Source organism: Musca autumnalis, unplaced genomic scaffold (assembly GCF_047663935.1).
Source record: "Musca autumnalis isolate F117 unplaced genomic scaffold, ASM4766393v1 scaffold_4, whole genome shotgun sequence".
In the NCBI taxonomy this organism is placed as follows: Eukaryota; Metazoa; Arthropoda; class Insecta; order Diptera; family Muscidae; genus Musca; species Musca autumnalis.
Window position 1 is genome coordinate 218,931,345 of NW_027411977.1, and position 144,179 is coordinate 219,075,523.

The 144,179-nt window shown below is 35.4% G+C and overlaps 4 protein-coding genes across 39 annotated transcripts; 3 read left to right on the plus strand and 1 right to left on the minus strand.

The window, feature by feature from the left end:
• Positions 1-5,615: 5,615 nt before the first annotated feature.
• On the minus strand, positions 5,616-73,239 carry LOC141402858 (uncharacterized). Of its 33 annotated transcripts, none has more exons than XM_073984901.1 (13): positions 73,070-73,206; positions 71,455-71,504; positions 71,007-71,396; positions 70,113-70,867; positions 46,785-47,966; positions 36,817-38,644; positions 16,044-16,222; positions 15,675-15,965; positions 15,471-15,608; positions 15,051-15,300; positions 14,683-14,966; positions 14,429-14,611; positions 5,616-5,832 (listed from the first exon to the last, which is right to left on the minus strand). In XM_073984901.1, the coding sequence occupies exons 4-13, from the start codon at positions 70,836-70,838 to the stop codon at positions 5,752-5,754; spliced, it is 5,142 nt and encodes a 1,713-aa protein (XP_073841002.1). In that variant the 5' UTR covers positions 70,839-70,867; positions 71,007-71,396; positions 71,455-71,504; positions 73,070-73,206; the 3' UTR covers positions 5,616-5,751. The 33 variants fall into 33 exon arrangements, with proteins under 33 accessions (XP_073841002.1, XP_073841004.1, XP_073840996.1 ...); XM_073984903.1 differs by having other exon boundaries at positions 71,007-71,334; positions 71,397-71,504; XM_073984895.1 differs by having other exon boundaries at positions 70,113-70,862; positions 73,070-73,194.
• Positions 71,581-89,315, plus strand: LOC141402863 (probable deoxycytidylate deaminase). 3 transcript variants are annotated; one of them, XM_073984932.1, is made up of 2 exons: positions 71,581-71,703; positions 88,399-89,222. In XM_073984932.1, exon 2 carries the CDS (start codon positions 88,419-88,421, stop codon positions 89,082-89,084), a length of 666 nt encoding a protein of 221 aa, XP_073841033.1. In that variant the 5' UTR covers positions 71,581-71,703; positions 88,399-88,418; the 3' UTR covers positions 89,085-89,222. The 3 variants fall into 3 exon arrangements, with proteins under 3 accessions (XP_073841033.1, XP_073841031.1, XP_073841032.1); XM_073984930.1 differs by lacking the exon at positions 71,581-71,703 and adding an exon at positions 80,090-80,234 and having other exon boundaries at positions 88,399-89,315; XM_073984931.1 differs by lacking the exon at positions 71,581-71,703 and adding an exon at positions 80,116-80,222 and having other exon boundaries at positions 88,399-89,221.
• Positions 80,698-82,025, plus strand: Clc (clathrin light chain). The gene is made up of 2 exons (XM_073984929.1): positions 80,698-80,858; positions 81,073-82,025. Exon 2 carries the CDS (start codon positions 81,085-81,087, stop codon positions 81,766-81,768), a length of 684 nt encoding a protein of 227 aa, XP_073841030.1. The 5' UTR covers positions 80,698-80,858; positions 81,073-81,084; the 3' UTR covers positions 81,769-82,025.
• Positions 89,316-115,952: 26,637 nt separating the features above from the next.
• LOC141400890 (probable deoxycytidylate deaminase) lies at positions 115,953-121,646 on the plus strand. 2 transcript variants are annotated; one of them, XM_073980518.1, is made up of 2 exons: positions 115,953-116,078; positions 121,059-121,646. In XM_073980518.1, exon 2 carries the CDS (start codon positions 121,060-121,062, stop codon positions 121,585-121,587), a length of 528 nt encoding a protein of 175 aa, XP_073836619.1. In that variant the 5' UTR covers positions 115,953-116,078; position 121,059; the 3' UTR covers positions 121,588-121,646. The 2 variants fall into 2 exon arrangements, with proteins under 2 accessions (XP_073836619.1, XP_073836618.1); XM_073980517.1 differs by lacking the exon at positions 115,953-116,078 and adding an exon at positions 116,154-116,344.
• Positions 121,647-144,179: the final 22,533 nt, after the last annotated feature.

Here is a 144,179-nt window from a genome sequence, read left to right on the forward strand (position 1 = left end):
ATTCTGTCAATTTTATAAGAGCAGGAGTAGCTGCCATTATTATAGTGTTTAGGATGTCAGATATACATTCACTGGACAATAGCCGTAGACTATACCCGCATTTTCACATACAATATCAGGAACCTATGGCTTATCCTGATGACGTTATTTTAGTTTATGGTACTAAAATACGTAATTTTTCAAAGTCTGATCTGGGTTATCAATATTTTCCCTATTTATATTCATCATAGATATTTCAAAAACAGTTTGAATCGAGCACACACAATCTTCTGAAAGAATTTATTATGAAAAAACATCAATAAAATATATTTTGTGACCGCAGATAACGAAAATGAGAATAAAAACGGTAGAATATGGTCTTAAATCATATATGAAAAGCGAAAGCTTCTGGAGATGTTAAATATTATAATTACAAATTTCTTTTGTTCAGAGACTCATAATGAAATTTGATTTGGAACATTTCTTCTTTTGACACAACCCCCAAAAAGTGAGGTATTTTCGGAGATTTTGACTTAGTATGGAATAAATTTTAATTGAGAGTCTAAAAGTTTAACAAATAATTTCTACCTATAATATCTAATTTTGTAACGTCATTTTCTTAACAATGTGTTTTACTTCGATATATAGTTTGTTCTGGGACTTACAGTGAAATTTTGTGTAGAATATTTCTTCTTTTAACAACTTTCGTCTAGAATTAAATTTCCTGTTACTTTCGTGCATCAACTCGAAAAAAGAACAAAACAAATTTATTCAAAAAATATTTGGATGTTTTGTTGGCAAACTTGATGTATATATTATCTTGATATATATTGCAAATACATTTTACATTTATTCAGCGACTTATATTGAAATTTGATGGAGAATATTTTTGTCTTTTACGACTTCTACTAGAATGAAGTTTTGTGGGACAAAACTTAATAAACTCAGATAAAGTACAACACTAACCCTAAAACGTGATTTTACTTTTGGCAGATTCCTGCCGTTTAGGCACGATTTAGAGTTTTGGTATATTCGGGGACCTATAGTAAAATTTTATGGCAAATAATTTTGTGGAATACTTTACTTTTGTAGAATACTTTGGGTGCCACCGTGGTGCAATGGTATGCGCCATGCACACATAAGGTCGTGGGTTTGATTCCCCGTCCAGGCAACATCAAAACACTTTTCAACGGTGGCAAAATACCCCTCAGTAATGTTGGCGACATTTCCTGAGTATTTCAGCCATGTAAAACTTCTCTACAAAAGTGGTGTCTTAGACACGCCGTTCGGACTCGGCAATAAACTGTAGGTCCCATATCATTGAGCTAAAATGAATCGGGGTGCACTCATTGATATGAGAGAAGTCTCCCTTGTCCCTTATGGGATGTTTGTGGAACAATTATTACTATTATTATACTTTGGTCTGATACGATTACGTTTTAAAGGAGTTTTTAAACAGTTTTTAAAAAAAGGGACTAAAATGACCCCTTTAGTGACTCGAATGAGGGTTAATTTTTTCATAAAAAGATACCCCGCATTGTTGTCAGTAATATTGCCAAAGACACTTTATACCTAAAATGCAAGGATTCCAAGGAATTTGATGTCGAATATTTCAAAACCTGTAGAAATGGTTGGAATTTGCCACGCCCACTTTCAAAACGCCGATACACGTGTGTTCTTTTTATACCCTCAGCCTTTAGGCTAAGGAGGGTATATACATACACTTTGATACGATGAAAATGTGCCTCATCGAAATAATGGTTTTAGACCCCAAGTATGTTTGGACGAAATGTGTTTCAGACAATTTGGAGTCGATCTAGCCATGTCCGTCCGTCTGTCTGTCCTGCTGGCTGGAGCGCACGATAACTCTCGAACGGATGAAACAATTCGGTTCAAATTTTGGCTTTCGTAATATTTTGCCCAAACTTAGTTCAAGTTCGAAGATGAGCTACATCGGTCCACTCCTTCCGGTACCTCCCCCACAAAATTTCGAAAATGTTCGGAAAGTTTGTGCGCACGATAACTTTTGAAGGGAGTGACCGATTTGGTCCATACTTTGTATAGCGTAAATTTTCTACCAGAGTAATATGAAGTTTCAATATGGTCTCAATAGGTCCACTCTTTCGGGTACCTCCCACACAAAATTTCGGAAAAGTTCAGTTTAGGGCCATCTCTCGAATCGCTTTGATTTTTGTTTTAGCATCTTGTATTTACTGCCCTCCATACGACAGTACATGTTTCATCAGGGGCAAGTCCATACTTCCTGAGAAAATAGCATGAAAGTTGCAAAAAAAAACCCTATGACACCGTGTGAGGTGGTTGGAGCGCAAAATAACTCTCGTATGGATCTGCCGATTCGGTCCAAAATATGGCCTTAGTAATATTTTGTCTAAACATAGTTTATGTTTGAAGATAAGCCATATCGGTCCACTCCTTCGGGTACCTCCCCCACAAAAGTTCAAAAATGTTCGGAAAAATTGTTGGTACGGTAACTCTTGAAGCGAGTGGCCGAATTGGTCTATACTTTACACATCCTAATATATCTACCAGATATAGATCAGGTTAAAATATGGACTATATTTGTCCATTCCATCCGGTACTTCCCACACAAAATTTCGGATAAGTTCACTTTAAGACCTGATATCGAATCACTTTGATTTTTGTTGAAGCAACTTGCATTCGCTGCCTCAATTACGATGGTAAAAGTTTTTTTAGGGGTAAGCCCATACTTCTTGAGTAAACAGCCCGAAGAGTGTAAAAACCCCCTATGGCACCATATGTTGTGGCTGGAGATCCACTTCCATAACGGTCAATGTCGATCCATTCCTTTTAGTATCTCATCCGCAAAACTTTTGATATTTAATCCTAATCAACATTTTTGTCGGTTCAAACGCCCAAAATTGTTAAAACCCCCTAAATACATACGTATTTTGGGAAAAATTTGTTTCAATATACACAGGCTGAGGGTATATCTCTGTCGGCAAAGCCGACTGATACTTTTTTACTTGTTGAGATACGAGTCAATCAAATCATGATATGCACACATTTCCACACCACCTGTGAGGTAGTGCACTCGGCGCGTTTTTTAACGTGGTTTCCCCTATAGGCCTACTCCACTATCTTTTGTGATCATTTTAAAGCTTAGTATATATATTTTAGACCTAATCATATCCTTCTACGAAAAACTCTTTTTCTGTTTCTTCTTCCTCTTGGAGGTTTATAACACTGTGCAACAAAATGGAGGTGAAAGTCTGGGGAAGAAATAATTCCTTTTGGAGATGAAAGCTCTTGGTGAGAATATTAAGAACCCCGAAGGACCGATCCGCCGTGAGTCGAATTTCCACGTTATGACGTGATGAAGTTTTTGCTCGAGACCCTGTAAGGCATCAGGAATTAGCGTTATATCTTTGTTCACTGTTGCTTTAACTTATTTTTGAGGTGACATGTCTTCAGTCAAATTCAATGAGGATTATTTTCGTAGGGCAATTCGACCTTCTAACTCGCTTCCTTCAATGTCCTTTTCGTCCTTTATTTTAAGAGCCGCTATAAAAGTACCACAAGATGACGTTTTTCAGCTTCGAAATGTTCTGTAAAAATATCGCTCAGAACATTTTAGGTACGGCTCTCATTGACAACTAATCGATTTTGTCGCGTTTTCATAGTCATCGAAATGAAAGAACCTATAGTTTCTGAGTAATGACCAAAAAAGTCACAAAATTTGACCTTTGACCCCAAATAACTTTTTTTGCACACATGGGATCGATGACTATGATAATGTCCAGAAAAAAATTAGTATCGAAAGGTGTTTACTGACAAAAGTTGTATTTTATGGTAAATTTCATCGCTTTTCCGAAAAGAGCCAAACTATTCAATAATTCACTACTTTAAAATATGGTGTCAAAGGAGAAAATATTCTACACCGAATTTGACCTTATGTCACTGAAGAAAAGAAATCTGTAACTATAACAGATATCCAGAAAAATGAGTACCGAAAAGTGTATATTGAAGAAGGTTTTTTGATTTTCCGAAACAAGTCAAACTACGTAATAATTCGCAGTTTTAGGATGTTGATGTCGAAGAAGAAAAAGTTCTTCGTCGAATTTGATCTTGAGTCACTGAACAAAAGAAGTCTGTAACTATAATAGGTATACAGGAAAAATCACTATTAAAATTTCTATTTATTAATTTTATCGCTTTTCCGAAAAGATCCAAACTGTTCAATAATCCATCGTTTTAGAAGACTGATGTTAAAGGAAAAAGTGTTATACAGGGAATTTGACCTTGAGTCAACGAACAAAAGAACTCTGTAGATATAACAGATATCTAAAGAAAGTAATTTCCAAAACTTGTATTTTAAATAAATTTTTGATAATATGTGTTCATTAATTTTTAATATCTCCTAGACTTAACACAAAGGAGAATATCATTCGAAATTGTTATAGGGAATATCAATTGAAATAATGGCATGAATATTTATAATGGAACTATTGCCAGTTTTCATAAAAGGAATAAAAAGCAAACCAAAGGGTTTTAAAAAAACTCATAGCCAAAGTTTCCATTACGAGTATTAAGTGAGAGGGAGGGAGAGAGAATAATTTGTTTTATAAAGGGATATAAGAAAAATATTTATGGTAGTAAAGGCGACCGACCAAAGAGAGAATCTGTGATTTTTATCTATAAAAAAAAATTAAAAATATGTTTTTTTATTTATATAATTAATGTGTATTTATAAAAAAATGTTATGAATTATGTATTTTATGTATGTATTTTATTATGATGTTCTTGTTCTTATTGTTGTTGTGTTTTTTAGATATTTTCTTTTATACAAAATATATAGTATTTCCATTTGTTTGTGGGTGTATTTTTATATGTATGCAAGTATGGATGGGGGTGTGTTTTAAATTCTTAGACCTTATATTTATAGACAAAAAAGAAAAGAAAAAACTTAACTTTATACAACTAAATAAAATAATAATTATTATTATTATCATATATCTCTTTATATGCTGGATGAAATAGTTTAATTTTAATAAAAAAAACATTATTTATATAATAATAAAATTAGAAAAGAAAAACAAAATCATAGAATTGATATCAAAGTATAAAAAAAAAACAAATAAAAATTGTTTTTCTCTTTTATATAATTTTTACCTCATATGTATTTTTTTTTTATAATAATGATTATGCTCTCTCTCAGGGGTTATAATGCAATTGTTGTTTTTTCTTCTTTTGTTGGTTTATAAACTAATTAAAAATTGTAGTATTATTAAATGTTTAAGACATCACTAAATCATATTAAAAGGGGAGATGTGTGTTTTTCTTTTGATTTAAATTATAAAATGGGTTCTTCTTTTTTTTTCAATAATTATTAACGTGTAATAAAACAAAAATTTTTAATTTTTGTATACTAAATTGTTTTCTTGTTTTTAGTAAATTATGTGTTGCATTCTAGTTGTTGCTGTTATTATGTAATAATAATAATATTATTATAATATATGTATACTTTCTTAACATATAATTTTTTTAATATTTATATTATATATTTATAAGCAAAACTAATTTGCTTTTTAATCATTATTTCATAGTTTTTTGCTGCTGTTTTTTTTTATCATAAAACTTATCATTGAATAGTTTAATTTTGTTTTTTTTTTTCATGTATTGCAGTAGAAGGAATATGTAGCATAATCCACACACGACCATTGTGAGTATGTTTGTATGTGTTTGTAATTAGCAAAAAAAAGTCTCTCATCTATATTTACTGTGGATTCATATTCACTGTGAGACTTCTCTAAAGCGTTTTTGCCTTTCGAGGCTTTCGACTTCGGCCCAGGAATTTCGCATGTTACGGAAGAGCTAAAACAAAGAAGCACAAAATGAATTAATAAAGTAATAAAAATCTGTATGTTCCTCAAGTAATTAGCTATAACATTTTTGGTATGATAGTAAGTATACAATTTTTTAGTGTTTTTTTTTAATTTTATATTAAGGTAAAATTTCGAAATACCCACAACAACTTTTGGTTTTAGGGACAGGGTGTCAAAGAAGAAAATACACTACACCGAAATTGACAAGGAGTAACTTAAAGAAAGCATTTTGTAGCTGCGATATATATTTAGAAGAAACGGTATTGAATTTGGTCTTAGGGGTTTCGGAACATTAGCAAACATTATCGACAGTCCAGCGGCTACCAATCTAGCATTAAACCTATGCAGCTACAAAAAATACCACAGAGACTACCAAAAGCTTTGGTGCGGAATGTGTATGAAAGAGTGACTTACGTTTTGGGGGCCAATATCTTTTGTAGCCATGAACGTAATATCTACTGGTTATTAATATTTGGCCTTAAATTGGATAAATTAATGCCCAAAAGTGTTGAACTTTTACAAAGGAATGGACCTATATAGTATATCTTGGAACCAAATCTAATTTTCGGAGTCATTCGTTTCGATAGTTATGCGTCCACTAGTTATTTTAATTCATTCAACCCGATCATGAATATAATCCCACGGCAGCGGGTTCTTTCGTACCGGATTGACCCGGAACAACACAAAATCATCGTTCCGGCCAGCGGCTGCCACCTCAGTGTACATATGTTTGTATTTGTTTCGTTTTTCTGTGTTGGGAGCAGCATATCCCGGAATGCCTGCTCAGAATTCTTTTGTTCCGTGCCGGGACGGAGGAAACCCCAGGACCAATATATCTGTGCTCAGTTTGTCACATCCGCATCTTCACCCACATCCAACCTTCGGTGAGATGCAATAGAAGTCAGGAGTGGCTGCATCGAAGGGGTTGCTCTGGACTTGTCCACGTGAGGGACTACGACAGAGACTATGTTGCTGCATGCTGCATGAACACAGTCCCCAGTGAGTCGTCGTCGGATTACGAAACTCCCTCGTCGTCTGACTACGAAACTCCCCCGCAGTCCCCTCGACAACAACCGCACACGCAGCCTTTAACACCAGCCGTTGTTGTCCAAATCCCAGAGAATGCAACCTTTTTGCAATTTAATTGCAATGGACTCCGAGGTAAGATCGAGGAAATGAGTCGGAAGAACATCAAGGTCGCTGCGGTGCAAGAAACCAAGCTCAACAACAACTGTAGCTTACAACATTGTGATGGTTACAATGTGCTAAGGAAAGATCGCACCAGAAGTGGAGGTGGGGGATTAGCTTTCATATTGCACCAGTCTGTCCAATACTGAGCTATCTCGGTTGAGCCTGTGTCTAATGACCCGTACATGAAATGTATGGGGGTAGCAGTCAGGTGTGGAACTGCCGAGATAGAGTTGCTGAACGTATACATCCCGTGCGCCGTTCAGCAGAGGCGACGGGATTAGCAAATGAGCGTGATGAGCTCCGCCGAACCAACCCCAATGACCCTAGAGTCAGGGAGCTGACACTGGAAGTTAACAGGCTGGTCGGCGAGCATAAGCGGAACAAGTGGTTAAATCATCTGAAGAGTTGCAACATTGGAGCCGGTATAGGTGAATTGTGAGCAACGGTTAAGTCACTCCCGAACCCTGGAAGAAGGGAAGATAGGACCTCAGTCACGTTTGGCGACGCTACGTTGACTGACCCGAAGAGGTGCGCAAGTTATTTCAATCGACATTTTGTCGAGCACCCCGAGAGTGACGGGGCGAAGAGAAGAGTATTACGTCGCACCAGATCTCTTCCTGCCGAGGAGGAACCACCACAGTTTACAATGGATGATGTTGCCAATGCCATTAGGAACGCTAAATCATCCAAAGCGTTGGGCCCTGATGGAATCTCCATGGTAATGCTGAAGCAGCTGGATGAGGCAGGGTGGTCCCACTACGGAAGCCCGGCAAGGATGCCAGCAAAAGTGAATCGTACAGGCTTTTGTCGCCCGTAGCAAAGACCCTTAAGGCCTTAGTCCTCCCCAGTATCAGAAATAGCTATCATGTTGCCGATCATCAGCATGGATTTCGTAAGCAGCACAGCACGACAACTGCTCTGCACGCCATTACCACACATATTTGTCAAGAACTCAACCAGAGACGGCCGTGCGATAGAACAGTGATGGTGGAGCTTGACTTATCAAAAGCCTTTGATACAGTCAGGCACTCCACGCTGTTTGAGGACATTGAGCAGACAACCCTCCGGCCAAGCTTGAAACGTTGGATAGTCAATTATATGTGTGGACGCCAGTCGTACGTGGAATTCAGGAACAAGAAGTCCAAATCCCGTAGAGTGAAACAGGGAGTTCCCCAAGGTGGGGTGATATCTCCGGAACTGTTTAACCTCTACCTCTCCTGTATTCCGCCCCAGCCAGACGGCGTCGAGATCGTAACGTATGCCTATGATTGCACGATCCTGGCGTCGGGTACCTATCCTGATGACATCTGTGAGAGACTGAACAACTATTTAACCGATCTTACCACCTTTTTCCATTCGAGGAATATGCAGATTTCCGCCACAAAATCAACACCCACTCTGTTCACCACATGGACAGCGCAGTTTGGAAGAGAATTGAATGTCGTGGTCGACGGTAGCAGAATTCCGACCACAAACTGCCCCAAAATTTTAGGGGTCACATTCGACATTACTTTCACGTCGTCGCGCACGCCACAGCTATCTGCGACAAACTGAAAAGTAGGAACAAGGTCCTCAAGTCCCTCGCCGGCAGCACTTGGGGTGCAGATAAAAAAAACCTTGTTGACCACATATAACGCGATAGGTCGGTCTGTGGTAAGCTATGCGGCGTCAGTCTGGTCCCCGAGATTATGTGATACGAATTGGAAAAAGATTCAAACTTGCCAGAATGCCGCCCTGAGAACAGCAACAGGGTACCTCCTCAAATCTTCAGTCCATCTTCAGGACCATCTACATGAAGGGGCAAAGATTCTTCCAGTAAAGCAACACAATGAGATGCTTTCGCTGCAGTACCTGTTTGGATGTTACCGTGTGAGCCATCCCAATCACCATCTTGTATTCACACGGATGCAGTTGCCAAGGCCTTAAGCAATTATAGTGTGAATAAAGTCCTCGAAATACATCCCCCATCTATTGCAGCTGAGGAGTGTCAGCTGCCACGACAAACTAGAGTAGTTTTGGCTCAAATACGCTCAGTCGCCTAAGTATGTGGCATGGGCCCGCACGACACAAAACACCTTTTCAACTGCCCAGCCAAACCTACTCATCTAACTCCAAAGGATCTGTGGTTACATCCCATCAAAGTAGCCACTTTCCTGGAACTGGAGATAGACCCAGAGCCAGATTGAACAGAAGAACGAATATACAAACATAATAACAAACACTGTTACAACAACATGAATAAAATATCCCCGTGAGTTTTCTCACTCTCTACTTTAAATTGCAGGAGCGAGACAAAACTCCCGGGGATTTTGTATTCATTATAAGGCTGAATTTATCGCTGTAAACAAGACCATAAGGACTGTCTTCGTCTTTAAGCCTTTAAGCGAAGATTTTGAAATTGTCAGAGGGAGGTACCCAAAGGTGTATTCCGATATAAGCCATATACGATCTTGTTTTTGAGAGAGGTGCAAAGGTTGAATCAATGCCAGTCACTCATTAATTTTTTTAGTTCACCAATGAAGGATTTTTAAGAGTTTTTGGTATATTACGTGTGGGATCATGGACTTGCCAACGGAAAACACGGTATTACTGTTTCCTTAAACAGGAGCACATACAGTCCTTAAACTACACTTAGGCCAAAACTACACTGTAAGGGAGGTGGTATCCGAAGGTATTGTCCGATATAGACCTTATTGGAACTTAGTGTACCTTTGGAGGACATGCCCTTAAACTGCACTTTACAAAAAATTGTGTGGAATGTACCCAAAGGAGTACCTATTTTAGCCTGACGTTTTAAACTTAAAAAAAAAACTTTAAAGTAGCGGTCTCCTAGTTATTAGAGACCCCCTAACGCCGGGGTGTCAGGCGAACTCGTGCCCATAGGTGTATCAAGGTTTGCAGTTAGGATACCAACTGTATTAGAACGGAGCCTCGTTGATACCTGGGCATCTCAACGCAGTAATGACTTAGTTGTCAAGTCCTTGGCATGGTACAGGAGGGCTATGCCATGGTGGACCTCATTTCCCCCATTAAATCTATGACGCATGGAGAACAAAAATACAAACAAAACAAGTAAAAAAGTATCAGTCGGCTTTGCCGACAGAGATATACCCTCAGCCTGTGTATATTGAAACAATTTTTTCCCAAAAAAATGTATTTACGGGGTTTTAAAAATTTTGGGCATTTGAACCGGCAAAAATGTTGATTAGGATTAAAGATCAAAAGTTTTGCGGAGGAGATACAAAAAGAATGGATCGACATTGACCATTATTTAAGTGGATCTCTAGCCACTACGTATGGTGCCTATGGGGTTTTTACACTCTTCGGGCTGTTTGCTCATGAAGTATGTGCTTGCCCCTGAACAAAAACTTTTACCATCGTAATTGAGGCAGCGAATGTGAGTTGCTTCAACCAAAATCAAAATGATTCGATATCAGGTCTTAAAGTGAACTTATCCGAAATTTTGTGTGGGAGGTACCGGATGCCGTGGACAAATATAGTCCATATTTGAACCTGATCTATATCTGGTAGATATATTAAGATGTGTAAAGTATGGACCAATTCGGCCACTCCCTTCAAGAGTTAAAATTTTTCCGAACATTTTTGAACTTTTGTGGGGGAGGTACCTGAAGGAGTGGACCGGTATGGCTTATCTTCGAACTTAAACTATGTTTGGACAAAATATTACTAAGCCCAAATTTTGGACCGAATCTGCAGATCCGTTCTAGAGTTATCTTGCTCTCCAACCACTTCACGCGTTCCATAGGGGTTTTTGTGCAACTTTTATGCTATTTTCTCAGGAAGAATGGACTTGCCCCTAATGAAACTTGTACCGTCGTATGGGGGACAGTGGATACAAGTGGCTAAAACAAAAATCAAAGCGATTCGAGAGATGGCCCTAAACTGAACTTTTCCGAAATTTTGTGTGGGAGGTACTCGAAGGTGTAGACCGATTGAGTCCATATTGAAACCTTATCTAAGTCTGGTACACACTTCAGGATGTGCAAAGTATACACCAAATCGGTTACTCCCTTCAAGAGTTATCGTGCGTACAAATTTTCCGAACATTTTCGAACTCTTGTGTGGGAAGTATCGGAAGGAGTGGACCGATGTAGCCCATCTTCGAACTTAAACTAAGTTTGGGCAAAATATTACGAAAGCCAAAATTTGAACCGAATCGGTTGATCCGTTCGAGAGTTATCGTGCGCTCCTGCCAGCCAGACAGACAGACAGCAGACGGACGGACATTGCTCAATCGACTCCAAATTGTCTGAAACACATTTCGTCCAAACATACTTGGGGTCTAAAACCGTTATTTCGATGAGGCCACCGTGGTGCAATGGTATGCACACCCGCCCTGCACGCTGAAGGTCGTGGGTTCGATTCCCCGACCAGTCAACATCAAAATTTTCAACGGTGGCAAAATACCCCTCAGTAATGTTGGCGCCATTTCCTGAGTATTTCAGCCATGTAAAACTTCTCTACAAAGTGGTGTCTTAATACACGCCGTTCGGACTCGGCGATAAACAGTAGGTCCCATATCACTGAGCTAATATGAATCGGGGTGCACTCATTGATATGAGAGAAGTCTCCCTTGTCCCGTATGGGATGTTTGAGGAACAATTATTATTATTATTTTGCCCGTATAAAAGTGTATATACACTCGTTAGCATAAATGCTGAGGGTATAAAAACACTTAAACCAAATCCAATTGATGACAACACTGCAATGCCTAAGTTTAATTCTTCTAACTCTTCTTTTTGTACCAAGTCTGGGGCAACCCAGCCAACGGTTGAAGGGACGGTAGTATCGGGAGGGGACGGACATAAGGTACCCTGTTATAAGTCCTGCCCAACACGCCTACATCAAAGGCAGATCGGTGGAGACTGCACTAAATGAAGTCGTTGGTTCTATCGCGAGGAAAATGATGGGCTCAAACTATACGTTAGCAGCGTTTCTTGACATAGAAGGCGCCTTTAATAACGTCAAACTTGAATCCATCCACAATTCACTCTCGAACTTAGGTGTTTCCACTACACTGATCAATTGGATCGATGGAATGCTTAGCGACAGGATAACCAATCCAAATATCGGTGAGACCTCCATTCGGAAGGGGCACACCACAAGGTGGCGTACTATCTCCACTGCTGTGGCTTCTGGTGATTAACGAAATACTTAAGAAATTTGACCAACTACGCATAAAAACAATAGCTTATGCTGACGACGTGGTCATAATTATCAGCGGGAAGTTCCCTCAAACGCTATCGGAACTAATGAAGGAATGTACCCAAAGGAGTACCTATTTTAGCCTGACGTTTTAAACTTTTAAAAAAACTTTAAAGTAGCGGTCTCCTACTTATTAGAGACTAACTAACGCCGGGGTGTCAGGCGAACTCGTGCCCATAGGTGTACGCTATCGGAACTCATGCAAGGAGCTCTGGCCAAATTATCAAGATGGACACACAACAATGGACTTGGGGCGAACCCATCTAAGACAGAGCTGGTTCTGTTTACGAACAAGAGAAAAGTCAAACCATTCACCCTACCAACGCTGGATGGAGTGGCCCTCTCTAGAGGCCAACTACTTTGGCATTATCCTGGACCATCAACTAACGTGGAAAAGAAATGTCGAAGAACGTGCCAAGAAAGGTCTTATAACCCTTTATTCATGCAAGAACTCTATTGGCAAGAGTTGGGGATTGAAACCACAGGTCATCCACTGGATTTTTACGACCATAGTTCGCCCTATTCTTACTTATGGTTCATTGGTATGGTGGAATGAATGTATTGAGCAAGACATCCCTTCTCCACAAAATAAATACCGTTCAAAGAGCGGCATCTCTTTTAATATCCGGTGCCATGAAAAGCACTCCACAGGCTGCCCTCAATATATTACTTGATCTTCATCCGATGAATCTCGTGGTGCAAGAGTTGGTAGCAAAGAGTGCTCTCCGACTCAAGTAGATAAGCTCATGGTGCTACTTCGACTATGGCCACGCTAATATTTTATGATGATCTGGACTATCAGTGGGATCGGAGGTAATCAGTGATTATATATCACAATTACACATCGACGAAATTGAAGTTCGGATACCTGACAGAGAGGCCTGGACCCACAACTCCCCACCTCTACCCGGTATAGAGGTTTATACCGATGGCTCCAAGATGGAAAGGAGGAACTGGCGCGTCGCGGATCTGAGTCAAACGACATCGAAATCGATAACTCAATCAAGACGCCCTTGTGTATTTCATGCGGCTCTTAGAACAAGTATACAGGGAGAAGGCTGGTCAGATTTGGAACAACGAACCTGGCTGTAAGGTATCAAAAGCAATCTCTCCAAGCGGAAGACCACTTCTCTACTCTCTATGAAAAAACCCGACCTGAAAAATGGTTGGAATAATCACGGGACACTGCAGAATAAGTTCAATGACCTGAAAACGGGATAGAGATGACTCCACGGACTACTGCAGATTATGCGAAGATGAAAAAGAAACAGAGACGATTGAGCACTTATTATGCCGTTGTCCAATGCTCATGACCAGGAGAATTCAAACAATGGGTGAACATACAATAACATCTCTGACAACGTTCCGCCAAGCCGAGCCGACAACACTGTTTCTTCTCGCCAAGGGTCTGAAGTGGCTTCAACATGAACAAAATACAGCACCTTAATATGGCAAACTCTCCTCACTCGATCTCCTATCTAAAATAATTTCTCAATGTCTTTCAATCCATAGTACGTACTTAATTATTCTTACTTCTTTCCTTGATACCTTCTATGCAATATATGTCTTCTCTTTTCTCCAACCCACACTATAGGATGAACACAATGGACCATAAGGTCTCCGAGTGGAGTGGCTGTCCAACACGACAGCTGTGCGTCCTTTAATCTAACCTAACCTAAACTTTTGTGGCATACGTATCTCAAGATGTGAACTGATATACATACATACATGAGGTCCAAAACCATTATTTCGATCATTTTTGATCGCATCAAAGTATATACGATTAGCCTAAAGCAATGCCGTTCTTTGGTATTGTTGAAGTTACGAAGTTTTTCGGCAATTCACACACACACGACCCGAACGCAACGAAATAGCACGCAAGAGAGAGCAAATGTGTTGATTTGTTTTTGTTTTGCAGCATGAGTGCTTACAACCTTACTAACACACTGTCAAAAATTGCCAATATTGATAATTTTGTGTGCCCTCTTCTTGGTCGGCAGTGGCCTAAAGGCGGCTGATGGTATAATAAATAATGGAAATGTTAATTTTCCTAACAGTACTAACCTCTCTTTTCCTAACGCTAATGACCTGGTTCCATTTTCAAATAACTCTTATGAGACAATTTAAAAAAAAACAACAAAAACAATTCTAATAAATAAATACCATACCTCATCTATCCAATTGTGTTCGGCCAGAAGATCATTTAAGATTTCTGTTGATGATTTATTGGGATTTTCCGCCTGCAGCTCGGATACACGACGTGAACAATTTACATATAAATTATATTTTTCATGGGCAATTTTGTGGAATATATCTGCACGGGCGGCACAAATTCGACACAAGAGGATATCCTGGGAAAATGCAAAAAAAAAAACATATATTAATTTAAAAGTTAAATATCATAAATTTAATCCCTTTATACCTTTTCATAAGTCATTCGGGCATCTGTGGGTATTGTTTGCATTGTATTCGAATTATAGGGTTGACCAAATAAAAGGAAACGCACTGAAATCCCGGGTTGATGACAGCCGGCACAATTCTTTTGTGTTAGATTATTTTGACCCCATTCGGAGAAGACATGACACTTTGGCCAGGTTTCTATGGAGGTAATAACACTGCGCGTCCAGGGAGTTATTGATAATAATTTACGTTTACAATTTTCCAATATTGTATCCAAGGCACGAACACTGCCCAAAAAGTATTCATCTGCAACGGGAAAGGTAAAAAAAATGTTGCATTAATTTTTTTCTTTGTTTTAAGAGAAGCAGAATGTTTTGAATGTAAGCTTACCCTTTTCCCTTGTAATTTCGGAAAAGAAACTTGGATCTAATACTTGAGATATCATGGTTTGTATATAGATTTCAAAATGATCTCTATACGAAAGATAATCTTCCATTATTTTCTCGATAAATTGTTCCGTATCATCGGCTATTAATTCGGATCTTAGGAATTCAACAATTGTTTCAGTGTGAGATTGGACTTGTATGCGTACGGGAGCTTTTAAATATAATTTCTTGGTATCCAAATTCCAGGAGGCATACTGAAGAAAAACACGAAGAAGATAAAAGGAATTAGTGATGTTTTGAAATGTTAATTTATTGGGGTTTCCCGTGAGTTTTCTGCCATACTCCTCTTAAGTTGAAACGGTGGATAGACAAAACTCACGTGGCAATTTTCGTTTAGAATAATCCCAGATATTTGAGTACTTACCTTGGACATATTGCGATAAAATGTTTTACCATTTTGATAAAAGGCTTCGTATTTTTGTAAAATACACTTGGAATCCACTTGCCATATGGTGGGCCAATCATTAACCAAATCTGTACGTAAAACAATAAAGTCACCAGTCTGTAATGTAAAAAGAAAAAAACTTAAAAATATTTCCAACTTTCCAAAATATTTATGAAATTTTACTTTAAAATTATCCGATCCGGCGCCAGCGCCTGATGAATTTGTATAATTGGCCGAGGTATTGGCCATATCATGATTTAGTGTATAACCATCATTGGAGACCACGGCATTTTGAGTTGTTTGCTGTTGCTGCTGCTGTTGTTGTTGGACTGGTGATTGCAATTGCTGCTGCTGTTGTTGTTGCTGCTGCTGGCCAGCAGTCTGCTGCATTTGCTGTTGTTGATTGTAATGTTTACGCGGTGAACTTTTTGTGCGTCTGGCCATTTTTCTTTTAAATCCTTTGCCATCTTCGCTCTTCAGAAAACAAAACAAAGGGAAATAAAAAAAAAATTAAAATAAAAAATTAAGTTATAATAAAATTTCGGTCTTTACATCTTCTTCCTGAGGCGTCCACACTGGATCCGTATCCGAGTCGGCAAATTCATCCGGCTCCGCCATAACATCATCTGTGGGTGCTGCTACAGCTGCTGCGGTGGTACCTAATATGGCTATACTGTTGGTTTTAGCCTTGCGCAAACATTGTTCACGTCTTGGTGGGAGTGTTAAAGGATCTAAATTAAGGAGCATAATCGAATTTATTAAACGCACAAAAAACGCTTAAACAATAATTGGAGAGTGCAATGGATCATTGGGGGATACTTAAAACTTTGAACTCTACTACAAAATACAAACATATTTCTCACCACAATATATTGTTGTTTTTGTAATATTTTTGACGGGACTTCAAAGAAATTTTATACAAAGTCCTCTATTGAAGTCCTACGAGCTTAAAATAATTTATAATATTTATATAGAACAAAAATGTTATATTGAAAATGGAACCACTTCTTAGCTATAAGGGAGGAATGTGAACTATATGCGTGTTTTGAATTTGGAGGTTTTTTTTTCCAAAACCAATGCAATTTTTTTGTTTTTCAGATTAGGAATGCTTTGACAATTTACCATTTTGAAGCATGTTCGAAATATGTTGAGGGGTGCCTCTACTTAATTTGCGCCTTGGTAGCAGGTAAACGCTCCCGAATGTTACTATTTATACTGCCCGGCGAACTCTTTAAGATAAATAAGTAAAAAAAGAGTTAAGTTCGGTCATTTGATTTAATTTTTGTTGACCCTTGGACTTTCTATCTCTGTTGGTTTAGTTTGGCTTTTAGGTCAGAAAATAAAACAAATGTTTTTATTTTATTTTTATTCTTCCAATATTTCGAACATCATCGGTGTTCATCATCAGGGATTTTATTTTTGTTTTTTCTTTATCGACTATCGGTACATCTCTTCTTGCTCATTGGAAATTAGTTGTGAGCAAGAAGAGATGTACCGATAGTCGATAAAGAAAAAACAAAAATAAAATCCCTGATGATGAACACCGATGATGTTCGAAATATTGGAAGAATAAAAATAAAATAAAAACAAAACAAAAAAAATTGTTTTATTTTCTCACCTAAAAGCCAAACTAAACCAACAGAGATAGTTAAGTTCGGTTTTTATACCCTTCACCATGAAATATTCGGAGCTAATGTGGAATCATTAGCATTCTTTCTGTTGCTTGACCACAAGGAACCCTGAATTCGGTGAATTTAGTGAAGTTTTTTTGATCTTCAGGAACCCTAAATACCAAAATTATAGCTAATTCGGCCAGAAAATTTAGTTAAAAAAGTCAAAATACCTGAAATCGGTCGGTACCTATGTCCACAATTTTTAGTGGAGAAGTTTTCTGACCTCTATGAACCTTAAATGCCAAATTATAGCTAATTTAGTCTGAATATGTGCCTCAAAAATCAAAATACCTGAAATCGCTCAGTAACAGAAGGCATCTGAGGTCTTCAGTTACAAAGAACTCTAAGGTTTTCTGTACAGAAAGACTCTGAGATCTTCCATGTATAACGGACTTTGATGTCTACTGTAACAACAAGTGTTTAAGGTCCACTGTACAGTAATAAAAGGCTTCGGAAGTAATTTGTACAGTATCCGAAGACCTCTAAAAATTTCTGTACTCTAATATAATGCCTCTAAAGTAGTCTATACAGTAAAATAGAGAATCTGGGTTCTTCTTACAGTAGCAGAAGGCGCCTGAGGTCCTCTGTAGAGTAAACGAAGGACTCTGATGTTTTATGTAAGTAACAAAAGGTTTCCGAGATGGTCTGTTTAGTAGTAAAAAGCCTGAAGGCTCTAAGGACGAAGTAGCAGAAGGTTTCTTAAATTCTCTGTTTAGTAACAGGTATCTAAGGACTCCTCTACCGTAATAGGAGGCCTCTGAGGTCTTCTTTACAGTAGCAGAAGGTTTCCGAGGTCTTCCGTAAATTACAGAAAACCCCTGAGGCCTTCTTTACATCAGTAGAAGACGTCCGAGGCCTGTGTACGGTAAAGTGAGGCATCTGGGGTCTTCTGTACAGTAACAGGGGCATCTTAATTCTTCTGCGCTGTAAAATAAGTTATCGACCTTCTCTGTTGATTTTTGGACTACTTGGACCATATCTCTGGAATTATGGAACATTCCGAAGAAAAGCTATAAATTCGTTATCCATAATTTTTGTTGCAAAAGTTTCTTGATCTCTAGGAACCTTATATGTCAAACTATAACAATTTCAATCTGATAATGTAGCTAGAAAACGTCAAAACACTTGAAATAGGGCGGTACCTTTATATGGGGGCTATAAAAAACGTGGGCCGATGTAGCCCATCTTCGAACTTTATCTAAGTTCAGACCAAAGACAGATGTGTACAAAATTGCAGCCCACTATCGTCGTCTGTACAGTAAAATGAGGCATCTGGGGTCTTCTGTACAGTAAAATAAGCCCTCTGTACAGTAACATAAGACTTCTAAGGTTCTCAGTTTTGTAACAGAAGGCCTCTAAGGACTTCAGTATAGTAACAGAAGGTATCTAAGGACTTCCGTACAGTAACAGAAAGTCTCTGAGATCTTCTCTACAATAGCAGTTGGTTTCTGAGGTGATCTTTACAGTAACAGAAGGCTTATGTGGTATCCTGTTTAGAAGAAAAGGATTCTGAGGTCTTTTCTACAGTAACAGAATGCCTCTGACATCTTTATAGAAAGAGAATGCATTTAAGGTCACCTTTACAGTAACAGAAGGCCTCTGCGATTTTCTGTAGATAACATCTGACGTATTCTGCGGTAACAGAAGGCCACTTAGGTCTTCTGTAAAGTAAAAAGTCTTTGAAATCGTCCGTAAAATAAAATTAGTCCTCCGAGGTCGTTTGTACATAAAAAAAGTCTCTCAGCCCTCCTTTAAAGCAACAGAAGGCGACTGAGGTCTCCTGTACAGTACAGCTCTTAAGTCATCTGTACATATGACATCATACATATTCTGCAGTAACAGAAGACCACTGAGGTCTGCTGTCATGTAAAAGAACTTTGAAATTTTCCGTAACATAAAATTACGAGATCCGAGATCGTCTGAACATAACAGAAGGTCTCTCAGCCCTTCTTTAAAGCCACAGAAGGCGACTTAGGTCTCCTGTACAGTACCTTTATACGGGGGCTATAACAAAACATGGACCGATATAGCCCATCTTCTAACTTGATCTAAGTTCAGGCCAAAGACACGTGCTTACGAAATGTGCAGCCCTCTATCGTCGTCTGTACAGTAAAATGAGGCATCTGGGATCTTTTGTACAGTAACAAAAGGCCTCTAAGGACTTCAGTATAGTAACAGATGGTCTCCAAGGACTTCCGTACAGTAACAGAAAGTCTCTGAGGCCGTCTTTAAAGTAACAGAAGGCGACTGAGGTACTCTGTACAGTCACTTAACGGCTCTTAAGTTATCTGTACATCTGAGGTCTTTTGTATAGGAACAGAAGTTGGCTGAAGTCTTCTTTCTGTAAGTAACAGAAGACTTCTTATTAATAACAGAAAGTCTCTAACGACTTCCGCTCAGTAACAGAAGGCCTCTGAGGTCTACAGTTACAAATACTTAGGTTTTCTGTACAGTAGCAGAAAGGCTCTGAAATTTTCCATGTATAAGGGCCTATGATGTCTACAGTAACAGAAAGTGTATAACGTCCAGAGTACAGTAATAAAAAGCCTCTGTAGTCATCTATATTGTAGCCGAAGCCCTCTGAAGACTTCTGTACAGTAACAGATGACCTCAAAGGTATTCTGTACAGTCAAATAATAAGGCATATGGGGTCTTTTGTACAGTAACGTAAGTCCTTAGAGGCCTTTTGTACAGAAACAGAGGTCCTCTGGAGTCTTCTGGGATGTAACAGATTGCTTTTGAGCTATTCTATACAGCAAAATAAGCTGTCTGTAAAGTAAACGAAGGTTCCGGAGGTCTTGTGTAAGTAACAGAAGACTACTGAAGCGCTCTTTTTAATTACAGAAGGCCTCTAAGGACTTCCGTACAGTAACATGATGTCTCTGAGGTTTTCTGTGCAGTAGCACAAGTTCTCTGAGGTGTTCTCTAGAGTAACAGAAGGCGTCTGATGTCTTCTGTAAGTAGCAGAAGGACTTTGAAGTTTTTTGTTGAGTTGCAGAAGGCGCCTCTGAGGTCTTCTGTGCAGTAACAGGGGTCTGAGATCTTTCGTAACATAAAAGTAGTCCTCCGAAGTTCTCTGTAAAGTACCATAAGGACTCTAAAGGTATCTATACAACAAACGAATGCCTCTGAAATTATCGGGGCAGTAGCAAAAGGCCTCTGAAGTCATCTGTACTGTGTCCGAAGACCTCCGAAAACTTCTGTACAGTAGTAGAATGCCTTTAAGGTTGTCTGTACGGTAAAATAGGGAATCTGGATTCTTCTTACAGTAACAGAAGGCATCTGAGGTCCTTTGTAGAGTAAGCGAAGGACTCTGAGGTCTTGTGTAAGTAACAGAAGGCTGCCGTGATTCTCTGTTTAGTAACATAAAATCTCTAAGGACTTCGTACAGTAACATGAGGTCTCTGAGGTCTACTGTACACTAGCAGAATGTCTCTGAGGTGTTCTCTAGAGTAACAGAAGACTTCTGAGGTATCATGTTTAGTAAAAAATCCTCGGAGTTCTTCTATACAGTGACAAAAGCCGTCTGAGGTATTCTGTACAATAAAATAAGCCCTCTGTGCAGTAACTGAAGAACTCAGAGGTCTTGTGTAAGTAGCAGAAGGCTTCTTAAATGCTCAGTTTAGTAACAGAAAAGGCCTCTGAGGTCTTCTTTACAGTAGCAGAATATTTCCGATGTTTTCCGTAAATTGCAGAAGACCTCCGAGGCCTTCTTTACATCAGCAGAAGACGTCCGAGGTCTCTGCACAGCAAGGAAAGGCATCAGGTATAGTAACAAAACGTCCCTAATCCCTTCTGTACAGTAACAGGGAGCCTCTATATTCTTCTGCGGTGTAAAAAAAGGTCTCGGATCTTTTCTCTACCGTAATAGAAGATGTCTGAGGTATTTTGTACAGTAAAATAAGCCCTTTGTACATAAACGAAGGACTCTGAGGTCTTGTGTAAGTATCATAAGGCGTCTGAGGTTATCTGTATAGTAACAGAAGGTCTTCCATAAATTACAGAAGTCGTCTAAGGCTTTCTTTACAGTATCTGAAGAGGTCTTCTGTACAGTAACATAAGGCCTCCGACGTCATCTGTACATTAGCAGAAGGCTCTGAGGTCCTGTGTTTTAATAACAAAAGCCCTCAAACTACTTCCGTACAGAAACAGAAGGATTCTGAGGTCTTCTGTATAGTAACAGAAGGCCATTTAGGACATTTTTGGTATATTTTTCTCTCAAAAGATCAAATTTTATATTTTGGGCCCCTGAAATGGCGTTGAGATGTATTTCTGACTACTTCGCTGGGCTGTTGGTTTTTGGACTACTTGGGGCCCATATTTCTGGAATTATGAAACAAGTACTACATGCTGTAAAAATTAAACAAGTAAAAAAGTATCAGTCGGCTAGGCCGACAGAAATATACCCTCAGCCTGTGTATATTGAAACAATTTTTCCCAAAAAAGTATGTATACGGCGGGTTTTAAAAATTTTCGGCGTATAAACCGACAAAAATTTTGATTACGACTAAAGAGCAAAAGTTTTGCGGAGGAGATACATAAAGGAATGGATCGACATTGACCGTTATGGAAGTGAATCTCCAGCCACAACATATGGTGCCATTGGGGGTTTTTACACTGTACGGGCTGTTTGCTCAAGAAGTATGGACTTGCCCCTAAAAAACTTTTACCATCGTAATAGAGGCAGCGAATGCAAGTTGCTTCAACAAAAATCAAAGTGATTCGATATTAGGTCATAAAGTGAACTTATCCGAAATTTTTTGTGGGAGGTACCGGATGGAGTGGACAAATATAGTCCATATTTGAACCTGATCTATATCTGGTAGATATATTAGGATGTGTAAAGTATAGACCAATTCGGCCACTCCCTTCAAGAGTTACCGTACGAACAATTTTTCCGAACATTTTTGATCTTTTGTGGGGGAGGTACCTGAAGGAGTGGACCAATATGGCTTATCTTCAAACATAGACTATGTTTGGACATAATATTACTAAGGCCATATTTTGGACCGAATCGGCGGATCCGTTCGAGAGTTATCTTGGGCTCCAACCACCTCACACTGTGTCATAGGGGTTTTTTGCAACTTTCAGGCTATTTTCTCAGGAAGTGTGGACTTGCCCCTGATGAAACTTGTACCGTCGTATGGAGGGCAGTGAATACAAGTTGCTAAAACAAAAATCAAAGCGATTCGAGAGATGGCCCTAAACTGAACTTTTCCGAAATTTTGTGTGGGAGTTACTCGAAGGAGTGGACCTATTGAGACCATATTGGAACCTCATATTACTCTGGTAGAAAGTTTAGGCTGTACAAAGTATGGACCAAATCGGTTACACCCTTCAAGAGTTATCGTGCGTACAAATTTTCCGAACATTTTCGAACTTTTGTGGGGGAGGTACCGGACGGAGTGGACCGATATAGCTCATCTTCGAACTTAAACTAAGTTTGGACAAAATATTACGAAAGCCAAAATTTGAACCGAATCGGTTCATCCCTTCGAGAGTTATCGTGCGCTCCAGCCAGCCAGACAGACAGACGGACGGACATTGCTCAATCGACTCCAAATTGTCTGAAACACATTTCGTCCAAACATACTTGGGGTCTAAAACCATTATTTCGATGAGGCACATTTTGCCCGTATGAAAGTTTATATACCCTTCATAGCCTAAAGGCTGAGGGTATAAAGAGTTAAGTTCGGTTATTTGATTTAATTTTTGTTGACCCTTCGACTTTCTATCTCTGTTGGTTTAGTTTGGCTTTTAGGTCAGAAAATAAAACAAATTTTTTTGTTTTGTTTTTATTTTATTTTTATTCTTCCAATATTTCGAACATCATCGGTGTTCATCATCAGGGATTTTATTTTTGTTTTTTCTTTATCGACTATCGGTACATCTCTTCTTGCTCATTGGAAATTAGTTGTGAGCAAGAAGAGATGTACCGATAGTCGATAAAGAAAAAACAAAAATAAAATCCCTGATGATGAACACCGATGATGTTCGAAATATTGGAAGAATAAAAATAAAATAAAAACAAAACAAAAAAATTTGTTTTATTTTCTGACCTAAAAGCCAAACTAAACCAACAGAGATAGTTAAGTTCGGTTTTTTATACCCTTCACCATGAAATATTCGGAGCTAATGTGGAATAATTAGCATTCTTTCTGTTGCTTGACCACAAGGAACCCTGAATTGGGTGAATTTAGTGAAGTTTTTTTTGCCTCCAGGAACCCTAAATGCCAAATTATAGCTAATTCGGCAAGAAAATGTACCTAAAAAAGTCAAAATACCTGAAATCGGTCGTTACCTATGTCCACAATTTTTAGTGGAGAATTTTTTTGACCTCCATGAATCTTAAATGCCAAATTTTAGCTAATTTAGTCTGAACATGTAGCTAAAAACGTCAAAATACCTGAAATCGCTCAGTAACAGAAGGCATCTGAGGTCTTCAGTTACAAAGAACTCTTAGGTTTTCTGTACAGTAGCAGAAAGACTCTGAGATCTTCCGTGTATAACGCGGCCTTTGATGTCTACTGTAACAGCAAGTGGTTAAGGTCTACTGTACAGTAATAAAAGGCCTCGGATGTAATTTGTACAGTATCCGAACACCTCTAAAAACTTCTGTACTCTAATATAATGCCTCTAAAGTAGTCTATACAGTAAAATAGGGTATCTGGGTTCGTCTTACAGTAGCAGAAGGCGTCTGAGTTCCTCTGTAGAGTAAACGAAGGACTCTGATGTAAGCAACAGAAGGCTTCCGATATTCTCTGTTTAGTAGTAAAAAGCCCAAAGGCTCTAAGGACGAAGTAGCAGAAGGTTTCTTAAATTCTTTGTTTAGTAACAGGTCTCTAAGGACTCCTCTACCGTAATAGGAGGCCTCTGAGGTCTTCTTTACAGTAGCAGAAGGTTTCCGAGGTCTTCCGTAAATTACAGAAAACCCCAGAGGCCATCTTTACATCAGCAGAAGACGTCCGAGGCCTGTGTACGGTAAAGTAAGGCATCTGGCATATGGAGGCTATAACAAAACATGGACCGATATAGCCCATCTTCGAACATGATCTAAGTTCAGGCCAAAGACACGTGTGTACAAAATTGCAGCCCTCTATTGTCGTCTGTACAGTAAAACGGGGCATCTGGAATCTTTTGTACAGTAACAAAAGGCCTGTGAGGTCTTCTGTACAGTAATAGAAGGCCTCTGAGGTCTTCTGTACAGTATAAGCCCTCTGTACAGTAACAGAAGGCTTCTGAGGTTCTCTGTTTAGTAACAGAAGGGCTCTAAGGACTTCAGCACAGTAACAAAAGGCCTTTAAGGACTTCAGTATATTAACAGAAGGTCTCTAAGGACTTCCGTACAGTAACAGAAAGTCTCTGAGATCTTCTGTACAATAGCAGTTGGTTTCTGAGGTGATCTCTACAGTAACAGAAGGCTTATGTGGTATCCAGTTTGGAACAAAAGGATTCTGAGGTATTTTCTACAGTAACAGAATGCTTTATACGGGGGCTATAACAAAACATGGACCGATATAGCCCATCTTCGAACTTGATCTAAGTTCAGGCCAAAGACACGTGCTTACAAAATGTGCAACCCTCTATCGTCGTCTGTACAGTAAAATGAGGCATCTGGGATCTTTTGTACAGTATAGTAACAGAAGGTCTCTAAGGACTTTCGTACAGTAACAGATCGTCTCTGAGATCTTCTGTACAATAGCAGTTGGTTTCTGAGGTGTTCTCTACAGTAGCAGAAGGCTTATAAGGTATCCTATTTAGAACAAAAGGATTCTGAGGCCTTTTCTACAGTAACAGAATGCCTTTGAGATCTTCTTTATAGAAAGAGAATGCATTTAAGGTCACTTTTACAGTAACATAAGTCCTCTGAGATTTTCTGTAGATAACATCTGACGAATTCTGCAGTAACAGAAGACCACTGAGGTCTTCTGAAGAGTAAAAGGTCTTTGAAATCTTCCGTAACATAAAATTAGTCTTCCGAGGTCGTCTATACATAACAGAAGGTCTCTGAAGCCGTCTTTAAAGTAACAGAAGGCGACTGAGGTCTCCTGTACAATACAGCTCTTAAGTCATCTGTACATCTGAGGTATTTTGTATAGTAACAGAAGTTCGTTGAAGTCTTCTGTAAGTAACAGAAGACTTCTTAATAACGGAAAGTCTCTAATGATTTCCGCTCAGTAACAGAAGGCCTCTGAGGTCTACAGTTACAAAGAACTCTTAGGTTTTCTGTACAGTAGCAGAAAGTCTGAGATTTTCCGTGTATAACGACCTCTGATGTCTACTGTAACTGCAAGTGTTTAAGGTCCACTGTGCAGTAATAAAAGGCCTCTGAAGTCATCTATACTGTAACCGAAGCCCTCTGAAGACATATGTACAGTAACAGATGGCCTCAAAGGTATTCTGTACAGTCAAATAAGGCATCTGGGGTCTTTTGTACAGTAACGTAAGTCCTTAGATGAGTGGATCTGGATTCTTCTGCAATGTAACAGAATGCCTTTGAGCTCTTCTATACAGTTAAATGAGACCTCTGTAAAGTAAACTAAGGTCCAGGAGGTCTTGTGTAAATAACAGAAGGCTTCTGAGGTACTCATTTTAATAACAGTAGGCATCTAAGGACTTCCGCACAGTAAACAGAGGTCTATGTGGTGTCTGAGGTTTGCTGTAAGTAACAGTAGGCCTCTGAGATCTACTGTTTAGTAAAAACAAGGCTTTTGAATTCTTCTACAGTAACATGAGTCCTCTAAGATTTTTTGTACATAACAGTAGGCTTCTCGTACAGTAACATGATGTCACTGAGGTTTTCTGTGCAGTAGCAGAAGGTCTCTAAGGTGTTCTCTACAGTAACAGTATGCGTATGATGTCTTCTGTAAGTAGCAGAAGGGCTTTGAAGTTTTCTGTTCAGTTACAGAAGGCGTCTAAAGACTTCTCTGCAGTAATAGAAGGCCTCTGAGGTCTTCTGTACATAAACAGGTGTCTGAGATCTTCCGTAACATTAAAGTTGTCCTCCGAGGTCATCTGTACAGTAACAGCTGGACTCTAAAGTCATCTATACAGTAAACGAAGGCCTCTGAAGTCATCTGTACAGTATCCGAAGACCTCCGAAAACTTTTGTACAGAATGCCTCTAAGGTTATCTGTACATTAAAATAGGGCATCTGGGTTCTTCTTACAGCAACAGAAGGCGTCTGAGGTCCTTTGTAGAGCAAACGAAGGACTCTGAGGTCTTGTGTAAGTAACGGAAGCCTTCCGAGATTCTCTGTTTAGTAACAGAAAACCTCTAAGGACTTCTGTACAGTGATATGAGGTCTCTGAGGTCTACTGTACAGTAGCAGAAGGTCTCTGAGGTATTCTCTAGAGTAACAGAAGACTTCTAAGGTATCCTGTTTAGTAAAAATCCTCTGAGTCTTCTCTACAGTAAAAATAAAATAATTCTGTACAATAAAATAAGCACTCTGTGTAGTAACTGAAGGTCCTGTGTAGGTAGCAGAAGGCTTCTTAAATTTTCTGTTTATAAACAGAAGGTCTCTAAGGACTTCTATACCTTAATAGGAGGCCTCTAAGGTCTTCTTTACAGTAGCAGAATGTTTTCGAGGTCTTCCGTAAATTATAGAAGACCTCTGAGGCATTCTTTACATCAGCAGAAGACGTCCGAGGTCTCTATACAGTAAAGGAAGGCATCTGTGGCCTTCTGTACAGCAAAGGAAGGCATCTGGGGCCTTCTGTACAGTAACAGAAGGCCCCTTAGACCGTTTGTATAGTAACAAAACGTCCCTAATCCATTCTGTACAGTAACAGGGAGCCTCTAGATTCTTCTGCGCTGTAAATGAAGGTCTCGGATCTTTTCTCCAAAGTAATAGATGCCGCCTGAGGTCTTCTGTACAGTAAAATAAGCCATTTGCACAATAAACGAAGGACTCTTAGGTTTTGTGTAAGTATCATAAAGCGTCTGAGGTTCTCTGTATAGCAACTGAAGGCGTCTAAGGACTTCCGTACAGCAACATGAGGTCTCTGAGGTCTTCCATAAATTACAGATGTCGTCTAAGGCTTTCTTTACAGTATTTGAAGAGGTCTTCTGTGCAGTAACATAAGGCCTCTAAAGTCATCTGTACATTAGCAGAAGGCTATGAGGTCCTGTGTTTAGTAACAAAAGCCCTCAAACTACTTCCGTACAGAAACAGAAGGATTTTGAGGTCTTCTGTATAGTAACAGAAGGCCATTTAGGACATTTTTGGTATATTTTTCTCCCAAAAGATCAAATTTTATCCATTGGGCCCCTGAAATGGCTTTGAGATGTATTTCTGACTACTTCGCTGGGCTGTTGGTTTTTGAACTACTTGGGGGGCCATATTTCTCGAATTATGGAACATCCCGAAGAAAAAAGTTATAAATTCTTTATCAGGACCGCAAGTACTACATGCTGTAAAAAGACCCGCAAAGAGCCCTAAAACTAGATATAAATCCAAACATTTTGAAATTTTGTGTGGGTGGTATCCGAAAGTGTGAACCGATGTAGTTCGTAATCGAACCTAATTTATGTCTGAAAGAATAATTAAGATTGGCAAAGTTGGAACTAAATCAGTTAAATCTCTTTGAGGGATACACCATTCTAAATACAAAATTCGAACTATTTTTTTTTTTTTTGAAGGTACCCGAAGTATTGGTCGAAAAATATTTCGAGTTCAGATATCAAGATGAAACTTTGGCTGTGTTACTATAAAGATGTATCATTGAAAATTTGACAAAATAGATGTGATCGGTATTTTGATATGGAACCCATACAACGTACCTCCAAATTCCGAAATATTTGGTTAATTTGCGTCGCATTTCCCGAACGTTTGTGCAGTAATTTGACATTTTGAAGAAAAGTCAATTTTTAGATATAGTCATGTTGCAAATGTACCTCCCAACAATTTCTGAACATTTCTCAATAGGTTTGGCTGTAATTTGAGATTTTATCATTTGGGGTTAAAATATACTTTGTGATTTTGAAAACATCAGAAGAAGACTTTTTTGGTCACAAGCTCTGCTATATCACTTAAAATTGCTTTGACAGATCTAATCGTAATCTCTCGTTCTGTGGAATATTTAATTTAATTATATCAAAAAGAATAACCGCACCTACGCTTATATTTTTTACAGTTGCAATCAGTAAAAGCTTCAAAAGGTAAAAAAATAAATATTTAATAAAAAATAATGGAACACAACAGAAGTTGGGTATATTATAGCAATTATAATAATAAATAATAGCAATAATAATTAATTATAATAAAAAATCATAACAGTATTTATCAGCTTTTGAAAGTTTTTTTTTCATAAGATGTATGTATGTATATATTCCAAGAACAACAACAAAATTCCACATTCCGCCACGCCAACATAACATACCACCAATCAAGCCTTTCTCGGAGGATTTTCTCTCGGTTTTCCTGCTGTCAATTAAAAAACTTTTTGTTTACATAGAAGAGTTTTGTTTTTATTATTTGTTTTTGATTGCTTTTTTTATTTTTGTCTTAGTTAAATATATATCTTGACTATATATAAATTATTGTTTTATTTTTTTTAGTAAAAAATAAAAAAGAAATACTTTTATTTCCAACATTTTTTTAATTTAACAATAAAACAAAATGTAATGCGTTTTGTACAGAGAACAAGAGACGAGCCAGCGAACAAAAAAAGAAAAGTGAAATTATTTTCGCATAAAAATTTAGTTTTTACATCAAGAAAAATTAAAAGAAAAAATGTGTATTTATGGTGGGAGTTTGGAGAATGAGATTGGGAAGAAAACCGATGAGATTTTGAGAGATTTTGTTTTTTTACGTATTGCTGCCAATTAAATATTAGTTGCCACCCAGCGCAAATTTTTCAAAGCTAAGAGAAAATTAAGGAACACCAAACTTCAATGGAAGATTATACAATGAGTCCAGTTCTAAAAGTTTACTTGTGGGGAATTTCTTCCTTTCTCTATTGGAAATTAAATGGACTTGGATCGGGCCATTTGTGCAAAGTGGCGGGACTAAATGTCTTGTCTGTGCCAGCAGGAGTATTGGAAGTTTCCACAATGGACTTCATTTGACGTTTAAGCAGTGGAATTGACAGTTGAAATCGAGTGGATTTCGTAAATGTAAGCCTAGCATAAGGATAAGAGAATTAATATTCTTCATTCTTATCAGGGAAGATCGATGTATAAAATTGAATTTACTTCCATGTGTTATGAAAAATTATTAATCAAAAAAGCAGCTAAGCTTCTGTTGCAGGAAACCCCCCGTACGGAATGCAAAGTCATGCAATAGAAAAATTCAAAATAAAGTCTGTAAGTAGTATTGCATATGCATGGATGTTTCAAGTTATCATTGATCGATTTCAAGGACGTTTCTGCGTTTTTTTTTGTGAAATTTGACAGAGAAACTGGAATCCAAAATGTCTCCTTTGCAGAGGACCCCTTTAGGTGGTGTTCTATGTAATTAAGATCCTTATACCATGTCTTCTATCTATTGAAAACCTATTTAAGAGGTATTCTATGTATTGAAGACCCCTTTAGGAGGTCTTCTGCCTATAGAAGACCCCTTAAAGACGTCTTCTATGTACTGAAGACCCCTTAGGGGGTCTTTTATCTATAATATACCCTTTTAGGAGGACTTTTAACTACAGACGTCCCCTATATGAGGTCTTCTATCTGTAGAAGACCCCTTTAGGAAGGTTTTCATATATAGAAGACCATTCTAGGAAGTCTTCTATCTATAGGAGATCCTTTTAGAATTCGTCTATGTATTGAAGATTCTTTTTTGAGGTCTTCTATCTACAGAAGACCCCTTTAGAAGGTATTCTATCTACAGAAAACTTCTTTATGAGGAATTGTATGTATTGAAGACACCTTTAGGAAATCTTCCATCTATTATATACCTCTTTAGGTTGTTTTCTATCCATAGAATTCCCTTTAGCAGGTCTTCTATCTACAGAAAACTTCTTTATGAGGTCTTTCATGTATTTAAGCCCCCTATAAGAGTACTTCAATCTGTAGAAATGCCCTTTAGGAGGACTTCCATCTATATTTGACGCCTTTAGGAGGTTTCCATCAGTAGAAGACCACTTTAGGAGGACTTATATTTACTGAGGAGGTATTCTCTCTGCAGAGAACCCCTTGAGGAGGACTTCTGTCTCTTGGAGGCCTTCTATCTCGAGAATACCCCTTTAGGACGTCTTGTATACATTGAAAACTCCTTTAGGAGGTATTTTACCTACAGAAGACCACTTTAAAAACACTTCTATATACAGACGACCCCTATAAGAGGTCTTCAATCTGTAGAGGTCCCCTTTAGGAGGTCTTCTATATACTGAAGACACTTTTAAGAGGTCTTCAATCTGTAGAATTCGCCTTTAGGAGGTCTTTTATCTATTGAAGACTCATTAGAAGGTATTATATGCATTAAAGACCCCTTTAGGAAGTATTGAAGTATTGAATATTTAGGAAGTATTGAATTTAGGAGTATTGAATACTCCTTTAGGAGGCTTTCTATGTATTGAAGACTCCCTTTAGAACCTCTTCTATCTGCAGAAGTCTCCTTTAGGAGTACTTCTACCTACAGAAGACCCCCACAGGAGGACTTCAATCTGCAAAAAATCCCCTTTAAGAGGAATCGTATCTATTGAAGACATCTTTAATAAAACTTCTATGTATTGAAGACCCCTTTAGTCTTTATTGAAGACCCCTTTAGTCTTTATTGAAGACCCTTTTAGTCTGTATTTAAGACCTCTCTCAGGTATGTGATGAATTCCGAATCGATTTGGTATGAAAACGATTTGCCCAAAACGAGTGAATCGTATTTAGATGTGATGGAAACCGAATCGAATTTCAATTCACGTTGTTTCAATTTCATTAAATTCCTCCAAACAAAAACCATATTATAGACAATAGAATAACTCTTGAGGTCTTCTAAAGGCAACAGAAGACGTTTTAAGGCCTTCAAAAGAATACAGAAGACCTTTTGAGGAATTCTAAAGACAACAGAAGACCTTTGAAAGTCTCCTTAAGACAACAGAATATCTCTTGAGGTCTTCCATGGCAACTGAAGACCTTTGAAAATCTTCTAAAGACAAGAGAAGATCTTTGTAGGTCTTCTAAAGACAACAGAAGACCTTTGAAAGTGTCCTAAAGGCAACAGAATATCTATTGAGGTCTTCCATGGCAACTGAAGACCTTTGAAAATCTTCTAAAGACAAGAGAAGATCTTTGTAGGTCTTCTAAATACAACAGAAGACCTTTTAAGGCCTTCTAAAGACAACAGAAGACCTTTGAATGTGTCCTAAAGACAACAGAATATCTATTGAGGTCTTCCATGGCAACTGAAGACCTTTGAAAATCTTCTAAAGACAAGAGATGATCTTTGTAGGTCTTCTAAATACAACCGAAGACCTTTTAAGGCCTTCTAAAGAAAACAGAAGACCTTTTGAGGTATTCTAAAGACAACAGTAGACCTTTTGAGGTCTTCCAAAGACAACAGTTGACCTTTGAAAGTCTTCTAAAGACAAGAGAAGATCTTTGTAGGTCTTCTAAAGACAACAGAAGACCTTTGAAAGTGTCCTAAAGACAACAGAATATCTCTTGATGTCTTCCATGGCAACTGAAGACCTTTGAAAGTTTTCTGAAGACAAGAGAAGATCTTTGTAGGTCTTCTAAATACAACAGAAGACCTTTTAAGGCCTTCCAAAGAAAACAGAAGACCTTTTGAGGTATTCTAAAGACAACAGTAGATCTTTGGAGGTCTTCTAAAGGCAACTGAAGATCTTTGAAAATCTTCTAAAGACAAGATAAGATCTTTGTAGGTCTTCTAAAGACAACAGAAGACCTTTGAAATTGTCCTAAAGACAACAGTAGATCTTTGGAGGTCTTCTAAAGGCAACTGAAGACCTTTGAAAGTTTTCTAAAGACAAGAGAAGATATTTGTAGGTCTTCTAAATACAACAGAAGACCTTTTAAGGCCTTCTAAAGAAAACAGAAGACCTTTTGGGGTCTTCTAAAGACAACAGTTGACCTTTGGAGGTCTTCTAAAGGCAACTGAAGACCTTTGAAAATCTTCTAAAGACAACAGAAGACCTTTTAAAGCCTTCTAAAGAAAACAGAAGACCTTTTGAGGTATTCTAAAGACAACAGTAGACCTTTTGAGGTCTTCTAAAGACAACAGTTGACCATTGAAAGTCTTCTAAAGACAAGAGAAGATCTTTGTAGGTCTTCTAAATACAACAAAATAGACCTTTTAAGGCCTTCTAAAGAAAACAGAAGACCTTTTTGAGGTATTCTAAAGACAACAGTAGACCTTTGGAGGTCTTCTAAAGGCAACTGAAGACCTTTGAAAATCTTCTAAAGACAACAGAAGATCTTTGTAGGTCTTCTAATGACAACAGAAGATCTTTGAAAGTGTCCTTAAGACAACAGAATATCTCTTGAGGTCTTCCATGGCAACTGAAGACCTTTGAAAATCTTCTAAAGACAAGAGAAAATCTTTGTAGGTCTTCTAAGTACAACAGAAGACCTTTTAATGCCTTCTAAAGAAAACAGAAGACCTTTTGAGGTATTCTAAAGACAACAGTAGACCTTTGGAGGTCTTCTAAAGGCAACTGAAGACCTTTGAAAATCTTCTAAAGACAAGAGAAGATCTTTGTAGGTCTTCTAAAGACAACAGAAGACCTTTGAAATTGTCCTAAAGACAACAGTAGATCTTTGGAGGTCTTCTAAAGGCAACTGAAGACCTTTGAAAGTTTTCTAAAGACAAGAGAAGATATTTGTAGGTCTTCTAAATACAACAGAAGACCTTTTAAGGCCTTCTAAAGAAAACAGAAGACCTTTTGGGGTCTTCTAAAGACAACAGTTGACCTTTGGAGGTCTTCTAAAGGCAACTGAAGACCTTTGAAAATCTTCTAAAGACAACAGAAGACCTTTTAAAGCCTTCTAAAGAAAACAGAAGACCTTTTGAGGTATTCTAAAGACAACAGTAGACCTTTTGAGGTCTTCTAAAGACAACAGTTGACCATTGAAAGTCTTCTAAAGACAAGAGAAGATCTTTGTAGGTCTTCTAAATACAACAAAATAGACCTTTTAAGGCCTTCTAAAGAAAACAGAAGACCTTTTTGAGGTATTCTAAAGACAACAGTAGACCTTTGGAGGTCTTCTAAAGGCAACTGAAGACCTTTGAAAATCTTCTAAAGACAACAGAAGATCTTTGTAGGTCTTCTAATGACAACAGAAGATCTTTGAAAGTGTCCTTAAGACAACAGAATATCTCTTGAGGTCTTCCATGGCAACTGAAGACCTTTGAAAATCTTCTAAAGACAAGAGAAAATCTTTGTAGGTCTTCTAAGTACAACAGAAGACCTTTTAATGCCTTCTAAAGAAAACAGAAGACCTTTTGAGGTATTCTAAAGACAACAGTAGACCTTTGGAGGTCTTCTAAAGGCAACTGAAGACCTTTGAAAATCTTCTAAAGACAAGAGAAGATCTTTGTAGGTCTTCTAAATACAACAGAAGACCTTTTAAGGCGTTCTAAAGAAAACAGAAGACCTTTTGAGGTCTTCTAAAGACAACAGTTGACCTTTGGAGGTCTTCTCAAGGCAACTGAAGACCTTTGAAAGTCTTCTAAAGACAACAGTAGACCTTTGGAGGTCTTCTAAAGGCAACTGAAGACCTTTGAAAATCTTCTAAAGACAACAGAATATCTCTTGAGGTCTTGTAAAGACAACAGAAGACCTTTGGAGGTGTTCTAACAAGAACACCTGTTTCTGCCTGGGGTTTCTTCATTTTATTGGATTACCTATGTACACATGTTTTTGTAAAACAATAAAAATAGAGGACATAGAGTACGGCCAATTAAAATGGAGGACAAAAAAATAATTATAAAAGGAGGACACGGATACCTGGAAAAGAGTACTGTACTCTATAATACTGTCCAGAATAGTCCACTTTTGAACTTGATCTAAATTTGAGAGAAATATTCCGATGTGCAAAAGTCACTGGTGCAATGTCAGTCACTCCTTTCGATAGTTATTGGCCGCACCAGCTAGTTTGGTTGGTCATCTTAGGATTTCTTAGAGCTTATGGGTCATTAGGTCTGGAAATTAAATCATTGGAACCACAAACACAAAAACTAGCTTTGGCAAAAACTTCAAAACGATTCTCGAAAGTTTTCAATTTTTGCGGGTGAGGTATCCTAAGGAATAGATCGTCCTTTGTAGAGTAAACGAAGGACTCTGAGGTCTTGTGTAAGTAACAGAAGGCTTCCGTGATTCTCTGTTTAGTAACAAAAAATCTCTAAGGACTTCTGTACAGTAACATGAGGTCTCTGAGGTCTACTGTACACTAGCAGAAGGTCTATGAGGTGTTCTCTAGAGTAACAGAAGACTTCTGAGGTATCCTGTTTAGTAAAAAAATCCTCGGAGTCTTCTTTACAGTAACAATAAAATAATTATGTACAATAAAAAAAGCACTCTGTGTAGTAACTTCTGTACAGTAATAGGAAGCCTCTGCGGTGTTCTTTACAGTAGCAGAATGTTTCCGAGTTCTTCCGTAAATTACAGAAAACTTCTGAGGCCTTCTTTAAATCAGCAGAAGACGTCCGAGGTCTCTGTACAGTAAAGGAAGTCATCTGGGGCCTTACGTACAGTAACAGAAGGCCCTTTAGACCGTTTGTATAGTAAAAAAACGTCCCTAATCCATTCTGTACAGTAACAGGGAGCCTCTAGATTCTTCTGCGCTGTAAATGAAGGTCTCGGATCAATTCTCCAAAGTAATAGAAGGCGTCTGAGATCTTCTGTAGAGTACAATTAGCCCTTTGTACAATAAACGAAGGACTCTGAGGTCTTGTGTAAGTATCATAAGGCGTCTGAGGTTCTCTGTATAGTAACAGAAGGCGTCTATGGACTTCCGTACAGGACATGAGGTCTCTGAGGTCTTCCATAAATTACAGAAGTCGTCTAAGGCTTTCTTTCCTGAGGTCCTGTGTTTAGTAACAAAAGCCCTCAAACTACTTCCGTACAGAAACTGAAGGATTCTGAGGTCTTTTGTATAGTAACAGAAGACCATTTAGGACATTTTTGGTATATTTTTCTCTCAAAAGATCAAATTTTAATCATTGGGCCCCTGAAATGGCTTTGATATGTTGTTTGGTCATCTTAGGATTTCTTAGAGCTTTTGGGTCATTATGTCTGGAAATTAATTCATTGGAACCACAAACACAAGAAGTACCTTTGGCAAAAATTTCAAAACGATTCTCGAAAGTTTTCAATTTTTGCGGGTGAGGTACCCTAAGGTACCCCACTTGATAAAAGTTTGAGAGAAATATTCCAATGTAGAAAATGTGGACCAATTTCATTTACTCCTTTCGATAGTTGAACGACCATTTTGTTTGAACGATTTTGAACTTTTGCTAGGGAGGAACCCTAAGGATTTGTAGGATATAGTCCATCTTCAAATTTGACCAAATTTTGCGAGAAATATCCCGAAGTGCAAAATTTGGAGGGATTTCAGTCACTACTTTCGACAGTTATCGACCGCATTATGCCATTATGTCGGGAAATGTGGACATGCCCAGGAAATATTAAACATTAAATCATTGGAACAGGATACAAAGACAAGGACTATTTTCGCTAAAAATTTCTAAACTCTCCTCAAACTGCCTTTAAACTACACATGGAAGGAAAATTTTAAAATTTGTCGAGGAGGTACAAGAAGGAGAGGGCCGATAAAGAAGATCTCTGAAATTGACATAATACTGAGAAAAATATACCGATGTGAAAAAATGTGGACCAATCACAGTCAGAATATTTATCGGGCTCACTAGCGATTTAGTTGGCAATGCAAACTTTGTATTGTTTTGAGATTTTGGAGCATTATGTCAGGAAGAAACCGGAACCCATGTTCGATATTGTATCAATACTGGTCATACTATTGTTTGCAAGACTTTTTCTATTCAAAAGTGCAAATTTTATATAAAGACTCGAGAGGCATATAATCCGTCCTGTCTACGGACCTTTTCACAATAATAATAAACAAACCCATTGTATCATCGCTGATTGGTGGAAGCCATAAAGCCACGAGAACGAATCACACATTTGTGTTTAGACATTTTGTTAGTCCCAACCTCCACTTATGGGCCTATATTCGTGGGAAAATCTTGTAAAAACTTCTTACGCTGGCTAGCAACATTTATGAGGAAAAAAAAAAAACAAAAACCTTTCCCACAAATATGGGAGGGAGTAGATGAGGAAAATAAACCCAAAATAGGAAATCTCTATGCGCCATGAAAATTTAGTTTCCAAGTTACTGTATATATGAATACTGTTTTCTTTATATATATATAGATTTGTTCCGAGTATGTATATATATAAAAGTGATTGGTGTTTCTTTTTTTGCGGTTTCTGAGGAGAAGAAAAAAAGGCTTACTATTTTTTTTTTTTCTTTAGTAAACTTTCTTTAGCCCGTTTCTTTTCAACGCCATGACCAGAGAAAATTTAAAAAATGATGATGATTGTTGTGTGGTACGCTAGTGGCGGCGGAAGAGGAATTATGGTGAGGAGCTGTAGTAGTAGTAGAGTTGTTGAAAGCATTTAATGGACTACGGCTACTAGGAGTAGTAGAATTGGATTGTTGGTCAAGTAGCAACATACCTTGACTGGTGCCGCCGCCTCCAGTTGTGGATGATGAGGCCGCCGCTGATGCATTTGGTGTTGTCGTGCCATAACCCATTTGTGCACAGTATTGTTGTTGTTGCTGCTGATGATGTTGGGGCTGTTGCTGTTGATGTTGTCCATAGGGACGGAATGATTGCTCATGTTGTTGTTGCTGCTGCTGTTGTTGATGTTCTGAATGCTGAGGATGTTGTTGTATTACCGATGTACCTGTATGGGAATTCGAATTGTTTGCTGTCTGTTGTTGTTGTTGTGCAGCCGCCGCTGCTGCAGCAGCCTGCATTTGTGCATGTGGTCGCTTTTTGGGCAATATTTGTGTTTGTGATAAAATTTTGATTTGATGGCCATCATCACCGGTCACCATTTGACCATGTTGTTGTTGTGAAGCACCATGTGGATCTAGGTGAGCCGCCGCAGTCATAGCTTCGTCGTTTTGTTGTTGCTGCTGTTGTTGTTGCGCTTGCGCTTGGGCTTGTTGTTGAGCTTGGACCTGTTGTTGTGCTTGGGCTGCTTTGCCACGTTTGCCACCACCTCCGCCACCACCACCACCACCGCCGCCGCCAACAATTCCCCCACCACCACCAGCATTTGTTGCCTTTGAATAGTTGTTTTTCCTTCCACCCTTGGCCGTTGTTGCTGTATCCTCCTCACGATCACCTTGCAAGAACTTCAAATAACTATCCATAAATTGGGTTTTCTTTTCACCAATGGATGTACCAACCACGGGCTTCTTTTCGGGAGGCACATACGATGAATTGGCTGTTGCACTGTTGGCCAAATGGCTGCCGCCAGTGGCATTGGCGCTGGCATTGGATTTCGTTGACAGCTTGCCGGTGGAATCATTGCTATTTGTATTGGGATTGTAGATACCGATGTTGGTTGGTTTCGTCGACGCATTGCGCGATGAATCACTGGCACTGGCATAACCCTGTTTGGGTGTTGAATCGGCAAGGAAATCCAATTCCTCTTCGATGTTGGGTACAATCACTTTATTGCTGGCTGCCTCTTGGGCGGCTTGTTGCTGTTGTTGTTCCTCCTGTTGTTGCTGTTGTTGTTGCTGGCTTGCTGCCGTAACTGAGGGGGCAGCTGCAGCGGCCACTGCCGCCACCACTGCTGCGGGTGTGGCAGCTGCAGCAGTATTTTGCTGCTGTTGTTGATTTGCCGCCGCTTGTTGTTGAATTTGTTGCTGATGCTGATTGAGATTATACAGTGTGTGCTGGATGGCACCGGCAGCCGCTGCTGTCTGTTGCATACATGCTGAATATTGTGAGGCAATTTGTTGTGTAAAGTTGGGATAGTACGGCGATAGGTTGGTTAAGTGTGATTGGGCTTGTGATGATTGCAAATGAGCAGGTTGTGGTACTTGTTGTTGTTGCTGCTGCTGATGGGCAGCAACTGCAGCCTGTTGCTGCTGCTGTTGTTGTTGCTGCTGTTGTTGCTGCTGCTGCTGTTGTTGCTGCTGCTGTTGCTGGGCATGCTGCTGGGTATGAGGATTAACATATGTGGGAATATTTATTGCTGGCACTTGTACTGCCGGTGTTGTTGTATTATTCTCCTGTTTTAATGCTGTCGTATTCCATTTGTTGTTAAAATCATAATATGTGGCTTGTTGTTGTTGCTGCTGCTGTTGAACATGTTGCTGTTGTTGTTGCTGCTGCTGCTGATGATGACTTGCTGCCGTTGTGTCTTGCTGTGGACTTTGTTCAGCCTCATAATCATTTGTGATAAGCGTCTTTTTCGGCTGTCTCTTGCGTGGTGTTTTAGTGGTCTTTGCCACCATTTGTTGTTGTTGATGTTTTTCCTCAGCCTGCAAGAAAACAAAAACAAAAAAATTGTTGTTAAAAACTGGTGGTAAAAAGAAACGGAAGCAAAAAACTGTTTGTCGTTTCATCTTTTGTAACAAAGAGAGTGAGTGGAGTGGAATTGAGTGTAAATAGGGGGGGAAAGAGTGAAACACAAGCATTTTGTTCCAATGTTTTTGCATCGTTTTGTTTTTCTCTTCTTTTTATATATGAAAATATTTGTTAAAGAAAATGTATTACAACAAAAAATAGGGATTTTCTTACGCTCATCTTCCTCAACATGGCATACGTTTTACGTTTTTTTTATTGGTTTACAACATTTGTATAAAACGTCACAGGTTCAAATAGGTGTATTTAATATGATTTTTTTTTGGGTTTTAAACAAAACACACAAAAATACAAATTATTCTTATTATATAAAACACAAATATACACATTTATATATAAGAATATATGTATATAGTAAAACAGTGATTAAGTGTTAGTGGTGGTGAAATATTATTTACAAGAAAACAAATAATAAACCAACAACAAATTATGATCTAATAATTTTATATTAATTTGTAAGAAAAAGAAGGAGGAAATAGAGAACTAGAAGAAGAAGAAGAGGAATTGTAAATGAAAAAGTCCAGTTGAACCACAATTATCCATAACCTATATCACCACTCATGGCCCTCTTATAATAAATAGATTTTTACATTGCTGTAACTACGGATTTTAGATATCAGAATAATTGTGATTCGCCTATTTGAAAGTAGACCTTAAACCATATTTTAAAAGTTGTTAGTATTTATTTTTTAATATTACAATTACATAGGATTAAGCAACCTCAGAATGAGAAAGAGAACATTTTAGAAGAGAAACATAGAGAGAGATAGAGTTATTTACTTAATTTATATTAAAAGATACACACAGAGGAGGAAGATGATTGTTTTTTTTTCTATTTTGTTTTTAAAAACACATTTTCTTTTGTTATTTTCTATATAAAAAATATATATTTTTTTTAAATTTGAGCAAAATTATATACATATAATTAAGTTTCACTAATTTTTTGTTAGGTTAGGTTCTATAGGAATCTACAACTAACTACTGATAATGTGAAATTAGGGTGTCCAAAACCGAAACCGGTTAACCGGTTACCCGGTTTTGAGTTACAAAACCGAAACCGGTCTCCGTCAAAAACGTCATTTTCGGTTAACCGAAAAAACCGGTTATTTGTGTCGAATAACCGGTTTAAAAAAATAGTAATATTTTTAATATTTCATTACAATTGTATTCTTGAAGGTAAGCTAAACTTAACTAACACAAGGTACGGCAAAGTTTTAAATGTCAGATACCTTTAAATTTTAGAAATATTTTGTGTAAAATGTTGAGTTGTGCCAATAAAGTTCACTACGCAGTTCCAATGGTACACACCATTTGTATGAAAAATCTGCGTATACGTGATATTATACGTTAGTTTGTATGAAGCTACTCATACATTTTGGAACTAATACAGTGCACTAGAGCTATAGTAGCTACAATTTAAAACGAATGTTTGGTCCAACTTAGTCATTATTCAAATGACCGCCGAATTTTCAGGCATTTCACGATAATTTGAGGTTGGCAAAGCAAGACGAAGTACCGGAACTTAATAAAATGTAAACTTAAATCTTTTGGTACACAATTTTATATTTGTAAGGGCTTTTACTATTCTTAGGGAAGAATTTCGGTCCTAATTTTGCTGTCCCCACTTCGAGGTTTATTGTCAAATAACACGGATATTATGATATAATTATATAATAACGAAGTCGTTATACTTAATTTGCCCCCTGCCGCACATTTTTAATCAAATATATATCAATTATGAGCAAATTTGTACCTATTTAATAAAACCGATTTAAACCGGTTAACCGGTTTTGAAAATTTTTGAAAACCGAAAACCGGTTTTTGAAAAAATTTAAAATTTCGGTTAACCGAAAACCGTTTTTTTTTTTTGGAAAAACCGGTTTTTTGGACACCCTATGTGAAATATAACGATATGAATGACAACATTTTGCAATGAGTCCAATGAGTCCTATTAGGAGTCCTAACAGCAGATTCTATATGAAAAGTCACAAAGAGGAAGAGAATAGAAAACTGTTGAGAACCCCACCAGCAACTGGAATTTTCGGAATATATGTTTATTATGTATATGGATTTATATGGTTGCCAGCCAAAGTTTAACTTCGATCTGTGCAGAGAGCCTAGAATGGATACAATAAGGAAATTGTGGCTATAGGTTTTATCCAATTTTCAGTACCCTTGTTTTGGGAACTATGTTCTTCTTCTAGTCATGTATAGAGTTTGGGAGCTTACTTTGGGACCAAAAAAATTGCCTCCATATACACTTTCTTAAGAAAGTGGGCTTCTATAGAACATTTCTGAAAGAAAATGAGCTTTTAAGATATTTTATGAAAGAAGGCGGACTTCTATAGACCCTTTCTGAAGAAAGGCTTCTTCTACAGGCCTTCTGTATAGGCCCTTTCTGATAGAAAGAGTGTTTCTATAGACCATTTCTGATAGAAAAGGGCTATTATAGATCCAGTCTGAAAGATATTGGGCTTTTTTGGACCCTCACTGAGAGAAAGGGTGCTTTAATAGACCCTTTCTGTAAGAAAGGATGCTTCTATAGAACCTTTCTGATAGAAAGGGTGATTCTATAGACACTTTCTGATAGAAAGGGTGCCTTTATAGACACTTTCTGATAAAAAGAGTGATTCTACAGACCCTTTCTGATAGAAAGGGTGATTCTACAGACCCTATCTGATAGAAAGGATGCTTCTATAGACCCTTTCTGATAGAAAGGGTGCTTCTATGGACCCTTTCTGATAGAAAGGGTGCCTCTATAGACCCTTTCTGATAGAAAGGGTGCTTCTATAGACACTTTCTGATAGAAAGGATGCTTCTATAGACACTTTCTGATAGAAAGGGTGCTTCTATAGACCCTTTTTGATTGAAAGGGTGCTTTAATAGACCCTTTTTGATTGAAAGGGTACTTTAATAGACCCTTTCTGATAGAAAGGATGCTTCTATAGAACCTTTCTGATAGAAAGGGTGCTTCTATAGACACTTTCCAATAGAAAGGGTGCTTTTATAGACACTTTCTGATAGAAAGGGTGCTTGTATAGAACCTTTCTGATAGAAAGGGTGCTTCTATAGACCCTTTTTGATTGAAAGGGTGCTTCTATAGACCCCTTCTGATAGAAAGGGTGCTTCTATAGACCCCTCCTGATAGAACGGGTGCTTCTATAGACACTTTCTAATAGAAAGGGTGCTTCTATAGAACCTTTCTGATAGAAAGGGTGCTTCTATAGACCCTTTATGATAGAAAGGGTGCTTCTATAGACCCTTTATGATAGAAAGGGTGCTTCTATAGAACCTTTCTGATAGAAAGGGTGCTTCTATAGACCCTTTCTGATAGAAAGGGTGCTTCTATAGACCCTTTCTAATAGAAAGGGAGCTTCTATAGACCCTTTCTGATAGAAAGGGTGCTTCTGTAGAACCCTTCTGATAGCAAGGGTGCTTCTATAGACCATTTTTGATAGAAATGGTGCTTCTATAGACCCTTTCTGATAGAAAGGGTGCTTCTATAGAACCCTTCTGATAGCAAGGGTGCTTCTATAGACCATTTTTGATAGAAATGGTGCTTCTATAGACCCTTTCTGATAGAAAGGGTGCTTCTATTGACCCTTTCTGATAGAAAAAGTGCTTCTATTGACCCTTTCTGATAGAAAGGGTACCTCTATAAAACCTTTCTGATAGAAAGGGTGCTTCTATAGACCATTTCCGGTAGAAATGGTGCTTCTATAGGCCCTTTCTGATAGAAAGGGTGCTCCCATAGTCCCTTTCTGATAGAAAGGGTGCTTCTATAGACCATTTCTGATAGAAAGGATGCTTCTATAGAACCCTTCTGATAGCAAGGGTGCTTCTATAGACCATTTTTGATAGAAATGGTTATCTATAGACCCTTTCTGATAGAAGTACCTCTATAAAACCTTTCTGATAGAAAGGGTACCTTTATAAAACCTTTCTGATAGAAAGGGTACCTTTATAAAACCTTTCTGATAGAAAGAGTACCTCTATAAAACTTTTCTGATAGAAAGGTACCTCTTTCTGATAGAAAGGGTGCTTCTAAAGACCCTTTCTGATAGAAAGGGCACCTCTATAAAACCTTTCTGATAGAAAAGGGTGCTTCTATAGACCCTTTCTGATAGAAAGGGTACCTTTATAAAACCTTTCTGATAAAAAGGGTACCTCTATAAAACTTTTCTGATTGAAAGGTTGTTTCTATAGACCTTTTCTGATAGAAAGGGTACCTCTTTCTTATAGAAAGGGTGCTTCTATAGACCTTTTCTGATAGAAAGGGGGATTCTATAGACCCTTCTGATAGAAAGGGCACCTCTATAAAACCTTTCTGATAGAAAGGGTGCTTCTATAGACCCTTTCTGATAGAAAAGGGTGCTTCTATAGACCCTTTCTGATAGAAAGGGTACCTCTATAAAACCTTTCTGATAGAAATGGCACCTTTATAAAACCTTTCTGATAGAAAGGGTGCTTCTATAGACCCTTTCTGAAAAAAATTGGGCTTCTTTGGACCCTTTCTGAAAAAAATTGGGCTTCTTTGGACTCTTTCTGAAAGAAATTGGGCTTCTTTGGACCCTTTCTGAAAAAAAATGTTTCATTTGGACACTTACTGAGAAAAAGTGTGACTTATGTTAAGCGAACTCGTGCCCATCCATGTTTCAGGTTTGCAGGGCGCCTCAGCGAGTATTAGACTTAGTTGGGCCAGGACTACTGCTCCACACCGACCATGGGATTCATACGCACATCAGGGAATTGCTCGATCTTCTTAGGGACTAGTGCGACTCTAGGTCTGAGCCGGGAAGTTCTCCCCAGACAAACTGGCAAACATCCAATCGGTTTTCGGATGATAAGATAGACATTACGGTCATCCCATTTAAATCGAACAGAGAACTGTCTTCATCAGTTGCTCTAGAGCACCAGCCCAGACGATCTGTGAGCAACTCCCTCAGGCGATGGAAAGTCGGTCTCTTCCGACAGACCTGCCATTCTCATACTGGACGCTATTGCAGATGAGGCTGTGGATGAAGAGATTGATAATTTTCCCACATCCCCAACCATGACGAAGTAGTAAATCCCTGGAAACAACGTACATGCCCGGCTATCTTGTTCCAAGTTCGTGGACTAATCCCCATGATGTGTTTCGCAGGCGGATTTCCGGGAGATATGGTTAAAGCTTCGATTTGTGAAGCTCTTCGAGAGGAAGAACTCTCACGTTGAAAAACTTTCCCTACCTTTCGAACGGATTCGGTTTACTGGGCCGGAGGTAGTTAGCAGTATGAAAACTGCCTTGACTACACTGGATCCAGTAAGTCCAAAAAAGCGGCGTTTTCATGCTGTCCAGATCCCTCGCGGACGGCAATTCTGCTTTGGGCAGGGCAAGTCAACTCTACTCCCTCGGTCCCAACCACAATATCAAACAAGGTGGCTTTCGCTTCGAACAGTCACGTCATACGCGAAGCTTGCCGCTCGCCAGACAGTTAAAGAAGTCCAACCTGGGATGGCTCGCAAAGGCAAAAACCCGCCAAAGACCATATGGTGGGAAGCCACATGGGCCACCCAGACCCCGCGAGGAGGTTCGCTAAAGATGAGCTATTGTTAGAAATTCGAAAATGATCGTGCTAATCAGTTGTTGTTGTTGTAGCAGTGTTAGCAGCCGCTGGCCTAAACACTATAGTTTCGAGTCAACCCGGAAAGAAAGAACCCGCTGTCGTGGGATTAGTGCTAATCGTAATTTTAGTTGGTGCCGACATGGGGTTCTAGAGTTTTCGCAGATTTATTTTAGGAAGTATGGACTTGCCTACAAAGCACATTAAACCGTTATAATGAGAACTATAACTATCTTCGGTAAAATTTTCAAAACGATACTTGAAAAGCTCTTAAACTGCACTTAAGATAGCATTTTGAATTTGTTGAAATCTTGGGGGAAGAGTTGGCAGCCGCTGGCCGAAACAGTATAGTTTCGAGTCAACCCGGTAAGAAAAATCCCGCTGCTGTGGGATTTGTGCTAATCGTAATTTTAGCGGACATGGGGTTTTAGAGTTTTCGGAGAATTATTTCAGATAGTATGGACTTGCCCATAAAACACATTATATGTTATAATGAGAACTATAACAACTACCTTCGGTAAAATTTTCAAAACGATACTTGAAAAGCTCTTAAACTGCACTTAAGATAACATTTTGAATTATTTTGAAATCTTTCGGGAAGAGTTTTTCGGAATATGTTGTTCTTGGGCACAATTCAGTTGTGCCCGCAGCTAGGAAGTATGAACTTGCCCACGAAAAAATTGTATTATTGTAATCAGGACCACAAAGACAACCTTTGGTATCCAAAATGATTATCGAACAGTCCTTAAACTGCTCAAAATCAGAAATGTTTAAACTTTTTTGGGGGGAGAAAGACACGTTAAAATGTACAAAGTTTGGACCAAATTGGTTACTCCATTCGAAAGTTATCGTGTGCACCAGCCAGCCAGAAAGACGCGCGGACGGACAAACATAGATCGATAAACTCCAAATTGTCTGTAACGGATTTGGAGTGTAAAATCATTATTTCGATGAGGCACATTTCGACTTCTTTAGCCACAAGACTAAGGATATAAAAGCAGGACTAGGGGCCATGTTTCGATCACCAAAAAAAGTCCTTACCCATAAAAATTCTAGTAATAATTGTACCACAAAAATCCCAGGCGGGACAAAAATTCTAGTAATTGGTATTAATTTCGATACAGACCACACAAAGGGTCAACATTAAAAATTGTTGCATAATTTTAGGCAACATACTTTTGATAAACTCGAGAAGAACGTAGAAGTTGCCTATTTAGACTCCAAATTGTCTGAAACAGATTTTGTTCTAACGTATGGGGCACATTTTCGACTTCGTTAGCCACAAGGCTGAGGGTATAAAAGCAAGACTAGGGGCTTTGTTCCGAACAAAAAACAAATCCTCACCCATAAAAAATCTAGTAATTGGTATTGTGATCGGCACATCACATGAAATGTGAATAATATCCTTAACAAAAAAAAAAAATTTTGCATAATTTTAGGCAACAGATTATTGTTAGACTCAGAAAGAACGTATTTGGGGCACATTAGGAGACCCTGTTCCGAAATAAATAAATAAAAGTCCATCGCCCATAAAAATTCTACAGACCAACATGAAAAATGTGAACAAAATCATTTCAGCATTTCAAAGGGTCAAAGAAATGTTAGACTCAGGAAGAATGTAGAAGTTGTTACCTACTTGGACTCTAAATTGTCTGAAACCGATTTGGTCCTAACGTATTTGGGGCACACTAGGAGACCTTGTTCCGAAAAAAATATGTTTTGTAGCTTTTGGAACCGCTCTTGGCCCTATGGGCTAGGTTCCCATTTATGAAAATAAATTGAATTGAAAAAAAAAAAAAATAAAAGTCCATTGCCCATAAAAATTCTACAGACCAACATGAAAAATGTGAATAAAATCATTTCAGCATATTAAAGGGTGGAGAAAAATAAATGAAAAGTGTTGCATAATTTTAGGCAACAGATTTTTTGGTAGACTTCTAAAGACTATAGAAGTTTAAAACTTTGGCTCAGAGAACTATGAGTAAACCAAAAAGGTGTAGAGACTACATTTGATATTGGCATACTGACGAAGCAATCTAAACAGTCGTTTTCAAGTCCATTCTACGTTCGAACACTGGAACAAACTTTCTATAATAGGCCCCTAATTAATAATTTCTACTTTTAGTTCATGAAATGTATTGCATTACAGAGCTAATATCTGAATATAAACATGGCTTCACATTTATAACCGACTTTTAGCCATAAAGAAAGTGATCTTTTTTCATTTCCACATAACCTCAAAAAATAGCGTTCTCCTATTTGGAATATTGTTAATGTTAATTAAAATAATAATAACTAATTTTTGTAGCAAAAAAAAAAAAAACATAAAAACAAAAAACAAAAGAGGAGAAAAATAATACAAAAACAAAAAAGGAAGAAAAAAGGTGGAAAAAAACAAAATAAAGAAAAATAATAATAATAATGAAATACAAACCTTAGAATTTATTTGAATCTGTGACGTTGTTGTTGATGATGTGCCTGAAGAAGCAGACGAAGACGTTGCCTGATGGGAAGACGAAGACGTAGAGCTGTTGTTGTGGTGGGGATGGTGGTTATTATTTGGCGACGATACATTTTGTTGGGTGGTGGACGGTGACATTAACATATTCGCAATCATGTGTTGGCGTCGCTTTTCAGCGGCAGGTTGGCGATTTTGTTCATTATAAAGTTGTTGTTGCTGCTGATGTTGATGCTGTTGTTGTTGCACCAGCAATTGCTGCTGGTGGTGTTGCTGCTGCTGGGTATGTTGTAAAACCGAATTCGCCACAGCAACTGCCACAGCCTGTTGCTGCTGCTGTTGTTGTTGCTGCTGTTGAGTATTGCTATGGACCATGGTTTGTTTAATTTCCAAACCTGGCGGCAAATTGAAAATTAAATTTTCACTTAATACAACATTGTTGCCTAATGCATTGCCTGGATTATATTCTAGGTTATGGTGTTCCTGTTTCACCTGCAATTGCAAGACATTTTTAACATCTTCTTGCTGTTGTTGGCCAGAGCCATCATCTTCTTCGATTTTCCACATGTGAATTTGTTGTTGCTGTTGCTGATTATGTTGTTGTTGCTGCAGCTGTTGATGCTGCTGCAAAGTACTTTGTATCACAGATGAATATGCAACGGCGGCATTGTTGCTGTTGTTATTGGCGGTTATTGTTGCAGGCGAACCAGCGTTTGCAACATGTTGTTGTTGTTGACCACCACGACCCCCCCGCAGTGGCGTTTCATTTGTCGTCGCCGCCGCTGTTTGTGTTTTATAAACAATAACTTGGGGTGGGGTGGTGGCTACATTATGCAATGCTGGTGAGGAATTGCCCGTCGAGCTTAAAGCTGGACTGGCATATACAGGATAATGTTGGGTGGTGGTCGATGATGCTGGACTAGGATGTTGTTCGATTTGTAACACATGCTGTTGTTGTTGCTGCTGCTGTTGTTGTTGGGCTGGGTGCTGAGATTTTCTTACAATTTTATAATGTTTGCCATCTATGTAGATTTCTTCCTCTTGCTGTTGTTGCTGCTGTTGTTGTTGTTGTTGCTGTTGTAATTGTGTGAGGTATAACAAATCATTGTAGGCTTTTACTTGAGCCTTAGTACACTGTGTATTTTCTTGTTTGATTTGCTGTTTATTTTGTTGTTGTTAATATTACCAAAAATTTCATTGATCGTTGTTTGTTTTTTATTTCAAATTTTAAATGCGGTTTTTTTTTTTTTTTTTTTTTTTGGATGAGAGGGGGTTTTTTGTTGTTGTTTGGTTTTGGTAGAGAAAAAACGGAGTAGAAAGTAGGAAATTTTTTGGTTTTGTTTGTTGTAGAATTGAAATTGTTGTGGATTATGGGTTTATATTTTATTTTTCAAAATGTTAAAGAAAATATTTAAATTTTTATATTGTTGTCCCCATTAGTTAGTTTGGTATATGTGTGTACGTGTTCGTTATACATATATGTTTGATGGTATATTCGCATTTTATATAATGTATATAAAGGAGAAGGAAGAAGAAAAAAGTATATATAATAAATAAATACGTATGTATGTATGTTTGTTGTTAAATGTAATGTGTACTTTCAAATGTATGTATGTAGTACATCAAGTAATGTGTGAATGTATGCATTGTATGTTATAAGGAAGAATGGTGGTTATGTTATTTGAAAGAAATATTTGTTATTGTGTATATGAATGATGTTATCCTTTGTTATGTGAAATGAATATATGTATGTATGTATGTATGTATGTACCTTCATGTAGTTGTATTTGTAGACAACTTTAATAGTTGTATTGGATAAAATATATGATAAAATTGCAAAGGATATATAGAAATAAAACTATTCATCAATAGATGTGAAGAATATTTCACCTTAATAAAGATGTTAACATTTCTCTTTGCATACTTTTAGGCGCAATTTAGGCGATGCGAGGCCTTAAAGTCACAATTTTCTCCATTTAAAACGACGTATTTCAAATGCATTTTCTTGAATATAGAAAATTGTGAACGAACCCTGGTGATATCCTAAAAAGAGATCCCCTTAATGCCAGAGTGTTAGTGACAACTCGTAAATACCTATGTGTAGCAGGCTCATTTGTCAAATTCCAACGGTGGTAGGAAGGGCTATGCAACGGTTGATCTCAGTCCCTCCACAAAATCAATAAAAAAGTGGAGATAAACCTTCGACATTTTCAAAAGTGCACCAATTTCCTATCCCTAACTGTATTTAAAATGGACAAAGTACAGTCGAACTTCCCTATAACGAATACTTCTCTATAACGAAATTGTTTTTAAAAGACAAGTGGAAATTCTCAAACAAACAAAATGATCTGTCTATAACGTAGTAGTTCTTCGGTCCCCATGTGCTACGTTATGGAGAAGTTCGACTGTATGTCATTCCCTACTGCCATCAGCAGTTCAAACATGGACGAGATAAATGTTAACTGTCATTTACAGGCAGAAGAGAGTTGGTCTCAATCTCATCAAGGAGAAAGTCTCCCAAATATTCAGGCACGAGAGGAGAGCGTAAACTATACAAGCATTACTCCTTAGTCAGAAAGCATTGAAGGAAGAAGTTGGCAAGGTAGTGAAGCCTTTGATACCCCTATAAAGGTGAAAACTGTGGAAAACTGCTGTTCCAGTGACAGAACACTTTGAAGGTTTAAGACACATCCGCAACTTGGTTTATAAGTCATCGGTTTACCCTGTGAAGGTTGAGAAGGTGTTGAGACCATCAGATTCCCCTTTCGATACAAAAACTAAGTCTTCAGCCAATGTGGCTAAATCACAGGTTTTCCAAAAAGAAACCGCCCTGCATAAGGAGGTAGGTTTTAAAGAATAGGACATGGAGGGCTACATGCTAGCCACCTTTCTACAGAAAGAGCCTTTAATGTGAAGCTTGAGACCATCCATTCGGTGGGATCTCTTTAGCATCCGGGATAATTAATTCAAACAGCTTGGGCAACCAACACTAACGTACGCAAAAATTCTTTTCCTGGGGACAATAGACCAAATTTAACTTTTTGGAAACAAAATGTTAAAACTGTATGAAAAAAATTTCATTTCGCGTGGTCCGGAGTCACTTGAAAACACCCTGCGTACTTCCCTGGCATGCATGGTGCACTGCAAAGAATAATAAGCCTCCTATGGAGGGCTTCTATCCTACAGAACCCTTCTACGGAGATCTTCTATCCTACTGAACCCTCCTACGGAGATCTTCTATCCTATAGAACCCTCCTACGGAGGTCTTCTATCCTATAGAACCCTCCTACGGAGGTTTCTATTCTATAGAACCCTCCTACGGAGGTTTCTATTCTATAGAACCCTCCTACGGAGGTTTCTATTCTATAGAACCCTCCTACGGAGGTTTCTATTCTATAGAACCCTCCTACGGAGGTTTCTATTCTATAGAACCCTCCTACGGAGGTTTCTATTCTATAGAACCCTCCTACGGAGGTTTCTATCCTATAGAACCCTCCTACGGAGGACTCCATCTTACAGAACCCTACGGAGGTTCTGTCCTATAGAACCCTTCTTCTATCCTATAGAGCCCTCCTACGGAGGTTTCTATTCTATAGAACCCTCCTACGGAGATCTTCTATCCTATAGAACCCTCCTACGGAGGACTCCATCTTACAGAACCCTCCTACGGAGGTCTTCTATCCTATAGAACCCTCCTACGGAGGTTTCTATTCTATAGAACCCTCCTACGGAGGACTCCATCTTACAGAACCCTCCTACGGAGGTCTTCTATCCTATAGAACCCTCCTACGGAGGTCTTCTATCCTATAGAACCCTCCTACGGAGGTCTTCTATCCTATAGAACCCTCCTACGGAGGTTTCTATTCTATAGAACCCTCCTACGGAGGACTCCATCTTACAGAACCCTCCTACGGAGGTCTTCTATCCTATAGAACCCTCCTACGGAGGTCTTCTATCCTATAGAACTCTCCTACGGAGGTCTTCTATCTTATAGAACCCTCCTACGGAGGTCTTCCATTCTATAGAACCCTCCTACGTAGGTCATCTATCCTATAGAACTCTCCTACGGAGTTCTTCTATCCTACAGAACCCTCCTACGGAGATCTTCTATCCTATAGAACCCTCCTACGGAGATCTTCTATCCTATAGAACCCTCCTACGGAGGTCTTCTATCCTACAGAACCCTCCTACGGAGGTCTTCTATCCTACAGAACCCTCCTACGGAGATCTTCTATCCTATAGAACCCTCCTACGGAGGACTCCATCTTACAGAACCCTACGGAGGTCTTCTATCCTATAGAACCCTCCTACGGAGGTCTTCCATCCTATAGAACTCTCCTACGGAGGTCTTCTATCTTATAGAACCCTCCTACGGAGGTCTTCCATTCTATAGAACCCTCCAACGGACGTCATCTATCCTATAGAACTCTCCTACGGAGGTCTTCTATCCTACAGAACCCTCCTACGGAGGTCATCTATCCTATAGAACTCTCCTACGGAGGTCTTCTATCCTACAGAACCCTCCTACGGAGGTCTTCTGTCCTATAGAACCCTTCTTCTATCCTATAGAACCCTCCTACGGAGGTCTTCTATCCTATAGAACCCACCTACGGAGGTCTTCTATCTTATAGAACCCTCCTACGGAGGTCTTCCATCCTATAGAATCCACCTACGGAGGTCTTCTATCCAAAATGATTAGCTGCATAATTTCTTAGTACTGGAGAAAGCAGCAAAAAAGCATTAGGTATGTATTGTACAATTTGTGGGAGCCACAGTGGTGCAGTGGTAAGCACGTCCGCTTGTACGGCGGTGGCAAATCGCTTCAGCAATGTTGGCGATATTTCCTGAGTATTTTAGCCATGAAAAACTTCTCTACAAGTGGTGTCGTATGACGCCGTTCGGACTTGGCAACATACGGTAGGTCCCATATCATTGAGGCAATATGCATCGGCTTGCACTCATTGATATGAGAGAAGTCTCCCTTGTCCCTTCGGGGATGTTGTGGAAACATATGTATAGAATCTGTAAAGACGAGAAGGAAATCGGGACGATTGAGCATCCTTCTTTTTGTGCAAGCTGAAATCTTTGCAAACGACAGAGATATAGGGTCCTTTTTCATAAAATCCAAAATTTGTTTATGAACTAATCAGGAGGAGAAGTCAATCTTGTGACCCAAATGTAGAGGATTGTGTTAAGCCACCGCTTTGCTTTTTCATTGACAAACTCGGTAAGTTATACGGTGAAGAAACCGTAAAGACTTGGCAGTACAGACCCAGACACACAGTGTTGAGATAAATATGTCACTGCCACAATCTGGCCACATGGTTTCTGAAAATGTTTTGCCCTTCGTCAAAAGTCCAATAGGAAAAGACGCCTTTGCACCATTCAGAATGTGGTTAGTCTGATATGTTTCGGCAAAATAAGAATTCGTGAGTTATCATGCTCTGCAGTCATTATAGTTGATCCCGGCAGGGGTTTTTTAAAGCTTTTGGGGTCATATCTCAGAAAGTATGGACTTGCTCCGGAAAACATTGCAGCCCTCTTAAAAAATGTGAAAGCCGGTCAAGTAACTTTTTTAAACTGCCTTTTGCGAAAAATTTTGAATATTTGTGTGGGAGGTTTTTGAAAGAATAGACTCATATATTTTGTATATTCAGACCTAATCTATTTGTGGAAACGTTTTAGCGAAATATGTTGAACATTTGTGGGGAATATAACCCGAAGGAGTGGGTCAATATGACTCTTGAGCTAAGGTTAGACAGCAAATTGCGAGGACCAACATTTGGACCAAATCGATTTATCCGTTCGAGAATTATCGTGTATACCAACCAGCCAGTGTCTATGGAAGCACCTCATATTTGAGAAACACCCTATAGAAGCACCCCCATCCTGCAGAAAGGAACTAACGAAACTTCATTTCTTGCAGAAAGGAACTAACGAAACTTCATTTCTTGCAGAAAGGATTTTTAGAAACACCTTTTCTTTTAGAAAGGATATATAGAAACACCTTTTCTTTTAAAAAGGGTCTATAGAAGCTCCCTTTCTTTGAAGAAGGGTCTATAGAAGCACCCTTTCTTTCAAAAAGGGTCTATAGAAGCACCCTTTTTTTTCAAAAAGGGTCTATAGAAGCACCCTTTCTTTCAAAAAGGGTCTATAGAAGCACCCTTTCTTTCAAAAAGGGTCTATAGAAGCACCCTTTCTTTCGGGGAGGATCTATAGAAGCACCCTTTCTTTCAAAAAGGGTCTATAGAAGCACCCTTTCTTTGAGAAATGGACTAACGATGCTTTATTTCTTGAAGAAAGTGTCTATAGAAGCACCCTTTCCTGCAGAACGGACCTAACGAAGCTTCATTTCTTGCAGAAAGGGTCTATAGAAGCACTCTTTCCTGCAGAAAGAGACTAGAGCACGCTTTCATTCAGAAATGGTCTATAGAAGCACCCTTCCGTCCAGAAAGTGTCTATGAAAGCATCCTTTTTTAAGCAGAAAGGATCTATAGAAGTACCCTTTCTTTCGGAAAGGGTCTATAGAAGCACCCATTCTTTCAGATAGGTTCTATAAAAGCAACCTTTCTTTCAGAAAGGGTTTAAAGAAGCACACTTTCTTTCAGAAAGGTTCTATAGAAGCACACTTTCTTTCAGAAACGGTCTATAGAAGCACACATTCGTCAGAAAGTGTCTATAGATGCACCCATTCTTTCAGAAAAGCCCTATGGAAGCACCCTTTCTTTCAGAAAGGGTCCATAGAAGCACCCTCTGTTACAGGTAGTGTCCATAGAAGCACCCTCTGTTACAGGTAGTGTCCATAGAAGCACCCTTTCTTTCAGAAACGGTCTATAGAAGCACCCTTTCTTTCAGAAACGGTCTATAGAAGCACCCTTTCTTTCAGAAACGGTCTATAGAAGCACCCTTTCTTTCAGAAACGGTCTATAGAAGCACCCTTTCTTTCAGAAACGGTCTATAGAAGCACCCTTTCTTTCAGAAACGGTCTATAGAAGCACCCTTTCTTTCAGAAACGGTCTATAGAAGCACCCTTTCTTTCAGAAACGGTCTATAGAAGCACCCTTTCTTTCAAAAAGGGTCTATAGAAGCACCCATTCTTTCAGAAAGGTTCCATAGAAGCACCCTCTGTTACAGATAGTGTCCATAGAAGCACCCTCTGTTACAGGTAGTGTCCATAGAAGCACCCTCTGTTACAGGTAGTGTCTATAGAAGCAACCTTTCTTTCAGAAACGGTCTATAAAAGCAGACATTCGTCAGAAAGTGTCTATAGATGCACCCATTCTTTCAGAAAAGGCCTATAGAAGCACCCATTCTTTCAGAAAAGCCCTATAGAAGCACCCTTTGTTTCAGAAAGGGTCCATAGAAGCACCCTCTGTTACAGGTAGTGTCCATAGAAGCACCCTTTCTTTCAGAAACGGTCTATAGAAGCACCCTTTCTTTCAGAAACGGCCTATAGAAGCACCCTTTCTTTCAAAAAGGGTCTATAGAAGCACCCTTTCTTTCAGAAACGGTCTATAGAGCACCCTTTCTTTCAGAAAAGGCCTATAGAAGCACCCTTTCTTTTAGAAAGGGTCTATAGAAGCACCCTTTCTTTTAGAAAGGGTCTATAGAAGAACCCTTTTTCAGAAAGGCTCTATTGAAGTACCTTTTCTTTCAGAAAGGGTCTATAGAAGCACTCTTTCCTGCAGAAAGGGTCTATAGAAGCACTCCTTCCTGCAGAAAGGGTCTATAGAAGCACTCCTTCCTGCAGAAAGGGACTAACGAAGCTTCATTTCTTGCAGAAAGTATATATAGAAGCACCTTTTCTTTCAGAAAGTATATATAGAAGCACCCTTTCTTTCAGAAAGGCTCTATAGAAGCACCCTTTTTTCAGAAAGGCTCTATTGAAGTACCTTTTCTTTCAGAAAGGCTCTATAGAAGCACCCTTTCTTTCAGAAATGCTCCATAGAAGCACCCTTTCTTTCAGAAAGGCTCTATAGAAGAACCCTTTTTCAGAAAGGCTCTATTGAAGTACCTTTTCTTTCAGAAAGGCTCTATAGAAGCACCCTTTCGTTCAGAAAGGGTCTATGGAAGCATCATTTCTTTCAGAAAGGGACTATAGAAGCACCCTTTCTTTCGTGCAGAAAGGGTCTATAGAAGCACCCTTTCTTTCGTGCAGAAAGGGTCTATAGAAGCACCCTTTCTTTCGTGCAGAAAGGGTCTATAGAAGCACCCTTTATTTCGTGCAGAAAGGGTCTATAGAAGCACCCTTTCTTTCGTGCAGAAAGGGTCTATAGAAGCACCCTTTCTTTCGTGCAGAAAGGGTCTATAGAAGCACCCTTTCTTTCAGAAAGGGTCTATAGAAGCACCCTCTCTTTCAGAAAAGGTCTATAGAAGCACCCTTTCATTCAGAAAGGCTCTATAGAAGCATCATCATTTCTTTCAGAATGGGTCTATAAAAACACCCTTTTATTCAAAAAGGGTCTTAAGAAGCTCCCTTACGTTCAGAAAGTGTCTATAGAAATACCCTTTCTTTCCTGCAGAAAGGATCTTAGAAGCACGCTTTCTTTCGTGCAGAAAGGACCAATAGAAGCACCCTTTCTTGCAGAAAGGGCCCTACGAAGCTTCATTTCATACAGAAAGGGTCTATATAAGCACCCTTTCCTGGAGAAAAGGACTAACGAAGCTTCATTTCTTGCAGAAAGGGTCTACAGAAGCACCTTTCTTGCAGAAAGGGTCTATAGAAGCAACATTTTTCAGAAAGGGTCTATAGAAGAACCCCCGTTTTGAGAAAGAGTCTATTGAAGTCTCTTGCCGAAAGTATCTATAGAGCATGTAGAAGCGCCCTCTCTATAGCATGGTTCGGCATTCAACAACAAAAATTTAAGCAAACACTGTTGTCATTGTGTGATTGTAGGGGTAAAATTGTGTGAGTGAATAGAGAAACTCTCTTTGCTTTCTCGCGATTAAAGGGGAAAGAGGATAGTAGCATAAAGTATCTATAGAAGTACCTCCAACTCCATATTTTGGACAATCATGAAAGTTTCCCTCGGAATTTTCCTCACGGAAAATAATTTTAAAAAGTGAGTTTTTTTAAAATCGGTATTTTGAAAAGCTAAAAACCACCAGAGTCACTTAATTATGGAATGTTCTCGCCAATTCGACAAAAATATTCTCTTCTTGGACATAAATATGGAAATAAACAATTGTGAAATTGTGGAAAGAAAACAAATTCCCTACGGAATTTTTATTCATGATTGCCCTGATTGTCGGAAACGGAATTCATCCAAACATACTTGAGATCGTCATGGACCATAAATTCAAGAGCTATTCTTGATTGTAGGAGAGGTCTGCAGGATATACACGATATCGTCAAGCTATGTTGGCTTCCGGGTCACAGCAACATCATGGGAAACGAGGTAGCAGATGAACTGGCTCGAGGTGGCTCTAGGTCTATCGACTTATCAGTTCATGAAACCGTCCGGCCACCGATGTGCCACTACATCGGCAAACTTCGGGAGATCTTCAATGAGAAAGCACATCAAAGATGGCTATTGGAACCTGGTTGTGGGGTATCCAATGCAATCTGGCCTGTGGTTTCTCGTCGAAGAACGGCTTCCCTCCTCTCACTTGATAAGTTAGGGATGGAAATCTCGGTGGGACATATAATAGGTCACTGCAGAGTGAGGTCCCTAACTTCAAAATGGGACGACAGTGGCATTGACTACTGCAGACTATGTGAAGATGCGGAGGAGATAGAGACTGTCGAACATCTGCTTTGTTGGTGTCCCATGTTGCAAACAAGGAGATACCGTACACTAGGCAGATATGAGATAGACACTCTGACCTTCCTGTCTAACATAGATCCCACACGGTGTGCCTTAACAAATTTAAATGGAAGGTGCTTACACCTCGGAAGATTTTGCTGATTCTGAAACTACAATGCTCGTAGATGAGAAATATCAAGAAAAAAAATCGACGGAGGGATTTTAAAATAAATCGCGATTTAAGTTCACATCTTTAGGGGTTCTTAAGGTTTTCACGATTTTGCTTGGAAACCGCGAGTTCTATGTAAATGGGTCTAAAGAAAATGTTGTAGCAGAGAAAATTCTCCACAAGATTGGCCTTTAAGATATTTTCCTAGGTTTTACCGTTTTAGAGATATAGAAGTTCAAATTGAGACAATGCACTGACTGTATCGTCTCCTTATAAAACAATGTCATTACTGCAATTTCCCAAACTAAACTTATATATCTTGAAAATGGTACAACCTAGGAAGAAATAAATCATCCAATCTTGTAGAGAATTTTTACAGCTTCAACATTTTCTTTAGTCCCATTTTCATATGACTTGCGGTTTTCAAGCAAAATCGTGAAGATTTAAGATAAAAACCTAAAAATTTGAATTGAACCTCTATATCTCAAAAACGGTAAAACCTACGAAAATATGATAAAGGTCAATCTTGTGGAGAATTTTCACAGCTACAACATTTTCCATAGACTCATTTCGATGCGGCTTGCGGTTTCCAAGCAAAATCGTGAAAACCTAAAAAAAACCCTAAAATTGTGAATTTTGATCGCGATTTATTTAAAAATACCTCCGGCGATTTTTTCTGTTTTTTTTTTTTATTTTTCTTATCTTGAACATTGCTGTTTCAGAATCCGCAAAAACATCACTTGTGCAAGCGGTTTCCATTAAAAGTTAGTTAAGGGGCACTGTGCATAATATTGTTTTATAAGGGGACGATACAGTCAGTGCATTGTCCCAATTTGAACTTCCATATCTCAAAAACGGTAAAACCTACGAAAATATCATAAAGGCCAATCTTGTGGAGAATTTTCTCTGCTACAACATTTTCTTTAGACCCATTTACATAGAACTCCAAGTAAAATCGTGAAAACCTTAAGAACCCCTAAAAATGGAACTTAAATCGCGATTTATTTTAAAATCCCTCCGGCGATTTTTTTTGTTTCTTGATATTTCTCATCTACGAGCATTGTAGTTTCAGAATCAGCAAAAACTTCCGAGGTGTAAGCACCTTCCATTTAAATTTGTTAAGGCACACCGTGCCCATCGTCCTACTCAACTTTGCCAGACATCTAGCATGGCTTGGCAAAGGTCCTTAACAACCCTTAATAATCAGACTCTTCACTCTTCCAGATAATTCCTTGGCGTCAATCTCTACTCACCATCATTTCATCATCTCTATCCTATCATCCTCATCTCATCAAGCTGCATCAACACTCTATCATCTCTTTCATCTTAAATCATCTCAACATCTTTATATCATCATCTGTTTAAGAGAGTGAGATTCATTTGACTTATATGCAAAGTAACTGACAATTCAAAGGCTGCATTCATATAGTTTGAGTTTTTTTCATTTGTAATTCGAATTTTTCCATTTGTGTTTTGAATTTGTCTGTTTATAATTCGATTTATTTTATTCGTAATTTGTAATTCGATTTACAAATATAAAAATTCAAACTAAAAGTGGAAAAATTCGAATTACAAATGGAAAAATTAGAATTACAAATGAAAAACTTAAATTAAATTATTTATAAATTATTAAATGTAAAAATAAAAATTAAATTATAAATAAAATAATTCTAATTTCAAATTGAATTCTCTCTCAAATTACAAATGGAATAACTCGAAATTCAATCAAAATGTTCAAATGTGAAATGAAATGAAGTAATCAAATTACAACTGAAATTTTTCGAATTAAATGGTTTAGTACAGTGAACTAGGAACTAGATTACCCAACTCTAGCGAAAATATGAATAGTCCTTCAGGGAATTTTGCACTATCTCCACATCGCCCTAAAGTATGCAATAGAAAAATATGATGCCGATAGCTGTTCTAAAGCTACATCTTAACCAAGTTTGTGATCTTTTCTTTTCAAATAATTTATCCGTTACTACAAATACATACATACAAATATCACTACATAGGTACATTAAAATATTGTGTAAGACTTCAAGCGTATGAAAGAGAAATGATGTTCAATGTATGTATATCAATCTGGGTTTAATAGTTATGGATGGGGGGTGTATGGGGTAATAGCCGTTGGTTGTCTGCTTAGTTAGATATTTGAAAATGGTGAAAAGGGTCGTAAAATCTTGAGAATGTTTTTTTCTATAGAAAGTAAATCCTAAGTGAGTAAACATAACATTATTTCTATAAAAAATCACAGTTCCTGAAGAAAATATCTTTTCTTATAGAAGAGATATTTTTTCAGTTTCAAAGAATGTAATCCTTTCTATAGAAAAAATATTTTTTCGAGAACAGTAAAGTTTGCAATATGTATTATTATATGTAAAATAAAAATCTTGACCAATGACAATACTATGGTACTCAAAACAAATATAATGCACATAGTATATGCATATGTACATGTGTGTGTGTATGTGTGAAATGCATGTATATATAGAATTTATGCATTAAATACGCACTCATACATGGACAAATATGAATGTATGCATTTTATTACATATTCGTATATCCCTTTTTCAACATTTTGTCTGCTGTCACTTCTTTTGTCGGTTTTGTCCTAGCTATGTACGTGTGTTAGTTAAGTTGTTATTACTATTTACTGTCTACTCTATATAAAATAAAACACATGCATATGTATGTATGTATGTATGTATGTACATAAATACATTTGTACATTATACATATGTGAATTACATACATAAATACATATAAATATTCATTGAAAATGCTGCTGACACAACAACAACAAATGACATTGTCGCCTGTTTTGAGGTACAATATTATTGTTGTTGTTATTGGTGATGTTTGCCGATTCTATTGCTGCAGTTGCTGCTCCTCTGCCGCTTGCTATTGTTGTCTGTCTGGCTTGAAGTTGTTATCAAATGCTATTCAGAGAAGGTACATTTTATCTATTTCGGGGGGAAACAAACGAGAAAACAAAATGCAAATTTGACATGGGATTGAATTTGTCATAGGACAGGGCAGGACGTGAATGGTTTACAGCAGAGTTTTGAATATGCATCTGGTACCTTGCTTGTACTCTAGATAAGAAATATACATACATAATTATATTGAAGATCTCGAAGAGAAATGCGAGATTGGATGGTAGTGAATTCCTGGAAAAAGTAAAAATTAAGAATTTCCATGCTCTTCATACCAATTAAAATGCAATTTCTCTATAAATTGTTTATCCTGCTGGGCTACAAGACATTTTTAATAGCGATTTCCAAAATAAATTACAATATAACCCATCATTAATCTTGTTTTCTAATCAACAATTCAAATGTTAAGATATTCACCACAGAAAAGTTCGATGATAAAGACGCTGATAAAGAAATACTTGGATCTTCGCCTAGGCAGTGATTTATTGAGTTTCATTAGAAATTGATAAGGGTTTCGTATAGAAAATGTTATCCGGATAAGGTTTTCTTATAGAAAATGTTATCCGGATAAGGTTTTCGTATAGAAGATGTTATCCGGATAAGGTTTTCGTATAGAAAATATTATCCGGATAAGGTTTTCGTATAGAATATGTTATCCGGATAAGGTTTTCGTATAGAAAATATTATCCGGATAAGGTTTTCGTATAGAAAATTTTATTCGGATAAGGTTTTCGTATAGAAAATGTTATCCGGATAAGGTTTTCGTATAGAAAATGTTATCCGGATAAGGTTTTCGTATAGAAAATGTTATCCGGATAAGGTTTTAGTATAAAAAATGTTATCCGGATAAGGTTTTCGTATAGAAAATGTTATCCGGATACGGTTTTCGTATAGAATATGTTATCCGGATAAGGTTTTCGTATAGAAAATGTTATCCAGGTAAGGTTTTCGTATAGAAAATGTTATCCGGATAAGGTTTTCGTATAGAAAATGTTATTCGGATAAGGTTTTCGTATAGAAATTGTTATTCGGATAAGGTTTTCGTATAGAAAATGTTATCCGGATCAGGTTTTCGTTTAGAAAATATTATCCGGATAAGGTTTTCGTATAGAAAATGTTAGCCGGATAAGGTTTTCGTATAGAAAATGTTATCCGGATAAGGTTTTAGTATAAAAAATGTTACCCGGATAAGGTTTTCGTATAGAAAATGTTATCCGGATAAGGTTTTCGTATAGAAAATGTTATCCGGATAAGGTTTTCGTATAGAAAATGTTATCCGGATAAGGTTTTCGTATAGAAAATGTTATCCGGATAAGGTTTTCGTATAGAAAATGTTATCCGGATAAGGTTTTCGTATAGAAAATGTTATCCGGATAAGGTTTTCGTATAGAAAATGTTATCCGGATAAGGTTTTCGTATAGAAAATGTTATCCGGATAAGGTTTTCGTATAGAAAATGTTATCCGGATAAGGTTTTCGTATAGAAAATGTTATCCGGATACGGTTTTCGTATAGAAAATGTTATCCGGATACGGTTTTCGTATAGAAAATGTTATCCGGATACGGTTTTCGTATAGAAAATGTTATCCGGATACGGTTTTCGTATAGAAAATGTTATCCGGGTAAGGTTTTCGTATAGCAAATGTTATCCGGATAAGGTTTTCGTATAGAAAATGTTATTCGGATAAGGTTTTCGTATAGAAAATGTTATTCGGATAAGGTTTTCGTATAGAAAATGTTATCCGGATCAGGTTTTCGTTTAGAAAATATTATCCGGGTAAGGTTTTCTTATAGAAAATGTTATCCGGATAAGGTTTTCGTATAGAAGATGTTATCCGGATAAGGTTTTCGTATAGAAAATGTTATCCGGATAAGGTTTTCTTATAGAAAATGTTATCCGGATAAGGTTTTCGTATAAAATATGTCATCCGGATAAGGTTTTCGTATAGAAAATATTATCCGGATAAGGTTTTCGTATAGAATATGTTATCCGGATAAGGTTTTCGTATAGAACATGTTATCCGGATAAGGTTTTCTTATAGAAAATTTTATCCGGATAAGGTTTTCGTATAGAATATGTTATCCGGATAAGATTTTCGTATAGAAAATTTTATCCGGATAAGGTTTTCGTATATAAAATGTTATCCGGATAAGGTTTTCGTATAGAAAATTTTATTCGGATAAGGTTTTCGTATAGAAAATGGTATCCGGATAAGGTTTTCGTATAGAAAATGTTATCCGGATAAGGTTTTCGTATAGAAAATGTTATTCGGATAAGGTTTTCGTATAGAAAATGTTATCCGGATCAGGTTTTCGTTTAGAAAATATTATCCGGATCAGGTTTTCGTTTAGAAAATATTATCCGGATACGGTTTTCACATAAAAAATGTTATCCGGATAAGGTTTTCGTATAGAAAATGTTAGCCGGATAAGGTTTTCGTATAGAAAATGTTATCCGGATAAGGTTTTAGTATAAAAAATGTTATCCGGATAAGGTTTTCGTATAGAAAATGTTATCCGGATAAGGTTTTCGTATAGAAAATGTTATCCCGATAAGGTTTTTGTATACAAAATGTTATCCGGATAAGGTTTTCGTATAGAAAATGTTATCCGGATAAGGTTTTCGTATAGAAAATGTCATCCGGATAAGGTTTTCGTATAGAAAATGTTATTCGGATAAGGTTTTCGTATAGAAAATATTATCCGGATCAGGTTTTCTTGTAGAATATATTATCCGGATAAGGTTTTCGTATAGCAAATGTTATCCGGATAAGGTTTTCGTATAGAAAATGTTATCCGGATAAGGTTGACGTATAGAAAATGTTATCCGGATAAGGTTGACGTATAGAAAATGTTATCCGGATAAGGTTGACGTATAGAAAATGTTATCCGGATAAGGTTTTCGTATAGAAAATGTTATCCGGATAAGGTTTTCGTATAGAAAATGTTATCCGGATAAGGTTTTCGTATAGAAAATGTTATCCGGATAAGGTTGACGTATAGAAAATGTTATCCAGATAAGGTTTTCCTATAGAAAATGTTATCCGGATTAGGTTTTCGTATAGAAAATGTTATCCGGATTAGGTTTTCGTATAGAAAATAAGGTTTTCACATAGAAATTGTTATCCGAAAATGGGTTTCTTACAGAAAATGTTATCCGGATAAGGTTTTCGTATAGATTTTTGATGGAAAATGTTATCCGGATAGTGGTTTCTCATAGAAAATGTTATCCGGATAAGGTTTTCGTAAGAATTTATTATCCGGATAAGGTTTTCTTACAGAAAATTTTATGCGGAAAAATTTTCTTATGGTATTTTTTTTTTTTTTTAAACTACAAAATCGAAATAGAAAATGTTATCCGGAAATGGTTTTCTTACAGAAAATTTTATCCGGATAAGGTTTTCGTATAGATTTTTGGTGGAAAATGTTATCCGAATAGTGGTTTCTCATAGAAAATGTTATCCGGATAAGGGTTTCTTAGAGAAAAAATTATCCGGATAAGGTTCCTTACAGAAAATTTATGCGGAAACATTTTCTTATGGTATTTTTTTTTAGAAGATTACAAAATCGAAATAACTGGGGCAATCTTCGGGATATCTGGAATCATCTGAACTAAGCGCTTCGGATGGTTTCTGCCAGCTGGAATAAAACGCTTAGCTGATTTGAGAACTATTATCCTGAATATTTTGTCAGCCTTTCAATGAAGAAGAACACCAGGAGTAATGATCAATTTTATTTTGACTGGTTTGACAAATGGATGCTTTCGGTTAATTGAATATCCTTGAAGAATTTTAACCATCCACAAAGTTATATGGGTTCCCCGAAGAATGAATAAACTGTCGATACCTTAATTGCTTCCAAACAAACCCTATCCAATCTCTGGAAATTCATTTCCATTTTGTAATGCAGTTTAGAGAAAATTGCAATTTATATTGGTTCCCTAAAGAAATGGGACAACATTGGCAAATTTGGTATTATTTCGCCCCAAACAACCACTAAACCGAGTGGCATGAGTTCTATGTCTTGAAAGGTTCCTTAAGAACTGATATTGCTTGTGCTTAGGACAAACACAAAAAGGAAGAAAAACAAAGCGAATGCAATTAGTTTTACTGTAAGGAAAACAAGGAAAACATTCATGTCTTGTGTCTTTTACAATGCAACCAGGCAAGCAGGCAGCCAGTCAACCAACCATCCAGTCATTCAGTTAGCCAGGCAACGAGATTAATATGAAAATACATGTGAATGCTATATGTTAAAGTGTGTGGCTGGGATACACACATTCATATGTATAATAACGAACAACCAGAATGATTCCCCAACAACGCACCATTCCATTCATCCACAATACGTTCGAGTCTATAACAGGGACTACACACACATACACACGGAACATATAAATTGTAACCGTTTGTTCGATAGTGCAGGATGAAAAGCAAAGTAATGTGTGGCCGCTTTTTTTTTATATTTTGTGGATGTGCCTCTGCCCTTCCCGACTGCTATGCTATTCTGCCAAAAGAACGAGAATACAAAAGTAAACAAGAAGGGCAAAAAGGGGGAGAATTTGGAGTGGAAAAAAGAGATCCTAAGACAAATGTGTGTTACCAAATACGTACGATACGGCAGCACCAGCAACCATCGCCTGTAATGTGTGTATGTTTGCTGTCACATATGTGCGTTTGTATAGAAAACAAAAGCGGGGGAGAAGTGCAAAGTATTAGGGATGCTCACAGTAATAACATACACACAATAAAACAAAAATGAGAAACAAACATTTGTAATGATTACTACACACAACACAACCTACCAATGAACACTGACGAACGAACGAACAATCCCTAAAAGAGAGATGGGAAGAAGAATGAATGAATATCCACCTTTTTCAATAGGGAGTTTTTGGGAAAGGTTGATTCGAAAAGTAACAAAAACAAACAAGGATTGTTACTAAAAGTAGTTTAGAATAAAACTTAAAGAAATATTAAATTAGATTTTTTATAAAAAAACTGAAAAAAAAAACACTTTACGAAGTTTGAGGTTGTTCCAAGGACACACCGTATTTGTACAGTAGAACCTCGATAGTTCTTAAATCAAGGGACCGGTAGTTTATACGAAAAGTTTTATGCTAAAACTGACTAGGAATTAGCATTTCCTTCATACAAAACTTTCTAACGTTTCGTAAAAATATGGACTTTTGGGGGAGGCAGGGAAGACTATAGTTTCTGATATTGTATACCCAAGTGTCAATTGAAGTTGATCGATGTTGGAACAGATAATTTTATTAGAATACTTTTACGCGGAAGAATTAAATAATAACTTCTGTACAATAGGTTATTAGCACCTAACAATATTTAATTAGTAACTTTTAGACCCGAACAATAAAAAAATCGTTTTGTCGACAACTAAATATCCTGAATGATGCGAACGACAAGTCTAATGACATTCACAATGTAAGCGATAAGATTTCCGATCATTCAGCCACCATCAATAACTTCTTCGGAAATCGGAATCATACATTATCCCCAACTACGTCATGTGTTTCACTTTTCACTTCATGGACACGAGGGGAAGACCTAAAGCTTGAAAAATCCATCGGTTATAGGTGCGTACGCACAATTATCTAAATATACTGGGAATAGTCTTCGAAAATCTTCTTAATTTCTCGTAACAAGTTACTTCCCTTCTCTGACTACGCAAATCAGAGATCAGAGTTACTGTAGGGGTCAATAGTTGTCATTGCAGTATTAGATCTATGGCAAATAAGTGGGAGGACTACAACATTTAATACTGCAGGCTATGGTAGGTTGTGGAAGAGACTGAAACAATCGAGCACCTCTTCTAACTGTGTCCTAGACTGGCAGTCAAAAGACGCAGGCATGAGATAATCAGCGCGATCATGAATGTTCACTACCCGTGAGTTTTGTCTCACTGCCGTTGCAACTGAAAGGAACTTGAAAGAAACCCACGAGGAGTTTTTATTCATGATCGGGCTGAATATCCCTTTCTTATTTTCCTCCATAGACCCCACACGTTATTAACTCATTATAGGAGCCTTAAGAGGCAATGGGGCGGATTATCCTAGACTCAGCCAGTTCAATTAACCCCTTTTTTTCCCCCGTGAGTTTTGTTTCCATGCCGTTGCAACTGAAAGGAACTTGAAAGAAACCCCACGGGGAGTTTATATTCATGATCGGGTTGAGTATCTCTCACTTATTTTCCTCCATAGACCCCGCAGCGTTGTTAACTTATTATAGGAGCCTTAAGTGGCAATGGGGCGGATTATCCTAGACTCAGACAGTTCAATTAACCCTCATTTTCTTCCCTACTTTTTCCTAATCATGAATGTTAACTCCCCGTGAGTTTTGTGTCACTGTCGTTGCAACTGAAAGGAACTTGAAAGAAACCCCACGGGGAGTTTATATTCATGATCGGGTTGAGTATCTCTCACTTATTTTTCTCCATAGACCCTGCAGCGTTATTAACTTATTAAAGAAACCTTAAGTGGCAATGGGGCGGATTATCCTAGACTCAGCCAGTTCAATTGACCCCCTTTTTCTTCCCTACTTTTTGCTACACCTACTCTCCTCTTTCATACATTCCCTACCCTACCCTTTCTATTCTCTTATTAACTTATTATATGAGCCTTAAGTGGCAATGGGGCAGATTATCCTAGATTCAGCCAGTTCAATTAACCCCCTTTTTTTCCCTACTTTTTGCTACACCTACTCTCCTCCTTCATACATTCCCTATACTACCCTTTCTATTATCAGGATGAATTCAATGTCAACAATCAATCTGCGCATCCTATAACCTTACCAGAAAGTGAAAACAAGAAAAAAATTCTTCAAAGCTCTAGCAAGCACCTCCTGGGGCTGTGATAAGGAAATATTGGTTGCGGCGTAAGAACCCAGCAAACCAATCGTACCGACTTCGTAACGAAATCGGAACAAAATGTCGGACGTATCGTCCGAAATCGTAACGATATCTTAACGAAAGTTGTATGAAGTGGTTGACATAATTTCGGAACAAAATGTCGCAGCGACATCGGATCGATTTCGGTCCGATTTCGTAACGAAATCTAAAGAAAATCCTTAAGAAATTCGGAAAGGAAATTTCTATCCGACATTCGTTCCGAAATCTGAACGAAATCGGTACAAAATCTGAACTATTTCCTCTCCGAAAAATCGTTTAGAAATCGGAACGAAATCTGAACGACTTTGCTTCCGAAATTGTTCAGACGTGTCGGACATCAGACATTTGGTTTGCTGGGAAGTCATCGGCCGTTCCTTGCTTAAGTATGCAGCTCCAGTGTGGAGGGCTTCCATTCTTAGCGACAAACAAGAGACAAATTTGCAACAAACCAAAATTACGCCTTCCGAATTGCAACGGATTGTGTCCAAATGTGCTCAGTGTGGATCACCTTCAAGAGTATGTGTAGCTGATTAAACCAGTTAGTGTTGTCATCAACAGGTGGTCTCCCAAGCCATAATCAACTAAAGATGTCATAAAGTCTTTAATCATCATCTTCCTCCAATTGCGGAAAGTGTTGTGCGGCAAGTTCCCAGACAAACACGTTGCAATCTAGAACTGGCAATCTATCGTTAGTCGGACTACCGATTTGATGCCTGTAGCAAAGTTTTGTTTATATCGAACGCAAAAGCAATTACGTTTGAAAATAATTCTCGACAGATAACATAAATAACTTGTTCTTTTAACCGACCTAACCTTTGTTTTACTACAGCACACAAAACGATAGTCGTTCTATCCATAGTTTGCTAGTTTTATTCTTAATTCCTATAGGAAACTTATTTTACGTGGTACCCTAAGCAGGTGGCCTTTCTGCCTTCAAAGCCCTCGCGATTGTTCGCATTTGTTTAATTGCCCATCTAAACAAATTCTATGTCCCCAAAACCCTCACGATACGACACCTAGAGAAATCTTATATGGCTGAAATACCCAGGAAATCTTGCCCTGTCTAAATTGCGCTGAAAAATGTAATGTTGTCTGATCGAGAATTGGACCAGGTCATAAGTGTAGATGGGGGCATGCTTACAATTGCACAACGATTGCGACCAGTCTCACCCTATGACTGTATAAAAAACGCCAAAGGCAGCGGTGGACCTAATTGTCCTATAAACAGATCCTTAAGTAAGAAGTTTTGGAAGCTTACAGCGTAAATTTTTAGGCCATTGTGATATGATAAGAGGGGCCACCAGTGTAGTAGGCGAATATAATTTCCACCAAGAGAATTGCAACAGGTTGCCTAATCATGTCTTCAGTGGACCATCTTCATGAGGAGACAAAGATTCGTCCAGTACAGCAACACAATGGCATGCTTTCGATGCAGTACTTGCTCGGGTGTTACCGCAAGAGCCCATCCATGCATGTCAGAAAGGATCTTCGGAACAAATTGATTATATGAACAGCTGGCAGAAAAATATGAAATATTTACCACAGGTAGATCTTCTCGTTCTTATTACAAAAATATAAAGTTCTTCCCGAGATATGGGCCTTTCAAGTTCCGGAAATGTCCAAGTTTACAAATTCGTCATTTTTGAACGGACAATATGGGTACCATTTTAAAGCTTGCGGATACACTATCAGGGGATTAAAGACCTTCTCCGTGGACAGATGCAAATCTCGGGCACTGAAACAAAATGTTCTTTTGAATTTTTATTCTTTTTCAAGTAAACAAGGTAATTTTCGGAACTTCAGAGGCCCATATCTCGGGAAGTATAGACTTCCTCCCAAAAAGCTTTATATTTTTGTAATCAGGACGAGAAGATGAGATCAACACGATCCGAGAAGAGACCTTAAGGTGGATCTATGCGCAAAACTGTTAATATTTTCGTGGAGCAGTAGGTACCGGAAGGAATGAATGGGTCGACATAGTCAATTTGGAAGTAATTTCTATCGAAAGTCATTTTAGTGCCCATCAGCGAACCAACTAAAAGCTTACCGTGAGATATCTTGTAGCTTTCGGGCCATTATGTTAGGAAATATGGCCTTTTACCACGTGTGGCCATTGCCAGAAGCACTACATTCGCCGAAATGATCCTCGTACATCCCTTAACTGCACTTAAGGAAAAAAGTCTAAGGATATATCCTAAATATGGACTAATATCAGTCAATCCTTTCAATAGTTATCGAGCGCACGAGCCTTATTAGTTCGCCAACATTTGATTTTTCTAGAGATTTCAAGTCATTATGTTAGGAAGTATGAGTTTGCCGAGCAAAAAAAATGTCATTGTAAGGTCTACCCCTTCGCTGAAAATTTCAAAATGATTCTCGAACAGCCTTAAGCGATCTTTGATGAGGGAGAGAAATAGTCCGTTATTCAAAATTCGGACCAATGATCATTGAAAGTATGGACTAGACCACAAAATGTTATGATAATGGGTTCACCACCATAATATCAACCTTTGATAAAACATTCAGAACGATCCTCGGACACCCCTTTATTGTTTGGGGAGAGGTACCAAACCAAAGTGGTCCGCGAGGAACCGTAGACCTGTTTCTCAAACCTATCCGTTTTGTTATATTACTCAAAAGTGTGGGTACTTGCAAAAGCAGACAAGACGCTGGATTATATATCCCCAGTTCGAATTCAAGACCCTTTTTAATTGCGGGTATTTTCTTAGAGGTACCTATGTGTTTTTTTATATACTTCAGTTGTGCTACGATTTTTTGTTCTTCCAGAAAAAGTCTTGCGGATCATTCTTAAATAAGAATCGGTCGTTATTCTTTAAAAAAAAAAGCATTCTGCCTACACGAATACCTTCCTGGATACAATTTTTTGTTATAGCTACGACGTGGGAAACATAGGTAGGATATACTTCTCATAATGAGACCTGCCGTATACTTTTATGTTATGCTCGTAAATACGTCCAAAAACATGACGGTTTAAAGAGTTTTTTATAGTTGACGTAGCTAGAAAATTTTGCTAGCCTATGACGACGCGTCTACCTTTCTACCTCCAAAGCCTTCACGTTACTCCGCATTTGTTTTTCCACGCCGAAGGCTGATAATTTTCACCTATATAAAAAATTCTGATAAAATTGTTCGTGGGTGATCATACGTTTTTTGGGGACCACAAGCCCGTCGTTTACGATTTCAAAAACGATTCGAAACCTAGCCTTAATCTAAGCTTAAAATATTGCAAACTTTACTGTTCATCTAGGGGATGGATAGCAGCAGACATTGATGAAGGTTGGGTATGTGTCCCTAATGAAATGTATGCAGCATGTGTTTGAGGGGTCAGGCGAAATTTAAAGAATCGTCTGTAAATGCCTAATTTTAGATGGCAAGTGAACGCAGAACGAACTCCGCAGAGAGATCACCTTCGTAGGTGGTGGTCTCCCTCACAAATTCGCAACGAAATAAAAACAAACATAAATAGGTATGACACTTGTGTGATAGATATATATACGACTGACTCTCTACATACTACTACTCACCACCTTTTCCGCAGCTAAATTTAACTGTTGCTGATGTTGCTGTTGGGCAGCCGCAGCAGCAGCCGCCGCCGCGGCTTGCTGTTGTTGTTGCTGTTGGGCTGCCGCTTGCTGTTGTTGCTGCTGCTGTTGTTGTTGGGCTTGTTGCTGTTGTTGTTGCTGCTGCTGTTGCTGTTGTTGTTGCATTGCCAAAAATGTATTTGATATCATTGATGGTGAATTCCAACTTAACGTTGTTGGTGTTATTGTTGAGGTTGTGGGTGATGGTGAGGCACCACTTGATGATGAATTTTCACCATAATAGTTTGTGGCCGCCGCTGCATTATTAACAGCAGCCGCTGCCGCTGAGGATACCGCCGCAATGGCAGCTTGATTTTGGAATGAGGTTAATTGTTTATCCAATGTGGCGGGTATTTGCAATTGTCGATGTGGTGTATTAACAGCCGACGAGGCATAGTGGGCAGGTTTTGGTTGTACAGCACTGGCGGCGGCAGCATGATGATAGATTTGTTGAAAAACTGGATTATAGCCGCTAATGGGTGAGGGTGATACAAAACTGCCGCCACCAGCCGCTATATTAGCGGCAATATTTGTATGTGCCTGTAAAAGCAGTGACTGGGCACTTGAGGCCAAGTGTGGATGTTGGAAATCATCGGCAGAACCACTGCTACCGCCCGCAGGCACTATCCGATTATAAGCATATGGCCAGGGACTCGAATTTGGGTCCATGGTGACTCACTCACACACTGATGGCTGCACTTGATGAACAAACAACAACAAAACAAAAACACAAATTAAGATCGGGTATTTTGGTATTTTCCAACATCATCATCGTTATTGACAACAATATTCACAGCTCTGCTTTCTTAATTACATAAAATGCTCTGTGATACTTACCTAAACGTTGGCTTAGCTGCTGCTATCCAATGATTCTCCACTATTTTGTTGTCTACAAACCAAAATATAACTCCACATTCAAATCCGCGAAAAATATTTAAGGTTTTTTCACAAGAAAAACCTGTGCGCCGTCTTTGATTGCTATTTTTTTCTTCTATCAACTTTTTTGACGTTTTCTCTTGTCTTCGCGTAATTGTCCACCTCTATTTTTTTCTTTCTTTTTTTGTTATTTTGGGGTTCTTTCCCAGCTAGCATTTGGAAGTGACTTACTCACTTCCTCTACCAAAAGTAATCGCTTTCTGAACTTCTTTTCTATAAAAGAGCGATACTTTATCATTTTACAATAACAAATGTATTACTGTTCAAATTAGATCGATCTGCAAGAACTACCTAGTGTCACAGAAGAAGATGAAAATTCTGCATTTGATTGTTTACACAAGCAATTTACATTGTTTTACTATTTCTTCTCGTGAGAGAGATAAGGTGAGAGTTTTACAGCTACTCCAAGTATTTGCAAATATCAACAATAAGAAAAATATCAGTCAGTTTGATATTGTAAGTGCGAAAGGTTCGTGGAAAAGTGAAATTGAAAAAATTAAATTAATAATTTAATATTTAAACATGTAAAAAAGTGCAGTGACTAAATAATTGTGAATGATAAAAAGCAGAAAAAATAATAATATGTATTGTGTATAATGTGAGTGATATTTAGATAAGAAAAAATAAATTTCATTTTCTTTATCATAGAGGGAATTTGAATATTAGAAAAAAAAAAACAAAAAATCGAAAAAATTCCAAAAATTCAAAAGTGCCAACAGTACTTATTACACTCATTCGACAAAGAAAATTAAAACAAATAAGTTTGCAGAAATAATGATGATATAATTTGACTTTTAAAATGTAAACATTTTCGATTTTAATTTTTGTTTTATTGATTTATTTATTTATTTATTTATTTATTTATTTATTTATTTATTTATTTATTTATTTATTTATTTATTTATTTATTTATTTATTTATTTATTTATTTATTTATTTATTTATTTATTTATTTATTTATTTATTTATTTATTTATTTATTTATTTATTTATTTATTTATTTATTTATTTATTTATTTATTTATTTATTTATTTATTTATTTATTTATTTATTTATTTATTTATTTATTTATTTATTTATTTATTTATTTATTTATTTATTTATTTATTTATTTATTTATTTATTTATTTATTTATTTATTTATTTATTTATTTATTTATTTATTTATTTATTTATTTATTTATTTATTTATTTATTTATTTATTTATTTATTTATTTATTTATTTATTTATTTATTTATTTATTTATTTATTTATTTATTTATTTATTTATTTATTTATTTATTTATTTATTTATTTATTTATTTATTTATTTATTTATTTATTTATTTATTTATTTATTTATTTATTTATTTATTTATTTATTTATTTATTGGTCATTGCCACTATTTTATGGTAAAATATACAATATCTTTCAAACAATGTACTTATTTGTCGCCTAAAGGTACTATATCCAACAAGCATTTTCTATCGCACATTACCCGAAGCAGTCACTCCCGGGCGATAGAAACACACATCCCCGATATCGCATTCTAATTGATGTAGGCACACCGTACGGGAAGAAATGAACCACGCACTCGTTTCCTCATAAATGTGTCTCATGCGTTGTCTTTGAAAGAATCGCTTTAGTCCAGAGTCGAGAGTCACGATGGCGATATTTTTATGAGGAAACGAATGCGTGGTTCATTTCTTCCCGTACGGTGTGCCTACATCAATTAGAATGCGATATCGCGGATGAGTGTTTCTATCGCCCGGGATTGACTGCTTCGGGTAATGGGCGATAGAAAATGCTTGCTGGGTTTCATCGTCATTCACACATATACAGCTATAGGAAGGTGTTTGTGTATGTATGTGTATCGCGTTCTTGTCTTCTATCATCAATCACGCTCTGAACACTTTTAATTGTTGTTACTTTTCTATGAGAAATTTGCACATTAATTCATGTTTTTAAGTGAAAATTTTACCCGCTTCTAATTCACCACTATGTACACTATTGGATTATGTAAATTTTTATTGAATTTCTTTAGTAATTTCGTTGTTATTTTATAAAATTATAACTTTCGTTCGTTCTTCTATAAAGCGCCATTTTGATATGACTGTCAGTGTTGCCAGATGGTGTTTGTGTTAAATGATTATTTGATTGGGGAGTGAGTACTGGCTACTTGTTACTCATGAGGGCATGCTAAGTGAGTTGATATCGTGGAGAGAATGAAGGAATGTGAGAGAAAACCGTTGTTTACTCTTATGTTACACGCTAAAACTTTCATACGAAACTTTCCCATTATTTTGGCGTTCATAGATCGAGTTCCATACAAAAGTAATTTTATGAATTTACTGTAATGGGGAACTCGACCTAAGAACGCCAAAATAATGGGAAAGTTTCGTATGAAAGTTTCAGCGTGTAACATAAGAGTAATATAGGACCTTTGGGCCAAATTTTGAGAAAACGAACACACATAATATTGACTTTGTTTTTACTTCGAAACAACTACAAAATTTGAAAAGCATATGCCAAGTTTACACTAGCGCTCCAAAATCCACTGGATTTCACGAAATCCTGAAATACACCCCGGTGTTCACACTCATTTTTTGTTGATTTCAAACATATCACAATGATCAAGGTAGATGCATATGCGCAGCTGATCGAACATGAATTTTCACAAGTTGTTGTAAATTGAATTAATCATCAAAAATATAAAAATATAGAACTTTACAACTTTATTTGGAAAATTATCTATATATTGTATTAATTCTAACTACTAATTCTTCTGGATGCATACCTTTTATTTTTGCTGACGATATATTCTTGCTTTTTAATGGCAGACGTGACGCCTCTAAGATGCTTGAATATAATATAAATTCAAACTTAAGTTGCTTTGTTCGTTGGGCTACAAGAAACTCATTAAAGGTGAATCCTTCTAAGACCAAGGCTTTAGCTTTTTTCAATCATAACTGTTCTTTACCACCCATTGATATCTTCTTGGGTCACACTAAAATTGACTTCGTACAACAACATAAATGCTTGGGAGTAATTATCGATTCTGATCTTTCATTCAAAAGCCACATTGATTCTTTGTCTGGTAAAGTTTGGGGCATATTGCGTAGGATTTATGGTTCTAATTTATATCTTTCTCTCCGAATAAAGTTATTGCTGGCTAATTCTCTTTTGATGTCCCAAGTATTGTATGGACTTGAGGTGTATTCTGGTACTATTGGCGGCAATATTGACAAATTGAGGTGTATTGTCAATACTATTACACGTTTTTTGTTTAATCTTCCTCGAAGTAGTCGGTCATGTCATTCGGTTTCTAGGTTGCTCCTTCGATATGTTCATAAAGTACCGTTGTATGTTGCTTTTTTATAACCTTATAAAGAATGGTATACCTAGTGCCCTAAGGAGAAGATTTACTTTTTTACATTTTACTAGAAATCCCCAAATTTTTATTCCTTTGATTTGGAAAGATGTGTATTCTATGTCTTTCTTAGTCAGAGTTGCACGGTTTTGGAACTATTTACCACTAGAACTACGTATTTTTTCTCACACCAATAATTCTTTTCGTTTGAAAATCCTTAGATACATTCAAGGGCTACGTGAACAATAATATTATATATATATATATATATATATATATATATATATATGTCACTCTTTAAAAAATCAGCACATGTTGAGTTACTACTCTTTGGACATCTTTTTTTTTGTTATTGTTTTTCTTTAATATTTTATGGCTGGGGAGCCGAAAATATATATATATCTGCATTTAAATAATAATTAATTGTTATATATTAATGTATTCAAGTAAATTAAATTGAATTTATTATTTTATAACTCAGGTTTTTTTGTCTTGAGATACGTTTATTTGGCCATTTAGGCTTTGTATCATGTATGAATTTTGAAATAAATAAATAAAAATAAATAAATGAAAAATAAAAAAAAATTATTTTATCGTTGATACATCATAATAATAAATTTTGATAGGTAAAAGTTGTGCTCAGAACCAATAAATGGGATTATTCGTGTTCATTATGTTTCCAAATACATTATTCTTGTTCTTATGCAGTAGTTTTCCCGTTTAGTGCTAAAAATGCGTTCCCGTACTCCGAAATGTAGCAAGACTTGCACTTCTCTTTAAACAAAAATAGCGCCGAATAACACCTTCTTCTCCTGTTTTCTGCCATACAATTTTGGCCTAGTAGAAACTAGCAGCAAGTATTTTCATTGGCATCTAATATGATAGCTGATACGTTGATTTTGACATTTATGCAGGAGTTTCTGCAATTTCCGTCATTTTTCCGTTCCCGAATTTTTTAAGAAATTTGTATGAGGAAGCAATTTTTGACAATTCGCTTTTTTTTCTAACATTGCCATTAAAAAGTACGGGAACACAATAAAAAATAGCATTGTAACCATGGAACAATTACCCAGGTAGTGGCATCGTAAAATTTTGAATGTGTTATGTCAAAACTTTCTTTATGTTGTTGGGGAAATTACAACAAAAATAATTTTTTTATAAAGGGATTTGACTTTTCATGTTCGAGCAGCTGGTGTGATACCACTACCTGGTAGTTCTGGCATGGTTAAAGGTATAAAATAATAGCTTTGTTCCTTTACTTTTTTAATGGTAAGGGTGGTAAAAGAGAAAAGTGTTAAAATTGCTCTCTCATGAACATTTTTACCAGAAAAGTAAAGGAACGGAAAAATGGCTGCAGTGTCAAAAAGAAACATAAAAAATCAATTTTCGTCTTTTATTTCACAGTTTTTAATTTAGTGTTGTCAGTGTTCGACTTTTTCTTCGGTTTTTCGACAATTTTGTGAAATAATCGTCAAACAAAAGTCGAAAAATCAGTTCTCCCATTTTCTACCTGCCGAAATTTTGCTGGTAGCCTGCGGTAGAAGAGAAAGCCATATTCGCTCTCTCTCCACTCTCACTCTCTTAAAAATTGCTTCCAGTATTGCCACTTTTCGGGGTTAAGGAACGCTTTGCAGGTTAAAAATGGTAACAAATGGGAAAAATGGTAACCTCAGGTAAGTAAAGGAACACAGCTTTTATCAAATATTGATATTAATTTAAATTTGTTCCAAAAGTATGGGAATGTAAAAATTACAATTTTTGTAAAAATTCTGCTGACATTCTCTGCAAATCGGATAACAGCAATCACGATGTCAGATTAGCCAAACTTGTCAAGTAGAAAATAAGTGAATGACATTTTTTCACTGTCATAAGTTTGGGAAGAACTTTTGCTATTTTTGGAACACTTTTCCAACAAGAATATTCTGGAGCCTAGATACAGAAATGTTTTTACACTATATGGCACTTTTAACATATAAAAAGTGAAGCTTTAAGTTCCATATGTTTTTGTAATACGGGATAGATATGCAGGTACATCTACCATTATTATTGTACCATGCCATTTGACGTTTTAAGCCATGGCTTCAGGGTGGCATTTCTCAGTGATTTTCATACCTTGCCTACCTCTTGTACCATGGGTAGCACTTTACGACTTCTTTTTATTCGTTGTTAGCTTACCGAAAAACATCGGTAATTACCGAAATTATAAGCATTTTAATTTTATCTTCAATTCTCGGTATCTCAAAAAATTAGTTAGAGAATCGCACTACAGTACCTGCAAAATATTACTATTTGCAATAGTTTTCCTGTTTATTGCTAAAAATGCGTTCCCGTATTCAGAAATCTAGCAATACTTGCACTTCTCTTTAAACAAAAATAGCGCCGAATAACACCCTATTCTCCTGTCTTCTGCCATACAATTTTAGCCTAGTAGAAACTGTTCATTGGCATCTAAATACGATAGCTGATACGTTGATTTTGACATTTCTGCTAGATTTTTAGCAATTTCCGTCATTTTTCCGTTCCCGTATTATTTAAGAAATTTGTATGGGGATGCAATTTTTGAAAATTCGATCTTTTTTTCTAATATAACCATTAAAAGTACGAAAACACAATGAAAAATAGCGTTGTAACAAAGTATATTCACATTTATTCCATTGTTTACCAATTTTGATACTAAAATTTGTTTGTTGCAGCAATTGACCATTTACCTTGTTTATTGTTATACGTGAAAAGTGTTGCAACCAAGGTACATTTATACAAGGTAGAAGTGACAATCAGCTGTATTCTTACTTTTTTTGTAAATTTAGTTTTCAAAATGTAATAGGGTCTACTCATGAAATTTGAAACTTCGAAATTTGCTGCCATAAAATACTGTTTTTCTTCCTAAACGTGTAATAAAAATGACCTACGACAGTTCTGAATGCTTTATATTTACATTGTCATTCAAATTTGTTCTATTTTGGAGGATTTTCAAAATGTATTTATGTTTTTTCCTGAGAAAATTTTTGGAACGACCCTATTATTCAATATTTTCTTTGACAATTAATTTTCAATACCAACAATGTTGTTTTTGTAAATTTGTTAGTTGTTGTAATTCATGCACATACCTTCTATAAATGTACCTTGGTTGCAACTTTTGTTTATTTTTTAGGCAAAACAGGTTGATATATCATGTATACTGTGATTTCTATGTTGATTTCGCTGAAATCACGAAATGAGATGATTTCATTTTTGTATGCGAAATCATGATAAATTTTGCTTGATTTCGCGCAAAATCACAAAACGCCTTCGAAATCACGAAATGACCTGGATGTAAACCAAGCATAAAGAAGCTATAAAAATGCAAGCCATTGCAAAGAAACAGAAAATAAATAAATTGTATTTATTATTTGTGTAATACAAGAATATTCAGAACTTTTTTAAATTAACACAAATTATAAAAAATCTCCATTAAATTTATTCGTTACTGAGTTTACTTCCTCTGCTCTGCATTTTATGCCACCGCAATGTTCGCAACTTTAGTTTGTATTTCATAATTTTTTAAACAAATTCTTAGAATTTTAGACACTCTTTATTGTGTTTGGCTTGTGCTTCTAGGGATCTTTAAGCGAGTGCTTGTAAAATATATCCAACGGAGTGCATTTTTCATAACTCGTGTGGACTGCATCGTAAGATGTTGTGAAATCATAACTCTGCATTGCACTACTTCCAAACTTGTTTGCTGGGATATTTATGACTTTGCCATGGTAGAACCATGGTACAATAATTCATAGGTAGGCCAGGTATGACAATCGCCAAAAAAATACAACCCTGTCGCTATGGCTTAAAACATCTAAATTGTTTTGATGAATGATAACGGATGAGTATACAAAGAAGAAGAAGAACGAAATGTTGAAATGAAAACAAAACAGAGTTGAATTTTTTGATCAATAATAAATATCAACTCTGCATGTCAACACGGTTTTGACAGATTAAGCCATAACGAAAAAAAATTGTAATCAGCTGTTAGCTGTGGCCTACCTAAGAATTATTGTACCATGGGTAGAACAATAAAAGGTAACAGCAATACACAGCTGACTGAACTGGGTTGTAACGTCAGTGTCAAATTCCTTACGACATTTTATATATTTATTTCTATTTCGATGTACATCAGGGATATATATTTTTTAAGAAAAAATATATTCATCAGAAAAAAAATTATTTCCCATTAAGACTTCTTCATATCAATTAAACGTAACCTCCTCCAAGTTTGAACGACGTGTCGCACACTAAAACACCGCTTATAGAGGCGGTACAATATTTGTTAATACGAGTATGTGTGGTATTTTGTTAAATTTGAAAAACATAAAGCCCTAATAAACATGTGCTTCTTTGATTTCAGAAACAAAAGTTGGAGACGCTTCTCCTTTTTCAATGAATTTCCATAAAGCCCTAATAAACATGTGCTTCTTTGATTTCAAAAACAAAAGTTGGAGACGCTTCTCCTTTTTCAATGAATTTCCAGCGACCCCAAACATTTTTGCAAGAATTCTACTTTCTGCGAGAAATTATGCATTTAGTGGAATGATGTGGAAACATTCAAGTTGAAAATGTAACGAATTTTCATTCATGTTTTCCAAAATACTCAATCAAATGTGAAAAATATTAGTTCTATAAATTCCAATAAATTATAGACAAACGTTACAAACAAGAACAAATTCCTTTGTGGTTGTTGAGTTGTATTTGTTGTAGTATTTACTTTACCTAATAGCTCTCTTCCTTTACGTGCAAGAATCTTCAAGTTTTACCACTTTTTACTCGAAAAGCGTTCCTTTACTTCGGACACCATACAATTCCTATGGGAGTAGTTTTCAACTTTTACTACTTTTGCCGCTTTTACCATTTCCAAAAGTAAAGGAACAGACCATATATTTGTTTTACCACAAAGACATAAATACAACTAAGACTAGACAAAATGCATGCAACAAAAAAATGTTTACGAAACTTTGTATAGAAACATTACCCTTAACAGGTTGCAGTTAATTCAAAATCGCAACCAAGAAGGAACATTTCATGTAATGGTATCAGAAACGAAATTTATGAATTCAAGGATCTATTCAAGAATAATTCTATGTCAATTGGATCGGTAAATTCGGTTAAATACGTAAAAATGTATAAAAGAAAAAAATGTTATATCCCCATATCGAGATATAACATTATGTTAAATTCAAAAGGCATTCACTGAAGAATGTTAGCAAAAAAATGTCTTATCTTGTTGTATTTATGTCTTTGTTTACCACAAAGACATAAAATATAACAAGATGGGACATTTCCATTGCTACTATACATCGGCAGATGGCGCTGGATGTCTAACGTAATGTTATGTTCCAATATGGTGACATAAAATTATGTTATACTTGTTTTTGTTTCGTCGTGTTCTGTTAGTTGTATGTTATACACAAACACCCTCTATGGTTTAATAGCAAAATTGAACTGCATTATGCACTATGTCCAATCTTTACAGTTCTATGTCTTTGTTTACCATGACCAATCACAAAGGTATGATAGCAAAAATCATATCATGCGAACTCTTCAGACTTTTGGCGCCAAAACTAACCAATCATTCAACGTACGTCAATGCAATTCTACTTTGTGTTTATTATTCGGATTCTGAGGTTTCTCGTTCTATACGTTTTATAAATTACGAAAAATTATTGATTTTTCAACTGTAAATTAAAATATAATAAAAAAGGACACTGAAAATAAGTTTAACATTTGCCTATAAGTAAATAGTGACGTGAGTTCCCGTAATATGTTTATAAATCATACAAAAGAGTGCAAAATTAATTTTATTTGAGCAATAACAACAACAATACGTTGTTATTTTGCTTTTTCTTTTCACATGTCTACATGTCTTGGGGTGTATTGACATTTTGTTTAGGTCGTTGTTACACCACATTTGCGATATGTTAGCGTATGACTGTTGTTGTTGTTTTTTTTTCTCGACGCAAACCTTTAATCAAACGTTGTATCTGTTTTTAGCTTTATTAGTGAATATCGTTAAAAAGGTGTATAAAAATAAAGAAGGCTGGGTTAATTTATTATTTTTAATGGTTTTTAAATGAATATCTCGTATTTTTCCTCCAACCCACCTCTGTTCGTTATGAGTTGTGCGCTGATGTTTACAGAGTTGTATGTTTGTGGAAACAACTACTTGGTTTTTTAGATAACCGGTTACTTTCTCTCTCACGTTAAATCTTATCTCCATCGAGAGAGTGAAGTGTTGAAGAAAAAATCTTTTGACTGCAGAAGAAAAACAAAGTAAAAGTGGAAAGCAGCATTAATAAATTACGAAAAAACGATCTAGTTTATTAAATTAATTGCTGTGTAGTTGTTTTTGTTATATTAAATCAAACACAAGGTATGTAGAGGATGAAATTAAAGAAATTATCTTGTTAAAATACATTTCTAACGCCCCCAAATTTTTATCTTCTAATATTCTTTTCTTTTGTTTTACTGCTTTCTGATGTGTCATCAACCCAACAAACCCCGACGACCGTATCAATCTACAACATTAACCGTAATTGTAACTGTGAACTGAAACTGATTGATATCAACAAATACACATTGTAAAGAAAAGAGAAAACATGGATTTCGGTGATGATTTTGTAGGTCCCACAAGCAATACAGCCGCAGCTGGCGAAGAAGTTGATCCTGCTGCTGAATTCTTGGCCCAAGAAAAGGCAATATTGGGAGATTTAGAAGCTGAAATTAGTGGCAGTACTACTAACGTCATCAAAACAGCTGCTGCTGTCGCTGATGATGCTGGTCTTTTGGGTGGTGACATCAATGAGCTGGGCGGTAGCGGTGGCAGTGGTGGCCTAGAATCTTCAACCGGTAGCTTTGAAATGATCGGAGGTGACAATAATGAAATAAATCCCATTTCTGGTCCACCACCATCCCGCATTGAACCCGAAAAGATTCGTAAATGGCGTGAAGAGCAACAGCAACGTCTCGAGGAGAAAGACCGCGAGGAAGAACGCAAAAAGGAAGAGTTACGTCAACAAGCCAAAAAAGAATTAGAAGATTGGTTAAGACAAACAGAAGAATCCATTGCCAAGACAAAAGCTGCTGCCCGTAATGCTGAGAAGCAAGCAGCTGCTTTGGAAAATGGTGGAGCCATGGAACCAGGCTCTGAATGGGAACGTATTGCCAAGCTGTGTGATTTCAATCCCAAAGTTAATAAATCTGGCAAAGATGTATCACGTATGCGTTCAATTTATTTACATCTAAAGCAAAATCCCATTCCGGTTAAAGCCCAAAAAGCATAAGGCTGATTGGATGGCATGAAGGCAGTTCGAGTGTTGGTCAAACGACGCCCCCCATTCTCTAAGATGTTTTGGGTCATAAGAAGAATTTTGTTTGCCCGACTTTGTCCTTAGCATAGTATTCTCCTCCTGTGTTTTTCTTATCAAATTTATCTCTTCTTTATTAATGTTTATTTTCAAACAAAATTCCATTATAATAAATTTATATATTCTATGTTATAAAATACATAAACAAAAATAAAACGCGATATACACACAAATTGTATTGAAATGTATGACTGTATTTAAATATATACAGCTGTCTATTGTTGATTAATGACAAGATGTTCTAAAGGGTAATTTATTCTAGACATGATGTCCTGAGGGTCGTGTTTTACTGACTTGATGCCATGAATGGTCATCCATTCTAGTCTATAGTTCCTGCGAAATGCGCTGAAAGGCGTTATTTAGAAGAATACTCTTTAAAAAATCCTAGTTATTTAGAAAAATACTCTTTAAAAACTCACGTTTACTGGAAAAATATTCTTAAAAAAATCCACGTTTATTGGAGAAGTGTGGAAAAATGTTCTTTAAAAAATCTGCGTTTATTGGAAAATTTTTCTTTAAAAATCCGCGTTTATTGGAAATATGTTCTTTAAAAAATCCGCGTTTATTGGAGAAGTGTGGAAAAATGTTCTTTAAAAAATCCGCGTTTATTGGAGAAGTGTGGAAAAATGTTCTTTAAAAAATCCGCGTTTATTGGAGAAGTGTGGAAAAATGTTCTTTAAAAAATCCGCGTTTATTGGAGAAGTGTGGAAAAATGTTCTTTAAAAAATCTGCGTTTATTGGAAAAATTTTCTTTAAAAATCCCCGTTTATTGGAAAAATGTTCTTTAAAAAATCCGCGTTTATTGGAGAAGTGTGGAAAAATGTTCTTTAAAAAATCCGCGTTTATTGGAAAAATATTCTTTAAAAAATCCACGTTATATAGAAAAATATTCTTTAAAAAATCCACGTTATATAGAAAAATATTCTTTAAAAAATCCACGTTATATAGAAAAATATTCTTTAAAAAATCCACGTTATATAGAAAAATATTCTTTAAAAAATCCACGTTATATAGAAAAATATTCTTTAAAAAATCCACGTTATATAGAAAAATATTCTTTAAAAAATCCACGTTATATAGAAAAATATTCTTTAAAAAATCCACGTTATATAGAAAAATATTCTTTAAAAAATCCACGTTATATAGAAAAATATTCTTTAAAAAATCCACGTTATATAGAAAAATATTCTTTAAAAAATCCACGTTATATAGAAAAATATTCTTTAAAAAATCCACGTTATATAGAAAAATATTCTTTAAAAAATCCACGTTATATAGAAAAATATTCTTTAAAAAATCCACGTTATATAGAAAAATATTCTTTAAAAAATCCACGTTATATAGAAAAATATTCTTTAAAAAATCCACGTTATATAGAAAAATATTCTTTAAAAAATCCACGTTATATAGAAAAATATTCTTTAAAAAATCCACGTTATATAGAAAAATATTCTTTAAAAAATCCACGTTATATAGAAAAATATTCTTTAAAAAATCCACGTTATATAGAAAAATATTCTTTAAAAAATCCACGTTATATAGAAAAATATTCTTTAAAAAATCCACGTTATATAGAAAAATATTCTTTAAAAAATCCACGTTATATAGAAAAATATTCTTTAAAAAATCCACGTTATATAGAAAAATATTGTTTAAAAAATCCACGTTATATAGAAAAATATTGTTTAAAAAATCCACGTTATATAGAAAAATATTCTTTAAAAAATCCACGTTATATAGAAAAATATTCTTTAAAAAATCCACGTTATATAGAAAAATATTCTTTAAAAAATCCACGTTATATAGAAAAATATTCTTTAAAAAATCCACGTTATATAGAAAAATATTGTTTAAAAAATCCACGTTATATAGAAAAATATTCTTTAAAAAATCCACGTTATATAGAAAAATATTCTTTAAAAAATCCACGTTATATAGAAAAATATTCTTTAAAAAATCCACGTAATATAGAAAAATATTCTTTAAAAAATCCACGTTATATAGAAAAATATTGTTTAAAAAATCCACGTTATATAGAAAAATATTCTTTAAAAAATCCACGTAATATAGAAAAATATTCTTTAAAAAATCCACGTTATATAGAAAAATATTGTTTAAAAAATCCACGTTATATAGAAAAATATTCTTTAAAAAATCCACGTTATATAGAAAAATATTCTTTAAAAAATCCACGTTATATAGAAAAATATTCTTTAAAAAATCCACGTTATATAGAAAAATATTCTTTAAAAAATCCACGTTATATAGAAAAATATTCTTTAAAAATCCACGTTATATAGAAAAATATTCTTTAAAAAATCCACGTTATATAGAAAAATATTCTTTAAAAAATGCACGTTATATAGAAAAATATTCTTTAAAAAATCCACGTTATATAGAAAAATATTGTTTAAAAAATCCACGTTATATAGAAAAATATTCTTTAAAAAATCCACGTTATATAGAAAAATATTCTTTAAAAAATCCACGTTATATAGAAAAATATTCTTTAAAAAATCCAGGTTAAATAGAAAAATATTCTTTAAAAAATCCACGTTATATAGAAAAATATTGTTTAAAAAATCCACGTTATATAGAAAAATATTCTTTAAAAAATCCACGTTATATAGAAAAATATTCTTTAAAAAATCCACGTTATATAGAAAAATATTCTTTAAAAAATCCACGTTATATAGAAAAATATTCTTTAAAAAATCCACGTTATATAGAAAAATATTCTTTAAAAAATCCACGTTATATAGAAAAATATTCTTTAAAAAATCCACGTTATATAGAAAAATATTCTTTAAAAAATCCACGTAATATAGAAAAATATTCTTTAAAAAATCCACGTTATATAGAAAAATATTGTTTAAAAAATCCACGTTATATAGAAAAATATTCTTTAAAAAATCCACGTTATATAGAAAAATATTCTTTAAAAAATCCACGTTATATAGAAAAATATTCTTTAAAAAATCCACGTTATATAGAAAAATATTCTTTAAAAAATCCACGTTATATAGAAAAATATTCTTTAAAAAATCCACGTTATATAGAAAAATATTCTTTAAAAAATCCACGTTATATAGAAAAATATTCTTTAAAAAATCCACGTTATATAGAAAAATATTCTTTAAAAAATCCACGTTATATAGAAAAATATTCTTTAAAAAATCCACGTTATATAGAAAAATATTGTTTAAAAAATCCACGTTATATAGAAAAATATTCTTTAAAAAATCCACGTTATATAGAAAAATATTCTTTAAAAAATCCACGTTATATAGAAAAATATTCTTTAAAAAATCCACGTTATATAGAAAAATATTCTTTAAAAAATCCACGTTATATAGAAAAATATTGTTTAAAAAATCCACGTTATATAGAAAAATATTCTTTAAAAAATCCACGTTATATAGAAAAATATTCTTTAAAAAATCCACGTTATATAGAAAAATATTCTTTAAAAAATCCACGTTATATAGAAAAATATTCTTTAAAAAATCCACGTTATATAGAAAAATATTCTTTAAAAAATCCACGTTATATAGAAAAATATTCTTTAAAAAATCCACGTTATATAGAAAAATATTCTTTAAAAAATCCACGTAATATAGAAAAATATTCTTTAAAAAATCCACGTTATATAGAAAAATATTGTTTAAAAAATCCACGTTATATAGAAAAATATTCTTTAAAAAATCCACGTTATATAGAAAAATATTCTTTAAAAAATCCACGTTATATAGAAAAATATTCTTTAAAAAATCCACGTTATATAGAAAAATATTCTTTAAAAAATCCACGTTATATAGAAAAATATTCTTTAAAAAATCCACGTTATATAGAAAAATATTCTTTAAAAAATCCACGTTATATAGAAAAATATTCTTTAAAAAATCCACGTTATATAGAAAAATATTCTTTAAAAATCCACGTTATATAGAAAAATATTCTTTAAAAAATCCACGTTATATAGAAAAATATTCTTTAAAAAATCCACGTTATATAGAAAAATATTCTTTAAAAAATCCACGTTATATAGAAAAATATTCTTTAAAAAATCCACGTTATATAGAAAAATATTCTTTAAAAAATCCACGTTATATAGAAAAATATTTTTTAAAAAATCCACGTTATATAGAAAAATATTTTTTAAAAAATCCACGTTATATAGAAAAATATTCTTTAAAAAATCCACGTTATATAGAAAAATATTCTTTAAAAAATCCACGTTATATAGAAAAATATTCTTTAAAAAATCCACGTTATATAGAAAAATATTCTTTAAAAAATCCACGTTATATAGAAAAATATTCTTTAAAAAATCCACGTTATATAGAAAAATATTCTTTAAAAAATCCACGCTATATAGAAAAATATTCTTTAAAAAATCCACGTTATATAGAAAAATATTGTTTAAAAAATCCACGTTATATAGAAAAATATTCTTTAAAAAATCCACGTTATATAGAAAAATATTCTTTAAAAAATCCACGTTATATAGAAAAATATTCTTTAAAAAAATCCACGTTATATAGAAAAATATTCTTTAAAAAATCCACGTTATATAGAAAAATATTCTTTAAAAAATCCACGTTATATAGAAAAATATTCTTTAAAAAATCCACGTTATGTAGAAAAATATTCTTTAAAAAATCCACGTTATATAGAAAAATATTCTTTAAAAAATCCATGTTATATAGAAAAATATTCTTTAAAAAATCCACGTTATGTAGAAAAATATTCTTAAAAAATTCCACGTTATATAGAAAAATATTCTTTAAAAAATCCACGTTATATAGAAAAATATTCTTTAAAAAATCTACGTTATATAGAAAAATATTCTTTAAAAAATCTACGTTTATTGGAAAAATATTCTTTAAAAAATCCACGTTATGTAGAAAAATATTCTTTAAAAAATCCACGTTATATAGAAAAATATTCTTTAAAAAATCCATGTTATATAGAAAAATATTCTTTAAAAAATCCACGTTATGTAGAAAAATATTCTTAAAAAATTCCACGTTATATAGAAAAATATTCTTTAAAAAATCCACGTTATATAGAAAAATATTCTTTAAAAAATCTACGTTATATAGAAAAATATTCTTTAAAAAATCTACGTTTATTGGAAAAATATTCTTTAAAAAATCCACGTTATATAGAAAAATATTCTTTAAAAAATCCACGTTATATAGAAAAATATTCTTTAAAAAATCCACGTTATATAGAAAAATATTCTTTAAAAAATCCACGTTATATAGAAAAATATTCTTTAAAAAATCCACGTTATATAGAAAAATATTCTTTAAAAAATCCACGTTATATAGAAAAATATTCTTTAAAAAATCCACGTTATATAGAAAAATATTATTTAAAAAATCCACGTTATATAGAAAAATATTCTTTTAAAAATCCACTTTTATTGGAAATATATTCTTTAAAAAAACCACGTTTATTAAGAAAATTATCTTTAAAAAAATCCTCGTTTATTGAAAAAATATTCCTTAAAAATCCACGTTTATTGGGAAAATATTCTTTAAAAAAATCCTCGTTTATTGAAAAAATATTCCTTATAAAAAATAATTTTTAAAAAATCCACGTTTGTTGGAAAAAATATTCTTTAAAAAATCCACGTTTGTTGGAAAAAATATTCTTTAAAAAATCCACGTTGGTTGGAAAAAATATTCTTTAAAAAATCCACGTTTGTTGGAAAAAATATTCTTTAAAAAATCCACGTTTGTTGGAAAAAATATTCTTTAAAAAATCCACGTTTATTGGAAAACACGTTATTTTGGAAAATTATTCTTTAAAAATCCACTTTATTTAAAAAAATATTCTTTAAAAAATCCACGTTTATTGGAAAACACGTTATTTTGGAAAATTATTCTTTAAAAATCCACTTTATTTAGAAAAATATTCTTTAAAACTCCACGTTGTTTAGAAAAAAAATCCACGATTATTGGATTTTGTTAATACACGTTTATTGGAAAAATACTCTTTAAAAATCCACGTTATATAGAAAAATATTCTTTAAAAAATCCACGTTATATAGAAAAATATTCTTTAAAAAATCCACGTTATATAGAAAAATATTCTTTAAAAAATCCACGTTATATAGAAAAATATTCTTTAAAAAATCCACGTTATATAGAAAAATATTCTTTAAAAAATCCACGTTATATAGAAAAATATTCTTTAAAAAATCCACGTTATATAGAAAAATATTCTTTAAAAAATCCACGTTATATAGAAAAATATTCTTTAAAAAATCCACGTTATATAGAAAAATATTCTTTAAAAAATCCACGTTATATAGAAAAATATTCTTTAAAAAATCCACGTTATATAGAAAAATATTCTTTAAAAAATCCACGTTATATAGAAAAATATTCTTTAAAAAATCCACGTTATATAGAAAAATATTCTTTAAAAAATCCACGTTATATAGAAAAATATTCTTTAAAAAATTTACATTTTAAGAATAAAGTTTTTATAAATTCTTTAGATTTATCAAATCGTTTTTCTATATCTTTCCAGTTTTTCGTTAACTCTGCACCATGTCCACCAATGGCATCGTCGTCCCATCATCAAAAACAAAATCCCCCATGTGCCCAGTAAAATCACCATCAAAACTGACACCCATTATCAATTGTAAACGACAAGATTATCTCTATTGGGAAGATTATTTTATGGCCACTGCTGTCCTATCGGCACAACGTAGCAAAGATCCTGTCACCCAGGTTGGTGCAGTCATTGTCAACGAGGATAATCGTATTGTGGCCATTGGTTATAATGGTTTCCCCAGCCGTTGTGAAGATGATGAATTCCCCTGGTATAAAGCTTCAGAAATTGAAGAACTGCTAGATGAAGATCAGCAACTGGATCCCATGAACGATAAGAAAATGTTTGTCGTCCACGCTGAGGCAAATGCCATATTGAATAAAAATTGTGCCAATTTAAAGGGAACACGTATCTTTACGACGCTGTTTCCATGCAACGAATGCGCCAAATTGATTGTGCAATCGGGTATAACAAAAGTGTACTACATATCGGATAAATATGCAGATAAACCCATATATCGGGCATCAAGACTTATGTTCACCAAGGCCAGTATAGAATGCGAACGTTATATACCAAGACAAAAGAAAATTGTCATTGATTTTGAACGAATCTTAGATGAGGATGCTAATTTGTCACAAGAAATGGAAAACATTCGACTGTAAAGAAAAAGATTGGAGAAGTTTTTGTGAAAAAAAAAATTGTAAAATATTTCTTTAAACAAACAGATAATCTCTTAGTTAATTGGTTTTATAGCTGAAATGCATGCAATATTATTTTGTAATTATTGTGTATGTATGTAACCACAAATTATTTATTGTTATTTGAAACGGGGATATTAAATATTTATAAGTAATATTATTGACAAGTAAATTATATTATGCATTATAATAAAGGACAATATCAAAGACATAAATATAACAAGATGGGATATTTTAATGTTATCAATCATCAGTGACATGGTTAAATAAAAGTATGTTCTTTTACACGTTTTGTACGTATTTTACCGAATTTAACGATCTAATTGACATGAAATTCTTCTTGAATAGATCCTTGAATTCATACATTTCACTTCTGATAAAATAACTTGAAATTTTCCTTCTTGATTGCGATTTTAAGTTACCAGCAACCTGCATTGTCTCTGTTAAGGGTAATGTTTCTATACATTGTTTCATAAACATTTTGTTGTTGCATGCATTATGTATTAGGTGTGTCTTTTTACTTACTAAATGTTGCTGAAACATTTTTTCTGCAACTTTTCCTTTATACAACTGTCAAAATTTGCAACATTAGTAATAATTATTACAAATTATCACGTAAAAAGACACAGCTATTGTCTTTATAGTTGTGTCTTTAGTCTTGTGTCAGACTATGACAATTTTCATGAAAATAATATGACTTTATGGGTAAGAAGGGAGAAAGAGAGCTCCCTCACCTACTCTCTCCTAAAAATTCAAAAATGTTCATGTTATACATATTTTCAATGTCTGGCACAAGAGTGATATTGGCTCATAGCTTTGGAAATTTTCCCTTTTTAATTTTTATCATGATCTATTTAACAGGTCACGTAAGTAGCACAACAACAACTCATTTTTGGCGGAAAATTCTTCAATATGTCAAAATGTTTGTTTATGTTTTCATACAATTTATTCACAATAACAAAAAATTTGACAGATTGAAACCAATCAGCTGGACGTTTTAGGTTCAGGATGCGTGACTGCCATACTGACAGCCACTCCACTCGGAGACCTTGAGGTCCATTGTGATCATCCAGACTATTGTTGTTATTGGTGATTGATGGTGTTTTTGTTGTGATGTACTTAGGTGAATCCGGTTATTGTGTTGAATATGTTGAATTAAAGAGGGCCGAGCAAATTTCAGACTGGGTTGCCCTTTTCTTTTTTATTCTTTTATCAGAAGCAAGCAAGGTAAGCAGGCGAGGCAGCTTATGTACGCAGGCCTTAAATGAAAGTAAGGAAAATATAGATATAAGTAAATATGTAAATATAGGTATACTACATGCTACATACGGATGCAGATTAAGTCCGCACTGTCCTGCCCCAGAGCCACTTAAGGCTCTTGCAGTACGCTACCAAGATTTTTGGGTCGACAGAGGAAAAGTAGGAAAGAGACTCAATCACGTGTACACCAAAAAGTAAATGCCTTTTGACAATTAGTCTAGGACATTTACATAAAAGGTGCTCAATTGTCTCCGTTTCCTCCTCATCCTCACATAGCCTACAGTACTCAATGCTGTTGCCATCCCACTTGCACGTCATAGATCTAATGCCGCAGTGGCCAGTTATGACTCCTGTGGCGATCCTGATCTCCGACTTGCATAGTGAGAGAAGGGACGCAGTCCTACGCCTCGAGATAGCCGGCCAGATAGACTTTGATACCTTGCAACCAGGTACGTCCTGCCATATCCTTTCGGTTTTCTCTGCGTAGAACTGGCTAAGCTTGCCGAGAAAATAGCAAAGCGGGGGTTTGACGTACTCCTCTACCATAAGGTTAGAGGAGTGGGAGCCACGTCTTGCTAATTCGTCAACAATCTCGTTTCCCTCAACATTGCAGTGTCCTGGTACCCAGCATAGCCTAACACGTGAATTACAAGTTTTTAACAAGGACCTACAGTTTTGAACAATCCTAGATTTAATAGTATAAGACCTTAGCGCCTTAAGGGCGGCCTGACTATCTACATAGATTGTGACTGCCCTACCTGTTTCGTCCGTCAGTCCTACTATTAATTCTAAGGCCTTCATTACTGCGAAGACCTCCGCTTGAAAGACACTGCAATTCGTATTAAGCTTGTAAGAGCGTTTAATGTTTAGCTCATTGCAGTACACCCCCGCACCAGTACCTTCGACCATCTTAGAGCCATCAGTAAAGATGGAGAGGCTATCGGGTAGTGGCCTGCCATGCTCCCATTCACTTCTGTCAGGGATATAGACCTCCGCTACATCAAAGTCCAGCGAAGGCGAGATGTAGTCTGTTACAGACCCACCGCCACATAGTCCGATCTGACTGCTAAGATGTAAAATGCTAGCATGTCCAGACCCTGAAGTACGCCATAGATTAAGCTCCTTGAGCCTCAAGGCACTACGGGATGCTAGATACTGAACAGAAGCATCCAGAGGGTGGATGTTCGGTATTGCACTCAGTGCTGCTTGAGGGGTGCTCTTCATTGCCCCCGTAATAAGAACTGAGGCTGATCTTTGCACACTAGCTAGTCTAGACAAATTTGACTTACTATTCAGGGCCTGCCACCAAACAAGACACTCATAGGTCAAAATGGGGCATACCACTGTCGAGAACAACCAATGTACGACATTTGGTCTCAGACCCCAACTCTTAGCTGGATCTACACCCTTCTTTACCCCGGCAGATACAGTGGCAGACACTGGCAAGACGGTCGGCATAGGCGATACCTTTGGCAACTGTCTTGCTGGTGGCTGTAACTGTCCCTGCACCAACTTAGGAACGGAAGGGATCACACCAGTGTTTCCCTTACGCTCCCTCGTCTTCGGGGCCAGTGGAGTCGACCTGTCCAATCCTACAGCGGTCGTCACAGACGCTCGCAGGGGATTGGAGCAGATTGGCAGCACTGGTTTTGGGTTTTTTCCCATGGAGGTTGCCTTTTTCTCAGCCGCAGAGCTGGAAACTGCAGCCACCACAGGAATCGGGATCTGGTCAATTGGCAGGGAGATCTTTTCAAAGTGAGGGTATTTCTTTTCGAAACGCCTCACAAATCTGATCTTCAGGCCAATTTCCCTAGATTCCGACGGGGTCACCTCGGATGGGTCTTTGCCAATAAATCTACGACAGTAGTAGATGGCTCTCCGGTAATTATACCTGTCCTTCTTCTGCCGAGATTTATTGGCTCCGGTGGAGGGAGACATGGGGGAGGCCTTTGAAGTATCCTCCTCCACAGCATCCTCAACCACGGCGTCTTGCCTGTTTAGGGTTGGTTTGTCGGAACCGACCGACAGTTCAGCCCCTGAAGGAGAGGGAGCCTCGACCGTTAGGTTGGAGCTCTCCAAAGCACGAGAGAGAGTAGCGGTGGATGATTGAGATGGGATAATTGTGATATCCATCTCATCATCCTCCCAACTCTCCCAGTCCCATGGAGGGGGGCTCTCCTGACTGAGTCGGAGACTCTCACTGTCCCTCAGGAGCTCGAGCAATTCCCTGCTCTGCTTATTAATTGCGTCACTGACATTGTCCAAAGTCGGTGTTCGCACGAGGTGCGGCATTGTCCGGGTTCGAAGCAAGGGTCGGTAATGGAGATGGTTTGGGATTGTTGTTGTGGTTTTGTTTTTTAAAATTCGAATTATCCATAAGAAGTTGACGGTAATGGGGGAACTGAGTACAGCCATGGCATAGCCCTCCACTACCATGACTGGGGCACTGACTACTCGCTGAGGTGCCCAGGTATCAAGCGAGGCTCCGTACGAATACAGTTGGTATCCTAACTGCAAACCTTGGAACACCGATAGGGACGAGGTCGCATAACACCCCGGTGTTAGGGGATCTCTCAATCACTTTGGTAGGAGATCGCTACCAAATATATGTCACTCAATCCAAGGATACACTTTGACTTTCAGTGCACTAAGTTGGTATCTGACAATGAGTGGATAACCTTTGGTCGATCACAGCCTCCCAGTTCAACACTACAGGAAGTTGAATGAGAGAGCTGCGACGTCTAGCCCTCGCATCGCGCCAAGATTGTTATCCCCGGCGAGGGACGTTTTACGATTTTTATTTATTTTTTTTATTAAAGCAGCCTTATAGCTCATTTAGACTAGCCATAAATATTCGACTGGATTTAATAAATCCAGTACAAATCTCATTGCATTTAGATATACATTTTGGAGGATTTAAGTGGCAGTCAGCTGATTTTTGTTCATGGCACAATTACCAAGGTAGATGCATCAGCCCATCTGAACGAATGTGAAACGTCAAAAGAATTTTTTGTAAATTGTGTTTATATATAACCGGATTTAACAAACCCGCTGGGTTTCAAATGTCAATTCCATTGCTTAGTCCCGGGCCACACTAAGAGTAATTTCACTGAAATTTTGACATGAAAGTAAAAGAAAATGTAAAATAAAATGGTCTGTTTGTTTTATACGAATATTGCAACAAAGCAAAATTGCCGAACACATGAAACCGTGTACACTAGTTTCTTGAAATTATGAATTTTTCCCAAAAAAATGCAAAGTTTCATGTCAAAATTACATTGAAATTACTCTAGTGTGGCCCGGGACTTTATTTCAAATAAATCCTCATAAAGAAGGTCAACCCCATGGTGTAAGTAAAGAGGTAGATTTAAATGAAAAAAAATCTATAAAACCCTTGCTTTTCCTGAATTCCTAAAACATCAAAATTGGTAAACACAAAAGCAACAAGTGGGTTTGTTTACAATACCAATTTTGAGCATTTTATAAGAAAACACGAAAAATGAATGAAGGGCCAAGGTTCTCCACATAATCGAGTTTCGGAGTTTCGGATATGATAAAATGTTTGTTTCAATGATAAGCTGACAAATTTCTTCCATACTTGGTCTGTTCCTTTACTTTAAAAAATGGTAACAGTGGCAAAAAATGGTAAAAGTGGTGAACTGGTCTCATATAAATTGTATGCTTGTTGAAGTAAAGGAACGCTTTGCAGGTTAAAAATGGTAAGAAATGGTAACCTCAGGCAGGTAAAGGAACAGAGCTACTAATATTCTAAACACGAATTTAAAACCATTGAATTGGATTGTTTTTAAAATTGTTTGGCATATTATTCAAACAGCACACACATATACAAAGATTGTGTATATTGTTTTGACGTTTTAGGAATAGTCGAAAGAAAAAAAATTAAATTGACAGGATGCTTTGGCTATCCTTTCTTATTAAACCATGATCAACCCTGCAAAAGGCTATAATATAATCTATGTTCCTTTACTTACCTGAGGTTACCATTTTAACCATTTGTTAAGCCCCCGGCACATACGATACGTTGTGCGACGCGTTGCGCGTTGAAAACAACAACCACATGCAAAATGTGTAAGTGATGCCAAGTTTGTTCTTGAAGTTTTCATGTGGTTGTTGTAACACAACGCTCAACGCGCCGTATGTGCCGAGGCCTTTAAGCGCTCGGCACATGCGGTGCGTTGTGCGTTGCGTTACAACAACCACATGAAAAAAGTGTAAGTGAAGCCAAGTTTTTTGAAAAACAACAATATGGCTGACGCATTAAAGTTAAACATAATTTAACTGTTTTGGGACAACGCATGTCCCAACGTGTCACTAAACGGACCGTATGTGCCGAGGGCTTTACCATTTTTAACCTGCAAAGCGTTCCTTAACACCGAAAAGTGGCAAAACTGGAAGCAATTTTTAAGAGAGTGAGAGAGGAGAGAGAGCGAAAATGGCTTTCTCTTCTACCACCGGCTACCAGCAAAATTTCTGCAGGTAAAAAATGACAGAACTGACTTTTCGACGAATATTTAACAATGAAGAAGAAAATGGACAAAAAACAGAAGAAAAAGTCGAACGCTGACAAAACTCAATTATGTTTCTTTTTGACATTGCTGCCAGATTTACCATTTTTCGGTTCCTTTACTTTTCTGGTAAAAATGTTCATGAGAGAGCAATTTTGAGCAATTTTGACACTTTTCTCTTACCACTCTTACCATTAAAAAAGTAAAGGAACAAAGCTATAAACACGGCCTTGCTTGTGTTTTGGCATTAGGTCTGTACGATAACTTCGCAAGTGAAAAGTACTTGCAAGTACTCAGTAACCTCCCTCCATTAAGTTTACTCTCTCGAAGCAAAAAATTTGCAGATTGTTATCGAACAGCAATTTGCCTACACTTGCAAGAAGTCAGCTGATTTGATAAACAATAAAAATAAGAAGAAGTTGGCGGAAAAGATTAAATAAAGTAAAAAAATAGTCACCACAAACCATGGTACAATAATTTGGAAGGTAGGTCAGGTTCGAGCAAATTTTGAAAAACAAGGCCTGGGTGTATTTGCTTATTCTGTCAGAATTACCATAACTGTATATGCAACAGGTTGTACTGTTTATTTGATATTTTGGATCATTAACTAAAAACGCGAAAAATGAATGAGAGGCTAAGTTTTCTTTACAGAGTCAGTTTCTGTGTATGATCAAAAATTTGTTTCAACACAATGTTGTAATAAATATTAATAATAAATGTTGTAATAACAATTTTCATTTCGACTGAATTTTAATGTGTATAAAATATTTTGTCATAATTTTCAAAACCATACAAATACATACACAATTTGTGTATACTGATTTGAAAGAATAAGCAAACCAATAGAAAAAAATGTAATCAGCTGTTTGCTATGCCTTACCTTGTAATGATTCTACCATGCCACAAACTACAAAATGATTTATTTCACTTACATTCTCGTTTTTCTAAATTTATTTAATATTTTTTTATTTCTATTTCTTTTAATAACCAAACGTTTGTTTATGTTTTTGCCAAGAAGTCCGCCATAAATCATTCGAATTTAAAGCAGCTGATCAAACTTGCAAATTCTTACAAGAAAAATTTTCCTTGCAAAAACTTGTAAGTAAAATTCTCCACAACTCTCCACAACCTTAGCTCTGTACGAAAACCCAAAAGTGTGTACAAATTTGTAATAACTTTTACAAAATGCTGTTCGATAACAAATTTGTAAAGTAAAAGAGAGGGAATTTGGAAAGAATTTTGGAGAGTTTTGGAGACTTTGGTTACTGAGAACTTACAAGTTTTTGCAAGCAAAATTTTCCTTGTAGGAAAAACCGGCGCATCCATGGAGTAGGAGGAACACTATGTGGACGGCCAGCCATTAATTTATGATATGGAAAGAGAATTATTTTTGCAGCAATGGATAATCAAAAATTTTCGTATACAATATTCCATGGTATAAGTAAAGAGGTAGATTTAAATGAAAAAAAATCTATAGAACCCTTGTTTTTCCTGAATTCATAAAACTTCAAAATCAGTAAACAAAAAGGCAACAAGTGGTTTGTTTACAAAATACCAATTTTGAGCATTTTATAAAAAACGCGAAAAATGAATGAAGGGCCAAGGTTTCTCCACATAATCGAGTTGTGGATATGATAAAATTGTTGTTTCCATAATAAGCTGAAGGATTTCTTCTATACAAATGTTCTAAAAACAATTTTGAAAATCATTGAATTCGATTGTTTTTAAAATTGTTGGCAAACATCACACACACATACAAAGATTGTGTATATTGTTTTGACGTTTTAGGAACAGTCGAAAGAAAAAAATTTAAATTGACAGGAAGCTTTAGCTAACCTTTATTATTAAACCATGCAATATTCTATTGTTAAATTAAGTCTTATCCTCCAAACTTCTTGTTTGTCAAATCAGCTGATTTCTTGCATGTTTTTGCAAATTGTTGTTCGATAACATTCTGCAAATTTTTAGCTTCGAGAGAGTAAAATTAGTGGAGAGAAGTTACTGAGTACTTGCAAGTACTTTTTACTTGCGAAGTTATCGTACATATAGTGAAACAGGCTGTAACTAGGCGTTTACACCAGAAAATTTGTCTGCAAATACAACTCTGATTAAGTAACACAAACATAAGCTGTGTTCCTTTACTTAGCTGAGGTTACCATTTTTACCATTTGTTACCATTTTTAACCTGCAAAGTATTCCTTAACCCCAAAAAGTGGTAAAACTGGCAGCAATTTTTAAGAGAATGAGAGAGGAGAGAGAGCATATATGCCTTTCTCTTCTACCACAGGCTACCAGCAAAATTTCTGCAGGTAAAAAATGGTAGAACTGATTTTTCGACTATTGTTTGACGATTATTTCACAATGAAGAAAAAAATGGACGAAAAACAGAAGAAAAAGTCGAACGCTGACAAAACTAAATTAAAAACTGTGAAATAAAAGACGAACGTTGATTTTTTATGTTTCTTTTTGCATTGCTACCAGTAGTGGGATTCTGTAACTAATTTTTGCTGTTACCGACAAAAATCGGTAAAATTAAATTGCAAAATTATGACTAAAAACATAAAGAAAAGTTGGCATCACTGTTTGTGTCGGTAGAGGTTAGCGACTACTTTTTATTCATCGTTAACTTACCGAAAAATTTCGTTGTTTATCGAAATTAGAAGCATTTTAATTTTACCGACAATTATCGATAACAACAAAAATCGGAAAAATTAAATCGCAAAATTATACTAAAAACATAAAGAAAAGTTGGCATCACTGTTTGTCTCGGTAGACACTAGCGACTACTTTTTATTCATCGTTAACTTACTGAAAATTTTCGTTATTTATCGAAATTATAAGCATTTTAATTTTACCGACGATTATCGATAACAGCAAAAATGAGTTACAGAATCCCACTACTGTAGTGGGATGAATAAAAAGCAGTCGCTAGCCTCTACCGACACAAACAGTGATGCCAACTTTTCTTTATGTTTTAGTCGTAATTTTGCGATTTAATTTTACTGATATTTGTCGGTAACAGCAAAAATGAGTTACAGAATCCCACTACAGATCTACCATTTTCCGTACCTTTACTTTTCTGGTAAAAATGTTCATGAGAGAGCAATTTTGTGAAATTTTGACACTTTTCTCTTTTACCATTTTTACACGAATTTTTTCGAATTTTGTTTAGCCTTTATATGCCACAATTACCGGGTCAACCTCGGCGAAATGCTGAAAAAATCACTCTACACTTCAAATGTCAAAATCTGTTACGTTTTTATTCTCATATAAATTTACAACAACTTTTTTGATAGTTCAAGTTCGATTAGCTGGTCTGTAGTGCGATTCTCTGACTCATTTTTTGAGTTACCGACAAATATCGGCAAAAATAAAATGCTTTTAAGTCCCGGTCCACACTAGCGTGAATTTAATTAAATATTTTCATGAAATTAGGCTTTCTTTGATCGAATTCCCCACTACAGCAATTTTATGACTTTACTCTACTATGGAACTCTATCTAGAAACGCATAATTTCATGAAATTTCTTAATGCAATTAGACGTTTTTAGATCGAGTTCCCCACTACAGCAATTTCATAAGATTACTTTAGTATGGAACTCAATCTAAGAACGCCTAATTCCATGTTCTTTTTCAGTGAAATCGCTCTAATGTGGACCGGGACTTAACAACCAAGATAAAGCTGTTACAACGGTGCTGTCAAATTTTATTAATACTTTTCAGTCATAATTTTGCGTTTTGATTTTACCGATTTTTGTCGGTAACTCACAAAATGAGTTACAGGATTCCACTACTGATGCATCTACCTTGGTAATTGTGCCATGGACCGTTCTTTATTCAGTTCGTCCATATTTACATTAGGCAATTTTCCTTACGGCCTTGTCACTACTATGGTGAGGTATATCTTGACCTATCACTACTAGAGGTGAGGTATATGGGAACCCCTTGCCTCTCAACACCCGCTCTCATCAACAAACTCACAATTTCCGCAAGGAAAATTGGCTAATGTAAATATGGACTTCTTTATTTTTTACCGGAAATTACGCATAACTTTACTATTTCTTTTTTTCGTTTCCATGTCGAAACCTAAACATATGATGGGAAAATCAATTGTGCTTGAATTAAATTGAAGACGGATAAAAATAAACTCGGTTGTGGTTGAATTTAATAGATAATTTTCTATTTTTACATTAATGCAATAAAGTTCATAATATTCTTGTTTTACACAAAGAAAATGCATTGCATCGACAAAGTGTACTAGTGATTAAACTGCATGGCTAAAAAAAGGCACAGCATACTTGTACTAGTGATTAAATTGCTTTGCTGCCACTGAATTATACAATTGCCGATAATAAATCGACAATAGGAATAAAATATAATATATAAATACAAGTACAGTCATAAACACAATGCTGTTTATCACTGCTCGAGTATACAAGTAAAACATTAAGTTTTCATTATACAGTGGCACAGATAAGTATACATACCCCTTACAAAAATGAAGTTTATAGCTCATTTAAACTAGCCATAAATCCTCAACTGGATTTAATAGATCCAGTACAAATCGCAATGCGAATAAAATTTCTTGTCCTGGTTTTAAATTTTAAGATATGGTGTTGGAACAATTCACCGATGCATCTACCTTTATAATTGCATAACAGTAAAAATGTCAACCCTGCTTTTGACAGAATAGGCCATAACAAGAAAAAATTGCAATCAGCTGTTAGCTGTGTCCTACCTTATATATTATTCTACCATGCATCAGCCCATCTAATGAGGTCATATCTAAATGGCCTATTATAGCCCATTTAGATATGAACTCATTAGCCGGATTTAGTGAATTATCAGGATTTATTTGCTAAATCCGGCGTGGATTTGTTTTAAATCCGGCACAAATCCTCGTATACTACTCTGTTTTTTTGCAATATGTTGCTAGTAAATACAAAAAGTTGCAAGCTGGCATAAGAAACAAGGTAGATGCATCGGTGAATCGCTACAATAAAAATAATTTAAGATGTCCACATGTTTAAACAGGGTGTTAAAAATTAAATTTTCTTTTATATTTTTCAAAATAGTCTGGCTTAATCCCTTTTGTTGTTTTAATATTTAAAACAACAAGTTTATTAGTGGAGAAGGTTTGGCGTTGTTCGCCAAGGGGTAAGGCAAGGAAGACTAGTTTCGATCCACGCCACTGGATCTCATCAGTTCCCTTTGTTTCTTGTTTGTGGATATTCTCCACCGAAGTTATTTTTCAATAACTTCTTCAACAAGAAACTTTTTATACCCAAACATCAATCGTCAGCTCGAAGTATAAACGTAAACAAAGAAAAACCTTCAATGAGAAGTTTTTCTTTGGTAACCTAACACAACTCCGACGAAAGTGTTTACGAAACAAAGCAAACCTTCTTCCACTCGTATGTGTCGTTGATTTTTCAACAAATGCACATACCCAAATGCTGTTTGGTACCTTATATACCAACAACACACAAAACCGTGCCAGTGTTTCTCAAATAGAACAATTAAATAAACGCCACCAATGTTCTATTTTCTCAAAGACATAAATACAACTAAGACTAGACAAAATGCATGCAACATAAAAATGTTTACGAAACTTTGTATAGAAACATTACCCTTAACAGGTTGCAGTTAATTCAAAATCGCAACCAAAGAGGAACATTTCATGTAATGGTATCAGAAACGAAATTTATGAATTCAAGGATCTATTCAAGAATAATTCTATGTCAATTGGATCGGTAAATTCGGTTAAATACGTAAAAATGTATAAAAGAAAAAAATGTTATATCACCATATCGTGATATAACATTATGTTAAATTCAAAAGCCATTCACTGAAGAATGATAGCAAACAAAATGTCTTATCTTGTTGTGTTTATGTCTTTGATTTTCTTTTATATACAAAGTTGACTAATAACAAGACTAATATTTTCGATGTCTAAACGATTAAATAATCCTTAGTTGCTCATTAGTTAGCATTAGTAGCATAATGTGCTAACATTTTCAATATTAAACAATATATTTGCAATTTGTGTATGGTTTTTGAGACGAATTCAATTTACAACAACTTCTTTTGATATTTCAAATTCGATCAGATGGGTTGATGCCAATTACCAAGTAAATTGTGTTATGAACAAAAATCAACTGACTGTAATTTAAATTCTCAAAAGGTATATCTAAATGCATAGTAGAACAAGAAAAGGTAACAGCAATACCCAGCTGACTGAACAGGGCTGTAATGTTAGTGTCAAATTCCGTACGACATTTTTTATATTTATTACTATGTTCGATGTATATTAGGGATATATATTTTTTGAAGAAAAAATATATTCATCAGAAAAAAAATATTTCCTATAAAGACTTCTTCATATATGTGACATGTAACCTCCTCCAAGTTCGAACGACGTGCCGCACACTAAAACACCGCTTATAACACCGGCGGTACAGCATTTGTTAACATGGTGTGGTATTTTGTTAAGTTTGAAAAAATAAAGCCCTAATAAACATGTGTTTTTCTGATTTCAAAAACAAGGCATTGAAACAGCTTTTCCTTTTTCAATGAATTTCCAGCGACCTCAAGCATATTTGCAAGAACTATACTTTCTGCGAGAAATAATGCATTTAGTGGATTGATATGGAAACATTCAAATTGAAAATCTAACGAGTTTTCGTTCATGTTTTTCAAAATATTCAATCAAATGTGAAAAATATAAGTTTTTTAAAATCCAATAAGACATTTCCTTATTTTGTTTATATTTATATTTGACACTAACGTTACAAAGAAAAACAAATTCCTATATGGTTGTTGTTAAGTTGTATTTGTTGTAGTACTTACTTTATCTGGTTTGTCTAAATGAGCTATAAAATGCAAATAGCTTTAAGCCAAAACAAACATAAAGAGTAGACATAAGCTGTGTCTTTTTACCTGATAGTTATTAATAATTATTGCTAATGCTGCAGGTTTTGACAGTTGTATAAAGGAAAAGTTGCTGAAAAAATTGTTCAGCAACATTTAGTAAGTAAAAAGACACACCTATAATACATGCAAAAAAATGTTTATGAAACAATGTATAGAAACATTATCCTTAACAGAAACAATTCAGTTTGCTGGTAACTTAAAAGCTCCGTCCTAGTACTTTTTTATTGGTAAAATGTGCAAACGAGAGAACCTTCAAAAATGAGTTCAACGCACACATTTTTCCAAAATGTACGGGAACGGAAAATTGCCAGAAACGTAAAAAAAACTGGAACAAATGTCAAAGTCGGCGTGTCAGCCAATCGGAAGCCAGCAAACATGTTGCACATTTTTGCTTGCTCAAATTTGTAAAGAGAAAGCCATTCAGCGCCATTTTTGTTCAAACATAAGTGAACATTTTGCAACTTTTTTGGTGTACTGGAACGCATTAGGGGGAAAAATGTTCAAAATGTCTTAAATGTGTAAAAACTTTTTAGTTCTGGAACGAAGCTAAAATCGCAATGAAGAAATAAAATTTCAAGTTATATTAGCTTTGTTCCTTTACTTTTTTAACCCAGATATGCCCATTGCTTTGTCTTGATGATTTCAAAATTATTTGTATATTATTTTGGAAGCAAATGAGAAATAAAAACACGGTGTATATAGGTTTTTAAAGATTTATTGAAAAAAGTGGTATTTGGAGCCGCCCTGTGTGATACTGCATAAAACATTTTACATGTAATCCTATATCACATTTTTGACATCTTGTCGATGTTTTTTGATGACAGCCACCGCATCTTGTTTGTTTTTGCTGTTGAATTACCCAATGCTTTAATCCATCATAACGCAATTCATTATCAAAGACATAAATACAAGAAGATAAGACATTTTTTTGCTATCATTCTTCAGTGAATGGCTTTTAATTTTAACATAATGTAATGTTACGATATGGTAACATAACATATTTTCTTTTATACGTTTTGTACGTATTTAACCGAATTTAACGAACCAATTTACAAGGAATTATTCTGGAATAGATCCTTGAATCCATCAATTTCGTTTCTGATATCGTTACATGAACATTTCCTCCTTGGTTGCGATTTTGAATTGAATGCAACGTGCATTGTTTCTGTTAAGGGTAATGTTTCTATACATTGTTTCATAAACATTTTTTTGTTGCATGCATTATGTCTAGTCTTTATGTATTTATGTCTTTGTCATTATTCAGGCTATGCGATGTATAACAGCTTTGGCGAATTGAATCTCTTTTTATTTTGAACAAGAAGAGCTATATTTCTTCTGAAAGACAATTGATCAAAAGTTCCGCCATTATATTTGTGGATCTGCCAAGCATTCTGTACAGCCATATCCACACAGTGTGCTATGAGAGGGAAATACTATTATTTTCCTCTTTTAGAAGTGCGATATAAGCATATGTTCTGATCAGAGCGGTCCACTCCACCCATGCCCCTATTGTAATATTTCACAATTCTGGGTTGTTCTACTTGAATACATTTTTTCTCTTTTTTGTGAGTACCGCTTAGCAGATCCTAGGGGATTCACTCCGATTGCATTGGAACAAAATGTAACAATGCTGTTATCATTCCACATTATAAAAATAAATGGTCTGTTCCAGTACTGCAAGAATCTACTAATTTTTACTATTTTTTTCGATAACATAAAGGAAAAAATGTTATCGTAGTAAAAAGTAGTAGCTTCTTGCAGGTTCTGGAACAGAGCAAATATTTCTATTCAAAATGTTGATAAAATCATAACTGCCTCGAATAGTCTTTTCCATGTCCATAGATTCGCGGAATGCGGTTTTCTCTAATTGTTCTTGTGCCGTACATATTATTTTTCTCCAGATTTTCTAACAAAGCGATGGAAGAAAAAAAGTTATCAAAGAACAAATGAAATTTTTGGTCTTTCCATTTTGATCTCAAAGCGTCGGCGTATTCAAGTACGACAGATGCTTACGGTGACCAATATTTTTGGATGAAAATAGAGTACATATACACATTGATGGAAAGTTACAGGTAAAAAAGGGGGCCGGGAAGTTTAAAATATTGTAATGTATTCTGACACCGCTGCGAGATAGAAGACCAAAAATTAGAATGCACGTGTTCCGGCGTTTATTCATATCACTTGCGGTTATGGGCCTTGATGTCACAAGGGATCATTTTATCAGGTTGATATTTTCCAAACCGCTAAGAATTTCATCAAAGGAGATGTCAAGAGTAGGTTTTCAAGTTTCGTGTTCGTAATTTCGCCCTCTAGTGTGATTATTGTAACACTACCCACAACTTAAACTGTGGGATCTCTGAATATAGTAGGCTGTAACAATGTTATCTGACCACGTACACCTGCATAACTGGCATCAATGGAAAGGTCAAGAGTTTATCTTCTAAATTTTAAATATTTGGGTGGAATGTAACTTCTAGGAATAAAGATATAAAGATATAATCATTAGCTGTGTTCCAGAACTAAAAAGTTTTTACAATTTTTACGACTTTTACACATTTTACTCGAAAAAGCGTTCCCGTACACAAAAAAGTTGTAAAATGTTCACTTCTCTTTAAACAAAAATGGCGCTGAATGACGCTCTCTTTAAAAACTTTTTACACGACAAATTTGGGCGAGTAAAAAAATGGTAACATGGTTGCCGGCGTCTGATTGGCTGATACGCCGACTTTGACATTTGTTCCAGTTTTTTTGACGTATTTTCCATTTTTCCGTTCCTGAACTTTTTGAAAAAACTTTTTTGTGACAACAATTTTTCTCTCTTTCTCTCTTTTACGAGTTTTACTATTAAAAAGTACGGGAACGAAGCTATTAGTACAGATGCTCCAACACCCAGGTCCTTGTAAGTTTCACTGATATTTGTAGAAGTGCCTTGGTAAGGCTCGAACCAGTTTATATAGCCTTGTCGTGTCGTACCTACCCATAACTTGAAGTCATAACGAATTGGTTTACCATGAATATACTGTTTGCAACCATGTCTGCCTGTGTATGGAACCATGGCCTCATCTACGCTGTGTTCCTCTTCAGCATAAGCATTTTCCATAAACTTTTTATTCAAATGGGAAAAGAGTGGCCTAACTTTTGCGAATTTATCAGAGGGCTGTAAGAAGTTGTTGTCTTGGCAGTGAATATTGGACAAAATAAACTCAAATGTTTATTTGAAAATTTTGCCTATTAGGCGAAGGTCATTTTTTTATTAATTTCTCATTAGAGACGAGCTTACTGACCAAGATGCTTTTTGAAAAAGGAAAGCCGACTATACGAACCCACACAATCACCACTGTGTGACATGCATGTTTCGCCTTTGGTTTAGGAAGGCTCCTCAGACACATCGACTGTGGGGCGGCTTCGCTATCCTCTAACTTATTTCCTCTTTCAAATGCAAGTTGTTTTTTACAAAGTTGAATTTTTTGTTCAAATCTTTGTATGGCTTTCATGACAAACGCTTAGCCGTTGCAAGTTATGAGTTTGGTTCTGAACACTAACACGCCGTGACAACACTTTTTTCCATGTGTTTTTCAAGGACGTGGGTTCGAACCCCAGCCTGGCTCAAGCTGATTTGTTTCTCGTTATCGCTTGGTAAACGAGTTCATTGTTTGTGTCTTTCGAGACTTCCCAATACATTCTTCTTCTAGGCAAAGAAACATATCCACTAAGCAACATTATTCCAAGAAAGCATTTCATTTCTTGTATATTTACGCGCATAACTATATTCTTTTGTGATGCGTACCGATTTGTCTCATCCGTAATTTTTTGTACAAGCTCATCATCGAAGAAAGAGCAAAAAATAGAAGTAAGACTATGATCATCTATGACGAAGTCGTCCTCAGGATTTTCAAAAATAGGTTCATATTTGGACAAGTCTCTCTTCTCGTAGTGATATTTTTTAATTCTTTTAAATTTCTTCGCCTTTTTAGAACCTTTCTCTCTAATTTGAGAGAGAGGGATGTCATCGTCTGTATCCCAATCACTATCTTGCTTACAATTTCTACCGCATTTTGCATATATAACAAAATTTACGTACCTTGTAAACGTGTTCCCATATTCGCTCATTTTGAAAATATCACTAATTATTTGTTCAATAACTCAACAATAGTTGTGTACGATAACCCAATAATTTGTACAAATTCGTACAAATTTTTACTGAATGCTGTTCGATAACAAAATTATCCAGCAAAAGAGAGCGAGTTTGGAGAGATTTTTGGAGAGTTTTGTGACTGAGAACTTGCAAATTTTTGCTGGGAAAATTTGTCCCGCAAAAATTTGCAAGTCTGATCAGCTGACTTCTAATCACCTGTTCAATGTAAACAACTCGAAATGTTAAAATTTTTGACCAAGAAAAGTTCACAATTGCACATTTTTTAGATTCTAAAGCGTTGTGGATAGGATTAAAGCATTAAATAAGTAAACTGCAATTTAAAAATTTATGTTTTTTTGCGTATCAAAAGAAAGAAAAACAAATTTCATACATTTTCGGAAACAGCTGACTTTCTTGCAAGTTTTTGCAAAATGCTGTTCGATAACTTTCTGCAATTTTTCTTGCTTGAGAGAGCAAAATTCACTGAGAGAGGTTGCAGGAACTGACTGAGTAATTATTGCTGGGAAAATTATCGTACACACCTAATAGTAGCAAAAAATAATGCGATCAGTAAATCTACCCCGAGGTATTGATGACTACTGACAAAAAAAAAACGGCACTTCTATAACAGTAAAGTATCATGCCAGTAGGATTTTTGAGTGTCCTATATATAGGACGTTGGGCATATCTGGGTTAATAGTGAAAGTAGCAAAAGAGAGAATTGTCAAAATTGCTCTCAGGTAACAAGTTTTGTACAAAACTAAAGGAACGGAAAAATGGCTGCTTAAAAAATAACAACAAACCAAATAAATGTCACTGTTTTTTTATTTTGTATTTCAATGGATTCAATTTTTTATTATTTATATTTATTTTATTTCTTTTTATTTTGCTTTGACAGTGCGCGTTGTTTTCCTTTTGTCTTAATAAATGCCAAATCTGCATTTTGACAGATATTCTACTTTTTACACCACGAAATTTGTAGATCAGAAAGTAGTAAAAGAGAAAGCCATTTTGCCGTGCGATCTCGTAAATTTTGCTACATGTTTTACTACTTTTTGGGTTTAAGGAACGCTTTCCGAGTTAAAAATGCTAAAACAAGCAGAGCTTTGATAAACGTTAACGTAAAGAATCAAAGCTTAAAATACAATAGGGGTGTCTTTTTACTTACTAAATGTTGCTGAAACATTTTTTTCAGCAACTTTTCCTTTATACAACTGCCAAAACCTGCAACATTAGTAATAATTATTACTAATTAGGTCTGTACGATAACCGAAAAGTTTGCACAAATGTGTAAAAACTTTTACAAAATGCTGTTCGATAACAAACTTTTAAAGTAAAAGAGAGCGAATTTGGAGAGAATTGTGAGAGAATTTTGGAGAGTTTTGGAGACTTTTGTTACTGAGAACTTACAAGTTTTTGCAAGCAAACATTTCCTTGTAAGAATTTGCAAGTTTGATCAGCTCGTTTAAATTCGAATGTTTTGTGGCGGACTTTGCAATTCTTGGAAAAACATAAACAAACAATTGGTTATTAAAATTATTAAAATATTTATAAGATAAAAAAGAGAAGAGATAACTAAATACATTATGGAAAACGACTTATTTTGTAAAATAACCATCTGCTTTTTTGCAGGTATGTTGTCACTTTGGGTATACTAATATACAGAACAGCTGATGTCATACATGTGAAAAAGCAGATGGTCTGATGGCGGCCTTAGTGATGATTCTTTTATTTCTAAGCTATCATATCCCAAAAAAAAGCGGGGCATCCATGGAGTGGGAGGAACACTATGTGGACGGCCAGTCGTTAATTTATGCTATGGAAAGATAATTATTTTTGTAGCAATGGATAATCAAACATTTTTCGTAAACAATTTTCGATTGTTAAATTAAATCTTATCCGCCAAACTTCTTGTTTGTAAAATCAGCTGACTTCTGCAAATTTTTAGCTTCGAGAGAGTAAACTAAGTGGAGAGAAGTTACTGAGAACTTGCTGAGTACTTGCAAGTTCTTTTTACTTGCGAAGTTATCGTACAGACCTATTATCACGTAAAAAGACACAGCTATTAACTGCTTATTTCCACTGAAATTGATTCATTTTTGGTATGTTCCTTTACGTGCAAGAATCTTCAAGTTTTACAAATTTTTACTCAAAAAGCGTTCCTTTTCTTTGGGAGCAGTTTACAACTTTTACTACCTTTTCTGGTTTTACCATTTTCAAAACTAAAGAAACAGACCATATGTCTTTGTTTAAGGGGTATTAGTCGATTAGCAAGGTTTCTTGAAACCAATTTCGGTAAAGTTTCTTTTCAAGTTTCGTTAGTGTCCACACACGTTAACGTGAAATTTAAGATTTTTGCGTGTCCTCTTTATTTTACCATTCGCATTTGTTGTGTTTCTCATACCAATAAAAACAAAAAAAGACATAAATAAACCAAAAAAAAAAAACATAAACTAATTAACATTAATAATTAAATCAATATTAATAGTTAAATTTTCACTATTTCATTAATTAAATGTTTTTATTAAATCTTTTTATGTTTGTTTTGTTGTTAACGTTTGCTTGAGCAAATAAAAATGAAAGAAAATGGAAGAAATAATCTTGCAACGAAAAACAAGAAGAGGCAACATAACAAACACAGAAAACCATGTACATGGGTTTCACTACTTCATACCCCTCGCCTATAAACTTGACGTCGCCATGTTGAAATCGTGCTAGTCTGACCATCGACTATGCTCATTTAGACTTGGCATAAATGCTCCGCTGGATTTAATAAATCCAGTACAAATCTCATTGCATTTATAGCCCGTTTGGACTAGTCATTTTAAATCGACTCGATTTCTAAATCCAACATTCAAATCCTAGTTGTTTAGACTAGTCTAAAATGATATAAGATGCCAGTCAGCTGTTCTTTGTTTACGTATACATACGCGAATTTGCAAAAAGAATTGCTTGAAAATTAAAAATGGAGTGGAATACTGAAAAAAATAATCTGACAAATTGCTATGAAATATGTTGTTTACAATTTATATTAAATTAAAGCTACATCCATTTTATTTAAAGCCTTTACCTAATTAACTGCGTGTTGCGTGTGCGTTTAAAAATACAAAAACAAAATACATGTATTTCAAATTGAAAACAACAACAAATACATGTATTTTGTTTTTGTTTTTTTGAACGCACACGCAACACGCAGTTAATTAGGTAAAGGCTTAATATTTTTTCTATTTTTCCGCTTCTGTTTGTTTTTGTGTGTATAGCCCTGTTCCAGAACTAAAAAGTTTTTACAATTTTTACCACTTTTACACATTTTGCGTTCCCGTACACAAAATTTGTATGAAAATCGTTTACGACTTTTACAACTTTTACGACTTTTACCACTTTATAAAGTACGGGAACAAACCAATATGTGTTTAGAGTTGTTTGAAAAATGTAAATAATAGGGTTATGACTTTTTTACAACCACACATCCCTGTGTCATATTTTGATGAGCTTTTGCATAAGATTAGATACAATCTTAATTACAAGGTGATTCGATAGAAAAAAGCTCACGCACAAAAAGCTTTTAAAGTTTTTATAGATGAGCTTTTTGGAAAAAAATTTGGAGTCACTTTAGCACATAAATAACTAAAAACAATCTTTAAAGCCACACGGCATATCCAGAATGACATAAACTTTTGTTTTATCGTCATATTATTACATAAGCTCTGTTCCAGAACTAAAAAGCTTTTACAATTGTTACCACTTTTACACATTTTGCGTTCCCGTACACACAATTTATGTGAAAATCGTTTACGACTTTTACAACTTTTACCACTTTATAAAGTACGGGAACAGGCCAATATATATCATTTTATATCATATATAGCTTTATTCCATGTATCACATAAATTGAAAGTGGTTTGTGCGGGACCTTTTTCAATATTTAAATGGAATAAAAATTATTTTAGTCATTAATAGGTAAAATGTCACTTATTCATGCAACAGAAAAAAATGTTGGAGCAAATTTTTAATAGGCAAAAGTTCATTCACTCTCGCTACAGGAAATCATTTTTGAGAAAAAAAGTCATAACCCTAGTCAATAATCGACACATGAACATAGTTGCCAATATTGGTACAGACTGCAACAGTTGCATTTTTAGGAGCAAAAAGCAGTGTTGTATGTCAAAATATTTCGATTTAACATTTGATTTAAAACAAATCCAAGTTTTGAGTTGATTTAATTTTGTATGGTAAATCAGGGTGGATTTGGGTGCAGTAAGCACTTAAATCGAGATAATGCCCTTAATCATCGTATAAGGGTATAGTCTAAACGGGCTATAAGATATACCTTTCGAGGATTTAAATGACAGTCTGCTGATTTTTTTTCATACCACAATTACCAAGGCAATTGAAACGTCAAAAGAAGTTGTTGTAAATTGAATTCGTCCCAAAAAACATACGGCAAATTACAATTTATTGTTTAATATTGAAAATGTTGGCATATTTTGCCTCTAATGAGCAAAAATTAATTATTTAACTTTGTATATCAAAGCAAATTTAATTTTGTCGCCTTGTTTACAAAATTTTACATTCACCGATGTATCTACTTTGTTTCTTGTGCTAGCTCGTAACTTTTTGTATTTTCTAGCAACATGTTGCAAAAAACAGAGTTGTATACGAGCATGGTATAATGTCCAATTTACATTAGCAACTTTTTCGTCATTTGGAGCTGCTTCGTCATTTATTTGCTAAAACAGGCAACATTTTGCATCATTTACCATACAAAAATAAATGACGATAGCTGCGTCATTTATTCTAAACAACGCACGAAAACACCATACTATTATAAGCAGCCCAGTTTTTTTGTCATAAACTACCAAAAAATGCAACTGTTTTATGATGTCTTTGTTTGTTTGCGTGTGTTGTAGAAAAACAAAAGTACTCAAACGATGACAAAAGTGAAAATAAATGTTTAAAAAACTTGCAAAAATTATGTTTTTTTTGTTTTTAGAATTAATTTAAGTTATTCGATACACATTTGTGTTGTGAAATTCCTATATCTCTGAATAAATATATTGTGTGCGTGTGTTTGTGTTATTGTATAACTGTGTATGTGCGATTGTGTGCGTAAGTAAATGACGCAAAAAACAGATGTAAATACACTTCATTTGATTCTAGGATTTCGTAAAACGAAATCATTTAATGTGCATATGTAAATTGGACTTAAGTAAGCAGGTAGATTTTAATAATCTATAGAACCCTTGTTTTTTCCCGAATTCCTAAAACGACAAAATTAGTAAACACAAAAGCAACAAGTGGGTTTGTTTACAATATAATTTTTGGGCATTTTATAAAAAAACGCGAAAGATGAATGACGTGTCAAGATTTCTCCACACAATCGAGTTGTGGATATGATCATACGATTGCTTTAATGCATAGCTGAAGAATTTCTTCCATGCCAATGTTCTAAAAACAAATTTAAAAATCATTGAATTCGATTGTTTTTAAAATTGTTTGTCATATTATTCAAAAAGCACACACAAACACAGATTGTGTATATTGTTTTGAAGTTTTAGGAACAATCGAAAGACAAAATTTAAATTGACAGAAAGCTTTAGCTAACCTTTCGTATTAAACCTTGTATACGAGTATTTATACCGAATTTAAAACAATTCCAACCAATACGAGAATTTATTTTTGTATGGGAAATCTGTAGTGCGATTCTCTAACTCATTTTTTGACAAATGTCGGTAAAATTAAAACCCAAAATTATGAATGAAACGTAGGAATAAAACTTAGCAACACTGTCGCTATCGGTAGGACTTAGCTTTATTTTGGTTGCTAACTTAACGACAAATTTTGTTAATTTCCGAAATTATAAGTATTTTGAATTTTACCGATTTTTGTCGGTAACTCAAAAAATGTGTTAGAGAATCGCACTACTGGTAGATTATCGCGGGATTTAGCAAAATTATCCTGATAATGCTCTAAATCCGGCTAATGAGGTCATATCTAAATGGCCTATATGTATACTTATCTGTGTTGCGAAAAATTAATTTAAATTTGTGTAATTATTGTTATTTTGTCATCAAGGATTCACACAGTGCAGCTTTTGCTACAAAAAACCCCCAACGATTTAGACTAAACTGTATTTTTGTAGGGGGTATGTGTACTTTTCTGCGCCACTGTATGTAAGTATAATATACTAGCAAAGTGGCCGCAACATCGTATGTGGAAAGGCAATAAAATACCAATAAACAATATTTTCATATGGAAATGATGAATACTGATGTATATTTTAATTGATATTTAATTAAGCTCCATCCGTTCACCCAAATTTAAATTGTACCAAATTTAGTACTTTTCGTACACATAGGGTATCATATTTAGTAATAGTACGGTTACAATAGAGTTTTTTGCCGGGGAGGATTTATTTGACGTTTGCGCTATGGAATTGACATTTGAAATCCAAACCCACTGGGTTAATCCGGTTAAGTGTAACCAGGGTATAACTTTTAGTACATTTCGTACCCTTGTAGTACGAATTTCCATAAACCCAGCCTTAGACCCCTGTCACACGGCGTAATAAATTTCACGAAATTATGCGCTCTTAGATCGAGTTCCTCACTAGAGTAATTTTATTAAATTGTTGTGGTGGGTAACTCGATCTAATAAACCCTATAAAATTGTAAAGTTATTAGTGCAAGTTTCAGCGTGTGGCATAGGACTTATCTCACCAACAATAACCCACCCACACCCAAAATTTCAAGTTGTTCGCTTCTGCGGATTGGTCTGGGCGACGATCGGCCAGTCAGTCACTCACTTATCAATAAGCTTTTTTATACAGTCAGGGACAAAAGTTTACATACACCCCATAAATCTCGGGTTTTAGGATAAGTAATGATTTTTATGAAATTCCAAGTATGCAATTTCATTTCTTCTCACTAATAAACAATTGGCCTGTTCCCGTACTTTATAAAGTGGTAAAAGTCGTAAAAGTTGTAAAAGTCGTAAACGATTTTCATATAAATTTTATGTACGGGAACGCAAAATGTGTAAAAGTGGTAACAATTGTAAAAACTTTTTAGTTCTCGAACAGAGCTAATATTTGAAACAACAAAAGTAGAATCCATAATACAAATAACTGTACATTTTACAAAAACCAAAAAATGATGGGGACAAACGTTTACATACATACACCCCAAGGAAATATGTGTATTACCGTAGAATTTATGGAATTAGCAGCAAAATTTATACATTTTATTGTTTCAGCGAACGTCTCTGGGTGTCCAAGATATATTTTAAAAGAACCAAAGTAATTTTTGTGGGTTAAATGCCGTTATTTAAGGTCAGAATTCTTGTATTCCTCATCAAAGCTGATCCTTGTTTAATTCTTGGCGTTTTAAGGTATTGTACTTTATAAAAAGCACAAAATTAGTGTCAGATGGCAAATCTTGAGACCCTAGAAAGCTTTGAAGTTGTTCTTGTTCATAATATACCTACCTGGACGTCGATAATGCACGTTTTGGCTCAGATTTTGCTGGAAGTTAATAGATTCCGCAGAATTCTTTGCGCAAATTACATACAGAAGGCCTTGAATTGCCTTGTAATATGGTCTGATACAATCCTTGGACATCAGTTGACCCAGAAATGTGAAATATTCTGTTACAAACCAACTCCCAAAGCTTCCATAGCATCAACATATTAACACTACCATAAAAGCATGAAATTTGTACCGTAAACAATGTCGTTTTTATATTATGATCATTACCGTCCCCATAGGGGCGAAAAGTTTCGGATAATTGTACATTTCTGAGTCAATTGATGTCCAAGGATTGTATCAGACCATACCCAGCAAAATTTGACGGAAGGGGTTCTTTGCGATGACGTGATTTCATGTCATCTTTTGCATTGGTTCAAAGGAAGTCGTGAAAGATCCGATCTTTTCATTAGGATTTGAACCAATGCCAAGGAAGTCGTGAAATATCCGATCTTTTCATCAGCATTTGTACCCATTCCATCGATCCAATAGAGATGATGTTTGTGTTTTTATTTACACACCTGTTTATTTTCATTTTGGTATGTTCCAGTACTGCAAAAATCTACTAATTTTTACTATTTTTTCCGATAACACAAAGGAAAAATTGTTATCGTAGTAAAACTAAGTAGATTCTTGCAGTTTCTGGAACAGACCAAAGTTGTTAGAACTGTCGTCGTGATGTTGTCTTACATTTCCTGCATATCAAACAACTAAAATTTCTAAACAATTGGTATTATATGAAGTCCCAACCATCGAGCTAAAAATAGAATCGGACTGCATACATTGCTATTTTAAAAGTTCCCTTGTCTGTTCTAAATCTGACATAGAATGAAATCAATCAAATCTCGCTTCTTGGAATTTGAAAAAAAGTCCGAAACGAAAAGGAACAAGAATCTGAAAATAAAGAAGAAACTACTTTTGGAAAGAAACAATTAAAAATAAATTAATTATGCATAAATGGTATTTTCCATAAAAAGTCTCTCCTCCCCGTTCGTTACATTTTGTTCTTAGAGATCCCTAAAGCAAGCCGGGTTGTAGATCCCTACATATTTCCGTCACTATACAAAAGAGTATAAATTACCAAAATGTTGTTATAAAATAACAAAATTATGAAATAAAAGTAATTTACGAAATAAAAATACTTAAAGGAGTGCATTTGGAGTCCATGTTGAAATCTGAACTGGTGATGGGAAGATAATTGAAAAAACCTTTTGTAAGATGAAAGAATATCAGTTGCGGAGAACGGAGGAAGTAATCTTTTACGTTGCAGCGGTGGTGATTACATTGCAATTTTGGATGTAAACTTTTGAAAAACTAAACTGATAAATTAATTGTAGCTATTTCATGAATTCGTTTGAATTAAAAAATGCTGTGTTCCAGAACCTGCAAGAAGCTACTATTTTTTACTACGATAACATTTTTTCCTTCATGTTATCGGAAAAAATAGTCAAAATTAGTAGATTCTTGCAGTACTGGAACAGACCAAAAGAGTTTTGTTTTTCATGAAAACCATATTTCAATACAGCATTTCCATTTTCCAAACAATACATGAAAATTTCATGCCAAGGGTTTGGTGAAAATGACATGCCAAAGCATTGGTTAAAATGACATGTCAAAGCATGGGTGAAAATGACGTGTCAAAGCATTGGTGAAAATGACATGTCAAATCATTGGTGGAAATGACATGCCAAAGCATTGGTGGAAATGACATGTCAACGCATTGGTTAAAATGACATGCTTAGGATCCAGAAAAGAACGTCATCTTTTGGGGTCCACGCTCATATAAAATTCATCGATGAAGATGCTAAAAAGATGACATGCTAGATCACTTGCACCCATGATTGAATGTCATCTTTGGCATCGAACATTTTGCCAGCGAAATCTGAGGAAAAACGTGCATTATAGACGTCCAGGCAGGTATATTATGAACAAGAACAACTTCAAAGCTTTCTAGGGTCTCAAGATTTGCCATCTGACACTAATTTTGTGCTTTTTATAAAGTACAATACCTTAAAACGCAAAGAATTAAGCAAGGGTCAGCATTGATGAGGAATGCAAAAATTCTGACCTTAAATAACGGCATTTAACTCCCAAAAATTATTTTTGTTTCTCTAAAATATATCTTGGACACCCAGAGACGTTCGCTGAAACAATAAAATGTATGTATAAATTTTGCTGCTAATTCCATAAATTCTTCGGTAATACACATATTTCTTTGGGGTGTATGTAAACTTTTGTCCCCATCATTTTTTGGTTTTTGTAAAATTTACCGTTATTTGTATTATGGATTATACTTTTGTTGTTTCAAATATTGTTTATTAGTGAGAAGAAATAAAACTGCATACTTGGAATTTTATAAAAATCATTACTTATCCTAAAACCCGAGATTTATGGGGTGTATGTAAACTATTGTCCCTGACTGTATGTATATTGCGTTTGTATTATCAGTCATATTGCATTCATATTACAATACATTCTATCACGGCTAGAGTATAAAAGGAACCTATTGCAGAAAAAATTAAACCAGTTAATTTTTAATAGTGTTTAAGCGGTGACAGTGTTTTTCTTTGCAAAAAATCAAAGGTTAGCTGTGTCTGGTTACCCTAAAATTTGTAACAATTTGTACCAATTGTTGCTGGAAGTCGTCTGTTAACACAAAAAACCAGCAAAAGAGAGCGATTCGAGAGAGACATTTTGACAGTTTTTTCACTGAGAGCTTGCAAATTCTTGCTGGACAAATTTCTTCTAGCAAGCACTTGCAAGCTCTTCTTCTTCCTGAAAACAATCAATCATCTGTTTTTAATTTGGTGTTGATTTATGTTTGTGAAAATTAAAAACCATTTTATTGTGTAAATAACATAGTGTAATTGTATTGTTTTATGGAAAACAAATTTGTAAAGTGGAAAAATACTTTTTTGTTTCATTTTCTTTTTTATTTTTAATAAAATACAACGTGTTTGCTTCCTTTATTGGCGGACAAATTGTCTGTTTTGGCAAGCCAGCTTATTGCTTGCTGGTTTTTGCTGGGAAGGTGTCTGTTTACTTTTTACAATTTTCTAGCAAAAGAGAACAAAAACCCCTTACTCTCTGAGAAAGTTCTTGCTGGAAAATTTTTGCTGGGAAAGTAACCAGACAGACTTGTTATTTCAAACAGGAAATTCGGCGTACCAGCCAATCACACGCCTGCAACCATATTACTATTTTGTACTCGCCCAAATTTCCAAATTTATCGTGTAAAAAGTTTCTAAAGGGAACAAGTAAAAAGTCATTAACTTCGGCCGGGCCGAACTTTTTATACCCTCCACCATAAAATAGTCTTAATTAAAATGGAATAATTAGGGTCCTTTTACAATTTTAGGTGGAACAACTTTTCGATAATGGTTAGACTTCTACTGCCTCCCGCTATTGCTTAAATTACACTGTGAACACAAATGTTGGGACAGAGATAATTCCTTTTGGAGATGAAAGCCCTTGGTGTGTGTATATTAAAAACCCGAAGGACAGATGCGCCGTGATTCGAACTTCCGCGTTATGGCGTGATGAAGTTTTTGCAAGAGACCCTGTAAGCTATCATGAATTAGCATTATATCTTTGTTTTTTGTTTTTGTATAGCACTTAAGCAACAGTAAACAAAGATATAACGCTAATTCCTGATGGCCCACAGGGTCTCTAACAAAAATTTCATCACGCAATAAGGCGGAAGTTCGACTCACGGCGGATCTGTCCTTCGGGGTTCATAATATACTCACCAAGGCCTTTCTTCCCCAAGAGGAATTTTCCGTGCCCCAGGCTTTCACCTCCATTTTGTTGCACAGTGTTATCTGATCTAATCTAAAAAAATGTGTTCAGCTAGGTGAAAGGTACCACCTTCGGGGCTATACCAAAGAGTAAACCTATCATTAAATTTTTTGGCGGAAAAGTTTTATAGCTGCAGGGAACATCAAGAGTCAAATTGAGGGTAGTTTCATCAAAACAATGTAGACCCTCAAAAATGGACCCATGTTGACGAATTTTAGTGAAGAAATTTCGTGACCACTGAAAATGACCGAAAAACGGGAGGTACAGTTATATGGGGGGATATACCAAAACATGGACCTATATTGACGATTATTTTTGAATAGACTCAATTGTAGCTAAAATTCTCAAAATACCGATCATTACAGCTAGTTCGGTTAAAAATTGCAGCTAAAAATCTCAAAATACCGAAAATCGGGAGATACCGTTGTATGGGGGCTATACCAAAACATGGACCTATGTTGACGATGTTTGTATTTTTGAATAGACTCAATTGTAGCTAAAGTTCTCAAAATACCGATCATTACAGCTAGTTCGGTTAAAAATTGCAGCTAAAATTCTCAAAATACCGAAAATCGGGAGGTACCGTTATATGGGAGCTATACCAAAACATGGACCTATGTTGACGATGTTTGGTGGAGATGTTTCATGACCACTGAGAACCTCAAATGTCAAATTGCAGATATTTCGGTTACAAATTGTGGCTAAAATTCTCAAAATACCGAAAATCGGGAGGTACCGTTATATGGGAGCTATACCAAAACATGGACCTATGTTGACGATGCTTAGTGGAGATATTTCATGACCACTGAGAACCTCAAATGGCAAATTACAGCTAGTTCGGTTAAAAATTTTAGTTAAAATTCTCAAAATACCGAAAATCGGGAGGTACCGTTATATGGGGGCAATACCAAAACATGGACCTATGTTGACGATGCTTGGTGGAGATGTTTCATGACCACTGAGAACCTCAAATGTCAAATTGCAGATATTTCGGTTACAAATTGTGGCTAAAATTCTCAAAATACCGAAAATCGGGAGGTACCGTTATATGGGAGCTATACCAAAACATGGACCTATGTTGACGATGCTTGGGAGATATTTCATGACCACTAAGAACCTCAATTGGCAAATTACAGCTAGTTCGTTTAATAATTGTAGCTAAAATCCACAAAATACCGAAAATCGGGATGTACCGATATATCACAATTATTGCGGACGCTAGAGTGATTACAACAGACGGACATGGCTAGATCGTCTTAGAATTTTATCCTGATCAAGAATATATATACTTTATAGGGTCGCAAATGATTAGTTCGATGTGTTACAAACAGAATGACAAACTTAATATACCCTCCATACTATGGTGGAGGGTATAAAAAAATGTGGTAAAGTGTTTAAAATTTTAACAACTTTTTAGTTCTGGAACGAAGCTGATAATATATGTCTTTGATTATTCACAAATTGTGCAAGTAGACATTTCCAAATTTTGCAAGTTTCCAGTGAAAATCAGTATCAGGTAGCATATCATGCCAGCTGATGGTAACATAATGTGTCAATTGCATTGAATTAATGCCAAATTTTGACATATTATGTTACCAACAATTGCCGATGCGGCTACCTGTGTATTTGTACCATGCAACATTAGATATATTTACGATATTTCATGTCAAAGCATTAGCTTTGTTCCAGATCTAAAAAGTTTTTACAATTTTTTACGACTTTTACACATTTTACCCGAAAACCCGCAAGTTCTTGCAACTACATGCAAGTACTTCTCATTTCTCTTTTACTAAACAAGTTTGTTGTCGAACAGCATTTTGTAAAAGTTTGTACAAATTTGTACAAACTTTTGAGTTATCGTACAGACCTAATATTGATAGAGAAAACTATCTATCGATAGTGCCATCGATTTTTTGCCAGCTCTAGTAACCATACAGACCTATTACGAGGGCAGTTCGGAAACTTCTTAGCCTAGCACAAAAAGCGCGGTATAAACAGAAAAAAGTTAAGTGTTTTGGAAACTTCCATCCCTGTTATGAACACATGTTAAATTTTGTTTCGACCTGGCAACTCCTTCATATAGAAACAGGTGTTCAAAAAAGACGAATCCGCAATTTTTTTACAATGGAAAAATTAGAAATGCGTGCTGTCATTAAATATTTACATAAAAAAGGTTTATCGGGACAACAAATTCATAATGATATGGTGAATGTGTTAGGTGAAAGTGCTCCTTCATATGCAACAGTAAAAAATTGGATTGCTGAATTTAAATGTGGTCGTACAAGCATTGAAGATGAACCACGTAGTGGACGTCCAAAAACAGCAACAACAACAGAAATTGTAGCCAAAGTGCATGATATGGTATTAAATGATCGACGAATAAAAGTGTGTGTAATTGCTAATATCATGGGCATCTCAAATCATCGAGTCCATTTAATTTAGCATGAAGAACTACAGATGAAAAAGCTTTCTGCAAGATGGGTGCCGCATTTGTTAACAGTCGATCAAAAACGCATAAGAATGAAAAATTTCAAGCTTGTTTGGATCGTTTTAAGCGAAATAAAATGGATTTTAAGCGTCGTTTCATAACTGTTGATGAGACATGGATCCACCACTATACTCCAGAGACAAAAGAACAATCCAAACAATGGACTGAAGCTGGAGGAAGTGCCTCAAAGAAGGCAAAAACAATTCAATCGGCTGGTAAGGTTATGGCAACGGGACTTCAAAGGTATTTTATTGATTGACTATCTGCAAAAGGGTAAAACTATAAACCTTTTGGATCAATTAAATGTACAAATTCGAGAAAACCGTTCTGGCTTACAACACAAAAAAATAATTTTTCATCAAGACAACGCACCAGCGCACAAGAGTGTTTTAACAATGGCTAAAATCAACGAATTAAAGTACGAGTTGCTTGACCACCTGATTTAGCTTCCAGTGACTTTTACTTGTTTCCAAATCTAAAAAAATTCCTTGCTCGCAAGCGTTTTACCTCAAATGAAGATGCAATTACAGTTGTAAACCACTATTGTGAAGACCTTGAGAAAAACTATTTTAATCAAGGGATAGAATTGCTAGAAAAGCGTTAGACTAAATGTATTGAAGTTTCAGGAGATTATATTGAAAAATAAAAATATTTTTGAAAAATTAATTATTCTCTTTCATTGATAGGGTAAGAAGTTTCCGAACCGCCCTCGTATTTGTAACAAAAGGCCAACACGTTACCCTGCGATTACACACGACAGAACACGACAAGACAGGCTGACAACCGAAACATCAGTTGCTTTGTAAATGTCTTAAGCATCCTATTTCATATGTGCCTGACTGCATAGTACCGGTCCACACTAGAGTGATTTCATTGACAAAATTGCATGAAATTATGCGTCTCTAGATCGACCTCCATAGTAAAATAAAATCATAAAATTGCTGTAGTGGGGAATTCGATTTAAGAACACCTAATTTCATGAAATTTTTTAATGAAATTCACGCTAGTGTGGACCGGGACATAGTAATTTCTATAGGAAATTTGCCATTCTAATGCTTAGTTTACATTTACGAAATCCACTCAATTTCAACTGTCAATTCCTTTGTATATACGTCAAATGAAAACTCATCTGAAATCCATTGGATTTCAGTTGACGTTTAAGCAATGGAATTGACAGTTGAAATCGAGTGGATTTCGTAAATGTAAACTTACTATAATTCTTGTTTTCTAGTATTCCCTACATAACATTAATAATATTTTTTTCGCTTCTCACACAGCATGGCCAAAGCTGCACCACGTGAAGGTTCCCTGAAACGAGAAGATTTTTATATGGCCACTGCATTGCTAGCGGAAAAATGTAGTAAAGATCCTGATAGACAAGTTGGTGCCGTGATTGTCAGTACGGAAGGACGTATTGTGTCCGTTGGCTATAATGGATTTCCCAGTGGTTGTAAGAAAGAACACTCCAAGCTAAGTTGGAACAAGACGAAAGACCCTACTACCTTGGAAAATAAAATGTTATATGTCGTACATGCTGAGACTAATGCCATACTTAAAACAACTCAGTTGAATATAAGAGAGGCCACAATTTATACAACGCTGTATCCTTGCAACGAGTGTGCCAAACTAATCATAACCTCGGGCATAAAGAAGGTATACTATTTGTGGAGAAAAAGTGCTGATAAAACTGAGGATAAGGCCTCTGAAAGACTGTTCGAAGAAGCAGGAATGGAATGTAAGAAATACAATCCGCAATGTGAATCGGACATACTTATATCTTTCGCAATTCCTGAAGCTGGTCAATAAGCTAAAGCCGTTATAAAAAATGTCTTGTTTTTAAATAAAAGACAGAATTGATTTTACTATGTTTATGTCTTTGTTTTGATTTTGGTACATGTCGTAAGGCTGGGGTCACCAATCGGCATGTTCTCTAGTGGTTTTGGAAGTCACAAGCAGGCATTCTATAGAAAAGGAGATAGTATTCATTTTGAATAGAAAACTTGGTAATGGAGACCACCGTTTCCTATAGAAAACTTATTGGCGGAGACCAAATTGGTGGTGGAGACCACCGTTTTCTATAGAAAACTTGGTGGTGCAGACCACCGTTTTCTATAGAAAACTTGGTGGTGGAGACCACCGTTTTCTATAGAAAACTTGGTGGTGGAGACCACCGTTTTCTATAGAAAACTTGGTGGTGGAGACCACCGTTTTCTATAGAAAACTTGGTGGTGGAGACCACCGTTTTCTATAGAAAACTTGGTGGTGGAGACCACCGTTTTCTATAGAAAACTTGGTGGTGGAGACCACCGTTTTCTATAGAAAACTTGGTGGTGGAGACCACCGTTTTCTATAGAAAACTTGGTGGTGGAGACCACCGTTTTCTATAGAAAACTTGGTGGTGGAGACCACCGTTTTCTATAGAAAACTTGGTGGTGGAGACCACCGTTTTCTATAGAAAACTTGGTGGTGGAGACCACCGTTTTCTATAGAAAACTTGGTGGTGGAGACCACCGTTTTCTATAGAAAACTTGGTGGTGGAGACCACCGTTTTCTATAGAAAACTTGGTGGTGGAGACCACCGTTTTCTATAGAAAACTTGGTGGTGGAGACCACCGTTTTCTATAGAAAACTTGGTGGTGGAGACCACCGTTTTCTATAGAAAACTTGGTGGTGGAGACCACCGTTTTCTATAGAAAACTTGGTGGTGGAGACCACCGTTTTCTATAGAAAACTTGGTGGTGGAGACCACCGTTTTCTATAGAAAACTTGGTGGTGGAGACCACCGTTTTCTATAGAAAACTTGGTGGTGGAGACCACCGTTTTCTATAGAAAACTTGGTGGTGGAGACCACCGTTTTCTATAGAAAACTTGGTGGTGGAGACCACCGTTTTCTATAGAAAACTTGGTGGTGGAGACCACCGTTTTCTATAGAAAACTTGATGGTGGAGAGACCACCGTTTTCTATAGAAAACTTGGTGTATTCAGTTTGGACGATGATCTATGTGACTCTATCTTTGTTCTACAAAAAACTGAAATTAAACATTCCTATTATGAGGAAATATTCTCTGGGAATCTGTCTTTAATTTCATGTATTCAGTTTAGACGAGGATTGTATAGGGAAGATTCCACAGTCAATTTTCTGTCCTGACCACCAGTTGGATAACGGAAAATCGACAACTTTGTTCTACAAAAAAACTGAAATTAAACATTCCTAGTATGAGGAAATATTCTCTGGTACTCTGTCTTTTATTTCATGTATTCAGTTTGGACGAGGTTTGTATAGGGAAGATTCCAGAGGCGATACTCTGTCCTGACCTCCAGTTGGAAAACGGAAAATCGACAACTTTGTTCTACAAAAAACTGAAATTGAACATTCCTAGTATTAGGAAATATTCTCTGGGACTCTATCTTTCTTTTCATGTATTCAGTTTGGACGAGGTTTGTATAGCGAAGATTCAACAGTGAATTTTCTGTCCTGACCACCAGTTGGAAAACGGAAAATCGAATACTTTGTTCTACAAAAACCGGAAATTGAACATTCCTAGTATGAGGAAATGCTCTATGTGACTCTATCTTTCATTCCATGTATTCAGTTTGGACGAGGTTTGTATAGGGAAGATTCCAGAGGCGATACTCTGTCCTGACCTCCAGTTGGAAAACGGAAAATCTACAACTTTGTTCTACAAAAAACTGAAATTGAACATTCCTAGTATGAGGAAATATTCTCTGGGACTCTGTCTTTAATTCCATGTATTTAGTTTGGACAAGGTTGGTATGGGGAAGATCCCAGAGGCGATACTCTGTCCTGACCTCCAGTTGGAAAACGAAAAATCGACAACTTTGTTCTACAAAAAACTGAAATTGAACATTCCTAGTATGAGGAAATATTCTCTGGGACTCTGTCTTTAATTCCATGTAATCAGTTTGGACGAGGTTTGTATAGGTAAGATTTCAGAGGCGATACTCTGTCCTGACCACCGGTCAAATCTAAGTTCTAAACTATGCGTAATTTGATATGGTTTGGTAACTTTGATGTACATTAAACTAATGAAAATTACTTAAGTTTTATTATTTATAATTAGCTTTATGATTTTTGGAGTTTTCCATTCATAATTTTATTAAATTATTTAATTATAATATTCGTCGTTAACTTTTTTCGTCAGCAGGGTTGAAAAAATAGTACTAAATGTGAATTTTGGACGTTCTGTATCACCCTGTGAATTTCGATAACTCTGTATTATCGAAAGTTAGCGACGTCGCTAACTTCACGCAGGTTTTTTAGTTTTAGACCAAAATCGAAAAGTCGAAAAATCGATTATTGCTTTCCATTACCTATCCCTACCTTGGATAATAAACATCTATCGAGTATGTTCTGAGACACACTTCACCTCTCACTACACGCCTCAAACATTTTGTTCATCCATTTACGCTTATTTTTCGAGTATTTTACGGATGGACTAGGGTGTACTCTTCTTTTTAAATACCCTAATGAATCTTAGCCCCAAGAAAGAAGCAAAAAAAAAAATAGGAGTAAATGGGGTGGACAAAATGCTTGAGGCGTGAAGTGAGAGGTGAAGCGTGTCTCAGAACATACCCGTATATATTTTACATGCTGAGGCTAATGCCATACTTATAACAACTCACTTGAATATAAAGGGGGCCACCATTTACCAAACGCTGTATCCTTGCAGTGAGTGTACCAAACTAATCCTATGCTCTGGCATAGAGAAGGTATATTATTTGCATAAGAAGAATAATGATGCAAGGATTACGGATATGGCCTATGAAAGAATGTTCAAAGTAGCAGGACTGTCATGTCTGAAATACATTCTGGAAATTACATCGGACATACGTATATCCTTAAAAAATCCTGAGGAACAGTAATCAACAGCCGTTATAAAAATGTCTTGCTTTCAAATAAAACACCGAGTTGATTATAGGTGTGTTCGTTTACTCAACAATTTGTACAAATTTGTACAAGTCCAGTAACTTCTTGTAAACGATTAAGGTCTTTTGCATTGTGCTGTAGAGTAAACGAACAACTTCCAGTAACAATTCGTACAAATTTTGAGTAAATGAACACACATTATGATTACATTTTTGTTTTAATTATTGTAACTGTAGTTAGGCTGGGACTGCAAAAACTTATTTACAGCGTGTTTTTGTAAAAAGTTTTTGTTCGTCGATTTCATGAACGAAGACACAATTTGGTTTTCATAGCGGGTGACGTTTGTATTCGTGTGACAAACAAATGAAAACTTTTTATTTTCGTAATTTTTTGGTTTTCGTAACAAAATCAGACGAACGAATACGTCAAACATAAACGAATGGAAAAGACCCATCGTTTTGAATGAAAATTAAATAATTTAAGTAATAAATGGCACAAAACACGCGAAAACTGGAAGGGAATGCAATTTTATTTATTTCCATAGAAGCACACGCGTATATGTACATCCGTTTCTTCATATTATCACAATTATTTTTGGACAAATTTGATTACATTTTTTTCTTATTTTTTGTTTTTCATCTGTTTATCGGGGTTGCCATCAAGTAACACATTTTACGTGCAGATGCCTATGCAAAATTCACAAAACAAGTATCATGGAAACCCTGAAATATAAAAGCTTTTATGAAATAGACGAAAGCTTTCAAATAAAAACGAATGGTTCGTAAAATTTTACAAGAACCAAATTTTGAACGTATACGTTTTAGTGCGAACGGTTCATGTGACAGGCAATCATTTTTACAAAAACACCCTGTTAGACGTTTCAAATTCGATCAGATGAACTGATGCATCTACCTTGGTAATTGCGCCATGAACCATGTGTATGTGTTGTGTATGTATACATAAAAAAATCAGTTGAATGCCATTTAAATCTTGCAAAGGTATATCTAAATGCAATGGGATTTGTACCGGATTTATTAAATCCAGTTTTGGATTTATGCCTAGTCTAAATGAGCTATAATAGTACGGTTACATTGGAGTTTTTTGCCGCGTTATAGCTCATTTAGACTAGCCATAAATCCTCGACTGGATTTAATAAATCCAGTACAAATCACATTGCATTTAGATATACATTTTGAAGGATTTAAATGGCAGTCAGTCAAGAACAAAAAACTTATTTGGATAAAAATTCTACGTTTTATTTCAAAGCGAATATCTCCGCATCTATAAGGGGTGTATCAAAAGCAAAACTTGCTAATGAACGATATAACGCAGGTTGTCAAACAACGAAGATATCGCAATAGTCGCTAATACAACAAAACTTTTTATTTTTGCGATTTTAATTATAATGACGAATATCACAGCTTTGGTTGGGGAGCTTTCAAAAGCAAAGCCTGACTATCGAAATAGAATAGCCCACCTTTACAATGATGCGTAGGTTGGCCAAATAACGGAGATATAGCAATAGTCGGTAATACATCCCAGAAGGTGTTACATCAAAATAACAATAATCGGGCCATTTACCAAACCAAAAGTCAAAATAACGCATTACTGGTAATTGCTTGTTTACTTTTTGTATGTAATTTTATTCACAATAATGCAGTTTGACAACTAATGTGATTATCAGCTGTTTTTGCCGATGTACCTGTATTATTGTGCCATGGTACGAGGTTAGAAGCTAGCTGACCATGGACAGCGAAGGAGTTCTTTAATTGGTTATAGGAGAGACAACATGAAAAATCATCAGCACTGACGAGGTCCATTTCCATCTTGATGGCTTCGTCAATAGGCAGAATTGTCGCATTTGGGGTGAGGAAAATCCTATAGTGATTCACGAAAAGCAAATGCATCCTAAACGTGTCACTCACTGTGTGGTATGGTTTTTGGGCTGGAGGAATCATTTTTATGAAAATGAGGCAGGTGCATGCAGTCAATAAGTCTGTCTGGTTACCCTAAAATTTGTAACAATTTGTACCAATTGTTGCTGGAAGTCGTCTGTTAACACAAAAAGTCAGCAAAAGAGAGCGATTCGAGAGAGACATTTTGACAGTTCTTTTACTGAGAGTTTGCAAATTCTTGCTGGACAAATTTCTTCTAGCAAGCACTAGCAAGTCTTCTTCTTCTTCTTCTTGAAAACTATCAAACATCTGTTTTTAATTTTTCGTTGATCTATGTTTGTGGAAATGAAAAACAATTTTATTGTGGAAATTTCAAGCCTAATTGTATTTTTTTTTGTAGAACAAAGTGCAAAGTGGAAAAATCCTTTTTTTGGATCATTTTCTTTTTTTTTTTATACCCTACACCACTATGTGGTAAGGGGTATTATGTGTTAGTGCATTTGTATGTAACATACAAAAGGAAGCGAGATAGACCCATAGTTCCTTCTAGGGATATACATAGAATCACTTTCTGAGTCGATTTATGCATGTCCGTCCGTCCGTCCGTCCGTCCGTCCGTTCGCAACATACAGGTCGCATTTGTTGACCGATTTCGCTGAAAATTGGGGAATACCATTTTTTTAGCCGTCGGAAGATCAAGTTCGAAGATGGGCTATATCGGTCCAAGTTTTGGTATAGCCCCCATATATATTTTCGGCCGATTTCACGTATTTTCTGTAACACACACGCTATATATGTCCAATTTCGATGAAATTTGGAATGTGTGACTGAATTTGGTCTAAAAATAAATGTGCCAAATTATATCGAAATCGGTTCAGATTTGGATATAGCTCCCATATATATGTTCGCCCGATTTCACGTATGCGATGTACCAATCACGCTATATACGTCCGATTTTAATGAAATTTGGAATGTTTGACTGAATTTGGTATAGAAATAAGTGTGCCAAATTATATAGAAATCGGTTCAGATTTGGATATAGCTCCCATATATATTTTCGGCCGATTTCACGTATTTTCTGTACCAAACACGCTATATATTTCCGATTTCGATGAAATTTGGAATGTGTGACTGAATTCAGTCTAGAAATAAATGTGCCAAATTATATCGAAATCGGTTCAGATTTGGATATAGCACCCATATATATTTTCGGCCGATTTCGCGTATTTGCTGCTCCAAACACGCTATATAAGTCGGATTTCAATGATATTTGGAATGTGTGACTGAATTCGGTCTGGAAATAAATGTGCCAAATTATATCAAAATCGGTTTAGATCTGGATATAGCTCCGATTTATATTTTACATATTCACAGTGGTGTAGGGTATCATATAGTCGGCCCCGCCCGACTTTGATCCTTTCCTTACTGGTTTTTTAATAAAATACAATATTTGTGCTTCCTTTTGTTCCTTCATTGGCGAAGGAATTGTTCTGTTTTGGCAAGTTAGCTGATTACTTGTTGGTTCTGGCTGGGAATGTGTCTGTTTACTTTTTACAAATTGCTTACAAAAGAGAATAAAAACTCCTTACTCGCTGAGAAAGTCCTTCCAGGGAAAGTAACCAGACAGACCTATTGTTTTCACGCACTCTAGACGTAACCCATGGTAGAACGAACAAGGTAAAGTAATTACTACAACAAATACAACTCAACATAGCAAATTGTTTTTGTTTGTAATGTTACTGTCATCGGTAAATGTAAACAAAATAAGGAAATGTCTATAAATTATTGGAATTTAAAAAACTGAAGGCCTCGACACATAAGAAGCATGGCATTCTTGTTGAAGTCATATCTGATAAAAGACTAAAGGCCAAGTTCGACCTAATAAAAAGATTTCAGAATCACATTTGAGTTAGGTCGAACTTGGTCTTTAGTCATTTACCAGATATGACTTAAGCAATAATGCCATGAATGAAAACTCTTTACATTTTCAATTTGAATGTTTCCATATCGACGCCTCCAAACAATAGTATGCTAAGTCGACTTAGCATGTTTTCACGTTCTTTACATTTTTATATTTACCGTCCTTTAACTTAAATTCTGTCAAATTTTGGTAATGATCGGACAATCCGAACAGAAGTTATAAACAAATATTTACTTAGCATAGCACTGAAGGTCAAAGAAATTTTCAAACTTTTAGAGTCTGTCCTGCAAACCTCACTTTTCAGAATTAGCAAACTATTATTTGGAGGTGTCGAACGTCCTTTAACTTAAATTCTGTCTAATTTTGGTAATGATCGGTCAATCCGAACAGAAGTTATAAACATAGCATAGTACTGAAGTTCAAAAAAAATTTCGAAACTTTGAGAGCTTCTCCTGCAAAACTCACTTTTTAGACTTAGCATACTATTATTTGGAGGTGTCGATATCATACCACTAAATGCATACTTTCTCGCAGAAAGTAGAATTCTTGCAAAACTGTTTGGTGTCGCTGGAAATTCATTGAAAAGGGAGAAGCTGCTTCAAACTTTTGTTTTTGAAAACAAAATAGCATATGTTTATTAGGGATTTTTTTAAGTTTAAGAAAATACCACACATATTAACAAATATTGTACCGCATCTATAAGCGGTGTTTTAGTTTGCGGCACGTCGTTCGGACTTGAAAGAAGTTACATGTCAATAATATGAAAAAGCCTTTATGGGAAATAGTTTTTGTTTTCTGATGAATATATTTTTTCTTCAAAAAGTATACATATATTCTTAATATAACCGAACATAGAGATAAATATATAAAATGTGGTATGGAATTTGACAATAACATTACAGCCCAGTTCAGTCAGCTGGGTATTGTTGTTACCTTTTATTGTTCTACCATGGTCGTAACCGTTAATGATATGTCATAGTCAATCTTAGTCCCGGGCCACACTAACTAGGCGTTTACACCAGACAATTTGTCTTCAAATACAACTCTGGTTTACTAACACATACATACATTTGTCGTTTGTCTCCCAGCTGTCTATCATTTTTTCACAGACAGTAAGGAAGACACATTTTTGGCATTTTTGTAAAAATAAGTGAGATAATGATTGAAATGTGTTAAAAACAAAAGAACATGAACAAAAACAAAATATGTGAACGGAAAACAAAAAAAAAAAAAGTCGATGGTTTTCATTAAAAATTTTACAACTGTTTTTGCAGTTGTCGGGACGCCTACGTCACACAGGCAAGTTGTGGGATTTTGACAATCAATACATGAAGTCAACTGTCCTGTCATTTGTAAACGCAGGGTTAAGTAATTTCACTGAAATTTGTACATGAAATTATGCGTCTCTAGATCGAGTTCCATAGTAGAGTAAAATCATGAAATTGCTGTATTGGGGAATTCGACCTAAGAACACCTAATCTTTGTTCCTTTACTTTTTTAATGGTAAGGGTGGTAAAAGAGAAAAATGTCAAAATTGCTCAAAATTGCTCTCTCATTAACATTTTTACCAGAAAAGTAAAGGAACGGAAAAATGGTTAGATCTGGCAGCAATGTCAAAAAGAAACATAAAAAATCAATTTTCGTCTTTTATTTCACAGTTTTTAATTTAGTTCAAGATCTATTTAACAGGTCACGTAAGTAGCACAACAACAACTCATTTTTGGCGGAAAAGTCTTCAATATGTCAAAATGTTTGTTTACGTTTTCATACAATTTATTCACAATAACAAAATATTTGACAGATTGAAACCAATCAGCTGGTCGTTTTACGCCACCTTATTATTTCATCTTGTTTAGTTTTGTCAGCGTTCGACTTTTTCTTCTGTTTTTGTCCACTTTCTTTTTCATTGTGAAATAATCGTCAAACAAAAATCGAAAAATCAGTTCTGCCATTTTTTACCTGCAGAAATTTTGCTGGTAGCCTGTGGTAGAAGAGAAAGCCATATTCGCTCTCTCTCCACTCTCACTCTCTTAAAAATTGCTTCCAGTTTTGCCACTTTTCGGGGTTAAGGAACGCTTTGCAGGTTAAAAATGGTAACCTCAGGTAAGTAAAGGAACACATCTCTAATTTCATGAAATTTTTTAATGAAATTCACTCTAGTGTGGACCGGAACTTTGGAAAATAACTTCAAATACTACAAATATATTTGAGTTTGGTGATAAGTGACTGACTGACTGACTCATCATCAACGCCCAGCTAAAACAGCTAAAGCTAGGAGCTTGAAATTTTACCAGTGCAAATGTGCGAGATAAGGCCGGGTTTTGCAAAATTCGTCCTGGAACCACAAAAAGAACAATAACAAAAATCCTTATTATTCACTGTTAGTACTTACTTTGTACTCAGTTGGCAACACATTTGTCAAATTAAATGCTATAATTTCTTAATACCGTAAAATATCACAAACATGGTATAAGTAAAGAGGTAGATTTAAATGAAAAAAATCTATAGAACCCTTGTTTTTCCTGAATTCCTAAAACTTCAAAATAAAAGCAACAAGTGGGTTTGTTTACAATACATTTTTTGAGCATTTTATAAAAAACGATAAAAATGAATGAAGTGTTAAGTTTTCTCCACATAATCGAGTTGTGAATATGATAAAATGATTGTTTCAATGCAAATCTGACGAAATTTTTCCATACAAATGGCCTAAAAACAATTTTAAAAATCATTGAATTCGATTGTTTTTAAAATTGTTTGGCATATTATTCAAACACCGCACACACATACACATTTTGTGTATTTTGTTTTGAAGTTTTAGGAATACTGGAATGAAAAAATTTAAATTGACATAAAGCTTTGTCTAACCTTTCTTATTAAACCATGATCACAAACAATTTAAAATTTTGTAATTTGTTATGAGTTTTTTTTTTTAGCTAATTGACCTCTGAGATTTTTGCAAATAAAACAAACTTTTATTGCATTATTCCCAACGTTTCGTCACGATTATGGTGACTTCATCAGGGGAATTTCGTCTATTTAAATAAAATAAATTGTACAATTTCATCAATTTGAAACCACACAGAATTACAAATTTTTATACCCTCCACCATAGGATGGGGGTATATTAAGTTTGTCACTACGTTTGTAACTACTCGAAATAATCATTGTAGACCCCACAAAGTATATATATTCTTGATCAGCGTGCAATTCTACATCGATATAGCCATGTCCGTCCGTCTGTCTGTCCGTCTGTGGAAATCACTCTAGCGTCCGAACGGATTGACGTAGGTTGATGAAATTTTGGGAAAATATGTTATATTTACGTAGGACTTTTGGTATTGGAAGCGGGCTATGTAGGTCCACGCTTTCGTATAGCCCCCATACAAAATGACCCGTGACGCGTCGTCGTTTTAGGGAATTTTTAAGATATTTGGCCCATTTTACCACCGAATTGGTTGTAATTTGGTACTTTGTGTCTCCAGAGGCCAAAAAATATTCCTACCAAAGTTGGGTTACATAGGTCCACGTTTTGGTATAGCCCCCATATAAAGCCCCATATAAAGTACGCGTCATTTTAATATATTTTGAATGTATTAGACCCATTTGACCACAGAATTGGTTGTAATTTGGTATTTTGTGTCTTCAGAGGCCAGAAAACATTCCTACCAAAGTTGGGTTATATAGGTCCACGTTTTGGTATAGGCCCCACATAAAGCCCCACATAAGGCCCTTAAAAAAGTACGCGCCATTTTAATATATTCTGAATGTATTAGACCCATTTGACCAAAGAATCGGTTATAACTTTGTATTTTGTGTTTCCAGAGGCTAAGAAACATTTCTACCATAAAATCTTTATATAGGTCCACGTGTTGATATCGCCCTCATAATACAATATCTCCCGATTTTCGATATTTTGAACGTTTTAGCCTCATTATCACACCGAGATGGCTGAAATTTGGTATTTAGTCTTCCTCAGGCGTATAAAACTTTCCCCCAGAAATTTGTAGGTATAAGTCCACGCCATCATATAGCCCCATAGAACGGTACCTTCCGAATTTCGGTATTTTGAAGGCTGTGGCCACATTAATCCACCGAAATGGCTGAAATTTGTGGTGGAGGGTATAAAAAGTTCGGCCCGACCGAACTTAACGCTTTTCTTACTTGTTTTACTTACAATATTGTTCTAAGACATGTTTTCATTGAATTTCTTACATTTATAAAACATAAAAACACAATTAACACGGCTTAAAACTAATATCACAGCTGTTTTGCATTATTGCAATTCCGTAACTAGAGCTAATATTGTCAGTGTCTTCCTTTAAAATTATCGTTCTACCCACAGTTTATACAGTTGGCCATTCAGAGTTCTGTTAACAACATTTGACAACAAACATAATAGATTGTTCATTATTGTGATTTGATTTCCTTTGTATTTTATGTATTTGACAGTAAACTAAATAGTCAGGGCTAACTAGTTTGGGCTGAATGGCCAACTGTATAAACTGTGGTTCTACCTATGTTTTGTTGTATGTGCAAGCTTTCAATTAACAGTCTCTTTTTCTCCACTCTCTCTTTGTCCAGTATTCTAATGTTATCAAAATCTGGTGAATGACCAGTAGTCAGTGCATGTTGCGACAATGCTGTTGTTTCTTTTTGCTTGTCAATGTCTTGTTTATATTCTCCCATTCTTGTAATAAGTGATCTCTTTGTAGTGCCGATGTAGATTTTATTACAGCTTTCGTTTTGTTTGCCATTACACTGTATTTGGTAGACAACATTGCATTGTTGTTGTTTATCAATCGGAGTTTTTGTGTTCGTGAATATTTTGTGTAATGTTGTATTTGGTTTATATGCTAAGTTTATGTTATTGTTGTTTATTATTTTTCGTACACTGTAAAAACGTTTTTGATCTACATTATCTTTAGCTATGTGTGCGTCATTGATGGTTATTGTATGTTCATCTTTCTTAATTCTTCTTCTTGTTTCTTCAATGAGAGAATGACTTTCTTTGGAAAACTGTTATTTTTCAATATTTCTGTAATTTTTATTATGGAATTGCTTGTCACTGATGGTTAGTACGCGGTGAATTAAGTTTTTGGCGGTGTTAATGATTTGGGTTTTTGGTTGCGTAGCATTAAAATTAATTAGTCGTCCAGATGAAGTATCTTTTGTGTACCAATCAAAATCAATATTTTCTCCATCCCGTGTTAATTTCACATCTAAGTATGGAATTGTACTGTCAATTTCTTTTTCAATAGTAAATTGTATTTTGTCATGATATTTATTGAGGGTGAGTAAGATTTTATCTGCATCGTCCTTATTTATGATCGCTAAAATATCATCTACATACTTTGTTATGTATTTAATATTTATGTCCATGTTTCTTAGCTCTGCTATTGTGTCGTCCAGAAGTTGGTCTAAGACTATATCAAAGATTTGCTGGTATATTTTGTTATCAAACACAAAGTAATTATTGTCTTTTAGACAAAACTGTAGAATTTGGAGGAACAGTTTCCTTGGCATTTCGGTGAAATTTTTGATAAGTTCCCATTTATCCATTATGATTCTTATTGCTGTATGTACAGGGATGTTCGTGAATAAAGACACTACATCAAATGACACCAGGATTTCTGAGTCGTCAAGTTTAACTTCTTGGAGGTTCTTCTTTAGTTCTGCGGAATTCTTGATATTGTAGCTTTTTGATGTTATGTTTTTTAATATTTTTCCCAAATGTTTAGACAGATCATAACATGGGACATTGACTGACGAGACAATTGGTCTTAAGGGTACACCTGGCTTGTGTATTTTGGGTAGTAGTTTACTTCTAGGAGCATTTATTTCATCGTAAACCAATATGTATTGGAAAGACAATGAAGGTTGATATGATGATTTTCCATTGCAACAGATGTCGCAGTTGGTGATAATGGTATAAACTTCAAGTAAGCTATAAATACCAACCGATCCTGTAGTGGGATTCTGTAAAGCTGGGTACACATTGTCAGTTTTGAATGTCGATATTTCGCAATTATCGATAACTGTCAATCCGTCCAGCAACCACAAAACATTTTGCGGTTGCATGATGAATGGGAAAAATGAACATTGAATGAACTAAACAATTCTGACAAGTAATAAATTTACAAAAAACAAAAAAAAAAAACATTGTTGTTATTGAAATTTAATTGTTAAATAAAATATTGAATAATAGGGTCGTTGCAAAAATTTTCTCAGGAAAAAACATAGATACATTTTGAAAATCCTCTAAAATAGAACAAATTTGAATCAAAATGTAAATATAAAGCATTCAGAATTGCCGTAGGTCATTTTTATTACACGTTTAGAATGAACAGTATTTTATGGTAGCAAATTTCGATGTTCCAAATTTCATGAGTAGACCCTATTACATTTTGAAAAATAAATTTACAAAAACTAAGAATACAGCTGATTGTCACTTCTACCTTATATAAATATGCCTTGTTCATACCTTAATAAATGACAATAATTGGCCGTAATTGTTTGTTTTTTTATATTTTTGAAATTTTATAAGCCCTTTTTGTTTGTAGAACCACTCAATAAGTTATTTATTAACTATACCCTAGTAACAAATTTTCAAAACGTTAATGTTTCATAAAAATTGGCTATTTTTATATTGCACTACGTACATTGCAGTGGTGGTTATCTACCTTATATTATTATCATTATCTATATGTATATTGATATCAATGAATCCCGTCATTACATCAAACGTCGGTTTAAAGAGTATTAAAGACAAATTTCTCAACACAAATTCAAATCTGTGAGCACAGTTTATACAGTTGGCCATTCAGCCCAAACTAGTTAGCCCTGACTATTTAGTTTGCTGTCAAATACATAAAATACAAAGGAAATCAAATCACAATAATGAACAATCTATTATGTTTGCTGTCAAATGTTGTTAACAGAACTCTGAATGGCCAACTGTATAAACTGTGTCTGTGAGTGTTTAAAACTAATAAAGAAAATATATTTTTATCAAGGTTTCTTAACAGTGCTAATAGTTGATTGATTTCTATAGGAAACTGTTTCAGCATAGCTGAATAGTGATGAATAGTGATTTATTCAGCCTGGCTGAATAGCAAATTTTCTATGGAAATCACTATTAAGCCAGGCTGAAACTATAGAAATCACTCAACTATTTGCACTGTTAAGAAACCTTGATAAAAATATATTTTCTTTATTAGTTTTAAACACTCACAGATTTGAATTTGTGTTGAGAAATTTGTCTTTTATACTCTTTAAACCGACGTTTGATGCAATGACGGGATTCATTGATATCAATATACATATAGATAATGATAATAAGATAAGGTAGATAAGTGGTATGACCACTGCAATGTGTGTAGTGCAATAAAAATATTTTATTTGACAATTAATTTTCAATAACAACAATTTTTTTGTTAATTTATTAGTTGTTGTAATTCATGCATATACCTTATATAAATTTGCCTTGGGTATGAATTATCACGGTGTAATGAATAAGGTGTAAAAGAAAATCAGTTGGTTTTTCTACTTTATTTATAAACCAAATTGTCAGAATTGTTTAGGTTCTACTATAGACTGTGGGTTCTACCTAGAATATTCTAAATTTAGAAAATGACAAATGCTGAAAGACTCAAGCAAAGGAACAGAGCTATAATTTATTTGTCAATAACCTGGCGTTTACAAATGTCAATTTTGAGCAGACAATATTCAAATTATTAATTGTGTGATGTTTTGATTTTTTTATCAACAGTAATGCCAAGTTTACATTTACGAAATCAACTCGATTTCAACTGTCAAATCCATAGGTTAAACGTCAAATAAAATCCAGATGAGATTTCATTTGACGTTTGAGCTATGGAATTGACAGTTGAAATCGACTGGATTTCGTAAATGTAAACATAGCATAAACATTTGTTCCTCCATATATGTATTAGGGTTATAACTTTTTGCACTTTTTTGCAAATATCAAAAATACCACCACATAGCCGTGTAGAGCATGAAAAACTATAATGAAATAATGTGTAATTTTATCTCTATCGCGAAAAAAGTTTCCGCACCAAATGCATTGAAGTACAGTAATGCATTTTTTAATGTTATTTGTTATAATGACATATACGCTTTTTATTAAAATTTGTGTTTTTCTAAAATCTAATTTAAAATCATGAATGGGCCATTCTGGACCACTTTGTTATGAATTCGCGGCATTTCAGAGCATATTAGGAACTTTTCACAATATTGCAATTTTGTTGTTTTTTTTTATAAACTGTACCTATCGGACAAGAGAATATGGTGTCATTTGCAACAAATTCGCGAAAGTTACAAACCGTTTTTAACCCAGATAAAGCCACTGGTCGTTTAAACGCCACAAAAAATGGTTACAAAAATTGACGTAAAACTCTGGTTTTTTCGAGTATTTTTGTGGGGTTTTTAGCATTTTGCTTATTACGCTTCATTAGGCCTACGCATTTCCACGCAAATGGCCTAAAACCCAAGCTATTCAAAAAAATCTACTTTTTTGAAATTTTCGTCTTTTGATGAAAATTTAAATATGCGATAAAAATTTAATCATAAATGTTAGAATCGTATTAAGTCAGGAATTTGTTAGGTATATAGTAAGAGTATTTTCTCAATTAACCTTCAAAGTTGTTGGCACTTTTAAAAGAAGGCCCGATTTCAGGAAAACTATACGTTTTAGAGAAAAAAGTTATTTGTTAAAAAATGCTTAAAAAGTCTCAAAAATATAATTTCATAAACAATTTTAAGTTTTCTCGCAAAAAAATTATCGGCGCTATATGGGTTAATGACTTTGCCTGTGAGAATTGAATTTATTTTCTATAAATATTTATTCAAACAAAGCAAATATAAAACTTTAAGTAGAAACAAGTAAAAAAGCATTAAGTTCGGCCGGGCCGAACTTTTCATACCCTCCACCATAAAATATTCATTCCTGTCCCCAACTTTAAGTGAGTACGTTAAAATGTCAGATAATGTACATAAAATGCTTCATTCGGGAGGCCCTTTTTTATGGTGCCTATATCTAACTGTTGACAATTTTTGGTGGGCTAGAAATTGGGAGGTACTGTTATATAGGGGTTATAATAAAACATGGGCCTATGTTGACAGTTTTTGATGGGAGCCTTTAATATCAAATAACTCCTAATTCGGTTAAAAATTGTAGCTAGAATCTTAAAAATACCGAAAATCGGTACAAATGTCATTAACAGCTAGTTCGGAGGTATGTGGGCTATACGAAAATATGAACTTAAATGAACAATTTTTGTTGACTTTTAAATTTCAAATTACAGAAAGTTCGTCCAAAAAATAAAGCTAAGGTACGGAAAATCGGGAGGTTTGTTTTGGGGCTATACAACAACATGGACCTACGTTCGGTTAAACATTTTAAGTAAAATCCTCAAAGTACCTAAAATAGGGAAGTATCGTTATATTGGGGCTATGTTGAAAATTGTTGATGCAAATGTGTGGTGACCACTACAACCTTCAAATGTCAAATTACAGTTAGTTCTGTTAAAAATTGTAGCTAAAATTGCCAAATTACTGAAAATTGGGAGGTACCGTTACATGGGAGCTATATCCGAACATGGACCTATGTTGACAATTTTTGATAGAGAGGTGTTGTGACCACTAAGAACTTCAAATGTCAAATTACTGCTTGTTCGGTTTAATATTGTAGCTAAAATCATCAAATTACTGAAAATCGGGAGGTACCGTTATATTGGGGCTTTCTTGACAATTTTTGGTGGAGAGGTGTGGTGACCACTAAGAATTTCAAATGTCAAATGTTCAAATTACAGATAATTCGGTTAAAACTTGTTGGTAAAATTCTCAAAATACCTGAAATCGGGCGGTAACGTTATATGGGGGCTATTCCAAAACATGGACCTATGTCCACTAGTTATATAAGTTTATTGACATTTAAGAACCCTAAATGTCAATTGATAGCTAAATCGGTCTCAAAATGTAGATAAAAACGTCAAAATGCCGTAAATCGGGGGTACCGTTATATGGGGGCTATACCAAAACTTGGACCTAGGTCCACAACTTTTGTTATATAAGTTAAGTTACACTTAAGAACCCTAAATGTCAAATTATAGCTATATCGGTCTGAAAATGTAGCTAAAAACGTCAAAATACCGTAAATCGGGGGGTACCGTTATATGGGGGCTATACCAAAACGTGGACCTATGTCCACAACTTTTGTTATATAAGTTTATTGACTTTTAAGAACCCTAAATGTCAAATTATAGCTAAATCGGTCTGAAAATGTAGCTAAACCCGTCAAAATACCGTAAATCGGGGAGTACCGTTATATGGGGGCTATACCAATACGTAGACCTATGTCCACAACTTTTGTTATATAAGTTTATTGACTTTTAAGAACCCTAAATGTCAAATTATAGCTAAATCGGTCTGAAAATATAGCTAAACCCGTCAAAATACCGTAAATTGGGGGGTACCGTTATATGGGGGCTATACCAATACGTGGACATATGTCCACAACTTTTGTTATATAAGTTTATTGACTTTTAAGAACCCCAAATGTCAAATTATAGCTACATCGGTCTGAAAATGTAGCTAAAAACGTCAAAATACCCGCAAATCGGGGGTACCGTTATATGGGGGCTATACCGAAACGTGGACCTATGTCCACAACTTCTAATTTATAAGTTTATTAACACTTAAGAACCCTAAATGTCAAATTATAGCTACATCGGTCTGATAATGTAGCTAAAAACGTCAAAATACCGTATATCGGGGGGTACCGTTATATGGGGGCTATACCAATACGTGGACCTATGTCCACAACTTTTGTTATATAAGTTTATTGATACTTAAGAACCCTAAATTTCAAATTATAGCTAAATCGGTCTAAAAATGTAGCTAAAAACGTCAAAATACCGCAAATCGGGGGGTACCGTTATATGGGGGCTATACCAATACGTGGACCTATGTCCACAAGTTTTGTTATATATATTTGTTGACACTTAAGAACCCTAAATGTCAAATTATAGCCAAATCGGTCTGAAAATGTAGCTAAAAACGTCAAAATACCGCAAATCGGGGGGTACCGTTATATGGGGGCTATACCAAAACGTGGACCGATATAGCCCATCATCGAACTTGACCTGCCTGCAAACAAAAGACGCATTTTCCCAAAATTTCAGCATCTCTATTTTTGTGGATGCTAGAGTGATTACCACAGACGGACGGACGTGCTCAGATCGACTTAGAATTTTACCCTGATCAAGAATATATATACTTTATAGGGTCGCAAATGAGTATTTCAATGCGTTACAAACGGAAAAACAAACTTAATATACCCTCCATACTATGGTGGAGGGTATAAAAATATCAAAAAGGTTTTAGTAACCGCAGTCGGTGCAGAAACTTTTTTCACCGAATCGATCTTAGAAACGCGTTTTCGGTATCAGGACAAAATTCCTCACACGGTACTGATGTGGTATTTTTTGGTTATAGCCCTAATATGTATAAAACATAACAGTAAAGGCCTGGCTACATAAGCTGCTTTGCCTGATTGCCTTGCTTACCTGCTTCATTTCTAACGTAATAAAAATAATAGAATAAAAGCCTTTACCTAATTAACTGCGTGTTGCGTGTGCGTTCAAAAATACAAAAACAAAATACATGTATTTCAAATTGAAAACAAAAACAAATACATGTATTTTGTTTTTGTTTTTTTGAACGCACACGCAACACGCAGTTAATTAGGTAAAGGCTAAAGACGAAATTTCGAACTGGGTTGCCATCAGTTGGAAATTGGGTCGGCCTTCTTTGTTCTTTTATTTTTTATTGAAGCAGCAAAGCAAGGCAATCAGGCAAAGCAGCTTATGTACTCAGGCCTTAAATCTTAACTTATATTTTCTTTCAAAATATTATCCTTATAAATAAGCAATTCATTTAAGTTCTTAAACAACTGTCAAGTTTTAAAACTATTCAACTAGGCTGAATAGAAATCGCTATACATATAGTTACTGTCACTGAAAATTATGCAACCTGAAATAAAAATGTAAACGCTGATAACTTGGAAACGAGTTGAGATTTTTTAACAATTTTGTAGGCTGAAAAGTTGTCTTTATGATGGCATACGAAAATATTCCGTTTATAGTACCATTATATTAAAATTTTACCGGAACAAAAAAAAGGGCCTGGCTGAATAGTGATTTCCTATAGGTAGAGAAGACAAAATTTGCTATGATTTGAATGTAAACTAGTCGTTAAACCGCTTACTTTTCATTCACGTTTTGCAGTTTTTCTAAAAATGTTTGGGTTTTTAATAAATTTTTAAACTTTGTATTTTTCCTGTCATAATCATGGTATAAGTAAAGAGGTAGATTTAAATGAAAATAATCTATAGAACCCTTGTTTTTCCTGAATTCCTAAAACGTCAAAATTAGTAAACATAAAACTTTTATGTTACACGCTGAAACTTTCATACGAAACTTTCCCATTATTTTGGCGTTCTTAGCTCGAGTAATTTCGTAAAATTACTTTTGTGTGGAACTCGATCTATGAACGCCAAAATAATGGGAAAGTTTCGTATGAAAGTTTCAGCGTGTAACATAAGAGAAAGCAACAAGTGTTTTTGTTTACAATACCTTTTTTGAGCATTTTATAAAAAAAATGCGAAGAATGAATGAAGTGTCATTGTTTCTCCACATAATCGAGTTGTGAATATGATAAAATGATTGTTTCAATGCAAAGCTGACGGATTTCTTCCATACAAATGTTCTAAAAACAAATTTAAAAATCATTGACTTCGATTGTTTTTAAAATTGGTTGGTATATTATTCAAACAGCACACACACATACACAGAATGGGTATATTGTTTTGAAGTTTTAGGAACACTCGAAAGAAAAAAATTTAATTGACAGAAAGCTTTAGCTAACCTTTCTTATTAAACCATGGTCATAATTAATTTATTTCGATAAATTCTCTCATTTATTAGAGATGGGACATAGTTTATCGTCGTTGTGAGAGTAATTTAAATTGAACAATGTACAAAAATCGTTGTTCGTTCTCAAAATTTTGTATGGGAAATGAAGTAATTATATCGTAATTTGGGTTCGAACAACGAATAGAGAACGAATTAGCCTTAGTATGAACAAGACATAAGAATGGCTACTGCAGGTTAATAGTACGTTTATATATAACCACAAAACCACTGGGTTTTAAATGTCAATTCCATTACATATAAGTCAAACAAATCCCCATAAAGAAGGTTAACCCTGCAAAAGGCTGTAATATAAACATGGCCTAAGTTGGAACAAGATACCTTGGATAATAAACATCTATCGAGTATGTTCTGAGACACACTTCACCTCTCACTACACGCCTCAAACATTTTGTTCACCAAATTTACGCTTATTTTTCGAGTATTTTACGGATGAACTAGGGTGTACTCTTCTTTTTAAATACCCTAATGAATCTTAGCCCTAAGAAAGAAGCAAAAAAATAGGAGTAAATGGGGTGGGCAAAATGCTTGAGGCGTGAAGTGAGAGGTGAAGCGTATCTCAGAACATACCCGTATATATTTTACATGCTGAGGCTAATGCCATACTTATAACAACTCAGTTGAATATAAAGGGGGCCACCATTTACCAAACGCTGTATCCTTGCAGTGAGTTTACCAAACTAATAGCCCATTTAGATATGACTTCATTAGCCGGATTTAGCACATTATCAGGTTTTATTTGCTAAATCCAGCTAAAATCTACCAGATTTCCCATACAAAAATAAATCCTCGTATTGAGTGGATTTGTTTTAAATCTGGCATAAATCCTCGTATACAACTCTGTTTAGTGCAACATGTTGCTAGAAAATACAAAAAGTTGCAAGCTGACACAAGAAACAAGGTAGATGCATCGGTGAATTGTTACACTAAAAATAATTTAAAATGTAACAGCCTGTTCATGTATGTCGACCGAAAGGTTTTTTGCGCTTCGGAAGTGGAAAAAAATCATTTTCTGTTCATGTAAACGTCTTCCAAACGAAAATCTATGCGATCGACAAGCCCTACGAAATAACACGTAAACGTACACTTTTCCATTAAATTTGGGTTTATGTATTTCGAAAGGACTGTCTCTTATAGAAAGAGAATGTCAAAATCACTCACGTGCTTTGTAGCTTGCGAGTAGAACGTAAACTCGCGAATAACACCGAAAATCTTAAAACAAATTTATGCAACACATTTTTGAAACAAAATAAAAATGTTACAGATACGATTCAATGGCGCTTTCATTCATTATTTTGAAGAAATCAATTAAATAAAATAATTCAAAATACCGACACATTTTATTTTTCAAACAAAACAAATCACACATATTCCAATATTTGTGTCATGATACAAGAAGAAGGTAGCAGCAACTGCCGCTTTTGTCAATGCAATTGACACATTATGTTACCATCAGCTGGGCTTCAGCTGGGCTGATAATGCTACCTTCTTATTGTATCATGATTTGTGTGTATATGTGGATTTTGTTTTCATTTCCCATTTGGCTCTCATTTATGGAACATAGTTGTACAAATGTACATTCAAATTAGTAGTATTTCGCATAGGATACGTAACGGCAGTCGCACGATAGTTTGCGAAATACATGAACGCATTTTTAGACGGAAGCGAGTGACTGCTTTTCTTTCGTACAGGTTTCCGTGCGACATACATGAACAGACGGTAAAAATTTGTAAACAAGGCGGAAAAATTAAATTTGTTTTAATGTACAAAGTTGATTTTAATCAAACAAGACTAATATTTACGATGTCTAAACGATAAAATAATTTGTTTATTAATTTTAGAAGAGCAAACTGCGATAAAATAATTCTTTATTTGCTCTTTAGTTCGCATTAGTAGCATAATGTGCTAACATTTTCAGTATTAAACAATAAATTTGTAATTTGACGTATGTTTTTTGAGACGAATTCAATTTACAAAAAAATCTTTTGACGTTTCAAATTCGATCAGATGGGCTGATGCATCTACCTTGGTAATTGTGCAATGAACAAAAATCAGCTGACTGCCATTTAAATCCTCCAAAATGTATATCTAAATGCAATGAGATTTGTACTGGATTTATTAAATCCAGTAGAGGATTTATGGCTAGTCTAAATGAGTTATAATCCTATGCTCTGGCATAGAGAAGGTATATTATTTGCATAAGAAGAATAATGATGCAAGGATTACGGACAAGGCCTCTGAAAGAATGTTCGAAGTAGCAGGACTGTCATGTCTGAAATACATTCTGGAAATTACATCGGACATTCGTATATCCTTCAAAAATCCTGAGCAACAGTAATTAACAGCCGTAATAAAAATGTCTTGCTTTCACATAAAACACCCAGTTGATTATGATTACATTTTTGTTTTGATTATTGTAACTGCAAAAACTTATTTAGACGTTTCAAATTCCATCAGATGGACTGATGCATCTACCTTGGTAATTGCGACATGAACCATGTGTATGTGTTGTGTATGTATACATAAAAAATCAGTTGAATGTCATTTAAATCCTGCAAAGGTATATTTAAATGCAATGGAATTTGTACTGGATTTATTAAATCCAGTTTTGGATTTATGCCTAGTCTAAATGATCTATAATAGTACGGTTACATTGGAGTTTTTGTCGCGTTAACCCACTTTAT

Coding starts and splice junctions, on each gene's coding strand:
- Clc (XM_073984929.1), top strand. CDS start 81,085: ATGGATTTCGGTGATGATTTTGTAGGTCCCACAAGCAATACAGCCGCA.
- LOC141402858 (XM_073984892.1), bottom strand. CDS start 70,838: ATGGACCCAAATTCGAGTCCCTGGCCATATGCTTATAATCGGATAGTG. Junction 15,609..15,674: donor CCGGATCGGATAATTTTAAA/GTAAAATTTCAT, acceptor TTTACATTACAG/ACTGGTGACTTTATTGTTTT. Junction 14,612..14,682: donor CCCGAATGACTTATGAAAAG/GTATAAAGGGAT, acceptor GCATTTTCCCAG/GATATCCTCTTGTGTCGAAT.
- LOC141400890 (XM_073980517.1), top strand. CDS start 116,313: ATGTTTGTGAAAATTAAAAACCATTTTATTGT. Junction 116,345..121,058: donor ATTAAAAACCATTTTATTGT/GTAAATAACATA, acceptor CTTCTCACACAG/CATGGCCAAAGCTGCACCAC.
- LOC141402863 (XM_073984932.1), top strand. CDS start 88,419: ATGTCCACCAATGGCATCGTCGTCCCATCATCAAAAACAAAATCCCCC.